The sequence below is a fragment of the Lynx canadensis genome, chromosome D3 (assembly GCF_007474595.2).
Source record: "Lynx canadensis isolate LIC74 chromosome D3, mLynCan4.pri.v2, whole genome shotgun sequence".
Lineage (NCBI taxonomy): Eukaryota > Metazoa > Chordata > Mammalia > Carnivora > Felidae > Lynx > Lynx canadensis.
The window spans coordinates 83,022,762-83,160,280 of NC_044314.2; the positions used below are offsets into that span (position 1 = coordinate 83,022,762).

The window sequence follows — 137,519 nt, forward strand, 5'->3', positions numbered from 1 at the left end:
TCTCCGCCTGCGAAACGGGGTCTGCCTCCTAGTGCCGTTCGGAGCATTCGACAACATGACGTGCTTACGTGGATCATCTGAATCACCGCACTGCAGAGCACAGTATCTGGCCCCTGAAAAGACTTGATGACTTTTTTTTAAGGCGTACAGATTAGGGAGTACTCATTAACCTAACAAAGGGATTCACCAGGAGAATTATCTTAACGGCACATTCCAGTGGGGCATTTAACACCTGGTGCCATCGACCATCGTGGGTTGGAGAGATGTCTCTGTAGAACATTCTGTTACGTAAAGGATGGTTCCCCTGAAGGGTGAAACTGACCACAGTGGCCCAGATAAGGTCTCTGGGAACCAGCACCATCTGAAACCGGGTCAGCCCCAGCAACAGGATTGGCTATAAGAAGGCCCTTTAATGACTCCAAGCAGGTCGCCTTCCTACTCTGATCCATTCTAGGGCCCAAGAATAATTCTCAAAGAGACACGTTTCTTTATACAGAGAAAAAAAAAGCTCCAAATAAGACCCATTGACAGCAGCTAACTACTAGCGATGCTGTCCCACGTGCTGGACAGGTTCCCAAACATCATCTCCCCAAATGCCAAATGAGGCAGGCTTACAATTACTGCCCATTTTATAGATAAGAAGACTGAGACTCGGAGAGGCCGAGAGTTCCTTCCTGCCGTGACTGAGCTGGTCAGCGCTGCAGCTAAGGCCCTCTAATTTCCGAGCCCTCTTCTACCTTGACAGATAAGAGAAGAGCTCTTGAAGGAGAAAAGGAGCTCTTAGAAAGGTGAGTCTCATCTTTTTCCCTTGGCACTCAGTCTGTTTGCATCTATGTCTCTCCCACTCGCAACCCTGCTCCCCTTTTCCTCTCCTATACCAAACTCCAACACAAATAAAACAGACTAGAGCAATCCCTCATGGCCACTCTACATGATAGGTATACTATTTTTATCTCTAGTCCACAGATGAGGAAACTGAGGAACAGAGAGGCCCAGTGACTTGCCCCCCCGTCACGCAACTCCACTTGGTGAACAATGGAGCCAGATTCCAGGCCAGGAGAATTGGGCTCATTGGGCTCCAGAGTTTGAAACTGTTAATACCACACTGTATTACTTCTCTCACAAGTAGGACTGGCTAGATTTTTCAAGAAAGATTTTGTAATTTAGATATCTTCCCGATTTGCTGTGCTTTTCCATTGCCACCCTTTTGTTTGTAACCAAGAGAAGGTTCCAGGTCCGACAAGAACAAATAAAAATCACTCTCTGAGGCATAAACCTGATTTGCCACCCCAATGTGATTCCTGCATCTGGTTTTCAGAACCCACCTAAAGACTGTGCCCTCTTGGGGTCTTTGGCAAACTTTCCTTTCTTCCCTTCTCCATGCTGGGAACCCACAGACAGCTGCTCCATTTGTGGAGCCCAGAAGATAGGCAAATGCAGTTCAGTCTCTCCTCGGCTTTGAGCCCATCCCCATTCACTTCTGTACCACGTGGTTCATCTGTGTGTTCAGTTACTTTTCATTCAGTCGACACACGCATACTGAACAGCTCTATTCCAGGTACTGGGCTAGGCACTGGGGATTCAACAGTGAACGAGACAAACGCAGTCTCTGCCCTCAAGGAGCTTTTATTTTATGAAGAAACACAGACAATGTGCACCTAAACAGACAAGTAGGATAATTCTAGATATTGGTAAAGGGCTACAAAGAAAATTGACAGAGGGGTAGACTAGAGAGTGACCGAGGACAGAGTGCTTAGCGAAGGTGGCCAGGAAAGACTTCTCTGAGGACTTGACGTTTGAGCTGAGACCTAAGTGACAGAAGGGAGCCAATCTCCTAAGGATCTGAGGGCAGAGGGGCAAGCCAAGTGCAAAAGGTCTGGAGGAGAGAAAACCTAGAAGTGTGTGAGGCACAGCAGGGGGGCCAACGAAGGGGGAGCATGTTACAGAGATGGGCGGGGGCCAATCACAAAGGGCCCCGCAGAGCAGGGTGGGAAATATGGATTTTATTCCAAGTGCGCTGGGGAGCCGTGGGAGGGTTAAAAACAGAAGAATGACAAGATCTGATTTATGATTTTAAAATATAATTTGAGTTATCGTGTAGAGAATAGATTGCAGAGGAGGGCAAAGATAGGAGAAATAGGGAGACCAGTCAGGAGGCTACTTTTATAAAATAGATGAGATGATGGCGGCTTAGACTAGAGTAATAATGGAGAAGAAGATGAGAAGTAGATGGGTTGGAATATATTTTGGAGGCAGAGCTAACTGCATTTGCTGATGGATTGGATACATGGCAGGAGAGAAAGGGGGAGGTAAGGATGACTCTTAGGTGTGACTCCTGCGAGATGACCCAGGACCCTTTTCACATTCTGCAAATACCCACCTAACCCACATGAATGGAGGCTCCTCCGTCCTCTCCATTCTTATGTCTTGCTTTCAGATTTAGAGTTTAAACCAACTTCCAAATACAGACCAAAGGCCATGATGGCTGGGCAACCCAAAGGGATTGTGGCAGTGTGGCCACTGATATAACCACCAGTATAACCATCAGTGTGATCCCCAGAAAAGCATGGGGTATGAGAGTAAGGACAGGCTCCAGAAACAATGAAACCTAGGTTAGAATCATCGTATAACCATAAGGAACTTCATGAACATCTCTGAGCCTCAATTTCCTCATCTGTAACATGGAGCCATGATAAATATCTACCATCTTTCAGAATCTCAGTGAAGATTAGGAATCAAATGCACATAATGGTCACTCAATAAAAGGCTTTTTTTTTTTCATTTCTCCTTTACTCACTCAAGGTCAGGGTTTCTGTCCTGCCTTCTTCTAAGAGGTTGAAAGGTATATGATCCAGAAGGATGATGGCTTTCACCTTAATGAAATATCTCAGGTTGTTTTAACAGTCAGGGTTTGGCGGAATGGGGGTTCGTTACCTCAACCCAAAGATTCAGCCTCCTATTACAAATCACCCCCCGTTTAAGAATTCTGGTTCCTCTGCCTTTAGGGGCAAATTAGCTCTAGAATGCCCATGTGGGGAGCCAGAGTGAATCTATTCCATTGAATTCACAGGGACCTCTCTCCAGATGTATTGACAATGCTAACAACTGGGCTTAGCTGACACCCCTGTGGTGGGGAGGATTGGAGGGTTCAGAGAAGACCATAAGAAGTGGCCCCAGGGTATCTGGGCTCTCTGGGAAGCAGTGTATCTATGAGATGCCAGAAGGAACGTGTACGGATCTGTGTGCATTAAAAATGGGTGGGCGCCTCCCCTCCGGAGGAAGTATGTGATTTTTTTCCTCCCCTGCCCAAACTTCTTCAGACAAGTACTGCATACAAATTTGAGCAGAGGAATCGATGCTTGGTTATACACCATGCCAGGCATCTAGATAACACAGTGCACATTTAGAAAATGAAACACAAGATGAACCCTTTTGTACCCAAACTTTCGAAAGGAATCATTTCCATCTTGATAATCCTAGAGATTGTTACCTTTTCAGATCTCATCTCAGCCTCAAAGGGTTAAGTCAACTTAATGTCCATGCTGTGACCCTCACAAGCCATCTATTGACTTGTAGGCAAATGCCTTAGTCTGTTCACTTTCATATTTGACTGCCAATCCTCTCCAGCTCTTATATTTTTGAACCCAAAAGTTAAGATGCCAAGGATATGATTTTCCTGAAACTAAAATGTCTAAACCCCTCGCCTCTTCTTCAGAATAAATCAAAAGGCAGATTCATGGCCTCCGCTATTGCCCAGTTCTATTGTTTTAAGCATGAGTTTCCACTTCGTTGGGGTTAGCGATACCTACTTGTATCTATTTAAGAGTACACTTAAAATACACCTTTCTTACATCGTTTATTTGGGAAGAAAGGAGAGGACACCGTATTTAGTCAGTTGTTTTGTTCTTTGATATATATACCTGTGTACAGGACGCGGGTGCTAAGGAAAGACAAAGCGGGGGAAACAAACGCAGGAGAGGGCGAAAATCACAGGGTAAAGGGAAGGTGGAAGGAGGGAGTGAAGGAGGAGAGGGCAGGTTACAGGAGCCCGTTTGCCCCCTTGGCGGCGCGGCAGGTTCAGCACCGCGGACAGCTCCCGTCTTTGTCTTGGTCCAAACTCCGGGCCCGCGCTTAGCGAGGTAGCGACCGCTGGTGCACCTGCTGCCTTCTCCACCAAACCTGCTTCGGAGAGAGAGGGAGCGTGGAGGAGAGGGAGGGATTTTCCTATCCCCTCCCCGTATCTTCCGAACTCGGCCCTGATGCCATCCCACCATATCACGGCGGCTGATATTAACTTGGCTTCGCCAGGAACCTCGCTTCTGTCTACATGGTGTTGGGGGCTGGGGTGTCTCCGTGGTGAGTTCAAATTGGGTTTGGAATTCGTTTTGCTGTCACTGTCCCAGGTCCTAGACCCCCACATCTGTCCCCAGACAACGCCTAGCCTTTGACTAAAAAAAAAAAAAAAAAAAAAATGCGGCGATGTCGAACGGTTCGCTGATGCGCGTCCCGAGCTGTGGACACACAAGGACGCCCAGACCAGCTGAGCTTGGCCCAAGACCCACAGCATCAAATCCAGGAAAACCACCACTGGGAGACAGGAGCCAGAAAGATGAGAAAGGGTTTCTTCTGATTCAACCTAAGCCTGGCAGAAAGCAATGGATTACGTTGTGTTCAGAAACTATACATCCCACCACACGAAATCAGCCTCGTTTTTCTCCCTTTCGCCAAAGAAAGCATCTGGCTCTGAGTTCAACAAGCATCACCCACAGAGGCTGCTCAAAATACTTTTTTTTTCTGGGCCCTTTCGTAGGATCCAGGATAAAAAGAACGTCTCATGTTCTCCTCTGCCTCAAACCTTGCTTCCCCGAGGGAGTAGGAGATGCCGTGCATGTGAAACTCATTCTCCAGATCCTAACACACACACACACACACACACACACACACACACACAGAATGTAGCCTAGGGTCACTAAAGTTCTGCGCTTTTGCCAAGCTTCAGAGAAGTCGACCAGCCAAGCCACCATTTGTTCTCATAGAATTTGTTCCCCAAGTGGAGCCCTAGGGTGGGGGTAGAGACGAGGAAAGTTTAAGAATGAGCCTCCTGCACAAGGAGGACTTCCTTTGGCAGTCCGCAAATATGTTAGGAGGAAAGAAAGCGGACCCTTGCAGATCTGAAGCTTAGGGCCCCCACACCAGCGTCTGGAGCACAGAGATATCACCACAAACCAACCAGCCAGAAGACCCCAAGCCCAGTCCAGCCACTGTAGACGGATTGGAATTCGCCTCCAAAATAAGATGCTTCACCATCCCCTTCAGGGGGAAAAAAAATTCCTGGATTTTTTTTTTTTAAACAGCATTCTGTCCCTCCCCTCCTCCTCCCCCCAAGAAACCTGGAGGAGAAAGGCCACCGCGCACCGTTGGGCAGCTCAAAGGAGTTTTAGAGAAAGCGCATCCCCGCTGAGGTCCCCTTGGAGCAGAAGGGCGCTCAGCGGGGTAAACATACTCGCCTTGGGAGGAGGGAGCGGGGGTCGCTTTCCCTGGGCCCCTCCCCCCTCCCGAGATCCGACGCCTGGGGCGGGGTGGGGGGCGAGGACGCCCCCCACCCCGCCCGCTCCGGTGCGTCGTTCAGCCCGGCTGCGGTGTAAACCGCCGCTTTCCGATGCAGATTTCCCTTTTAACACCTTCTAAACAAAGGCTAATGAGGCCACTGCTTTACTCTATCAACACACAATCATTAGCAGCCGAGAAATACACGCGCGCGCGCACGCACACACACAGCGCGAGGCTGCCAAAGTCGGGCGGATTCTAAAGGAACCCATATGAGGCTAACAAAAAGGAGGTGGGGTAGGGAGGGGCGGGGAGAGGAGGTGGGATAGAACGGGGAGAGAAGGGCGGGAGGGATGTTATGGAGACCGCGAAAAAGACCAAGAGGAAAGAAAGAGGCAGCAAGATCCGGGCTCAAACGCAGACTCGCTGGTTCAAGGGTAACCAGAAAGTGTAGGGGGTCCTAAATCGGAAGGTTAGAGTCCCCAGAAAGCTCTCTCGTTTGTGCTCCAGAGATGGCGGAGGGTTGCAGGCACCTCCTTCCAAACGGCTCCCTCAGTCCCGCAGCTGGTCTCCACCTTCAGATACGCTCAATGGGGCCAGGGAAGCCGTGGCCACAGCCTGATCCCTCAGCGCTGCCGGCCCTCCGACGCCCTACGGCTGGGGCTGGCCTCCAGGCCTAACCGCCAGGGCGAGGCTGAGGAGGATCCCAGCCGTTCTCAGCTCCGACCGTCGTCTTATCTGGCCGCCCCCGAGATGCGCTTCGGCGGGCAGCGTTGGGGCAGCCCGCAGCTCAGCACCAAGTGCGAAGGGCAGCGTTTCCCCTCTCTGAACAAAAGCTTCAGTGTTTCCCTCAAGGGTTGGGGGGCTGGCTTGCACCTTTTTTTCTGTCTTCCTCGGGCCCCCTTCTGGTTCCGGGGAATCAGCCCCAGCCGGTGGCCTCCCAACGAATGGAGCCTGAGTCCCGCCCTGTATCGCAGCGCCCAATCTCGGAATACAGGCTGCAGGAGCTTGCTGGGCAAGTAGAGACTCCCGAAGGGTGCGTTCCAGGAGAGGGGCTTGCAGGAAGGAGACAGGGGCCACCATTCCCTGCCCCCACCGCACCACTGTCGGGGTCTCTAAGCTGGCCAGCACTCACAAGCACTCGCACTCGCGCTTTGGGACTGGATCTCCCAGAACCCGAAGCGGTGCTCAGCCGCTGTCCTCCCCACCTGCTCCCTCCCAGAGTTGCCAGGCCTGTTCCCCAGCGCCTGGTAAGGCTGCAGAGCTGACCTGCACCGGCCACCCGACTCTCCACCCCGTGAAGCTGACCACAGTCTTCTGGCCCCCGAGTCCGTCCCAAAGCTACCCAACGTGACAGTGTTGCCCAACCCCTGCTGGCTTGCCCCTCTCGGGCCCCTCAAAGTCCCAAGCAGATACTAGACTGGGGTTGAGTTCAGACTCAAGAGCCACCCTGGCAAGGGAACTCAGGGGAGGGAGGGGGCTTGAGGAAGAGTGCCATTGTTGAATGGATAGAGGGGAGGGAGGGAGGAAGGGAGGGAGGGAGGGAGGAAGGAAGGAAGGAAGGAAGGAAGGGAGGAAGGAAGGGAGGGAGGGAGGGAGGAAGGAAGGGAGGGAGGGAGGGAGAGAGGAAGGAAGGGAGGGAGGGAGGAAGGGAGGGAGGGAGGGAGGGAGGAAGGAAGGAAGGGAGGAAGGAAGGAAGGAAGGAAGGAAGGAAGGAAGGAAGGAAGGGAGGAAGGAGGGAGGGAGGGAGGAAGGAAGGGAGGGAGGGAGGAAGGGAGGGAGGGAGGGAGGGAGGAAGGAAGGAAGGGAGGGAGGAAGGAAGGGAGGGAGGGAGGAAGGAAGGGAGAAAGGAAGAGAGGGAGGGAGGAAGGAAGGGAGGGAGGAAGGAAGGGAGGGAGGGAGGAAGGGAGGGAGGAAGGAAGGAAGGAAGGAAGGGAGGAAGGAAGGGAGGGAGGGAGGAAGAGAGGAAGGAAGGGAGGGAGGGAGGAAGGAAGGGAGGGAAGGAGGGAGGGAGGGAGGAAGGAAGGGAGGGAGAAAGGAAGGGAGGGAGGGAGGAAGGAAGGAAGGAAACAGAGGGATTCCCTGCCTTTTTGATTAAACGTTCCAGGTCGGGCCTGCCCAGTTAACGAGACCGTTAATTAAGCCATGCGCAATTCAACTGACAGGAAGGCCCCGCACCCCGCAGAGATGTTCTGGAAACCAAGCAGTCCAAGGCAGAGCGTTAGGGGCACACCGGCCTCATCGCCCCTGTCCTCCAGGGTTCCGCCTATGTCCCGGCACTCTTGGGGACGCCCAGGCCCAGATACTGTCCCTGCCTGGACTCGGGGCTGCCCCCAGGTGGCCACCCCCTGGGGCTCCCGGAAGGTTCGTCCACCCCCACATTCTGCATCCCTGAGCGGATATCCAGGCCTGCGCCCGAGCCCTGACCTACTCATCGCACTCCACCAGCGTCCACCCGGGCCAGCCAGGGCGCACACGTTCCGGGCGTCCTCGGGCAAACTCGAACTCCCGAGGATAGAGGTTGGAGACCCGGCCGGCCAGCTCGGCTCTCTGGGTCTCTCCGGAGCGCCAAACCAGACGCTCTTCTCAGGCCTCCGGGCGTCAGGGCCCAGCCTCCACGCCCGCTCTTACTCGGGGGCCGATTGCGCGCAGCGGCGGGCAGAGCGAGGCGGCGCGGCGGGACGCTGAGTGTGTGTGCGCGGCGCGGCCTATATTTACACCCCAAACAAAATAATTACACTTTTGTCGGAGGGAGAAAGCCAGTGATTAGGCGCGGGCTCTTTGCGGCAAAACAGTTTCTCAGTGGTACACCAGTATAATTTTTCACGGCTGGCTGAAATCAAAGAGGGGAAGTAATGAATCCGGCGAGCAATTTAAATTTACAATTTGTAACGCCGCCGCCGCCGCGCAGACCCGGCCGAGAGCGCAGCTCTGAGGCGCTCGCTGCGTTTGTTTAATGTTAAAGCCCGCGCCGGCTCTTGGGGGCGGGGTGGGGGGGGGATGGATGCGGAGAATGCGTTTGGCTGGGGGGGTGGGGGGGAGGTAATGAACGAAGTCGCGAGCGGACCGGCAGCGCCGCCCAAGATGCCGCGCGGAGAAGCCAACGAAGGGCGCACCCCTAGGGTTCCCTCAGAGCGCGCGTCCCCCAAGAAAGCAAGCCGCTCCGCACCACTCAAGGGGAGGGGATGCCTTCGGAGGAGCGAAAGGAGATATTCCGGCCGCCACAAAAGCTCCAGGTTCCTGCTGGCCTGCAGCACCACCCACCCGCCCCACCCCAGGCAAGAGAGCTTCCGGGGAGTTAGGGAGGCGCGACTGAAAATTCTCCTTAGCCTGCGGGGAGGCCAGCTCCAAATTCGCGAAGAGTCCCCGTTCCGGCCGCCGCCCCGAGTCCCCGGCTGGAGAAGACAAGGAAGAAGCACCCCAAGCCCCAGCTCAGCGCGCCTCCAAACTCCCACCCCGGGCGGGTGTGTGCCTCTTCGCCGGTAATTAATTACCGAACTCAAGGGGGAATATGCAAACCGCATATTACTAACTCTACAGGGCTTAAGTGATTGGAAACAGATTATTATCTTGCTTGTCTTTTGTCTGTTTTACTTATCCCGCCGCCGTCTGTCGAGTTGTAATGTTGATACTCTTTAGTCTAGGAGGAAGATTTTTATATAGTAAATTCCATCAACATCTTGTATAAGTGACACTGCGTCTCCATGCATTACCCTGTTAAGACACAAGCGGTTTATTAGTTACATATAGGAGCGGATTTCGCTGCCTGGTCGCCATCTGTTAGCGCTGTTAGGGTGGGATAATTCGTCTAATAGTTGGTCTGCCGGCGTTCTTCGGATGCTGTGCGCCCTGGAAGGTGGAAGGCTGGTAAAGGCCAAGCAGGCTTTCCTGCGGTGGGGCTGGGGCATGGAGGTTCTGGACTGGGGCTGGGCTGGGCTGAGGCCCCCAGGGTGACTTCGGGGGGGGGGGGGGCTCTGTCCTGCACGGGATGGGTAAACCCAGCTACAGGAGGCAGAGGCCAAAGCAGGGCTTCTGGAAGCAGAGCTCTCTTCTCCTGCAAACGGGCACTCGGCCCCCTCGTGACTCACCACATCCAGGCTCCGGAGGACTCAGAACTGCTCTCTGAGACCGTCCCCGATTCCTGCTACCTCCCCAGCCTGCTGGGGCCTGGCTGTGCACTGGCATTTAAGCACATCCAGGAGGTGAGGGCAGGTGGGTCTGTCCCAGATGGAACCCGGCACACAGCACCCAGCAGCCGGCAGGGTTGGCAAAGCCAGGGCTGGGAAGACACAGTAACCTGGCTCTCAAGGACCCAGTCGGGCGGGGGGGGGGCGTTGGAGGACAGTGAGTTTGGGGTGCTTAGTCCAGAACAGGGCAGAAGGCTGTCAGATGGGGCTTTTAATGACTGTATGTGAGTCTCCCAGCACCCCAAGAGCTGTGCGGTGCGCGATGAGAATTGTTCACTGAAGCATTGAGCACGGTGCTGGATTTGGACGCCCAGCAGAGAAGAAGGGGGGAGAAAATAAAAACGGAGTGAAATCGAGAAAGTGATGGAGAAACAGAGATGAAGGGAAAACAGAAAGAGAGCAGAGGCTGAACATAAGAAAGAAAAGGAGACGGAAAGGAAAGCAGATGTGCAGGGAACGCGGGAGAGAGAAACCCCAGCGAAACAAAGGCGGGGTAGGCAACCCAGTTGGCCTCCACTGCCAGCCTGGCGCCTCTCTCCTCGTGCGTTCTTGGTCCTCCTGGACCCTGCCCCGCTGGAGGCTGGGGCCCCTCATGCCCCGGGAGGGCAAAGCCAGGCTGCCAGAAACTGTGGTTTTCGTTTGGGGCTCTGGGAGCTCTCCCAGCTGGGCCTAGGGGACCGGGCGAGCGCCGGTCCACTTGCTCCTGGCCGAGCCCGGCTCTAACCAGCCACGCTGCTACCTCGTGTGGACACCTGTCCCTGGGCAAGCCAGAGGCTGGAGTAACAGCACCATCAGGCAGAAGCTACCCGATTTGGGGACTTCTTTTCAGAGACCCAGCTGTGGGTCAGTGTCCCACCTGGCGACCAGCATCTGTCAATCTCCTGTCCCCAGCCAGATCGCCTCCCCTAGAGACTGGGGGACAGCGCTAAGCCTAGACAGGAACAGAGAGAAGTAAGCATCTCCGTGCCTCCACCAAATGCCCCAACACGGGCATCCAGAAATCCTGCCCCCATCAAATCCACAAAGGTAACACGAGGAGCACACACACAACAGGGCCCCCAAAGCCTACAGGAGTCACATAAACAAAAACAGGCCATCCACACACACACACACACACACACGCACACACGCACACACACACACACACACAGTGACTGGCATACAAGCACAGACCCACAAAATTCTGCGCGCACAACCTAGCTCAGTCACACACACACGCGCACACACACACACACACACGGCGTCTCAGGCACGCACACGCTCACCCACGCACAAACACACACCTCCAGGTTTTTTTAAGTCCACTTACACATCAATGTTAGCACACGCACATGATAATATTATCCACACGCACACTCACACGTGCAAACACCCTCCCGCTTGAGTGTCTGAAAGTAAGCCTACACACACATACGCATACCCCGACAGAAACAAGACCACACAGACTAAAACACAGCGCAGAACTATTAACAAATGCAAACACACAGATTTGCACCAAAAAAGACACATGCCCAAATGTATTCACGTGATTAATGGCTAACTATAAATAGAGGCAAAAATGCAATTCTCAAACAGCAAACATACACTAACAAACTCCGTAGATGAACCAAACACACGTTCACAGCCAAGTCTTGGCACAAACACACTTCTCTGGCCCCAGCCCAGGGCCTACCTACCCGGTCCGCCAATGGCGACTTTCGGAGAGCAGGGCGGAAAAAATCCTGGGGAGGCTTCCCGGCCTTGGTGAGTCGGGTCGCCAGGTCGGCCCCTTGGGAAAGGTGGCCTGGCCTCTCCCCCCACCCCCCAGACCCACCCCTCCCTCTTCACACACACACACACCTGCAAGCGCCCCCACACGCCCCAGACCCTCGGCTCCCCGCCGAGCCGCTCTTCCTTCGCTCGACTTTGGACGCAACTTGTACACACAGCCCGCAGGCGCCGCCAAGTACAAGCAGCGCCCACACAACCTCTAGCGTTCCGCCCCCACCCCTCGAAAGCGTGACCCACTCACCACGGTGCCCCGACTGGCTGAGCCGGGATCTGGAAGGTGCATCGAGGAGAGAAGAGACGTGGTGAACGCCACCTCTGAGCTGGCTTCAGAAAGACCCGTCCGCCCTGGGTCGTCTGCTCCCCACCTCTCCCCCAGAGTACCCGTGGGCGGCGCGCTCAGGCCTGAAACGCCAGGGTCTCGGACCAGGCCAGATGACCCACTCCCCCTCCCCCCCCCCCCCCCGCCCCGCTCCACCTAGGTTTGGGGCCTGCGCGGGGAAAGATACCCAAACGGCGCAGCGCGGCTCGCGCTCCCGCTTGCTCTCTCGCTCGCACGTTCGCGCGCTCTCTCTCTCTCTCTCTCTCTCCCTCTCTCTCGGTCTCTCGGTCCATGAGAAAGGCCGGGCTGGGCCCCAGCTCCGTGTGTGACAAAAGAAGCCGCCCGGCTCGGGGAGCCCTGTGAACCGCGCTGTCGCAGCTCCAGGGCGCAGACCCCAGGGACGCCGGGACGAGGGAGTCCAATCTGGGCGTGCTGGACTGGGAACGAGGAGGGGTGGACGCAGAGCGCGCTCCGGGCCTCGGGCAACTTCTGCAAGTTCCGGGGATGGCGAATGGGGCAGGGGTCCCTCTCCCGCCAGGCCTTGGAATCCTGGCCCCCAAATATTTATGAGAAGACAGAGGAAGGGAGATGCAGTTTTGAGATCGCGCGGCCCGCGCCCCCAGCCCCAAACTGGAAGGTAATACTTACTTAGCCTCCGAACCAGGTACAAGCTAATACTCAACAATACTGATGCCTTGTTTTTTTTGCTCTGTCCGGACCGCAACGCTGTAGCCAATTTAGATATGCTATAAATTTAAGAGGTTGCCATGGCCACCGCGCGCCCATTGGCCGCCGGGCCCCCTACGTGCCGCGCCACGTCACCAAATCTGAATAAGGATGCGCGAATTAGGCGGCGGCCAGACAAAGATGAGGATCGGGACCGCTTGAAAGTGGGGGAAAGTGCCGGCGCCTCCGCCACCGGGGAAAGCCGCTCCGCAGCGCGGAGGCCATTCGCCACCCAAGACACCTGGGGGAGCCGGGAGCCAGCACTGGGGCGCGCGGCCCGGGGCATGAGGCTGTGAAGGCCACCCCTCCCCACCCCACCCCCGGCAGCCCAGCGCCAGGCCAGCGATCATCCAAGGACTTGACCGGCTGAGTCTTGGTCCGGACCGGACTCGCCCGGCGGCGGCCGAGATAAGAGGCGGAGCGCAGCAGCGGGGCCCGGGGGCCCGAGGGCCGGGGGCCCAAAGGGAGGGCAGGGCGGCCCGAGCCGCCGGGGCGCTATGATGGTGCACTGTGCCGGCTGCGAACGGCCCATCCTCGACCGCTTTCTGCTGAACGTGCTGGACCGCGCGTGGCACATCAAATGCGTTCAGTGCTGCGAGTGCAAGACGAACCTCTCGGAGAAGTGCTTCTCGCGCGAGGGCAAGCTCTACTGCAAAAATGACTTCTTCAGGTAAGAGGCCGCGCCGCCCTGCTGTCTGCGCGCCCGCCCTGCGCGCGCTCCTCTGGGGCGCCGGGGCAGGGGGAGACCGCCAAAGCAGCCTCCTTGGGCTCCCAACCTTAGACGGGAAGCGGGCAGCCCACTGCTCTCCTCCTGCCCTTGGTCCGGGAAGGCGCCCGAGCCCGGGCGGAGTCAGAAGAACGCTGCTTCGCTGTCTCTAGTTCGCTCCTCCAGCCCGGCCTGGAGCCGCGGTGGGGCAGGGCGGAGAAGCCCTGAGAAACTTGCTCGCCACTCATCTCTGCCCCTTCCCCGCAGCTGCGACCCCAGGGTGGAAGTTCAGGCCCGGTTCTGAGAGAGGAAGAATTTTTGCCTAAGTTAGGGACTGCTGGAGGCTTCTCCCGGCCGGCAGAGTGCGGGAGCCCAGGGGCTGACCTCCCGCAGGCCAGGGCCCCAGAGCCCTCCTGGACAAGCCGAAACTTCCCAACTCCGAGGGGACTCAGTCAGGAAGATCTCCTCTGATGACGGAGGGAGGGAACCTTCTCCTCCTTGCCCCCACCCCACCCCCAACTCCTTAAACATTTTCTCCCGCGTTGAAATGTCCAAACGAAATGGAAGCTGAGAATCAGGACCTCCAGGGTCCAGTCTGCGATGTGTCACCTCCCTTTGCCGCCCACGGATCACTTTTCTGGGCCTCAGTTTCCCCAGCTGGGAAATGCCCGGGGAGGACCTGAAAGGCTGAGGGGTTTTCGGCAGCTCAGCCCTGCCTGCTTCCGCCAGGCGCCCAGAGCCGGCTTTGTGCGTGCGAATTCCCGGGCACCAAGGGAAGGGGGGGCGTGATTAACACCGCGGAGAAAGGCTTTCTCCGGCCCCAGCAGCCAGGCACCAGGGAATTTGAACGGGAGAGAATGTCAGCCTCGGCTTTACACGTGTCAGCTCCCTGGCTCCGGAGGCCTGAGGCCCCTAATGTGGTGGTGCTTGCAAAGTGCCTAATGATTTTTGATAAGGTGCATATGGCCAATTACGCTGCCGGATAAGGCCAAAAGTGACTTATGGCTTCTAATGCCCTCACTACATCAACGTCACCCAAATTCGCCCTGTTTAGAGACGTGGGTATGAGTCGATGGGGGGCCCCAAAGTCCTGGGTCCTCACTCTCCCCCTCGACCCACACCTCCCCCCTCCCAGTGCTGGCCTGCACCACCCATTTTGGGGGGAGGCTGGCCTTCTCCAAGCGCTCAAGGAAGAAAGAAAAGGATTTAGATCAGGAACGCGGGAAAGGGGGGGTTTGAGAGATCCTGTGTACTGGCCGTGCAGGTTGAGGATTGCCTTCTGGTTACATTCTCCCAGTTCCTGCCAGGGCCAGAGATTGGGGACAGGGAGGGGCGGGGGAGACCCGATCCCTGCTTTCCAGAGACCATCGCTCTGAGGCCCTGCTGTCCACAGGCTCCCAACTAGCTCCGGCGGGTCCCAGAGTGGTCCCGGACTGGAAGGCCTCCAGCGCCGGTGGCACTGGGAGTCAGCTAAAGGTCCCTTCCTCCTTGCTCGGGTCCAGCTCCGAAGAGCTCCCCACCCCGTTGATAGGACCTGCCATCCGGGCCCGGCTGGCCTTACCCGGGCCCCAGCAGGCTGGAAAAGCATCCAGGAGGCAAAGGAAGGGGTGGTCCAAACCTGGCTTGCCGGGCTTAAAATGCCTCCTAACTTGGAGATCCAAGTTTGCCTCAGGAGAGCAGCCAGGGCGGATCTGGCAGGGACGGGGCTGGCATCTCGGGGTGCTCTGGCCTGTGTTTGGCTCAAGGCTCCAAGCCGGGTGGTGTGTGGATAAACCTGAACAAGGCACGCGACAGTCGCAGCCCCAAGAACAGCCCGGGACATTTGTCTCATCTCTCTTGCGCTAGTCGGACAGCATAGGATTGGGGTCTCGTTTGACAGATGTGGACAGGGCGGGGGGGGGCTTCTGAGAAGCTAGGGCGCATGGGAAGAGGTCAGGGGCTCGAGGGAATGGGACGCCGGGCTGCTCCGAGGTGACAGGCCACGTTGCGTTCCGCAGGCGCTTTGGCACTAAGTGTGCGGGCTGTGGGCAAGGCATCTCGCCCAGCGACCTGGTGCGCAAGGCCCGCGGCAAAGTGTTCCATCTCAACTGCTTCACCTGCATGGTGTGCAACAAGCAGCTGTCCACGGGCGAGGAGCTCTACGTCATTGACGAGAACAAGTTCGTGTGCAAGGATGACTACCTGAGCTCCTCCAGCCTCAAGGAGGGCAGCCTCAACTCAGGTAGGAGCCCTCCTCCCCTGCCCAGCCGGGGGCCCTGAGACCCTGCGGCACCGCCAGCCCGGCCCTCTCTACTTTGCACCCCCCCCCCACCGCCCCCCCCCCCCCACCCCCCACCTCCCCGTGTGCGTTCTGTGCCAGGCTCGGCGCTCTCTCCCCGCTCCCACCAGCCATTTCTGGGGCAAATGGAAGGGGCGGGGAAGGCAGACAGCATCTGGAGTCTGTCCCCACCGGATACGGACTCCCGGCTCTTTCCCCGCTCTCCTTCCCCGGAGGGACCTTTTCCAAGCTGCCCTCCTCCCCCAGTTTGGAACCACACGACTCCCCCCACTTTCCGAATCTTTTCAGCTCCTGGTAACTTCAGGCCGCTCTGGGAGGACGGTCAGTGGGGTCTGGAGGAAGGAGAGAGGGGAGAAGGCGTCTGTGGCCTCCTCCCGGTCCCCTCTCCGCGAAGGCCGGGCCCCCCCAGAGGGCGTGCCTGCCCCTCACCCAGGCCATAGCCGAAAAGTGCTGGAGAGGGCTGGAGAAGGGTCTCTCCGAAGGCCGGGCCCCGCCTGGAGGGAGTGGGCGGGCGCTGGGCCCCTGGGGGAGGGGCTGTCGCAAGGCTTGGGGAGGAACCCGGCGCGGGTAGCGGCGCGCCGGGGTCGGCGGGAACCCGCTACCCGGTTGCAGAGACCTTGGGCCGCCGCTGACGCCGGGGTCCTCTTCCCGCTCTGTGCGCCCCGCAGTGTCATCCTGTACGGACCGCAGTTTGTCCCCGGACCTCCAGGACCCTCTCCAGGACGACCCCAAGGAGACGGACAACTCGACGTCGTCGGACAAGGAGACGGCCAACAACGAGAACGAGGAGCAGAACTCGGGCACGAAGCGGCGCGGCCCGCGCACCACCATCAAAGCCAAGCAGCTGGAGACGCTCAAGGCTGCCTTTGCCGCCACGCCCAAGCCCACGCGCCACATCCGCGAACAGTTGGCGCAGGAGACCGGCCTCAACATGCGCGTCATCCAGGTGCGGCTGGGCCCGGGTCGCCCTTTCCCAACCCAGAGGAGCCCCGGAGCCAGGAGGCCCACGGGAGCCTCCCGCCCAGCCTCCTCGGCCAAGAGTGCGCCGAGTTGGGGTCTGCCGAAGGGCAGACTCTGTGCCCGAGGGCAGGGCCGGCTGGTCAAACTCCTAACGGAAAGATTCTGCAAAGCCCCGCTGACCTCCTGACGGCGCGATCTGGGGCGGGTCACTTCACCCCTCGGAATCCCGCCCCCTCCCTGTTCAAGGAGTTTTAAGCCTCGCTGGGGTACCCCCTCCCTTCCTCTCCTATTTCGGAGCGGAGAAGAAGGCAAGGTTCTCCACGTGCCCTCTCCCTGCGCCGGTGCGCGGGCGGACAGACAAACGGCCAGAGCCCGGCTGGGGAGCCGAGGGGCCGGGACCAGGGCCGTGCAGGGCGGGAGGCCTTTATAAAGCCGTCAGGCCGAGGGCGGGCCGAGGACCAGGAAGCCCAGGTCTTTATGAGTCGCCCCACGGGTCCGCGAAATCCTTCACCCTTGGCTGGTTCCCCGAAGCCCCTCTCCACCTCTCCTGGCCTAATCCGCCCGCCCCCGCCCCTGGGCAGTCTTGGTGAAGAGGCTATAGAACCCAGAAGAAGCGGCCTGGGCAGGAAGGAGAGGGCACCCCGGATCGGAGCTCACAATCCCTGCTCTGTCCCAGGTGTGGTTCCAGAACCGACGGTCCAAAGAACGCAGGATGAAACAACTGAGCGCGCTGGGCGCCCGGAGACACGCCTTCTTCCGGAGTCCGCGGCGCATGCGTCCGCTGGGCGGCCGCTTGGACGAGTCTGAGATGTTGGGGTCCACTCCGTACACCTACTACGGAGGTAAGGGCCCCCCCCCCACCTCGGAACGCGCTGCCCTACACCCAGGCCCGTGCCGTTCTGGGGGTTGAGGACGCAGGTCCGGATCCCAGGCGCCGTTGGCCGCCAGGGACGCCCTCCCTCCCTTCTACTCACGCGGGACGTACATACACAATCACGAACACACCTTAACAGACGCACAGCAACGTAGGCGTGTGCACTCTCCTCCTCCTGGACCCCAAATCAGACACCCATACAGCGACACACACAGATGAACACCCACGCACCCACGCACCCACGCAGGACTCATGGGTACACTCCCTTGCACACACACTGGAGTTCAGAGACCTCGTGGACACAAATCTAGACACATGATCCCACACAACAACACACAGGTGGGTGCCACTCCCCAGTTACATTCAATGACAAATATACCCAAAGAAATGCACAGGCTCACACACTCCCAAGCGTCATGCCAAGGCGAGCGCTAGCAAATCCACCTGCCCCCTGCGCCAGCCGGACACTCAGCCTTCGTGCTGCCCTTGCCCCGTGGCCTGGTGTCCCTGGCCCCAGCGGGAACACAGGCACTGGAGGGCAGCGCAGGCGGTAGGGATGGAGGGGTCGGGATCCATCCATGACTGTGCTGTGCGCCCTGGGCGTCTGGAACTGTCAGCCAGGATGCCGGCCGGGCGCTCTGGGCAGGACTCCCTTGCACTCTCCAGCTCCAGGCACGCCAGTGGTCATTAGGGTTGAAGGTACAACAACTGGACCAACCCGGTTCCCCACTCCCGGTCTTTGGAGCTGCAGGGGGCCAGGAGCTGGACTTTGCAGAGAGAATTCTGTTGTTGCTGTTACCAGGTTCAAGGCCTGGGTGAACTCTCCTCCTGGTCACTCCTTTTCTTCCTTCCCTCCTCTTCTCCTTCCTCCCTAGCCTCCTCACCACCACCACCCCCCCTCCATTTCCTTGGCATTTGCCTGGCGACCCATTCCAACCCCCCACTGCCCTCCCAACTCCCTCACCAAGGTTTTCTGAGACCCCGAGTGTGCTAGGGAATCCACTCCGGGTCCTGCACTTCCCCAACCTTTGGGCTCAAGGAAAACACCTCCCGCTTCTGTTTGTTTCTGAGCCTCTGAATTTGGAGAGCCCCCAGGAGTGCCTATGCCTCAGACACATCTCTGCTGAGTTGCTCAGTGCCACAGGCCTGTGGGGGGCTGGTGTCCCAGATTGGGGAGAGGTGACTTTTCTTAGAAACGTGGGTTTGGAGGCAATGCCGAGGCCCGCGGGTGGGCGCCTGGCACGCGGGCCAACCCAGGAAGGAAGGCTTCCGCACATTGTGGGTCTAGGAGGTTAGATCTCACCTCTGGCCAGGGCCGCCAGAAATTGTGGGCATATAGGGCGGCTGTGTTCTGGGGAGAGACTCTGCGGTGGCAGGGCCCTGACTGGGGGGCTGCAGACGCCCAGGAGGGCTCGGATGGTGGACGTGTCCCGGGGTCTTCAGTCACCAACTCTCTCTACCTATCTGTGCGTCCTTCGGCTCACGATCTCCGCCCGGCGCGGGGAGATGGTGGGGCGGCGCCGTCCGGAATTTCTCCCCGCCTGGGTAATTAAGCGAGGTCTCCCCGAGGACTCGTGTGCCCCCACCGGTCCCGCTGCCTCCTCTCCCCGCGCGTCTGCTGGATGGGGCGGGGGCCTGGACACGCGGGCCCCTCTTTCTCCGGAATGGGGGGCAGGACCCCCGCCCCCCCCCCCAGCCCCAGGGAGGCAGCCCCGCCTAATCCGCGCTGGGAGATCCCGGCGGCGGCGGCGGCCGGCAGCGGGCGAGAAAGGGGCTGGGCGGCGGGGCCGGCGGCTCCCCGTGGGAGCGCGGACAAAGCCCCAGCTGCGGCTTTTGTGCCCTTTTCAGACGGCGTTTGTTCCAATTACCTCCGGCCCGGCCGCCATATGGGCGGAGGCGGCGCGCTGCGCGCGGGGGCCGCGGCCCTGGCTGGCTTGCCGGCTCGCCCCGAGCCGCGGCCGGCCCCCATCCCCGTCCCTCAGGGGCCCCAAGTTCGCCGCTTCCAACCTTTCTCTTCGCTTTCTGGGAGAATGGAACGAGCGGTCTTTAAAAAGTTAATTGGCCAACGCTTTAGCTGTTGCCGAAACCGTCGACAAGCCGCGCGCCTCCGGGCACCCCCCCCCATTTGGACTGATTTCGGGGTTTGGAGAGGGAAGGGAGCCGGCGGCAGGGGACGTCCCGAATTCGCCCCGGCGACGGAGACCCCCCAAGACGGAGTGCGGGGGGGGGGGGCGTGCAGAGGAAACCCCGGCTTGGGGGCGCGCTGGTTTTCCCGCCGCATAAAGCGGGTTATTGTCACCGGTGGCCGCTACAAGGTGCTCCTTCCGTGGGGTCCCACACCTCAAACCTTCACGGGTGGAGGAGGGGAGGAGGCTGCCTGGAAAGACCCAAGCGAAGGGGTTCTGGAAGGAGGTGAGAGAGGTGATGCGGAAACAATTTTCTTGAGAACCGGGGGGGCTTGTCACCGGGAGCCCCTGCGCCCCCTGGTTTTGTGGGGGAAATGCGATGTGTGCATTTTTCTGGAGAAAGCCCATAGCTATCACCAGATTCTCAGAAGCACTCAGTGTCCCCAAATGTTTCCGAAGCTGGGTGTCCTGGCAAACCGCCCCCCGCCCCCCCCCGGGGTGAGACTGAAGGCCCCAGCCTTCCCGCTGAAGTATCCACGAAGCGTTGGACGTGAGCAGGCGAATACCCTCCCTCCTTCAAGTTCCGGGCTTCTAGTGAGGCCGGCACAAATGGTGGGACCCCCACATTCACCCAGAAGGTCCAAGGGCTGTGTTTGAGGGGGCGAAGGACCGGCCAGGGCCGTGGGGTGCCGGGGGTTGTCAGAGTTCCGGTTGCCGGGTCCCCAGGCCAACTCCTCAGCCCTGCCCCGCTGCTCGGGCAGAGTCTCTCCCCAGAACCAGGTCCGGCTTCTTCCCCCCCCCACCCCCCAGGTCGCCGGCCCCTCTCAACCATTTGGTGCTCTGGTCTCTGGCCACCCCAGCATCCCCCACCCAGCTCTTCTCCCATCTCTCGGACTCATCTGCCGGGTCTGTGGGCGCCTCTGTCTCTCCTGGCCTCCCCCCCACCGCCGGCTCTCGATGGGTTTTTCACGGTGTATCTCTAACCAACGGTCCGGTCCATCTCATCCCTTTCTCTGTGCTCATCCTACACGATCGCCCTGGTCTCTGTCTCTGCCTTGGGCTTGGTGCCTCTGGGTCTCTTTTCCGACCTGAGTCTGGGGACTCCCTCCTGGGTCCCCTCTTCGCCCCCCCCCCCCCGTCACACTGTTCACTGCTCATCTCCCAGTGACCCTGTCTCTGGCTATTTCCGTGTCTCTGGCTCTCGGTGTATCTCCCCACTTCAAAGGCACCGTCTCGGATGGTTCACTGACTCTATGTCCACTGTCTGTCTCTGTCTGTCGGGGAAACTCTGACTTTGAAGTCACGATATTTTTCTGTCTGTGCTTCTGGCTCTGGTCCTTGTGTCTCTCAGCCTGGGTCTCTGGGCCTTCGGGCAGCTCTCATGGTCTCTCTCGGGGACGCTTGTCCCAGGTGTGGGGGGGGGGGCGGGGGAGGGGTGTCTGTGTCCTTGTCCGCCGGCCGCCCTCTCCCTTGGTCTCCGCGGGCCTCCCCGCGGGGCTCGCCAACCTGAGTCGGTGTGCGCCCCCCCCCCACCCCCGTCCGTCCGTCCGTCCGTCCGCGTTCCTCCCGGCCCGGCCGCCTCTGACCTGTCCCTGTCTCCTCCCCGCCCCCTCCCGCAGACTACCAAGGCGACTACTACGCGCCCGGAGGCAACTACGACTTCTTCGCGCACGGCCCGCCGTCGCAGGCGCAGTCCCCGGCCGACTCGAGCTTCCTGGCGGCGTCGGGGCCCGGCTCGACGCCGCTGGGCGCGCTGGAGCCGCCGCTCGCCGGCCCGCACGCCGCCGACAACCCCAGGTTCACCGACATGATCTCGCACCCGGACACGCCGAGCCCCGAGCCGGGCCTGCCCGGCGCGCTGCACCCCCTGCCCGGCGAGGTGTTCAGCGGCGGGCCCAGCCCGCCCTTCCCCATGAGCGGCGCCAGCGGCTACAGCGGACCCCTGTCGCATCCCAACCCCGAGCTCAACGAGGCCGCCGTGTGGTAAGGCCGCGGGGCCGGGCCGCCCCCGGACGCAGCCGCCCGAACCGCCACGCCGCCCTCAGGGGTTCCCTCTCGCGTCCGCGCGCAGCGGCAGCTGCTCCTCGGCGGGGCGCGCGGGGGCGCCCCGGTGTCCACCCCGCGGGGCCGTCCCGGCGGCGCGAGCGGTGCTCGGGACCAAAGTCAGTACTGCGGAGGGTCGAGAGATTTCGAGCAACGCCCTAGACTTCCCCCGACCCCCGCCACCACCTCCTCTTCGGACCGAGAGAGGGTTGAGGCCCAGCGGCGAGGCTGACGTTCCCCCCTCTCCGCCATCCGAGTGGCATTTGGTAACCTTATTTCTCACTCTGCTTCCCCCGTCTTTAAAACAAGAGGCTCAGAAAAAGAGAGAGATGGAAGGGAGGGCGAGGGAAGGGAGCAAAATGAGGAAGAGAGAAGATGGAGAGCGAGCGAGAGAGAGGAGCGCGCTCGAGGGGTGGGGGGGTGTCGCCGGGAGGACGAAGGATCCGCCTGCGCGTGGGCGCCCCCTGGTGGCCAAACTGAGGCTCAAGGTCAGCTTTCTAGGAAGGGGGCGGTCCGGACCTCGAGGCCCCGGGCCGGGCACACCCCCCCATCTCCCACCCACCCCCCGCTCCACCCCCCACCCCCCCGCCACTGTCTCTCCACTCTTCCTTCCTTGGACATTTATTGTGAGCCCGGGGGTCCAGGCCAGACTGGAACATTCGCCCACCCTGTTCTCCACCCCCCTGGCAAGGGCAAGGCGCCAAGATCTCCGGGCTCCGGCCCACAGACCACCCTCCCTGCCCGGGGCCTGGAGGCTGGGTCGTCAGGATGTACAGTATTATACTTTTTTGGAAGTCGAACGCTTCTAGTTTCCTTATTTTGTATAAAGAAGAAACAAATAAAGTATGTTTTTGTGTTTACTGTTTATTTATTGTACTCTAGTTATCCGGGGTTGGACATTTTTATATTTTTAAGAGGAGGGTGGGGCAGAGTGAGGGAGGGGAGGCAGAAAGAGGTTTACCTAAAAAAAAAAAAAACACACAAAAACACGAAAAATCAACTTTTTTTAAAAAGAAAGATTAATAAAAAAAAATGCTTTTTTTTCCCTCAGTGCTGTGTGTGTGGTTTTCTTTTGTGTGTGTGCCTGCCTTCAGCCGCTGAGAGTGAAGGGAGCCATTCTTTTCTCTGGTCCACGTGTCCCACATAACACGGACTCGATGGGTGCACAGCCCTCTCTGCATCTGGGGGGGGGGGTTGCTTTTAAGAACCAGGAGGTAATGACAATGGCTGCTATCTTTTTTTTTTTTTTCCCCCACAGCTACTATGTGCCGGGCACAGTATAGCCCAGATGCTTTAATACTCTGCTGCTGTATGTAATATCCCGCCTCTCACACCGGGCGCACAGTAGGCCTTCAAAGCCGTTGACGAACGCATGACTGTGTCATTTGTTCGTCCTCAGTGTGGGTCAGAAGAATTCCAGCCTGGCTCCTAATGAGGCCCCCTCGGGCAAAAACTATGGGCGGGCTGGTAAGCTAGTTATCTTCTGAGGCCCTGTTAGGACAGAAGTGCCCCAGGGAGAGTGAGCAGCGGAGGGCCTTTCTGATGCGAGGCGTGCCCACGCCAGCAGGTAAATCCGCAGCAGCATGATGGAAAGTGCTAGAGATTCCGGAGGCCTGAGGCCACTACCTGAAGACAAGTCCCTCCTTCCTGTTGCCTCAGTTTCCTGACTTCCAAAAGCGGGGATTGGAGGGAGGGCTTGCTACCTTCCCTTCCGGCTCAGACACTGTAGGGTTAGAGAGGCAGGTGGGGGAGATACCAGTAAATGGAAGAGTGTCCTGCACGGGGTCCCTTTTCACCCAAGCCGGGGGGAGGGGGTTGCCCACTTCAGGGGCAGAGGGGCCAGGAGGGGACAAGGGAGACCAAGGAACGGGCACACAGTAAGAGCCCTTTTATGTGGACTGCGGGGCAGTAACTCAAGGTGGCTTGGCTTTTTCTTTCCTTCCCCTGACATGCGTTTGTCTTTATCAGACCAATCCTCCGTGCTCGTTGAGGAAAATTTAGAAACTTCAGCTAAACAAACAAAGGGAGGAGAACGGAATCACCCGGAATCTCAAGCGCCTTGGTGATGTATCTGGCGCATTTCCTTCCAGACTTGCGTTTTTGTCTTCATTTTGAAACTAGAGATCATTCTCCCCACACTATATGGTTACCTGCTCTGTTTCACTCAGCAAGATCCCCAGGTTAATAAACTGATCACAGAGCGATGTCATCCTCTGGAGTGACTGGCGAAAACTTCCTGGCGATGGGCGAACCACCCTTTTACGGTTTTAAGTGTTTTATTTATTTTTGAGAGAGTGCAAGTGGGGGAGGGGCAGAGAGAGGCGGTGGGAGGCGGGGGGGGGGCGATGAGGACAGAGGATCTGAAGCGGGCTCAGCGCTGACAGCAGTGAGCCTGATGTGGGGCTTGAACTCGTGAACCGCGAGATCGTGACCTGAGCCCAGATGTGATGCTCAACCAGCTGAGCCACCCAGGTGCCCCGGGTTTTGTTTTCTCTTTAACCTATTCTGTTGTTGGACATTTGGGTCTGTTTCCAACTGTTTGCCGCTGTAAACCAGGCTGGAATAGACATCCTCGTCGCTAAATCTTTCGACTTGTATCAGGGGAGGTATTATTTGCCGTCTTAGGATGCTCAGAGAGGTCAAGGGACTTGCAGAAGGTCACATGGCTGGGGAGTGGCAGAGTAGGGATTCAGGCCCATGTATGTATCAGGTTGTGTTTCTACGCCACAAGGGTGCCCTGATCGTAATGGGTCTCGGAGCCCCAGAGACAATTTGCAAGATTCTGGGCCCCATCTCTGCCAGGCCCCCAAGTGTTTTCTGGGCACATGTGAATTTTGCAAGCTTAGGCTCGCTCAGAACTTTTCACCAGAGAGAAACCTGGGCAAGTGAAGTTCAGAGGCACAGACTCACCGTCACTCCCCTGCAGACAGGCTTGTGACAGGGTCACGGAGGCAGGGGAGGAGGAGGGGAAGGGATTTACAAGAGAGAGGAGGACTCCCCCCACCCCAGCTGTGCCAGGTCACGTGACCTACCGCTCAGCCGCCCCCCCCCCAACTCCACCCCACCCCCGCCAGCTGCCGACAGGTAGAAAGACTGAGCAGAGCTATCAGCTCCTTCCTGGGGACAGCAGAGTGGACCTACAGGGTGAGAATTCTCGGTAGCACCATCCCTCCCAGCCCCCCATCCAGCTACACACACACACACACACACACACACGCGCGCACACGCACACGCACCAAACACGTATGTCCTCACACAAATGCACATTCACACATACAAAAACATGTGCACAAACAGAACACCCACACAGACACAGACATGGGCACAGGCACACGGACGCACTCCTGCCGATGCACACACAGGCACGTGCGTGATGATCGTCGGGCACACACGGGTGCATGCCAGCACGGGCACATTAATGTGCACACCCCACGTGCTTGTGTCCAGTGTGATTTGCACAGATACGCAAGCGCAATCACACACACGCATGCCCACACATCCATGCTTTGAACCCACACGCCCAGCCCCTGTGGACGCCCGCAAACCCAAACCTCATATCCTTGTGAACGTGTGCGCACGCACATGGATTCAGAGCATATACCCGCCCTTCGCACGCCCACAGTTTCAGCCCGAGAGAACCGGGAGTGGAAGGAGCCCACTCGTGCACCAGGGAATGCTTGAATGGCCCTGGGGTGGTCTGTCAAGATCTCTGAGGGTGGTTCCAGAAGCCAGAATCCAGGAGGGAGGGACATCTGTGGGGTCGTGATCAGTACTTGGGGCTGACTCCCAGGGCACTCCCTCTGAGCGTGCCTGAGTGAGGAAGGATGGGAGCAGAGGTCTCCTGGGGCCAGGATGAGGGCAGAACAGAGCAAGGGTCCTGGGGTCCCGGAGGTTATCTGGTTGGTCACCGTATCACCCTTCTGAGGCTTTTTTCGGTCCCGCTGCAAAATGGGCTCACAATGGCATTTCATGCACATCGGAGAGATGTCATTCATCCAACCTGTGGCCAAGGTTCAGGAAATCTAGGTCCTGGGTTCAATCCCCACCCCCATCTCCCCCCACCTCCACGCACACCAGCTTCCTCGAAAGGGGACAAGCAGAGGGCTGGGGGGTGTTGTCGTCGACATCTGCTCAAGCCCACGCCCACTGCTGTGAGCTCATCTCAACGGCCCAAGTGCCTACTTGGACCCAGGGACTCTGAGAGGAGAGATCCCACCCCCACCCACCTCATCTCAGTGCCCCTGCAGGGGACCCACGGTGCAGTGGCTAAGTTAGGTGTGCTAAGTTAGGGAGACTGCTCCTGAAGAAGGCCGTCCAGGGAAAGGGGAGGGCTGGGCGTGATTGCTGGTCCCTAGAGACCCACAACCGTTTTCTCAAAGTGTGATCAGGGGACGGTGCTTGCTAGGAGTACATATCCCCCCGGGGCCTCCTGGCCCCTGGCTGGCATTGCTCCCAGGCCCGGCACCCCAGATGCTCCACCCACTCAAGCTCCCAAGCTGATTCCCCTGTCCCCCAAACATTCAGGACCACTGCCCGATGAAGTCTTGTCCATCTGGGGTCCACGTAGACCCTCAGATGCCCTTCAGCGTGAGTGTTGTTATCCCCACTTTGCAGACGAGAAGACTGAGCCCCGAGAGGTGAAGTGAGCTGGCCCGGGGTCACACAGCCAGGGAGTGGCAGACCCAGGCTTTGAAAGCAGGACTCCTGCTTCCAGAGCCCGTGTTGCCCCTGGACCCAGGACAGAGCCTGGCCCAGGTAACGCCTCGTTCTCTGTGGAATAACTACAGGAATGAATGAATGAATGAATGAATGCAGTGCAGCTGTCACCAAAAGAGATTTCTTTAAGAGAGACTCTAACGGGTGCTAACTCTCATGGGTAGCAACCTCACCGGATTTCGTTCAGGGGTCAAACAAAGCTAGCCCGAGGGCAAAGGGCATAAGGAAAATCGCCAAGGTCAAAAGACACAAGGACTTCCGGCTTCTCCAGGCTCGCCTTTGTTTCTTTCACTCTCCCTCCCCACGGCCATCTCTTTCCACCTCCATTAATGAAACTGTTCCTCTCCTCTTCTATCTCTTCATCACCTGTATTTATTATCATTTAAAAATAAAAGATTTCCGAGAGGGGCAGGCCCTCCCCCCCCCCCCCCCCGCCCAAGCGGTGCCCTCCAGCTCTGGGAGAAAGGGGCCGGCTCCTCTCCCTCGCTGCCCCCAGGCTGCGATTGCGGCAACCCTGGGCAGTGAAACCACATGTATTCCGGGCGGCCCCCCCTCCTGCCTGCTCTCCCCAGCCCCAGCCCTGTCCCCCTGCCCGGAAATGAACCCCCCACAGAGCACGAAAGCTGACCCACTGTGCTTAGGACTAATATTTAAAATGCAGAATGGCTGTGGAGGGCTCCGGTTCCCAAGCCTTGTCGTGCAGTAAAAAGATATAAACAGAATAAATTACCTCTCCAGCTCGGATTATGAGAATACCCATCTCCTGACCGGAATTTTAAGTCCTGTCTCCCTCGTAGTGCCGCACACGGCTGATTTATGGAAACCTGAGCACTTCTCTGCATATTTCTTCTGTTGAGCCAAGTGACTGAGTTTACCCTTCCTATGCCATTAGTGTTATTAACACCTGGGCAACCGATCATTGCAAATGGGCCATTTCTGTGATGAACGGAAATCTCTCCCGCCACTTCTCTGGGGCCTTGCCGTCTCTGGCCTCCTCTTTCTGCATTTTGTGCCCGGGCTCAGGACCACCGCCCCCCCCCCCCGCCCCCCGCTTCCCCCTAGCACCTGCCGATGGGCTCCTGAGGGCTCTGGAAGGAAATCCTCACCCCAGCAGGTGCCCGTGGCTCTCTGGCAGGCACGCAAAAAAAAAAAAAAAAAAAAGGTCAGCAGGGACCCCAACTTCACGGTCAACCTGAGTGAAGACGAGGCAGCCGGCCGAGCCAGGGAGACTGCAGCACTGTGAGGCGACATCCCGACCCACGCTGCGTGCCCGTCCCCGTCCTCGGGCTGCGAGCAACTTGAAATCAGGGACTGTGTGACTTCACATCGGCCACTCAACCTCTCTGAGGCTTGCCAGCTGTAAAAAGGGTATGACAATACCAACTTCGAGTGTCATTGTCAGGGTTAAGTAAGGCCACATCTATCAGAGTCTAAGCGCGGTGCCTGGCATAGAGCGGGCCACGGAGTGATAGACCATGAATGAAATGATAATAGTTTAGTAAGATAACAATGGCCACTTACTGCTTGATGTCGTTATTATTACCATTACCCTGTTTTCTTCTTTGAAGAAGGTGCTTAAAGCATTTAAAAAAAATTTTTTTTAGTGTTTAGTTTTGAGAGGGAGAAAAGAGAGAGAGAGAGAGAGGCGGAGAAAGAGGGAGACACAGAGTTGGAAGCAGGATCCAGGCTCTGAGCCGTCAGCAGAGCCTGACGCGGGGCTCGAACCCGAGAACCGCAAGACCACGACCTGAGCCGAAGTCGGACACTTAACCGACTGAGCCACCCAGGGGCCCCAAGCATTTTTTTAAGACAAAGACTAACTTCACAGCCTATCTGGATAGATATGCAATGTATTACTTTCCAGAACGTACTAATAGATGGAACACTTGCTAGATGGAAAAGTATAGGGCCTGTAAAGACAAGAACGTGCCCGCATGCGGTAGGAGGCCAAGACAGGGGGGACAGAGGATCCGAAGCGGGTTCCATGCTGACACCAGAGAACCCGATGCGGGGCTCGAACTCACGAACGGTGAGATCATGACCTGAGCCGAAGTCAGACGCTCAACCAACTGAGCCACCCAGGCGCCCAACAGTTGCACCGTCAACAACGAAAGGATATTGTGGTATGTCCATTCAGTGGGCTATTATTACTCAGCCATGAAAAGGGATGAAGCATACTGATACCCGCTAAGACATAGGAGAACCTCGAAAACACGACGCTAAGCGAAAGAAGCCAGACACGTGCGAGGAAATCACACGTTGTCTGGTCTTACGTCTCCGTGAAATATACAGAACAGACACACCCAGAGGGGCAGGGGCCTCTGGAGGAAGCAGGAAGTCACTCTCTTTCCCCTGCTTCTCCCGCTCTCCTGACCGTCTCAGGGCCAGTCCCCGCTGGGTGTTTGCGGGTCTTCAACGCCCCCTCTCGCGCTTGCGTCTCAAACACACTGCAGGCAGGCTCGGAGACCCGGCGCACCGGAAGCCCGCCCCCACGCACAGGCATCGCTTTGCTTTTCCTTGCGTTCATCGCTACGTTCATTGCCTAATTCTGGGAAGTGATACCGTGTCTCCATTTAGAGCGGTGCTAACGTTTTCTTTCTAGAAGGCATTTAAGATTTCAAGAAACGTATGAATTGGGTACCAGTAAAGATGACGCACAACCCTAGGTGGCAGCGGGGGGTTCTGGGACGATATTGCAGGTACATGCCCACGGTAGGAGGGCTGGGCCCCACCCGGCCGGCTCGGGGTCACCAGAGACTTCTCTGCGGTGAACACGCAGCGCCGTGGGATTCTCATGCGTGCGGCTTGCTCGGCCGTGGCTGTGCTGTGTGGCTGAACTGGGTTACTCACCCCCTCTGGGCCTCAGCCTCCTCATCTGAAAAATGGGGCTGGGAGGTGGACCAAAGACCTTGAAGCCAAGTTGTACAGGCACCTGCCTGACTTCCCACACTTCCTCTTCATTCATTCACTTAGCAAGTATCTGTTGAATTGCCTCGTATGCGCTGGGCGATCTTCTGGGCTCTGGGTTACGGATGCGAATAGAATAGGTTCGATCCCAGCCCTCAGAGAGCTGATATTTCCCTGGGAGAGACAATAGCTCCCCCCCTCCTCCGGGTACAAAATGTAAGGGGCGGGGCGGGGGAGAGGCGCCCCAAACACTGTAATCGCGATCAATCGCATTCTCATACAATATTTTGAAAAATCGAAATTAGTGCGCAAGAACCCATAATGAGCCAAATGGCAACCTTTCCGATAAAGGCCGGATCTGACAGGCCTGGGATTCGGCGAGGAGAGGCACGCAGGTCCAAGTGAGGCCCTGTCTTTATTTAAAATGTCACTATTTTACTTTTCACGAATTTCTTCCACGTTAATTTTAATTGAAACAATGTTTCATTGCTATGTAATTTCTTTTGATTTCTGAGTTGGGGGTACCCCTTACTTTTTGCTCCCGAGCGGAGGGCCACGCTGGCCTCAGCCTAGACCTGGCCCTGAGAGGCAGGCTGCGAGCCCTCAGAGGGAGGGCCCCTCTAATTGCCGAGTCAGCTGAGATGTGGGGGAAAAGTGTGACAGGCAAAGGGAGCAGCACTGACGATGGCCCTGAGGCCGGGTCAAGCTTGGTGAATCCTAGGAAAAGAAAGAGGCTGGTGTGGCTGCAATTTGGGGAGAGGTGAGGAGGGGCGGGGGAAAGGCAGGAGCTAAGGCTGTCTGAAAGGTCAGCAGAGATCAAATGATACAGGGTTCTATAGGCCAAGGCGAAGGGGGGGCCCTTTATGCAAAATACGGTGGGGGCATGGGAGGGTGTAAGCAGGGTGGGGAGAGGGGGCAAAGATCTGCCTTAGCCTCGTTCTAGACTCCAGATCAGGGGGTGAAGGCAGCCCCAACACCGGGCAGGGAGACCAGTGGGGTCTGGCCCACTTTCTGCCCACCTTACCAGCTCAGAAGAAAGGGCTGCCTCACGTGACTTCAGATAAACAAGCCTCAGTTTCCCTCAGCTGCAATGTGGGACGAATTGTAGTACCCACTTCCTAGACTTGAAGGGTCGAGGAAATTAAATAAGCCACGCCCCTGCGAAGCACACAGTACCTTTTCCCTTAAAAGGAAGGGAAAAAAAGCCCTTCCCCACCCACTTCTCTCTCTGCTGGTTCTCCCCTAAATGGAGAAACTTTGGTATTTGTTCCTCCAACATTTATTTTATACTTTAGGGGTTTTTTGTTGTTGTTGTTGTTGTTTTTTTTGGTTTTTTTTTTTTTTGTTTGTTTGTTTTTTTTTTTTTTGGAAGAGGAAGGCTTGGTGAAGGTAATCAGTTTTCGGACTTAAGATAAAAAATCGCAGCAAAGGGTCGGCTTGACTCTTTATAATTAATGGGGCGGCTTGTAATAGGATTCTCCTGCCTATGGCGCTCCCAGGAAACACCTTTTTACATAAGATATTGCCCACGCCGGAGTGGCAGCGAGGTGATTTATGGGGTTCCTTGCTCCAGAAAACCTCTCCTGGGGTTGCCCGGCCGGTGGAATTTATCAGGGAGTTTGGAAGCAATGAGAGAAACCGGCCCATGACATTTTTGGTGGAGTTTAAAAAGCACAAACAGTGGAGAAGGGAGAGGCCGATGGGACGGGGAGCCGAGAGGGAGGGTCCACCAGCAGAGCAGGAGGGCAGTGGCTGGACGGAGGGCGGGGAGGGCTCAGGCGGAGCCTGCCCTCGGCCTGATGCCACCCAGGGGGCCCTGCTCTGGGGATGGCACCACGGAAGCGCCCCGCCTGGGGCTCGCAAAGGGGTCTCCTTTTACTTCCCTCCATCGGTCATCGGCTGCGGGCTACCCCGGGGCGGGGGGGCGTGGCCTCTCGCGCGTCTCTGGACACAGCGGTTCCCCTTGACCTTTCTCCGGAGAAGGGTGGGTGCAGTTGGGGGCTATTAGCAGCCGACACCCCCAGCAGCTGCGGAATGGTGCACCTGCCTGATAAAGGGGACTTGAGTCAGGGGGTCCCTGGACAGGAGACGGAACTCAAAGCTGGGGACGGGGCTGGGGGATGCAGGGGAGGGGGGGGTGGTCTCATCGTCCACTGTCCCAGGGCTCTCCCTCAGGCACAGAGTAAAAACCAAAGTCCTAACCACCGCCCAGAAGACCCTCCATGATCCGATGCCCTGTTCCCCCCCCCCCCACAGACACTCTCGCCCCTCTGTCCGCCTTCTAGCATCTTCCGCCATTCTCTCCCTCGCCCGCTCCCATGCAGCCGTACTGGCCTCCTCACAGGTTCCCACCTCAGGACCTTTGCACATGCTCTCCCCTCTGCTCTTCCCCCCACGTGCCCCACATGACTCGTTCCTCCATTTCCTTCAGGCCTCAGCTCCGGTTTTCCCTTTTCTGAGAGGCCTTCTTGGACCATCCTACCTCAACCTACCGACAGAGTAAGAGACCCGAGAGACCCCTTTCACAACCGAATGCGACGTGAACACTTTGGCCCCTGATTCCAACAAACCCACGCCAACAAGACAGCTTTGAGACCATCTTGGAAAAGCTGAATACAGACTGAGCAGCGGATCGCATTAAGCAGTAACTTGTTAATGGCGATGGACCTGGTAAGGGTATCATGCTTGCGTTAAAACGTTTTTTTCCTTATCTATTAGGGGCCATGCTGATATACTTTATAAGTCAAACCATATGATGCCTGGGATTGCTTTGGCAGACTCCAGCGGAACAAACTAGCCCCCCACCTCTTGCGAGGCATTCTCTCTCCTTTTCTCCCGCCTCATCTTTCCTCACACCATCCATCACCGTCTGACGTGTCATACATTTTCCTAATTTCTTTTTTGTAATGTTTATTTTTCCTTTTGAGAGAGAGAGAAACGGAGTGCAGGCAGGGGAGGGGCAGCAGGCGAGAGAGAGCCGGCCCCAGGCTCTGGGCCGTCTGCCCAGAGCCCGATGCGGGGCTCGAACCCTAGAACCGTGAGATCACGACCTGAGCCGAAGTTAGACGCTTACTCACCTGAGCCACACAGGCGCCCCTGACACGTCATATTTTTATTTGGGGATTTGTTATTGTCTGTCCGTCTCCATTAGAATGTAAGCGCGACGAGGCCAGGGCTTTTGCTGCATTCCCATCACCTGTAAAAACGCCCAACACAGAGTAGGTGCTTAATAAATATTTGCTAAGCGAATTATTGAGTGACTAAATGAATGGCGAGTGAACGGATGGATCCATTGGCTTTTCTTCCCACATGCTCCCTCTGTTCGGATCTCCCCTCTCAGTCATCTTCCCAGACGGTCACCAAGCCTGGTGGGCCCCTCGCCACGCCAAGTCAATCACTAGGTCGTGTCGGTCCCACTCGACACATTCCATATTTCCCCAAACTCATCACCTCTTCTCCAAGCAAACCACACGGCCAGACCGCACGGTCAAAGCCGCCGGGGCCCGGCCCAGCGTCACCCGGCCAAGCACAGGTGAGTCTGGGGTTGGGCATCTGAGCATCTAACCCCAGCACAGACTTCAGCCCAGTCGGGGCACCTCCCACGCCCTCATCCACCGTCACCCAATCACCCGTCCCTTCGTTCCTCGTCATGGTGAAAACTGCAAATTGCCCTTTGGTCCCACTTCTCCTCTTTGGAAGTCGAACCCTGAGCTTCAGCCTGGAGAGTGCCTCCCTAGCTACAGACTACATTTCCCATGTTCCTTTGCAGCCAGGTGACCCATGTGATTAAGTCTTGGGCGGACGGGCCACCAGCAGGCGCAAAGGGTGTCACATCCAGGTGAAGCCCTTAAAAAGGAAACGTCTTGCCCTCTGATTTCTCTTTTCCCCACGGCAGCCTCGGTTATTACGGACCAATGTTGAGCATGTGGACAAGGACAATATTTTCAGCGGTGGTGAAACGACAGGACAGAAGGAACTTGGGTCCCTCTATAACCTCGTGGAACAGAGCCGCCTCCCTTCTCTGAACTAACACCGTAGCGTGGGGTCTCTTCGTTCTACCAACTTAACCTGTACCCGTACACGTTTAGTCTGTGTGCCAAAGACTTCTTGTCATCCCTCAATATCCATTTATTCTTCATTGTCTATAGCAGAACCTTTGGTCTTAGCTGGGCATATGGCTATCTGGAATAAAGACTACATTTCCCAGCCTCCCTTGCAGCTAGCTGTGCCATGGGACTAAGTTCTGACCGATGGGCTATGAGTAGAAAACAGTGTGCCTTAATTACAGGGAGCGTCCCTAAAGAGAAGAAATGTGCTTCTCCTCATCCTCTCTGCCTTCCTACTGCCTGGAATGAGGATGTAATGGCCGGCCCCCCAGCATCCATCTGGGACTGTGAGGTGACCACGGGAACGGAATCCATTCACAGCTGAACCAAAAGCAAAGGGTCTCTGACACCACTGAGACACTACACCAGCCCTTTTAAGTGAAAGAGAAATAAACTTCTATTTTGGTTAAGCCGCTTATTTCTGTGTTTTCTGAATTGCGACGCGGAACCTAATCCTAACCGATACACTCGCGTGCGTTTATTCATTCTGAAATGAACCAGCAACAACGAAAGAATGGAACTGAGTGTGTGATTCCGGGTTGGGTCCTCTGTACCCTTCTGCACGGGACGCTGAGTGGCCAGTCTGCCCCAGAAAGGCCCAGAAGAGCCGGACTTTGAGATTAGGAATAAGTGGGGTCTACATCCTCGTGAGAACAGGCGCCCTACGAGAGCTCTGTGAAGGCCCAGGTGTCCTGGAGGGAGTGGCTGCCACTCTCCGGGCCTCGCCAACCTCCTGGATCCCCCGGCAGCTAACAGTCCTGCCGGGCCTTCCAGGAAAGGTGGGCATGAGGCTCTAAGTCAGAGTGATGCTGGCCGCAGGCCTGGTGGCGGCGTCTCTGGGTTCCACCAGCCCCAACACCACTCACACCGGCTACTTGCAAAAGAGGCTCCTACCCTCTGATTTAAAACACCCTCCCAGCCTCATCAAACACTGCCCCCCGACGTCATCAATATCACAGTGGGTTAGGCTTTGCTCTTCCCGTAAAGGCAGGCGGGATGAACCCCCACGCCCAGGAGGGAGAATGAAAAGTGCACCCAAAGACAGGCGGAGAACGAAAGGCAAACTGCCCAGACTGGCCTCATTTTTGCCGAGGGCCAACCGCAGGTCGGGCTCAAACCCAGGCAGCTCGAAGCAAGTGAGTGCAACTCGTGAGACGTGTGCTGACTGTGTAGGCCATCAGTCAGGGCCCTTTCTGTCCCAAGTGACAGACATTGCAGGCTATAAAGGGGAATGCACTGGCTTGCATAAATGAACAGTCCATGGATGGCTCCCAGTTCCCTCCTAAAGTCCTGACCAGACACTGACTGGACAGCGTGGCTCCTGGGCCTAACGGGAACCAATCACTGTGGCCAGGGGACAAACAAGCCTCCAACTGGCTCAGGCTGGGGTCACGGGCTCCTCTGGACTCAGAGCAGTCACTTTCCTGCAGGACTTATCAGAGACTTTCCATGAAGACGTGGGCAAAGACACGTGGTGTTTCCTAAATTGCTTTGAATCTGGCCGAACGATCAGGAGATCTGTTGTACCGGGACGGTGGTTAGATGGGCTTGAGCAGCGGCTGCCTCCCTGAGACAGAGCACAAGTTCTCAGTTTGCTCCAATCCCCACCATTCCCTAATGTGTAGCCCCCAGCCCGCCTCCCTGTAGACACTGAAGTTTGAAATCTGCTTGTGGTTGGATAAGTCCCAAATGCAAAGATGTGAAGCACACTATGAGAGAAATCAAATAGCCTTCCAACATTTTTTTAATGTTTATTTTTGAGAGAGAGAGAGAGAGAGTGGGGCGGGGGCAGAGAGAGGGGGAGACACAGAATCAGAAGCAGGCTCCAGGCTCCGAGCTGTCGGCACAGAGCCCGATGCGAGGCTCGAACCCACGAACCGCGAGATCATGACCTGAGCCGAAGTCGGCCGCTCAACAACCCACTGAGCCACCCAGGTGGCCCTCAAATAGCCTTCAACTAACGGCAACACTCCCTCATAAATACCTGAGTGTGTGCCCTCGCCCACATGCACACACACGTGGACCCAAACACGCAGGGGCACACACAAGCGCACGCAGACGACCTGGGACACAAAGCCAGCCTGAGCCGTCACGTCCCCAGCACGGGGGTCAGGTCTTGCCCTGCAGGTGCTGGGGCATGTGCCCCACCCTGCATGGGCTCCCGCTGGGGCTGGAGGAGGGGGATGTGTGTCTGCATGTATGACTCTGGTCCCCCCCTCCTCACATCCCGCCTCGTCTGGGTTCCAAGCCCCTGTGTCACCCCGGATTAAGGCTGGAACAAAGGACCGGATGGAGGGGAGGCATCGGGAAGCAGGGTGCCTGAGTCAGGCCGGCCAGGGGGCAGAGGAAGCCTCAGCTACTAGAACACGCAGGGGGCCAAAGGGGCCCTGTGCCCCGCGCGGGGGCCCCGGTGGCGGCGGGGAGGCTGCGTGTACCCAGGGCAGGTACGCGCACCTGGCGGCGGCCCCGTTTGCTGCGCTCTCTGCACAGCCCTGGACAAACAAAACACAGAGAAGCTCCCGCTGCCAGGACCCTCCTCCAGGCTCCCGTCTCCCCCCCCACAGCGGTCTGCGAGGACACAGACAGATGGTGAGAGTCCCCGTGCCCGGTGCCCGTCCTGCTACACCCCCTCCCTGCGCCTCCGCCCTGCCCTTGGCATTCCTGGGGTGTCAACCAGGAAGGGCTAAAGTAAGGTCGCTGCTGGGCGTTATCTGAGCGGGGCCACAGGCCCCTCGGCGTCTTATCTCTGGCTCGCCAGGACCGGTAGGGGAGCAAACAGCAGCTGACAAGTCTCCCAGGGGTGCGGCCGCGGCCCAGGCCTGACTGGGAGATAGGGCACCTGGGACTGAGGTGCACCCTGCCCCTCGCCTGGACCAGCACGGGGCGGGGGGAGAGCATCGCTGGCTGAAGCAATCCCGTGGGGCTTCTGGGAGGAGGCTGCCCTGCCGATGCACTTTGAAAGCACGTAGGATTTAGAAGCACGGAGAAGCGTGAGAGGAGGAGCAGTCACACACACGCGCCTCGGGGGTTTACGCAGCGGGGTTCTGGTCGGGCTGTGTGGCCTGGAGGAAGCGCTCAACTCCTCTGTGCCTCAGTTTCCTCGTTCGCAAAAATGAAGGTAATGGTATCCACCACGTGGGTGATTGCGGGATTCAATGACTGCTAAGGCCCATTTGCACACAGTAAGTACTCAGGACACGAATAAACTCTGGCCCCCGCGCACCCTCGTTGCTGGGGTAGTAAGAACCAACATTGATTGAAATAGGCCAGGTCCATAGCAAGAATCCGCAAACCACCCATTTTGCAGATTAGGACACTGAGGCTCTGAAGCCGGGCAGTGCTTGCTCAATGAGGAGGAACAGGGCCGGGCTCGGTTCTGGCTAAATCCACAGCCGGGGCTCTCCGCGCCCCCTCTGTTCCAGGGAGCTCACACCGTAGGGTTCCCAGGAAACACCGCAGGGCCCAGTGGCTTCTGGAGGGGCAACTCTGGTCATCGAGGGCAACGCCAGGGTCAAAGAGAGAATGGGACACAGGCAGAGGGAGGTCCCGGCAGGTCTCAAATTCTCTTGCGGGAAGGAGGAGGTTCCTGGAAGGGGGAAGCGCTTGGGCAAAGGAAAAGAGGCGGGAAGCCAGCACACTGGTGCAACCTTTGAAGCCCAGAGAAGGGAGGGCACCTGCCCAAGCACACGCAGCCCTCCTGAGGCAGCCGGGGGGACTCCGTGGGAGGGGAGCCAGGGGCTGTTGCCAGCTGGACCCCACACCCTCAGAGCCTTGTTTCCAGCAGGGTCGTGAGGGTGGGATAGGGCTTCCCGATGCCAAGACCTCATGGGCTCCGGCCATCTGTGGGACCTCAGCACCCCTAGCTGGGGTGAAGGCCCCTGAGGGGCAGAGCCCAGGGAGGCTGGAGGGGCGGGTCCCGGCCTTCCCAGCCCAGAGCCAGGCTTCCCCATCAGAGACGCTTTGCTGCCCCCTGGTGGCTCCAAAAGATTCTAATTTCCCTTCCTAAGGGATGCTTCCCACAGGTCAGATCAGCACCCACCCTCCTTGTGACCCGCAGCTGTATCCAAACCAACCTGGAGGTCCTCCCTCCTTCCCCAATGTCCCGCCACCACCGACCTGCACACAAAGGTGTCATATTGAAAATCACAGGGTTTGAGCCTGGCTGGGCCGCACTCCAGCTATGACCTTGAGTGGGTTCGGTCACCTTCCTGTGCCTCAGTTTCCCCATCTTTAGAACGGGGGTGATAATAATGGTTTCTGCTTCATAAGGACCTTTGTGAACATTAAAGAAGCAAATGCATAGAGAGCACTTGGTAAAGGGACGTCTGGGTGGCTCAGTCAGTTGAGCGTCCGCCTTCAGCTCAGGTCATGGTCTCACAATCCGTGGGTTCGAGCCCCGCGTCGGGCTCTGTGCTGACAGCTCAGGGCCTGGAGCCTGCTTCGGATTCTGGGTCTCCCTCTCTCTCTCTGCCTCTCACTCACTCACACTCTGTCTCTGTCCCTCAAAAATGAATAAAGGTTAAAACTTTTTGTTTTTAACAAAAAGCACTCGGTAAAGACTGGTGATATTGTCCTTGCCTACCCAGGCCTGAGGTCCCCCTCCTCCCGAGCGGGTCCCCCAGGGAGGAAAGCCCTGAGGGGGTTCTGCATGATGGGATTCCCTTAGAGACCCAAGTTTTGCATCCTTGCTATTATCGCCCACGCCATGTGATGTAGAAAGAGGCGCCTCACCGCAGAGCCAGCCTCGAGGAGAGACTAGACTAGCTGGAATTACAAATTCAACTCAGAAAGGTTTTATTGGCCAGGGCTGCGGGGAGTCACAGGGAGCAGGAGGGCTTCCTGTAGGAGGCGGCTGCACCATCCATGAGCCCAGAGGCCCCTCGGCCACCTGCGGGTGTGTCCGTCCGGAGGAGGGGCCCTCAGCTCTGCCCCAGCTGGGTTTTCAGGGCCTGCAGCCCTTGACTGTTGATGTTGTTGCCTCCACACACAATGACCACGACCGAGGCCAGGGAGGGGTTCAGGCGGCCCTCAGCCTGGAGCCTCCCCAGGAGGCCTGAGTAGATGACAGCCAGAGCTGCCCCGCAGGCAGGCTCCACCAACATGCGCTCGTCGTCTGCCCGGAGGAGGGGACGGGGGTGGATGAGAAGAGAGAAAGGGAGGAGGAACCAGTCAGTGCTCAGGAGGTTCTGGGCACTGCAAATCCATGAAGCCGGCCAGCCAGCCATCTCGCAATCCATCATTTGGCTGACCCCCTCTCCATCCATCAATCTGACCGTCTATCCATCCATCCATCCACCTTTCATCTATCTATCCATCCATCCATCCCTCTATCCATCATGGGACTGTCTGTCTGTCCATCCATCAGCGTATCCATCAATCAACGGATCCATCTATCTATCCATCCATTCATCCATCATCCCTCTATCCATCACGGGACTGTCTGTCTGTCCATCCATTAGTGTATCTATCAATCAATGTATCCATCCATCCATCCGTCCGTCCATCTATCCATCCATGCATTCATCCATCCATCCCCCTAGCCATCATTGGACTGTCTGTCCATCCGTCAATGTGTCCATTAATCAACGTGTCCATCCATCCATCTATCCACCCACCCACCCATCCATCCATTATCTACCTTTCCACTCACTCATACATTCACCCATTCATTCAACAAATATTTATTGAGGGCCCACTCCCTGCCGGGCCCTATGCTAGGAAGGCTCTGGGGACACAACAGTACACAGGACACAGCAGGCCCCACCCTCACGGGGGCTACATCTAGTGCTGTGGATGAATAAGGACCAGGCAGGTATGAACAGACAAACTGGTGCCTGGGACGTCTCTAACCCCGGCAGGATGTGGGTGGGAGACCGGAGGAGGCTGCCCGGAGCCTCAGGTGCCATGACGACTGAGTAGCCCTGAGTCACACGAAATCGACAGGGGCCAGGGATGGGCGGCCGGAAGGAAGAAGGTACACATGGAAGCCTGGAGGCTAGAGACGGCCCGGCACACGCCTCTTCCGTGCACTCAACGTGCAGTTATTTGGTAAGCACCGCACGCCCAGCCCCGTGGCAGGCACTGAGGATACAGACAAGAGAGAACACGCTACCTCTAGGGGCCCAGGGACCTCATGAGTGAGTCTCCGAGCCTGGGGAGGGAGGGCAAGGCTCACTCACCCAGGAACTTCTGCACAGCACTCACGGCCTGGGCATCGTCCACTACCTCAGAGAAGATCTCCAGCTCCTTCGTGCACTCCAGGGCCCTCCTGGCCACAGTCTTGGCACCCAGGCTCTTGGCCACACTGCAGGAGGGGGCAGGCAGGACAGGGAGCGCAGGGGTGTGGGGAAGAGCTGGTGAATCCTCGGACCTCCGCCTTCGCGGACCCAGCCCTCCAAGCCCCAGGGCCCCCTCCCATCCAGCCATGAGCCGCGGCTCAGCCCTGTAAGAGGCTAGCACAGCACTGGCCCAGAGGACGTGCTCAATGATCGGGTGTCCCACGAATGGCAGACAAATGCACCTCACTCCCTCCCACTCGATAACCATGAGTGTGCCCTTCCTTTGCACGGACCCCAGAAACCCAAGCATAGAAATGTTTTTTTTTTTTTTTTTTTTTTTGCGTCTTATTCATTAATAACTATTTATCACGTCTGCACGATAACTAATACTTGCTGAGTATCTGCAGGGTGATAGATGCATTTTCTCTTTCAATTCTCATGATCACCCCTTGAGTTAGAAATTTATGAAATCTTGGGGCGCCGGGGTGGCTCAGTCGGTTAAGCATCCGACTTTGGCTCAGGTCATGATCTCACGGTCCGTGAATTCGAGCCCCACATCGGGCTCTGTGCTGCCAGCTCGGAGCCTGGAGCCCGCTTCGGATTCCGTGTCTCCCTCTCTCTCTGCCCCTTCCCCTCTTGCACTCAGTCTCTCTCTCGCAAAAATAAATAAACATTAAAAAAAAATTTTTTTTAATTTTTTTTTCAACGTTTATTTTATTTATTTTTGGGACAGAGAGAGACAGAGCATGAACGGGGGAGGGGCAGAGAGAGAGGGAGACACAGAATCGGAAACAGGCTCCAGGCTCTGAGCCATCAGCCCAGAGCCCGACGCGGGGCTCGAACTCACGGACCGCGAGATCGTGACCTGGCTGAAGTCGGACGCTTAACCGACTGCGCCACCCAGGCGCCCCTCAAGGTCCTTGCTTCTTATCTCTGTGCTTGGGATCACCTACCTGCTGGCACTTTCCGGAGCTGGGCAGTTTGCCTCAGGCCCAGGAGAGACTTTGCCGACTCCATCACAGCTGGGTCTGCGTCCCGAGGGGCCCAGAGCATAGACTCGGGAGCCAGGCTGCCTGGTTTGAAACCTTGGCTCTGAGCTAGCAGTGTGACCTTGGGAAAGTCACTTCACCTCTGTGAGCCTCAGTATCCTCAATCCGAAAAATGCAGATAATCATGAGATTGTCCTGGGGACGGACTTCGAACATTTCAAGGGCCTAGAAGAGAGCCTGGCATTTCACTGAATGTGAGTTCTACAGAAGGCTTAGTGGTGGTTATTATCATCGCCATTGCCAAGAATAAAGCCAACAGCAACAAGAGAGAAATGGTCTCATAACTACAAAGACCCACTAGTGGTTGCCAGAGGGGAGGGGGCTGGGGGGATGGGCGAAATAGGAGAAGAAGAAGAGGAAGAGGTACAAACTTCCAGTTACGAAATTAACAAGCCAAGGGGATGAAAAGGACAGCATGGGGAACCGAGTCAACGATATGGTAATAGCTTTGTGTGGTGACAGATGGCGACAACACTCATGGCGGCCAGCGCAGCGTGATGTATAGGCTTCCCGGGTCGCTATGAGGTACACCGGAAATGAATAGAGTATTATAGGTCAACTACATACTGGGTGGCAACTGCCTAGCTGAGCCACGGAGGATTTCATCAATGCAAGAAGGGCTGGTATTTCAGGTGGAAAGGACAAGAAAGGCTCAGAGATTAGAGGCACAAATAGTTTCCAGGAAAAAAGCAGTACAGAGATGCTGGAGGGTGGGTGGGGCCAGAAAGGAGGAGAGACGGTAACCAGAAAGACAAGAAGGAGACTCCTATATCCGGATAGAATTCTCCTTTTTTTTAAAATTTAATTTAATTTTTTCAATTTTTCTAATGTTTATTTATTCTTGAGAGAGAGATCACAAGCCAGGGAGGGACAGAGGGAGAGGGAGACACAGAATCTGAAGCGGGCTCCAGGCTCCGAGCTGTCAGTCAACACAGAGCCCAATGCAGGACTCGAACTCATGAACCGCGAGATCCTGACCTGAGCTGAAGTCGGACATTTAACTGACTGACCCACCCAGGCATTCCTAATTTATTTTTTAAAATATTTTTAATGTTTATTTATTTTTGAGAGAAAGAGAGAGAGAGAAGCAGGCTCCATGCTGTGCCAACAGCTCAGATCCTGAAGTGAGGCTCGAACTCACGGACCATGAGATCATGACCTGAGCCAAAGTCAGATGTTTAACTGACCGAGCCACGTAGGTGCCCCCAGATAGAGTTCTTGAGGTAAGGACTGAGTTGTTTCTCTAACTGGCCACCCAGAACCTTGTACACAATAGGTGCTTAATAAAGATGACTTAGGGGGCGCCTGGGGGGCTCAGTCAGTTAAGTGCCTGACTCTTGATCCCAGCTCAGGTCATGATCTCACAGTTAATGAATTCAAGCCCTGCATCAGGCTCTATGCTGAGGTGCAGAGCCTGTTTGGGATTCTCTCTCTCTCTCCTTCTCTCTGACCTTCCCCAGCTTGTGCTCACTCTCGCTCTCTCTCTCTCTTCCTCTCAAAACAAATAAATTTTATATATAAATAAATTATATATATACATATATATGCACAAATACATATACATATACAAATTCACTCATTCATTTCACAAACATTTGTTGAGCACCTACTGTATATGCCAGGCACATTTTACTTGTGTGTAACTATGCATGCACAAGGGGAAAACAAAGACTGGGAAAATGTAGCCCATTGTTCATCTTTGGATGGTGGGATTGAAGGTGCCGTTTTGTTTTCTGTTGTTTATTGCTTGCCTACATTTTCTAGCTTACCTGCAACACACTTAAACTTCCTTTTTAACGGTACATACCAATGAAACTTGTTTTATTAATTCATGAAACTTAAACAAATCATATCCTTCATCTCCTTGTTTGGCATCACCTTCTAAGTGAGATCCACATTTCCATGGTCGGGGTCCCCAGGTGAAGTAGAACCTCTTGTGTACACCCTGCCTCCACTGGTTGGGACTGAGAAGCCCAGTGACACTAACACCCCCATCCTCCAGCCCCCCACAAATGCCCCCAGCCCACACCTACCTGGTGATGTCTGGCAGTGTGACTAGCTTGCCTGCCTTGATGGCTGCATTGAAACAGTGTGCCCCTTGGGTCTCTGCTGTGATGATGGGCACATGCTGCCAGCCCACCTCTATGAGGCCAGCTGCCACCCCAGCTAGGAGCCCTCCACCGCCTACTGCCAGCACCAGGGCCCCCGGTGGGGTCCCCAGTGCTGCCTTCAGCTCTCGCACCAGGCTGGCATGGCCTTCCCTGGGGGAAGGAGGAAGCAGGTTGAGCAAGGTCTCCCCACATATACACAAACTCTCCTCCATTCCCAAAGGCTCACATATACACAAACTCTCCTCATCACCACCCCAATCCCCACCTGCATCAAGGGGAGAGGAGACCCAGGAACACTTAGTTCACTCAGCTTTCATTCATTCAATTTATTCATTCACTCATTCTTTCCAGGCACGTTCTCAGACACTATCCCGTTTAATCCCCTCCACAACCTTGGAAATGGGTAGTTAGTGTGTGCGTAAGAGGAGACCAGCATGTCACTTGGAACCAGCTGATTCAAGTTCTGGGCCTGGGCCCCAATGTCTTGGCCACGTACTAGCTGTGTGATCTCAGGCAAGTTCCTTGACCCCTCTGTGCCTGTGAAATGGGCATAAAACACTCACCTCTAGGGCTTTGGGGAGGATCAAATGATTAAATGCATCCCAAAGTGCACGCCATAAACAGGATTTGTTATTAACATTTCCATTTTATACATGTGGAAACTGAGGCACGGGGTGGTGAGATACTTTGCCGAGTCCCACAACTTGCAAGTGACAGAAACAGGGCCTGAACCCCAGTGTGCCTGGCTTCCAAGCATCTTCTCCTTTCTAGGCCTCAGTTTTCCCTTCTGTACATTGGGAGGACACCAACGCAACGAGGGTCTGGGCTCTAAGCTCTATGAGGGAGGGACAGCAACCTTACCAGATCAGGGGGTGGTCAAACGGAGGGACGTTCACCCAACCATCCCTCTTGGCCAACTCTTGTGCCTTCAGGCTGGCCTCGTCCCAGACCTAAAGACAAATCGAGGGTGTCAGGAGGCCCAGGCATCAGACCACTCGGAGGCTGGAGCAGAGCCTGAGGTCTCCTGGATGGCCCCAGTCCCGTGCCAGGGGACGCAGAGAAAGCAAAGAAATGGTCTCTGTCCACAAGGAATTTCTAATCTAACCGAAGAGACGGGCCTCATTCTCTTGAGCTACTGAAACAAAAATGAGATTCAAAACCATGTGGCCCTTGACTCACCTGGAGCAGCTGCCTCCTCACAGGCTTCCTGCCTCCTGTCCGTTGCCCGAGTAAGGGTCCCATCGTGTCCCTCCCCTGCTCAAAATCCTGTCATGGCTCCCCATTGCCCTCAGATGAAAACCTGTGCCAGCCTGACCCTGAAGCCACCCTGCTGCTGAGGCGGCCATCCCCACCCCCACTCTTGGGCCTCACCTGTCATCCCCGCCCCCCCGGGGAATGGCATGCACCATGCTCATCCCCATCCATGCCTTTCCCTCACTCCTTCTTCTGCCCACGACCCCCTTTCTCCAACGGGAGGACTTGTATTTCCCTCTCAAGACCCAACCCAGGGGACCCTTCTTGGGGAGACTTTCCTGGGTCATCTCCCCAAATCTGAGGCACAGCCGGGCGGTAGTTTGGACCGCCGCCCAGTTCCTTCCCTCCGTTACATTCACACACCATGCCTTTTGCCACGTGACCACTGCTCTTCCCACTAGAGAGGGCAGAGGACATTCTCCACCACCAGTTGACGTAGGTCCCAGTGTGGAACTTGCTTTGGCCAATGCCATGTGACAGAAGCGACAGCACAACAGTTCTGAGCCACGGCCTTGAGAGGCACTCTGCTCTCACTCTTCCTGACATTCACCTTGAGAAGAACAAGTCCCAGGTGGCCACTGGTCAAGACGGATGAGGGGCACGCGTGCAGACCTTAATCCCGTCTGCAGCCTGAAGCAGAGCCACCCTGGCCCACGCACAGGCCCATGAGCAAGACAGATCATGTTTCTCATAAGCCCCTGACATGTGGGAGCTGTTTGTTACGCAGCATTATCTAGCAGCAATCACTGATTAAAACAATATACCTTCTCTGTTCTTCCTCAGGGCCCTGTGCTTCCCATCACAACACTTAACCACATTCTCTTGTCACCGTCTGCTTATCTGTGTGTCTCCCCAACATCGGGGAGTTTTGCAAGAGTAGAGACCATGGCTTACTATCTCTATATCGCTGGCTCTAACATACTACAGGCACATAGTAGAAGTTCAATGAATATTGGATGGATGGATGGATGGATGGATGGGAGGGAGGGAGGGAGGGAGGAAGGAAGGAGTAGGAAGGAGGGAGAAAGGAAGGGACAAAGGGAGGGAAGGTGATGAAGGATGGATGGATAAATGGATGGATGGATGGATGGATGGATAAATGGATGGATAAATGGATGGATGGATGGATGGATGGGAGGGAGGGAGGGAGAGGGGAAGGAAGGAGTAGAAAGGAGGGAGAAAGGAAGGGACAAAGGGAGGGAAGGTGATGAGGGATGGATGGATAAATGGATGGATGGATGGATGGATGGATGGATGATGGATGGGAGGGAGGGAAAGAGGGTAATGGATGGGAGGATGGTTGAACGGATGAATAAATAGAAGAAAGAAGGAAGAAAGGAAGGAAGGAAACTGGACACTGAATATTTGGACACCAGGTCTCAGGTACCATGGTATGGTTTTTAGTTTTAATTTTCATGCTTTAAAAAATTCTCTTTTCCAAGGATGCTTTTTTTCCTTCTTTCCAGGAAGGTAGAAGGATTACATAGTTGCATCTCTATTTCTTCAGTAACGAGATGAGCCAGCGATATCCTTGACGGTGGGCCCCTTTCTCACTGGGGTGGTCTCAGAATGAGAAATGATGCCACCGTCATCTTTCTCTACGCTTTTTGTCTCATCAAATGCCAACAATTTTCAGACGAATAAGGCCAAGTGTTAGTGAGGATGTGAGGACACGGGCACACTCCTGGCCCATTAGCTTCCTGTTTCTCCTGGGCCCACGCAGGGCAAGTAGAGGTAGGTAGAGGCGGGAAAGCGCTAGCCCTCAATATACATCATGCCTCGCTCCTGCCCCTCGGCTCAGCCATCCTAAGAGAAGGCTGGGCTCCAGGCCAGCCTTTAAAAATGTGTGTGGATGGCGGGGGGGAGGGGGTGGATACCATCTCTTAGGGGTGAGTGGAGGGTAAAGGGGAACAGCCCACTCCATCCGGCTTCTCCTTCCTGGGGTCCTTACCTTTCCAGCCAGCTGGACTTCAGCCCCCTCCCCCTGCAGCCTCCTCACCACGTGCGGGGAGGTGCCCTCAGGGAGCACAATGGTGGCAGGGATGCCCAGCTTCCGAGCGGCATAAGCAGCAGCAATGCCTGCGTTGCCCCCTGTGGAAGAATTGGAAGGGTGGTCAGCGTGGTTTTAGCCCGTTAACACACTCTCCCCCCCTCCCCCCTACTTCCCTTTGTGAGCCACTCCTTCCCCACGCTCATATGCCCCACCTTCTGTCCTCTTTCTGGTCCCAGAGGTGGATATGTGACCTAGAATGAGTCAATCGGAGAACTCAGTCCCCTAACCTGTGACTGTTTCAGGGATGAGAACATGACCCAAGATGGGTGCAAAAGACCAATTCGTGGATTGAGGAGAACCAGCCAGAAGGGGTGCTCCCTTTTCACTAGGGCTGATAGGATGGCAGGAGGCAAGCCTGGGACTCCTGATGGCCATCTTGCTGCTCTGAGGTCTGCGTGAGATTAAAGCTAGTACAGAGGAAAGACAAGCCAAGAGAAGGGGAAATAGAAAGGGGAGCCCCTGGATCCAGCTGTACCTGAAAGCCACTTATCCCAAGAATTTTCCATTCTTGGAACCTGTAGCTTAAGCCTGTATGAATTGGGTTTTGGTCACTTCTGCCGTAAGTCCCGAATGACGGGAAGAGGGCGGGCAGAGGACAGTGGCCACCTGACCATGGCCTTGATGAGGCGGGACCTTCGGGAGGAGGCTGATCCCCGGACATCTACTGCTGCTGCTCCAGCTCTTCCTCCCCCAGAGCTGAGGACCCAGCCCTGGGGGTCACCTGAGGAGCACACCAAGTGTCTGCATCCGCTCTTGACCGCCTGGGAAGAGAAGGAATGAGCTTAGGGGCTGACCCAAGCCGATGTCACAGAGCCTGTGCGGGATGGACTCAGACCGTCCCCAGCCCTCTCCCCACCCCCCGTCCTGCCCCTCCCATCTGTACAAGTCCGCTTCCCCCCTCCTGCCCTTGCCCCCCACCCAGCCGGCATCCATCCCCCGCCTCCTCCTCCTTCCCCTCCGCCTTCACTTCTCCTCTCCTGCCAACACCTCACCTCCTGGCAGAAATGCCCAATGGCCCGGATCCTGAAGGAGCCGGCCGGCCGCACGTTCTCACACTTGAGGAAGACGGTCGTGCCTGCCACCTGGGATAGTGCCCGGCTCTCCAGCAGAGGGGTGACCACATGGAAATGCCCACCCTGAGCACAGTCTGCCAGGGGGCTCTCCATTCCAGCAGCCTGCAGAAGAACGCGACGGCCAGACCCCTGAACCGGGACAGAGGAGGGAAAGAGGGAGAAGAGCCTCGGCTAGGCCCCTCAGCCCTATCTGGCTGCCGAGCTGTGACACTCCAGGCGACGAGCCGCTCAGTGTCCCCGTCTGGACCACCAGGTTTCACTCTGTAACGGGCGTTGCCCACAGTGCTGGGGATGTAGAAGGCGGCCAGTACCCGGGGATGAATGAACGAGAGCAGAATTCATTCATTCATTCACGCATCATTCATTCATTCAAGCAGGCTGCAAAAAAAGCAAACCCTTTTCTTGAGCACCTACCATGTGCCAGGCGGTTCCAGGTTTGGCGACCCAGGAGTGCCCAAGTCAGAAGCAGCCCCTGCTTGGCCAGAGCTCACATTCTAGCTGCGGAGACAGGATCGCAAAACGTCAAACAGGGGTGACAGGGGCAGGAGGCGGTATTTTAATTTTTTTTAAATCTATTTATTTATTTATTTTTTATTTATTTTTTTTTTATTTTTTTAAATTTCTTTTTTTCAATGTTTATTTATTTTTGGGACAGAGAGAGACAGAGCATGAACGGGGGAGGGGCAGAGAGAGAGGGAGACACAGAATCGGAAACAGGCTCCAGGCTCCGAGCCGTCAGCCCAGAGCCCGACGCGGGGCTCGAACTCCCGGACCGCGAGATCGTGACCTGGCTGAAGTCGGACGCTTAACCGACTGCGCCACCCAGGCGCCCCAAAATCTATTTATTTTTGAGAGAGAGAGAGAGAGAGAGAGAGAGACAGAATGTGAGCAGGGGAGGGGCAGAGAGAGAGGAGAAACCGAGAATCCCAAGCAGGCCCCCCACTGCCAGCGGTGGCCGGACGTGGGGCTTGAATCCATGAACCGTGAGATCGTGGCCGGAGCGGAAATCAAGAGTCGGAGGCTTATCCGACTAAGCCACCCAGGCGCCCCTATTTATCATTATTATTACATTTCCCTCCTGTATTATTTCATCTGCAAATACTTCAGCACACATCTCTGAAAGTGAAGAACTCTTTTCCAACAAGGTAGCCACATGGTTTCATAACTGTATGCGTTTGGGCAAACTCACTGAATTCTAACTCAAAGTGGGCTCATTTTATTTTATGGAAATTACACCTCAAGGATGCTAAGGTTTTTTTTCATCGTCAAATACCATTATCACTTCTAAAAATATCATTAATCATCTCTTATTATCATCAAATACCTGGTGATTGTTCACCTTTCCATCCCTCTCATTAAGCTGGATAAATGGCTGGTTTTGCTGTCAGTGATTTGGGGTTTCTAACAGTTTGAACCAGGATGCAGATCGGATCTGCGCGTGTGCGTTGGTTGAGAGGTCTTTGAATTCTCTTTCGATCTGCAGGTTCTCCAACGGGGATGTTGGAGATGAGGGACAACAGGGAGCCCAGGGAAAAGCACTCCTGCAGAGGGAACAGAGGTGGAAACCCCTTGAGAGAGAAATGAACTTGGGGAGATTCCAGAGCAGGGATAAGGGGGTTGGGCGCAGGAGGCGAGCAAGGAGGGCTGGGCAGGGACTTCTGGAAGGGCCTACCAGACCACGGGGAGGAACTGGAATGTTCTTCTAATTCTGCTTGCAGTGGGAAGCCATCGGGAGGTTTTAAGCAAAGGCCCCGTTAGTGCAAAACCGACCCCTCTTTTTCACTGGGGGCAGAAAAGCATTGGGCCAACCCCTGCAGTTCCGCTATTGGCCAGTAGGAGGAGCGCTGCAGCTTTGCCCACCCTCCACCGCCCCGGGGGTTCTTGTCCACCCTTACTTAGTCACATTGCGCCCCTGCCCCACCAGAGTTCCAGGGCTCCTGCCCCTGGAGTTGACCTGGGGCCCTTGTTGGGATGGCCCTGGGATTCCCTGGTTAGAGCAGAGTCTGAGGCACCTGCACCCAGTTCCATCAGGGGCACTTCTCAAACTGGGCATGGCATTGACGAAGACGGCCCCGTGGGTCACCCAAGCTCAGCATACCTCAGCCTGGGCCTCACCTTGGCCCTGGGCTCTGGGCTGAATCAGAGACCAAAGTTAGAAACCAGCTCTGTCTTCCTAGCTGTGTGACTCCAACACGTGTCTCAACTTCTCTGTGCCATATTCCCTTTTGTAAAATGAGACTAATAACAGTCCCCAGACTCGCAGGGCATGGTGTGCATTCACAATAATAATAGCCCCCCTTCGTTGAGCCCCCAGTATATGCCAGACATCAGAGGAGTCCTCTAGAGGCATTACCTCACTGGGGCCTTCTCACAAGGCGGGCGTGCTTACCCTCACTCTAGCATGTCTGTAGGGCACCCACAAGGTGCAGGCCCTGACCTAGGAACTGGGGAGACCACGGTGAGCAGGACAGACATCTACTCTTGGAGCTGATGGGGGAGATCGGCGATCAACAAATAACTGTATAGGCAAACAAAATAATCAGAAATGGTGAAAGTCGCTAGGAGGAAGACACACACCTAGGGAGTCTGAAAGAGAAGAACCCGCTGCCAGCCAGGCACCGTGCCGGGAACCTTATATGCCATCTTATATAATCATCGCAACAACCCCGAGGTAGGTTCACCCACTAGCTCCGTTGTACAGACGAGACTGAGGCCCAGAGAGGTTAGGTTATCTACCCAAAGTCACACAGCTGGAAATGGCAAGGCCAGGCTTCAGACTCAGGCAGTGCACTTGGGCATCTGTGTTCTTAACACCGTGCCATGCTTTCTCTATTAGATGGCGACGATGGGGACGGTTAGGGTTGTGAGCATTTCATACTAATCGCCAGTTGTCCTTAGGCGCCAAATGCTCCTGGCTCAGTTCCCAGGCCCGCCTAGTGCTGTCAGTTACACTATCGGCCCACCGAAGGACGGCAGGCATCAGTCAAATGGATAAGCCTCAAACCGTCAACAGCCTTATCAGGCCCAGATGCCCATAAGGATGCAGGCCTCCCACACTGAGGTCTGGGGCCAAGGTGAGACCTTGGCCTAGGGACGCATGGCTCTGACCAAATGTGGCAACCACTGGGGCTGAGGTGGGAGCCCCGGGCCCTCTCGGCTGTGGGGCAATGCAGTGGGAAGCCCGGGGCTTGGGTTCAGGTCCCAGCAAGCACGACTTTGGCCACGTCCCTCTTCCTCACTGGGCCTCACCTGCCGCATCTATGAATTAGGGTAACAGTCATCCGCTGTTTCTGCCTCCTTTGTCCCTCAGGCTTTCCCAGAGGCCACCTGGGTGGCATAGTCAAATCCCTGGGACCAGCGCCGGGAAGCTTTGCCTGGCAGGAAGCCCCTCTGACAAGAAGGGCCTGCTCCCCAGCCATCAGAGTCCCCGGCACCCCGCCTTCTTTTCCAAGGCAGTCCAGACCACAGAGCACCCCGAGTTAAATGAGCGTTCCTGGGAAGGTTTCGCACCCGTACCCTCTCACTTTGTGTCCACTCATCATGGACTTTGCTCCAGAACCTTCCAGACTATCCTACGCGCACATGCACACACAGCCCCAGGGGCAGCATTCGGGCCCCAGGCCCCATTACCTTCCAGCCGAACAGTCCTCAGACCCAGCTTGGCTCCAGTCTGCGGCCCAGCGGCCAGCCCAGCCGGAGCACCAGCTCTGCCCAGTTTCCTGCAACTTCCTGTAGCCTTGGCCCCTCCTCCCCCGTTAAAGGGACACCTCCCCGCCGGAGGAAGAAAGGGGACAAGATTCAACCTTCACTGCCCCGCTGTGCGCTGTCCAGGGTCCCATTGGACAGATGAAGAAATTGAGGCTCAGAGAGGGAGACTCTCTTGGCCAAGGCCACCCAGCTAGACTCTCCTTGGCCAAGGACCAGCTCTCCTGTGACACCGACATCTCCGAATCCTCTTACCCAGGGTCCAGTGTCCGCTCTGTGTGCCAAGCCACCATCCCTGGGCCACTGTCAGGTCGGCTTAGGTCAAAGGACAAAGAGACAATTGTTATCTGTCACACGAGAAGGCATAATTTTTTTCTGAAGCCCCTCCTCACCTCTAATATTTCACACCCAACACAGGCACCCAAATAATTACTATGGTCCAAATGAATGACTCTGACCATTGATTCAGTCAACAAATACGTACTGAACGCCTACTATGTGTCGAGCGCTGGGACTTTAGCCTCAAAGGACACAGCAAGTCCCCTGCCCTCATGAAGCCCCAAGGGGCCACCAGAGAGCAGTTACCATCGGTGTGCTATCAGATGTTATCAGGCAGAGGTGGGGGAGGGCTGTGGATGCCCAGAGCAGGTACCTCACCTGGCCCCGGGGGGCTGGGAAATTTCTTGGAGGACGGCAGGTTTGGGGCTGGAGATGTGGACAGGAACCACAGTCTGCAGGATCCAGAATCTGGAATTTACCCAGGGGTACTGGGGACCCATAGAAGACTATAGGCAGAGGAATAACACGAGCAAATTTACATCTTGTCACCATCTCACTGGGTGAAACCGAGCTAGTCATATCCATCTCTGAGCCTCAGTTGCCCTAGATACAAAACGGGAGGTGAGCTCCAGGAAGGACCTGGCAGCCGAGATGTTCTTTGCCCTCCTAGGACTACGTGTGACCTCCCCAGGCTTGATGATTAACTCCTGGCTACTCGCGGTCAAGTTGAGCTGCTTGGCCGTGACCCTTGATGAGGGTTCTGGCAGCTTCCTGGCCATCCTCCCACGAAACATGTACCCGTCCTCGTCAAATGTCCTGTCCTGGACGGGGCACTGGGGACGCAGAGGTGGCAAAACCCAGTTCGTGCCCCGAGGTGGCCTCTGGCCTGGAGGGGAGAGGAAGACATCCAATTCAGAGAGCAGAAGGTCCGCATAGGGCAGCTGGGGGTGGGGGAGAATCAGGGAGGCTTCCTGGAGGAGTGGGGCCTTAGCAAACAGCTTAGACTTGAACAAGAAGCATGATAGCCCTCGAACCACACGGATGTGAACTGCGCAGGTCCACTTATATGTGGGTTTTTTTAATACTATACACGTATTTTCTCTTCTTTACGATGTTCTTAAGGCTTTGTTTTGTGTTTTGTTCGTTTGAATAGTGAGTGGGAGCCATGGCAGCGGTTTCTGGAACGCAGACCACGGAACCAGCCTCTGGCACAAACACCAGCTCTGCCACTTCCTCGCTGTGCAAACTCGGGTCAGTCCCTCAGCCTCTCTGTGCTTTGTTCCTTCAACTGTAAGAGGGGGCTAGAACACAACCTCTCTGGTGGAGTTTCAGGGAGGATCACGCGAGTTAAGACGTGTAAAACATTTAGAACAGCAGACGGTGGCGGCATGCGACGGTGGGAAGGGTGGCGACACGACGTCGTCCCATCACGGAATACTCGTTGCGTGTCAGCATCCAGACAGAGCTCAGAAAGGTCAAGCCGCTGTCCCGAGGTCACGCAGCACTGGCAGAGCCAGAGGTCAGAAGCCGAGGGGCCAGGCTCCAGAGCACCTGTCTTAGAGGCGCACCAAGTGGGGACGCCAGGACGGGCAGATAAGACTGGAGGGGTGGCCCGGGTCACTGACCCGTGCCCTCCCGGAGCCCAGAGCTACGTTCGTCAGCCAGCCCCTGTCCCTGACGCCCACAGCCGCCAAACACTCACACTGGCCAGTCCCCCGGGTTATTCATTAAGCTTCCTCTTACCAGCTTCACCCCAGCTGTCGCCAGGGCGAGGAGGGATGGAACCTCGGACACAGGAGACTGGCCCTCCCGATTCCCGTCTAACCCCGGACTCTGTGTCATTCACTTTCCAGGCCGCGGGGGCAGCATTGCACCAACCGGGGCTAGCCTAGCCCGCGACTAACCCAGCTGGGATGTGGACCCGGGTCTTCTGATGTCCGATGCAACACGGCATCTCAGCGGAGGTCTCGGATCCCTCGACTCTCGCCAAGACGCTAAATCCTTCTAGCGCAGAGAGGGTCTCAAACCCGGGGGCCGCGTTTCCGCTGACTGGAGCTAACCCACCATGTCCTCTAACACAGTATAGGTGGCTCTCCACCTGCCACCGTCCCCACCCCTCCCCGTGGCATCCTCAACACCCAACAGGCCCCCGCCCGGCCCCTGAGATCTCTGAGTTTGAGACCCTTGCACACCGGAACTCTCCCCGTCTCTCTCGCCCTTGAAAAGAAGGAGTCAGTTATCAAGGGAGAAGCAGAGGGCACAGAAAGGCCGAGCGATTTGGCCCAAGTTGCCCAGCAAACAGGCCACAGGACCAGTCTTCAAGGGAGCCCACATCCAACCCGGATGCTCTTGTCCTCAGAGACTTACAAACCCACAGCCATCATGTCTGAGCTGGAACAATCTATGTGGGCCTAATCCAACCCCTTTCTGGATGGAGAAGCTGAAGCCAGCGGGGGGGTGGGGGGGAGCAAACAGCTTAACATCTGCCCTCAAGCAAGACCAAGGGAAATTCTTGCCAGACTTTCAGAATGAAGCCTTTCCTTTAGGCATTCAGCAAACATCACCCCAAACCAAAACCTAGACACTAGGGAAGGAGAGATGAAAACATGAAAACAAATATACATTCCTGGCCGACATATCAGTACATAGATGCCATAAAGTGTTAGGGATGAAAATCGGAGCAACAATAAAATGCCACTAAAAAAAGCTTTTTGGGGGGGGTCCTGACTGGCTTAGGCTAGCAGCGTGGAGCCTGCTTGGGATTCCCTCTCTCTCCCTCTCGCTCTGACCCTTTCCCACACTCTCTCTCTCTCCCTCCCTCCCCATCTCTCTCAAAAATAAACTTAGGGGGGAAAAAAAAAACCAATGGGGTTGCCAAAAACTCTTCAAAAGCATGAAAACGACAACAACCAGGGCTGGTGAGCATGAGGGAAAATGGGCTCTCTCGTACGTGGCTGGGGCGACCAGAAATTGCTACAGCCTTTCGGAAAATAGATCTGTCGATAGCGATTACAATTTAATCCATACCCATTCCCTTGACCAAGACACATTAATTTAAGAGGTTTACTCTCCAAAGTGAAAAGTGCCACAGGGTAGGGATATGAGTATGAGAAGGTTTCTTAGAATCCTGTTCGGAACAGCAAACAAAGAATACTCTCAGCACGCAATTTTATGCAGTCATCGCAGAGAATAAATTAGCTGCAACTCTATTGGCCCAAAGAGACAGTCACAACGCATTGTAAGTGAGAAGAGGAGAACATATGTACGTACGGTGGATAAGAGCTTCTTTTCTTTTTACGAAGAACCGTGACCCAAAGTGCGTCATATACCAGCCTGCGGTTGCGTAAATACCTGTAGGCTCGTGGAGAACAACGCCGATCTCGTTGGTTGTCCTTGGGGGACCTGGGAACTGGGGACGAGGGAGGAGAGGGGTGAGGAGACACGGGGGCCGTAATGAAACCGGGGATGGAAATGTCCCGTCACCTGCGCTGTCCAATGTGTTAGCCCCTCATCACCACCTACGGCTGCTGCCCGCGTGAGATGTGTCTGCACAAGTCGGGAGCTGGACTGTAAGTCTTGTTCGATCTTCATTAAACCTAAATACTGCGAGTGGCCACCGGCGACTGGATTGGGCAGCAAAATTCTGAAGAATCTAAGAGACAGTGCGGACCCAACATGAGACGTATCACTGTCACCAGGAACGCAAGGAGCATCGGGAAATCCTTAGGCTTTGCGTAACGATGCCCTCGCCCCAAGCCAGACAGATTTGAGTGGCCCGCAGACAGAAAGACAACGACCCAACAGGGATGTAAGTCCCCAAAACAAACACTCGGTCTGTGTGGCATACAGATGGATGCAACTTTTTTTTTTTTTTTCAGATGGACACAACTTTTAAAAATCCCACACCTGGGGCGCCTGGGTGGCTCAGTTGGTGAGCGCCCAGCTCTTGACTTCGGCTCAGGTCACGATCCCAGGGTCGTGGGATCGAGCCCGGTGTCAGGCCCTGCATTGGGCATGGAGCCTGCCTAAGATTTTCTCTCTCCCTCTCCCATTCGCTCTCTGACTCTCCTAAAAGAAAAAAAAAAAAAAGCCCCACACCCGGAAAAAAGAGGGAACTTTACACGAAGACACCTGACAAAGACCAGTTCAACCGGGCAGTGAAGGTTAGTATCAGCAGTGATAAGTCACGTCCGTACTTGACAGGGCCTTCTCGTGATGCGAGAACGCTGAGAGGACCGCATCACCTCCACGGTCTTCCTCCCCGGATCCCCGAACCCCATCCTACTCATGAGAACAAAACAAAACACAACACAAAATCCACGGCCGGTACGATTTGAAACTGCCAAGGGCATGGAAAGCAAGGAAAAGTCTGGGGAATGTCACAGCCAAGAGGGGCTTAAGGAGACAAGGACAAAACATAGCGCGCGCCCCTGGATGGGACTGTGGGGCAAAGGAAGGACGTTAGGGAAGAACCAGGAGGTCTGAATAGAGCACAGATTTCAGGGAGTAACAGGGTATCAATATCAGATCAATAATTGTTTTTTTTTATTTTTTTTTTATTTTTTTTAACATTTTTATTTATGAGACAGAGAGAGACCGAGCATGAACAGGGGAGGGTCAGAGAGAGAGGGAGACACAGAATCCGAAGCAGGCTCCAGGCTCCGAGCTGTCAGCCCAGAGCCCGATGCGGGGCTCGAACTCACGGACCGTGAGATCATGACCTGAGCCGAAGTCGGACGCCCAGCCGACTGAGCCCCCCACGCGCCCGTCCTGGATCCGTAACTGTGACACATGTACCACAGTAATGTAAGTCGTTAACAACAGGGGACACTGGAAGCCGGGTATCCGGGAAGTCCCTGCACTATCTACGCAGTTTTAGAGTTCCTTTTCGGTCCGTCTAAACCTGTTCTAAAATTTAAAAAGGGGCTTTTCAAAGTCCCTACCCCCAGACCTACAAAAGTAGCGGGAAATAAACAATACCCCTTACAAGCAGATTCTGTGCAGAAAGCTTCTCCTCCGAGAGGGCTTACATAATGGGGCTGTTTTTACTCCCGTTAACATAGAGCTTCTGTCACAGAAGTCCTGTGTTTCACAGCGAAGACAGAAACAGGCCCAACCCTGGGACAGAGATGTCGAGAAGCTAGCGGATGACAGAGAAGAAGCTGGAAAAGGGATGGGTTGCAAGCCTCAGAGAAAGAAGGGGCAGCGAACGGGAGCTATCCGGATCATCAGCACAGTTTTTGCCGGTTATTTGTCTGCGTGGCCGGGAAAATGCATGCGGTGAGGCGTGTGTCAGGGAGGAATAATCTTTTGAGCTTATGAACTTATCACTCCCTCCCCGTTACTTCCCTCCCCGGGGAGGAGAGAGAGACAGAGACAAAGACACATGGAGAAAGCAAGCAAGCAAGCAAGGGAAGGAGAGTCCTGATTGACGGCATCGGCTGATGTCCGTCGTGTCACCACTCCCTCGGTGGACAGTTTCAAGCTACCAAAGCTTGGCTCACGAATGTCCCGCAAAGTTGAGAGTTGGAAGGAACCTACTCCCCAGCTCCACTGCCGGGGGAGGCGGAAGGGGGGGCGTCCTACAAGCAGGGGGTGCTCTTTGCCTCTGGGAAAGGAGGGAACGACGAAATAAGAGAGAGGGTTTGTGGCAGTGGCCACAACTCGGGGAAGACACCTTGAGTTTCCAAGCATTCTCTGGAACAGTTGCCACGGGCCCCAGACTATAGGACAAGGGCCCACGTGGCTGGGAAGGAGGAAGGGCCCCCAGGCGAGCTGGGGTCAGGGGGCAGACAGCTGAGAACCACCCGGCACCCCACCTTGGACCGCCTTGGCCCCTGAATGTCCCTGCCGTCTCTGGTGAGCAGGAGAAACCCCTCACTGCCTCCAGCTAATTATCTGCGTGAAATAAATAAAAATTAGCCTTGGGGGCGCCTGGGTGGCTCCGTCGGTTAAGCGTCCGACTTGGGCCCAGGTCATGATCTCACGGTTCGTGGGTTCGAGCCCCGCGTCAGACTCTGTGCTGACAGCTCAGAGCCTGGAGCCTGCTTGGGATTCTGTGTCTCCCTCTCTCTCTGCCCCTTCCCCGCTCGCACTCTGTCTCTGTCTCTGTCTCTCTCAAAAATAAATAAAATAAACATTAAAAAAAATAATTAAAAAATTAAGCAGGGTTAGGGGAAAATAAAGAAGTCTCCATTTGTTGCACATGGAGTGTGTGGTCTGAGATTTAATCCTGCTGCAAATATCTTGATTTTTCTATGAACTTTGGACAAAATCCCTCAGAGGCCACCTGGACCTAGCCAACTCCACCCATCACATGTTGATTGATGGGTGATGATAAGCCCAAGGGGGAGGCCCAGTGTGGCCCTGGGGTCCTGACCTTGGCCGTGGCCAGTTTTAGCCACAAAGGCCCACCAAGAGACTGTTGTCACATTTTCGGATGACGCAAAGCCGGGAGGCGTCCCTACAGACGGCTCTGTCCAATGACCGAAGGAGGGGTCACAAAGTCTCAATCGAATCAAATGATGGACCGAAGCCAGGCGAATGAACATGAAGAGGACTGAATGCCAAGCCCCACAGTAGAAATCACAGAGGTTAAGTGCATCACGTCCAAAACAAGATAGGCCTTATCTGATTGGGTTAATTTCACCAAGAAAAAAAAAAATCGTTTAACTTCTCTGGAGGTCGATTGGGAAGCAGTTGGATACAGAACAACAGCTTTTTAGATAAAGCACATGTCACCCGGGTGGGATTAATTCATTTCTCCTGGTCATATTAATAGAAGTAGAGAAGGTAGAATGAGGGAGGTATGGGTCTCATTCCATATTACCTTACGCAGGTTTCCTTAACCTTGGCACTACTGATATTTGGGGCCAGATGACCCTTTGTGTTTCTTTGGTGGGGGGCCGTCCCGTGCCCAACAGGATGTTGAGCGGATAGAGGATTAAGGCTGCTTATGAGCTCCCAGGGAGAGACTCCAGGGGCCGCCAGGCTGCAGAATCCCAAAGAGGCACTAACCCACGACTGGCTGGGGAGGGAACATGAACGAGGAAGGGAGATTCAGGGCCAGGGGCCCAGCAAGTGTGGGAAGGTCCTGGATTACGATAATGAGATCGAAGACGATCAGAACGGCAGCTACCATTTTCGGACCCCTTACTCTGTGCCCGGCCCTAGGCTGCAATACCCAGACCCGGGAGGTATCATCATCCCCATTTCTGGGGGCAAGAAACTGAGGCTCAGGGAAGTTAAGCGACTTCTCTGAGGTCACACCCGGGTGTCAGTTTCAACCCAGGTCTGACGGGTTCGGGAGCCAGAGACCCTAACCAATCAGCAGACTCCAGGGCCGGCGGCTCCAGCCAGGGTGGGCAAACAGAGAGGGGAGCTGTCCGTTCCTCTCTGAGCTGTGAAAACAATCGTCAGAACCCCCGCCTCCCGCGGCCAAGGACACGCTGATTTGGCCATCCTCGGGGACGCTTCTGGAAAAGGTGTGATGTAATGGAAGCAGCAGGCCAGGAGAGGGAGGCAGCTTGCCCAAGGTTCCCCAGCCAGACTCCCATCCCTCCTCCCGGGACCGGGACTGCGCTGCCCCCTGGCCTTCCGACGTTGGATAGATCCAGGCCTCAGTTTGCCCATCTGCTAAATGGGAGAGGGTGAGTTGCACTTTCTGCCCCTACTTCTGAAGCCCTTTCAAAGGAGGACTAGATGGAAGAGAAGAGCCCTTGTTCCCCATCAGCCAGAGCTAACAACTCAAACGCCTTCTTGAGTACCAGAAAATAAGGATGACCATCACCTCTCAAGGGTCCACCACTCGCCAAACACTATCCTTATAACTTTACGCCAGTTCGGTTTCAATCCTCGTAACAAATCTACAAAGCGGACACTATTATCAGTTAAAAAACAACAACAACTGAGGCACAGAGAGGTTAAGTAACTCGTCCAAGGTCACACAGCAAGTCGATGACCAAAGTTGGATTTGAACCTGGGCCCGTCAGAAAAGTGACTCACTTGCTGTATGAAAGCTGCCACACCTCGGGACGGGAGAGTCACAGGCCCGAACTGATCCCGCTGAGCTCTGCACAGGGACGGCTGCCCCTCCTCCCCCAAGACCTTCCAGGGAGGGGGCACAGGGGAGCAAGTGGCGGGTGTCCACAACGGGGGTGTACGTGTGGCCTTTGGTCCTCTTTCGGGCGCTCACACGGTTGGCTGTCTTAACGGGGTGGTTTTCAAATCACAGCAGTGACACATTCTTGCTGAAGCGAATGAAACAACGGGCAGAAGTCTCAGGAAAGACAGACTCGACTTGCCCCACCCCCGGCAGCTCCCGGCCGCCCGCCCCCACCCCCCAGTCCTGCGTCTGCCAGAGAACTCCGACTTCCTGAGCCTGTCTGCTCACCTGCGACAGGGGGCTCAACACGCCCACTCGCCTGGCGGTTCCAGAGTTAAGCGAGACCCCACACGGCCACACTCGGAACGGGATCGGCCGCAGGCAGCGGCTTGGGCGTCGTGAGTGCCGGCTGTATACGCTCAGATGCACACAGGGAGGCTGTGCCTACCGCGTGGGAGCTTCGCGATGCCCACGCGTCTTCAGTCCTGCTGCACCCCGTGAGAGGGACGGCTGGGCGGGCTGTCTGTGCCCTCGCGGCCCTCCGTCTCATTGCTATTCTCGTCCTGGCCAGCGGGACAAGAGGGCTTTGTTGAAGGGGCCGGAAAAGACGAGCCGGACGTGTGTGCGCGCAGCACCCCTGGGGGCTTACGGACCCCTGCCCATGGCCAGAGACAGACAGACAGGAGACTCAGCAGGGGGCAGGGAGTGAGCAGGTCCACACGTTATTGGGTCATCTAATCCGCGGAGGGAGGTTCCATTTTCACCCCCCCCCCCCCACCTTCCGGATGAGCAGAGGGAGGCTCCAGGAGGCAAACGGACCTGCCCGGGACAACACAGCTAGTAACCGGCAGAGCCAGGACTTGAACCCCGACCCGCCAGGGTGGTCCCCAGAAGGCCATCTGCCCCTTCGAGACGAAAGCGTCACCGAGAGCGCCAGAGGAAGGCAACGGAGACCTGTGCTCACACTGCAGCCCACTGGGGTCCGGGGCCGGCTCATGTCTGTCACCACGTGGGTCTCCGCTTCCCTTGTCGTCAAATGAGGGTAGTGACAGTACCCACTTTCCCCTGGGGGCCCACTAGGTGCCGAGCACCTGCTAGTGACTAAGTGCACCGTCTCACGCCATCCTCCCGCAGGCCCTGGGGGAGGGTGGGGGTGGGGAAGGGAGGTGGCCACCGAGGACAGAGACCCGAGGGAGCCGCAGGCAGGACAAGCCCGGCCAGCTTCCCCCTCCCCTCCCGGAAGCCCCCGGGCCAGCGGCCAGGGGCGGGGCCTGGCGGGGGGCGTGGCCAGCCCCGGGGCTCCATTGGCTGCCGGGAGGCGCCCGGGGAATAAAGCCTGGGACCGAAGGCCCAGACCGGTAGTCCCTGGGACAAATCCGGAGACCCTCCACCTGCCCCGCTACCCTCCATCTGTCCGAGGCCCATCTACCCAGTCCATCCATCTAGATCACCTCCTGGCCGTCCCTTCCCGGCTTGCTCGCTCTGTCCAGCCTCCTTGGCCAGGTAAGTACCCCTCCTCAGCCCCACCCCAGACTGGAGTGCCTGCGGCCCAGCGAGGGGGCAGGTTCCAGGCCAAGGCGAGGAGGTAGAGTCCGTGGAGCGTAAAAACCCATGCTCTGAAGCCAGACCGGCTGCGTTGGCATCTAGCTCTGGGCCTCAGTGGTCTCTTCTCTAAAATGGGGGTCATGATGGACCCTTCCTCATCAGGCAGTGGGAAGGGTGAGATAGTGCACTCAAAATGGGAGTTCGTTTTTATTGAGCTCTTGCTATGAGAGGGGTAGTGACTTCTTCTCCTTCTTCTTAATGTTTATTTATTTTTGAGAGACGGAATGCGAGTGGATTAGTGGCAGAGAGAGAGGGAGACACAGAATCCGAAGCAGGGTCCAGGCTCTGAGCTGTCAGCACAGAGCCCGACGCAGGGCTTGAACCCACGAACTGGGAGATCATGACCTGAGCCGAAGTCGTGATGCTCAGCCGACTGAGCCGCCCAGGCGCCCCGAGGGGGGGTGACTTCTGAGCGAGAGGGGACACATGGCAGCTTCCAGCCCCCTCCCTCCTCCGTGTTTGCACCCCCCCCAGGATGTTGTGCTGGAGGGAGCAGTGCCCATAGGGGGTCCCTGCCCCTCATCTGAAGGCATCCGTGGTGCAACCAGACCCAGGTGGGGGCAGAGGCTTCCCAAATCCGCCCGAAAGCAGTCTTGGGAGTATGCCCCCCACTGCCAACCCGGAGAGCTCCCTGAGGCCAGAGCTTGGCGACACGCACACGGGGTCCCGTCAGCCAGAAGGGGGGGTGCCGTTGTTTCAGGAATAACCTCCAGGAGGGTAATAATCAAATAGATATGGGGACGCTTCTGTAATGGGGTGCATCTAGTCTCCAGCTTTTGTTCAGGAGACCTAGGGGAGAAGTGGTATCCGTTCAGGGGCTCCCGCTCCCAGGCCCTGGATGTTAGTTAATTCACACAGACATCAGCTGTCCGTATGTGGGGGAGCTAAGGCTGGGGAGGTGGTCAGGAACCCCATCCCTCACTTTTCTTCTGAGCCGGGCATATATGGCCCTCTCTGGGAGCCAGAGGCCTGAGCTGGAGGCCATGGCCAGAGCGGGCTGCACCGGGTGGGTCACTGGAAATGGGGCAGGGGTGGGTGGGGAGGGGCAGCCAGCCTTGTGTGGGACGGAGAAGGACATGGGGACGGCCAGACAGGCTCCCCACGCAACCACCCGCTGATCAGTTCTGGCTCAGCCCGAGTTGGGGAGACTCCAGGAGGAGAAGGGACGTGTGTGGTGGCCAGACTCTGGGCCACTTCAGCTTCTCGATCACCCAGAGCCCGTGCAGAAGGGGAGCCCTGAGCCGCGCCCACAGCCTGCAGCCCGGGTGCTAGACTGTCTCATCCAGTCCTGCCTCCCCCACTAACTAGCTGTGTGGCCTTGGGCAAGTCACATTAATATTCCGGTCCCTGTTGCCGTGTGACCAACCGCCCCAAGGTCAACAGCGTTCATCGTATTGTTGTCTGTCATGGCCCTGGGGCTTATCGGGGCAGTTCGCACTGGGGTCTCTCAGATGGCTGCAGGGTGACATCTCAAGGTCACCCCGCCATGTCTGGCCATCAGCTGTCAGGTAGGGCACCTACATGTGGCCTCTGCATGCGGCCTGGGCTTACTCCCATCCTGGCAGCTGGGTTTCGAGAGGGGGGCTGCCGCAGAGAGACGGCCAGGCGGAGGCTGTGTCCCCTTCTGTGACTTGGCCTGGGGAGCAGCGCTGCACTGGAGCCAGCAGATTGTGCCGTCTCTTCCCAGCTCCACAGGCAATGACGTCATGTTGGTAGCTCGAGAGTGGCCTTGGAGAAGGTTACGTACAGAACAGAAGTGCGCCCGCTACAAATCGGGGCTTTGTCTTGGGAGAGTCCATTGCTGAACGTTTACAAGCACACCACCGCTTGGAAATCGCATCGTGTCTTTTCCAACTGCGGCCACAGACCACCCCCCTCCTCCAGGGCTCAAGGGGAGGAAACACAGAGCCCGCCTCTCACTGAGAAAAGCATCTGTGTCACATCATGAAGGGATGGGAAGGGCTTGCAGGGGCCATCCATCCTGGGAAACACAATCCGAGCCTTTGTCCTCATCAGGAGAATGGGATAATGATGGCACCTCCCAGGATTGGTCAAAGGAATAAGTGGATTGATATTGGTAAAGCTTAGGGGTGCCCGGATGGCTCAGTCGGTTAAGCGTCTGACTCTTGATTTTGGCTCAGGTCATGATCTCACCGCTCATGAGACTGAGCCCCGCGTCGGGCTCTGGGCTGACAGCCCAGAGCCTGCTTGGGATTCTCTCACTCCTTCTTTCTCTCTGCCCCTCTCCTGCTCATGTTCTCTCTCTCTCTCAAAATAAATAGGTAAACTTAAACTATATATATCTGTCAAGTTTAAAATAGTGCCTGGCACATGGTAATCGCTTCATAAGCAATTAATAAACAATATAGTAACTATTATAAAATAATAATAATAATAATAAGCTTTCCCTGGTTGGGTACAGGGCTTTCCAAAGGTTAGTATAAAAAAAAAACACGTGTTTAAATAAAGAGGCAATACCTCTTCGTAGCAAAATAGTTAAATAGCACGAAAAGGGACGCCAAGTGCCCGCTCTCCCCAGAGAGCGTTTCTCACCCTAGCGAGTTTCTTGTGCGTTTCCTGCGATGTTCTATGCCCGCAGAAGCCTATGGATTGTGTGTGTGTGTGTGTGTGTGTGTGTGTGTGTGTGTGTCCCCATGTCCTCACACAGACTATACATACCCGCCGTCCTGCCCCTTTTTTAGCACGTAACCGTCTCGCAGCTCGCTCTGCATCCGCCCCTGCGAAACCATCTGAGTCACGCCCCTTGACAGGTGCCAGGTCCCAATGCTATTTCCGAGTTCACAGCTTCCCAGCACAGTGTGCCCTGGTGGGGGGGGGAGGGGGGCTTCCCCCCCGTTTTACAGACGAGGCAGCTGGAGCTGAGGGGGCATCGCTCGTCTGATGTCACCTGGTGAGTAGGTGGCTCAGTTGAGATGGGAATCCAGGCGTCCGGGATGCTTCCCATGTGGGCGTTTCCCTCGGCCTCGTGGGAGGGGAGGGCAGGGCCCGCCGGCAGGTGCGCCGAGGGCCCCGGGGCCGGCTCTCCCGACCATCTGGGTTTCCTTCCCGCCTCCCAGCAATGACGTCTGGAGAGCCCCTGCACGTGCGGACCCCCGTCCGTGACAGCATGTCCCTGTCCAAAGTGGCGGGCACCAGCGTCTATCTCAAGATGGACAGCGTCCAACCTTCAGGCTCCTTCAAGATCCGGGGCATCGGACATCTCTGCAGGATGGTACGGGATGGGCTCCGCGTCGTCCGAGGGAGGGGGCCAGTCCCACAACGCGTCCGCGGTTAGCACTCCTCCCAAAGAGGCGGTGCCCGCGCGGGAGGGTCTGCCCGTGGACTCGTCCCAGAGCCGTCATTTGCTTGCCTTTCCCCCGCACCCTTCCCTGAGCCAGGCCCTCTGGGGAGGGGCGATGTCCGCGGAGAGGCAAGGGCAATACGAAGTCCTACTCCCTGGGGGAGGGGAGAGCCCGGGGAAAGCCTGGGACGTGGGCCTGACCCTCCCCCCTTGTCTCCACAGTGGGCTGAGCAAGGCTGTGAACACTTCGTCTGCTCCTCGGGTCAGTGGCGGCGTGCCTCCTCCTGTGTGTCCCAGGGCCGGGCGCTCTACCTCTCTGGGCCCTGGTTTCCCCAGCGACGAGCCATTACAAACGCCCACGGCAGCCCCCGTTCGGAATTCCAGGGGGGGAGGCGGGAAGTCACCTGGGGGGGGGGAGGGTGTTCGGAGCCCCGAGGCTGGGGACGACAGTCCCAGCTGGGCTCCCAGGCCATCCTTCACTGACACTCTCCACCCCATCCCCGGCAGCGGGCAACGCAGGCATGGCAGCCGCCTATGCCGCCAGGAAGCTGGGCATCCCTGCCACCATCGTCGTGCCCAGCACCACACCTGCCCTCACCATCGAGCGGCTCAAGAATGAGGGCGCCGTGGTCAAGGTGGTGGGTGAGGTGAGCACCAACCCGGGGGCAGGGACCACGGGGCGGGGGGGCACCTGGTGGCAGGGCAGGGTCCCCCCAGCCCCTCACCCTCTCCAACCTCCCCTGTGGTCTTGCAGATGTTGGATGAGGCCTTTGAGCTGGCCAAGGCCCTGGCAAAGAACAACCCAGGCTGGGTCTACATTCCTCCCTTTGACGACCCCCTCATCTGGTATGTGGAGCCCCAAGGCACCCGGTGCAGGGGGCGACAGAGGGCTCTCGTGGGCAGGTGACTGATGCGGGCAGCCGGAAACCCGGGTGGAGGTGGGGAGGAGGCGACTGGCCCAAAGCCCGTCAGCCGCCTGGGTTGAGGACGAGCGTCTCCAGGATCGCCCCCAGCCCCCGTGGGGTCTCCAGGGAGCCCAGCCCTGACCCGCCCCGGTCCCTAACTCTCCAGGGAAGGCCACACTTCCATCGTGGAAGAACTGAAGGAGACGCTGAGTGCAAAGCCGGGGGCCATCGCGCTGTCGGTGGGTGGCGGGGGCCTGCTGTGCGGGGTGGTCCAGGGGCTGCAGAAGGTGGGCTGGGGGGACGTGCCCGTCATCGCCATGGAGACCGCCGGAGCCCACAGCTTCCACGCCGCCGCCACCGCGGGCAAGCTCGTCTCCCTGCCCCAGGTTACCAGGTGAGCAGGGGGGCCCCCTCCGGCGGATGTTCAGCAGGCCTTGGGAAGCCCACCTCGGGGCCCGCTGCGAGGCAGAGCCCCGCGACCCGTCCCATTTTACAGACGAGGAAACTGAGGCTTTCCACTTGCCCAGAGTCACACGGCCGGAGAGTGGGTCTGCTGGGACCGAGCCCAGGTCTGTGTGACTCTGTAGGATGAACGTCACATTTCCTCACTGTTAATCACTGACCGAGGCCCCTGCCACAGGGTTTTACACCCCTCGTTAATCTGCCAACCATTTCCTGAGCCCCTAACAGGTGCAAGCATTGCTGATCCCAGGGACAGGGTGGTGAACAAACACAGCCCCTGCTCCTAAGGAGTTCATATTCCAGCCCCGAACCTTTGACAGATGGTATGTAATTAGGATTGGGTTTGGCACGTTACACAGGAGGCCCAAGTAACAGTGACTGAAGCAAGATGGAGCTTTACTTCCTCTCTATAAAGTGAAAAAAATGTCTAGAGGTACACAGTCTCGGGGCAGGGAGCTCCCTGAAGCCAGGGGTCCGGGTTCCTCGAGTTTGTTCTCCGTCATCCTCATCATGTAGCCTTACGGCCCAAAAGGGCTGCCTAAGTGCCAACTGTCACACCCACGGTCCATCTGGCCAGAAAGAGCCATGCCCCCTGCCTTTAAAGACACAGCACTTCCACTGACCTCTCTCTGGCCAGCATTTAGTCACATGGCCACAACTACTGCAGGGGAGGCTGGGAAATGTCTTCCTATCGGGTCTCCACGTGTGCAGCTAGAATAGATACTGGGTAGACAGGTCCCTACCTCGGATAGGGAAGACTGAGTCCAGGTGAGACCTCCTTGTGGATTCCTGAGCCTGGTACCCAGCAGCCACCATGTTGGCCTCTGATCCTGGCGGAGCGCCTACCACGAGTCACGTGCCAGGGCTCCGGGCTCAGGTGGTTCAGGCTGCAGGTGCTCATGGGAGACGTGAGCTGGGAATAAGGCCGGCGATGACTCCAGGGAGGGCGGGGAGAAAGACAAGGCACCGATTACGCGTGCAGGTCCCACCACCACTCCCTGAACACATAACCGTGGGCCAGTGACCCGCGTGCTCTCTGCCTGGGTTTCCTCTTCCACGGAATCGAACCAGTGGAACGGCAAACACAGCCGTGAGGATTTAAAAATGCGCACAAAACGGGTGGTACCTCATACTCCCTCGAGAAGGGGTCGCTCTGTCTGTGTACGGGGGAGGACCGACCGTTCGAGAGTTCCGTCCGGAGACACAGGCACTGGAGTCCCCGGGGGACTCCTTGGAGGAGGTGGCCTTCATCCTGAGCCTTGAAGGACAGGGCGGGACTTGGACGGGCAGAGTGGTGCCCGGCTGAGGGAGGGTCGAGCAGGTGGCGTCCTTTCAGGGAACCGCAAGGGGGCTTTTCCGTCCGCGTGGATCAGGATAGGCTATTTACCCCACTCACGCCTCCGCGTCTTATGAGGAGACCTCACTCTGGCGGGAGCCTCCGGGGCCTTTCAGTGCTTTACAGCCACAGAGGGCATGCCCCGCGCCCCTGCCCGTGGACCCCACTTCCCTCCTCCCTCTCAAATCCATTTTTCTCTTTCTATCCCCCCTCGTCCCGATCTCTGCCGCCTTCCTCCCTCCTGTTTTCCCCCGTTCCGGCCTTCTTCTCCATCGCCACCTCTCCCAGCGTGGCCAAGGCCCTGTGCGTGAAGACCGTGGGGGCTCAGGCCCTGAAGCTGTTTCAGGAACACCCCATTTTCTCTGAGGTGATCTCGGACCAGGAGGCTGTGGCCGCCATTGAGAAGTTTGTGGGTATGTGCCAAGCCCTTCCAAGCCCTGCCGGCTCAGGGACTAACTGGTGTCCTAACAGATCGCATTCACGACAAATTTTCCTCACAGTTCTGTCTCCCACCCCTTGCTAGAACTTCCCGTTAATGAAAGATAATACAAGGCAGCGGTATAAATAGAAAGGCCAAAGCCACAAGTGAAGAGGACTGATAACCATGATAGCAGGGAGCTTCCTGGTAGCCAGGGTGAAAAAGGAAAGCCAACCCCAGGGTTGGCTTCAGAAGTGGGTCTGTGATGCGGTTGGACTCTTTCTGGGTTCAGCCTAGGACAGGGACCACGCACACACACACACACACACACACACGAAAGGGAGCACTTAATCCTCCTGTACCAGCCGGCAGTTTGGCTAATCAACCATGGCGGTCTTGCTCAAGCGACGGCCCAAGCCTTCTCAACACAGTGCTCGGGCAGTTAACATGCATCGGCGGGAGCGCTCCGGGTGAAACCTAGCCCTGCCTCAGGGCTCCGAAGGTCAACTAGGATAGCGATGGGAGGTTTGGTGCCCAGACTCCTAGCCCCGAGTCTTTCCCAGGGACCCAACAGTCCCCTTGCCCCCCCGCGGAAGCCAGGCCCCACCCTCATCACCCCCTCCTCTGGCAGATGACGAGAAGATCCTGGTGGAGCCCGCCTGCGGGGCGGCCCTGGCCGCCGTGTACAGCCGCGTGGTTCAGAAGCTTCAAGCGGAGGGGAAGCTCCGTGCCCCGCTGTCCTCCCTCGTGGTCATCGTCTGTGGCGGCAGCAACATCAGTCTGGGCCAGCTGCGGGCCCTCAAGGAACAGCTGGGCATGAAGAACGGGCTGCCCGAGTGAGGGCCTTTCTCCGCCGCCGGCCTCCCCTACCCGGGGCGGGGGTGGGGGGCAGGTACCCCCGGGGGAGCTGGAGTTTTATCCAGCGTCTCACTGTAAATATTATTCTTGCGTCTGCCGGTGAGCCTGCGGCCCCGACCGGCGGTTCCTTCGGTTCCTTCTGGGCCGAGGGGCCGAAGCCCCAAGGTGGGGGGCGGGTCGGCCGCCAGCGAGTCGCGTCTCTGCGCGACTATCCTGGCCACCCCTGCTAGGCGACGGCTGCCCGCGTGTCCCCTACCAGGTCCCCAGGGCGGGGTGGGCCCCCTCCCTGGAAGGGGCCATGGTCGGGGCCAGAACTGAGAACCAGCTGCCCTCCCCCCCCCAAGCCCCGCCCAGCCCCGCCCTCAGTCGTTTTTCTAATTGCAGACTTTTTCGTTGAAAAAGAAAACAATATATTTATGGACTGAGGGTCCTTTGGGCTCCTCCTCCATCGCAGTCGGCCTCCCTCCCCTCCCCCACCCCACCCCCCCGCTCGCGGCCCCGGGCTCTCAACAGCGAGCTCCCTGCACCCTCACCCCTGTAACCTCGGGACCCCGAGGACACCGAGGCCGGGACCCTGCGCGCAGCTGGGCTCGCGCGCCCGGAGACAGCGAGCAGGAAGCAAGGAAGGGCGCTGAACCAGAGCTGGGGCAAGGGCTGCCTCCACTGGAGGCGGAACCAGCCGGAGAGGCGGACGAGGCCAGGAGCCCAATGACTTAGCACAGAACCGCTGGGAGCAGAGCAGCGAGCCCCCTACCGGTGGGGGTGGGCAAAGCTACACCGACTGGACACCCATCTCCGGGGTAGGGGAAGGGGCGGACTTGAAGAGAAGGTCACTCAAACCACGACACCCGTCTTCCGAGGAAAGCGTGGGCGGAAGCCAGCGAACGAAAACAGACCGAGGAAGGCCTGCCAGGGCTCCCCGAGGTCCGAGAGGGGCACCGCGCTGCTCACGGGCATCCCTGCGCCTCCGGCAGCAGCCTCAGGCAATGCATTGAATCCCCAAGGTCAGGGTGAAGCTTGAGCCCCTCAGGACACGATGCGGTTCCCTCCGCAGAGTCCCACCCAGCCGAGCAAACAGCAGGGGCTGTGAGATTCAGGGGAGAGTGGGGACCCCACCCCAAGCCCGCCCGGGACACAGGCTGATCCCCCGATTTCCAGCCAGGAGGGGCACACATGTATCTTACAGGGGACGGAATACCAAGGAAGGGCTGGAAGAACAGCATACCAGCAGCCCCCGGGCCCCACAATTCTTCCCCGGGGGCCAGACTGCGACTAAAATAGCGCTCAGTTTAAGTAAACCTGCCCAGAACACTGGATTGCTTCCAGCCTCCACTGTCCCGCCTGTGTCGGCACAAAGCCCCCAAAAGAGGCGAGGCAGACCCCTCCGCCCACTACAAGAGCTGAGGCGCAGAGGGCTGGGGTCGACCAGCCGGCTAAGGTCAGACGGTGACAGGCTCTGTTTCACCTTGTGTAGTACCCCACAGTGGAACTTGGGAAAGTCTTGTTGGCTCAGAAGGCCCCAGGACAGGACCCAGAACAAAGTAGGTGCTCAGTGAACATCTGGATGGATGGATGGATGGATGGATGGATCTATGGATGGGTGGCTGGGTGGGTGGGTGGGTAGATACAGATAGGAGGGTTGGCAAACGAATAAATGGATAGGTGGATAGACAGAAGAATGGACAAGAGAATGCAAGAGTGGATGGTCTAGAACCCAAACCAGAGAGGAGAAAAGGCAGCAACCCAGCTTTCCCCACTGCCCCAAAAAGCACAGCACAGGGGCCACGGCCTCTCATTTAATGGCAGCACAGCCTGCGATTTGGTTCCTACAGCAGGGGAGCTGTGGGCACGGCCCAGAGGCCAAGGGCAGGCCCAAGTTGGGGGGCAAGGGGCACGAGGCTGCAGCCAACGAGGCCAACGAGGCACACTCACACCCCCGCAGCCACAAGTCACCAGAAACTTTGGTTTTTGTTTGTTTTCAAGTTTCTGTCCTCAGGGAAGCCGCCCAGGAGGGAAACCAGGGGGCTGCTTCCCGAGGGGGGCAGGGGCGGGAGGTGGCAGGACGGATGCCAACCAGAGGCAACGCCCAGGTCTCGGGGCCGAAACCCCACAAGCTCCAGAGCCACCGGCAGGAATGACACCGGGAGGCAGGGACCCAGACAGTCCCCCGCTGCCCCAGCAGGGGCCCCGAACCCCACCCGAGGACCCCTCCCAAGCCCTCAGGAGAGGGCAGCATGAGGACAGGGCCCCAGGCCGGGGGAGAGAGAGAAGCAGACGGGGCAGAGAGAGAGGTGCAGAGGCAGGGGACAAGGGCGGCACTCGCCCACTTACGGGGAGCGAACGAGTCAGTGCTGGGCCCCGGCGGGCCCCGTGTCCCACCTAGGAGACGACCCAGATGAGAGTAACCCTGGCAGACCCGGGTCCCAGATCTGGGCACAGCAGGTGACGAAGCCCACGGAGCGGGCGGGTGGGAGGTCGGGGCCGCGGCACGTGGTGGCCCCGCGGGGGTCGGTGGGGCCGAGACGGAGGCTCAGTCCCACCGCACCTCGATGGGCGAGAACTTCCAGAGGTCGGGCTGGCCCATGTGCAGCAGACCGCTGAAGGGCGAGGCGCTCCACTGGAACGGGGGCAGCTGGTCCCACGTGGGGCCACTGGCCGCCACAAGCTGAAAGGCCTTGGCCAGGGCCATGCTGGTCACCTGGGGGCCAGGGCAGAGGCCGCTGAGCACCAGCCCAGGCCGGGCCCCGAGCCGCCCCAATCCGGAGGGCCCCGACCCCCAGCCCGAACTCTGACCCCGACCGCAGCCCAGCGCCGACCCTGCCTCCTGTCCTGCCATCCGCTTTGACCTGAGCCGTCACCACCGCCCTCCCCCTTCCTCCCCAAGCCCACCCCCAGCCCCCAGGCCCAGGGCGGGGCCGTACCTTCACATCTATGCCCCCGTGGGAGCGCTGCTGCAGGGCCTGGAAAGGGTAGGAGCCGTTGGCCGGGTTCAGGTCGGAGCGGGCCGAGATGGCATTCTCTGCGTTGGCCTGCGGGCTGCACGCTTTGCACAGTGACAGTGGGTCGTGCAGGAAGTCGTTGTACCTGGATGAGGGAAGGGAGGGGGCATCAGCCGCGCCGGGAAGAAGGGGCCGAGGAGGGGGCTGAGCTCCCCGTGGCGGCAGAGCCCCGGGACAAGCCACCCGCCCTCAGGTGCCCGCCCCCCCCCCCCCCCACCGCCACCCGGGCCTCCCTCACCCCTGCACCTGCCCGCGCCATGCTCAGCGGCTCGTCTCTGCTCAGGCCGCCCCCAACCCCAAGCCGGGCTAGATGCCCCATCCTGCCCCCTTCTGGCATCTCTCGGGGCTCCGCCAGCCCGAGCTCACGCCCACATCGGTGCGCGTGACTGACGGGCTCCGCGCCTCCCACGGCCAGGGCGCCCCTGCTCGGTGCGGGTTCTCTGGCACCGGGCACGGTGCCTGGCACGGGGTGGCCCACCGCACAGCTGCCCGGCACCCTCGTCCGGAACAGGAGGACAGCGCCACGGGGCTCCCGCACCCGCGGCTACAGCTGGCCGCCGCCCCGCGGCCCCCGGGCTCGCCGTGAGGGTCACACAAGGGCCAGGAAAGCGCACAGGAAGCCCCCACGGGACTCGGGGCCCCCGCTGCCCCACGCACCGCATAAGCCGGATCATGGAGTCCAAGTCGTGCACCAGCGACTGGTTCCGCCTGAAGATCTGGGCCCGGGGGCTCCTGTCATAGGAGAACCAGTCCCCGTACTGGGCCACGAGGGCCTGCATCCCGCTGGCATTGAACACGCTCTCAAAGTACCTACGGGGCACAAGGAGGGTCACTCCCGGCCTCTGACCACACCGGCTGTGGCCCGGGAGGTGGGGGGCGGGGGGGGGGGTCACTCCAGAACATGATCACTAACAACCACGACAGGACAGCAACAACGTCTTCCGTTGAGGCCGGGTGGGGGCGGCTTGGTGAGGTGACCAAGCTGAGGCTCTGCAGTCCCAGAGACATGGGTTCAGATGCCGACTTCGCCACTGAACAGCTGCGGAAGGCACCTCAGGAAAGGCAGGCATTCGCGCAAGGCCTGTTTCCTCATCTGTGACATGGGAACAGTGGCCGTGGCTGCCGGGAGGGGGTCGTAAGCGTCAAATCTCTCGTCTGGCAGAGGACAGAGGGCCAAGAGGTTGCGGCTGCGCAGCCTAGTTACAGGACACACGGCGAGGGAGCCACCGCAGGGGTCGGCACCTGAGCCGGGCCAACCCCCACCACCCTGCCGTGGGTGCAGACCTAAGCCCCCAGACCGGCAGGGCTTTTCTGGCCAAAGAAAGGGCAGAGCGGTTTCTCTGCTCCACGGGTTGAAAAGATCACGCACGGAAGGACCCCTGGCCAGCCCGGAGAGCTGAGCAAGGGTGAAGCGGGTATGGGGCAGGGGTGGGGACATACGGGATGTTGTAGCTGGCCCAGTAGGTCTTCTGGTAGAGTTCCGAGGTCTTATCGGCCACCACCACCATGCCCCTGGGACCGAGAAGGGAGACGGGGCAAGACTGGTGAGAAAAGGAGCACCTGTGGGCGCTGCCCTGCTCCAGAACCCCTGATGGCTCCCCACTGCCCCGGGGTAGATTGCGTCCTGAATCTTCCCCTCTCCCACCTGGCCTTCCTCAGATGCTCGCCTTCCCACACACATTCCAGCATGCCTCCAGACCTTTGCCTAGGCGGTTCCCTCTGCCTGGAACACCCTCCCGTCCTTCCCCCAGTACTCACGGGATCTGCTCCAGGACGGTGAGCACCCTGCTCCGAGGGCTGGGCCCGCCGGGGACAAACGCCTTGTAGTCCACGATCATCCACTGGTTGTTGTACCTGCCGTGCCCAAGGAAGGGGGACTGAACACACCCTGGGGCCACCGCCCCAGTGGCCCGCGGAGTAGGGACTCATGGGGTGGGGGTGGGGTGGGGGATGTCCGGCCGTCTGATTGTCACCCTGACGTTGCAGCTTGAACAGGTGTCGTCAGCTCTCATCATACCGTCTGCCTGCTCCAGAGGAATCTATGGCTCCCCAGTGCTTATTGGAACAGAAGTCAATTTTTCTGCCCAACCTTCCAAGGCCCTGCAATGTCCAGCTCCAGTGTCTCTGGTGCACAGGCCCTCATCCACGCACGCCCCCTTCCTCACACAGCCCTCCCCTGTCCCCAGAGCTCTCATATTCCAGGTTCTCTCCCTGGCCTCCCTCTTAGAGCCTGTCCCTGGATAGAAGAGCCTGCAGGAGAGGGGCAAAGCCCTTCCTTTCCTGAGCCTCAGTTTCCCTAGATATAAGACAAGGGAGAAGACTTTAAGGCACTTTCCAACTCCAGGAAGAACCATGAGGGCTCTGCGGAGGGTGTGGGGTATGTGGCCCTGGTGCCACGTCAGTTCCCTGGGGGCGTGACTGTCAGAGGGGGGGTTGGTCCATTTCGGGGATGAGGAGGCCACAGTGCCAGAAGCCCACTCACGTGCCACTGTTGAACTTCTGGAAGATGTCCGCCCAGGCGTCCCCGTCCAGGGCCAAGCGGTTGGCCACGACATTGCGGACCCACTCCAGCACAGAGTCCTTGGGCTGCACGTACTTCCACAGGGCCGGGTTCCTGTTGCCGATGGTGGTCTCCAGTGTCACCTGTGGGAGAGCAGAAGGGACGCTGCACTGAAGGGCCACCTGACTTACGACCGCGGCACGCTGCCACCAAGTGGCAATGCTGCCCCAATCGTGGTCCGCACGCTGGTTATTCACAGCTTTTGGAAACCCCGGGTCCTGGTCTGGGTGCGCGTTCCTCACTGGTTCCTTGGCTGAGCGCCGAGGGGGCTTCACGATCACGCATCCGGCTTTGTCCCGCAGAACAGCCCCCGACGGAGCCCACGGTGCTGCTCCTCTGGACCCGTTCTCCCGACCAAGTCGGTCAAATCTTTCCCCAGAGAGACGGCATCCCATTTCTACACCTGCCTTGCAGTTCTGCAGGGCAAGTCGGGGGGCTTGAGGAAAACGCGGCAGGACCTCTGATGCCCCTCTTTACTGAAAGGTAAAGTGAGGCCCGAAACAGCCAGGGGACGTGCCAAAGGTCATGGCTGGTAAGCGGATGGGCCGAGATTCGATCACCGAACTTCCGGCTCTCACACCAATCCGTGATAGCAACGCCCGGGTGGGAACACCGTCTTCCGCTCCTTCCACCCCGTCCCTTCCTTGTCCCTCGCTCTACTGCTCTTAGCACCCAAAGCCACTGCCAGAACTCGGACCGGCGTGGCCCGGAAAGCCCCGGAGGGCGGTTTCCCCTCTCGGGGCAGGGGAGCTCCGAGCCGGGGGCGGGACGAGGGGAGCCGGCAGACTGGGAGGGGAAAACAGCGCATCTCTGTTCCCACCCCCACCGAACTGAAACTCGGCATCTCCTTCCACTGGCAGCTCCCCGTGGCACGAGTGGCACCAGAGACCGTCACCAAGAGAGGTCACAGACGTCTGCCCAGCATGCGACAGGGCGGCACCTCGCTCAGGATGTCATTTCTGCTCCCCGTTCCTCCTACGTCACGGTGGTCAGGCCTTCGGTGCGTTCAGTAAGCAGCACGTGTACAACATGCAAAGGTTCCCTACGTGGTATTGCGATCAACGCGTTTCAGTATAATTGGTTCCCTTTATGATCCCTTATATTCTGGCTTATGCGTTTAAAAACGTTACTCTGAGAAGGGGGTCCACAACCCCCTCGCCTGCCAAAGGCGTCTGTGGCACAGAAACAGTTAAGGACCCTGCTGGAAGGTTAATTTCCTGCCAGGGAAACTGGATGAAACCTTCTCAGCTGTCCTTCCCCAGACCGTACCCTCCTTTCCCCACCAGGACTGCAGCGAGGGGGTCCCCGCCCCCACGACCTGGCCCTCTCGCGCTTCCTTCCACATTTAAGGGAGCTAAACCCCATGCTTCTCTCAGAAAGCAACAGGGAAGGAAGGAGCCCCTCCCCGCCGCCCCCCACCCCACCCCGGGAACTGGCACCTTCTGCGAGGAGGGTATTATTTTAAAGCAATGTTTTTTCTCCTCCGCATGTTGCAATCTCAGGGCTCAATGCCCCGGCTCGGGGATGCCAGGAACAGATTTCTAAACGAGTCTGGACCCCGGCCAGGAAAACCGATTAAAAACAACACATTGGAAACAACATTTATTCAGAAAACCTGGCCGGGCTAGAGGGAGTGTGCGGAAGGCAAGAGGGGAGGCAGCACGAGAAACAGCAAGGTCACGGTGGAGGGAGGGGCGGCGTATGCTAAAGACACACGAACAAAACCGCAAACGGGCCCCCAAACCAGCGACGGATCGCTGAGGGGGTGATCGCGGAGCAGACAATGTGGAGCCCCGGCAGGGACTGGGGATCGGCAGCCCCGGGGAGAAAGGCGACACGAGAGGGACACTCACCAGCCCGCTGCCCACGATGTAGAAGTCGTCACAGGAGAAGAGGGTGCCAGGGTAGGATGAGAAGACCAGCTTGTTGCCAGGAGCCAGCGGAGAATTCACTGTGGGGGGGGGGGGGAGAGTAAGCCCAGCGGGGGATAGGGGTGCAGGTCAGATCAGCCCATCCGGGGACCCCTGCGCCCCTGCCCAAGACACAGAGCCTCCAGGTGGGGAACAGCAGGCCTCGGGGGGGGCCTCCATCCGTTCTGATGTGTAGCAAACCATGCCTTTGCCGTGTGTGTGTGTGTGCGCGTCTGTGTGTGCATGTGTAAAAAGGAAAGCCGTAGCAAAAAAAAAAAAAAAAAGATATATATATATACACACACATTTCTTTAAAAATATATTTCATTTACGAGAACGCTTTGGCTTTCCTTTTTAAGTTTTTTTAGTAACAGTTTAGTCTTGAGAGAGAGAGAGGGAGAGCAAGGGAGGGGCAGAGGGGGAGGGAGAGAGAAAATCCCAAGCAGGCCCCACGCTCAGCACAGGGCCCGATCTCACCATCGTGACATCATGACCTGAGCCGAAATCGAGTCTGACGCTTGACTGACTGAGCCACCCAGGCACCCCTTGGCATTCCACCCCTCCCCCGTTTTGTTTTTTTGTTTGTTTGTTTTTTTAGTTGCAAAGACCTATTGTAAAAATGATAATTCAGAGGGCAAAACCCAGAAGTCTGAGCGCACGGGCTTTGTTTTTGTTTGTCTTCCAGCTTTACTGAGATACAACCGATGAATTACTGAGATATAACTGATGAATAAGTTACCTGTATTCACTGCGTGCAGTGACGCGCACACACACACACACACACGCACACACACACACACACACTGTGAAATGATGCCCACGGTCAAGCTCTGGAGGGCGCCCATCACCTCACATAGTTACCATCTCATGTGGGTTAAAGTACTTATGGTCTATTCTCCTACCAAATTTCAAGTGTCACGACCCAGTTAACCTTGGATCCCCAGAACTTACTCAGCTCAGAACGGAAACTTTGTGCCCTCGGCCAACGTCCCCCTGCTTCACCCTCCCAACCGCCCCTGTCAACCACTCTTCTACTCTCGGCTTCCACGCTTTAGGATTCTACCTATAAATGAGATCATACAGTATTTGTCTCTCTGTGTCCGACGTATTTTACTTCACACAATGCCCTCCAGGTTCGTCCATGTTGTCGAAAGTGGCAGGGATTCCCTTTTCTTTAAGGATTTAACTTCCAAGAGTGCCAAGGTGAAGAGCGTCTAGCCTACGGCGGTACACAGTAGGCCTCCAATCAGGGGGGGTGTATATGAAGTTCTAGAACAGGCAAAACTAATGTAATGGAAAGGCGATCAGGGGTGTGGTTGCTGGAAGGACAACTACAAAGGGCACAAGGACCTTCCCGGGTGACGGAAGTGTTCTCTGCTTTTACTGAGTGGCGGTTACATGACTGTCTGTGTTTGTCCAAACCCATCAATATATACATCCTACACGTGTGTTTAAACTAACCATCAGTAAAGTTAATACAAAAAAAAAAAAAAAAGCTCAGTCCAGGATGTCATTTATGACCCATCAGAATGTCAAAAATGGAAAAAAAAACATAACACCCAGTGCTGGCAAGGTTGAGGGAAAAGCTGATACCTCCCAGCCTTGTGGACAAGTATAAACTGGCCCAGCCACTTTTGGAGGCAGTTTGGCTGTGTGCATCTTGAGACTAAAATGTTTAATTATCCCGTCTTTTAACCTAGTGTTTCTACCTGGGGGCCCACTTGTCTTGCAAACATCAAAGACCTGGAAATGGCCCAAGTCCTCAACTAAGAACTAGTTTAAAGTTTAACATCCAGCAGTTAGAAGGTGGACTGAACATGGCAATTATCAAAACTTCTCCAAGGCCAGGGGCGTCTGGGTGGCTTAGTCAGTTAAACGTCCGACTTCAGCTCAGGTCACGATCTCGCAGGCTCCGTGCTGACAGCTCAGAGCCTGGAGCTAACCCTAACCCTAACCCCTAACCCCTAACCCCTAACCCTAACCCTAACCTTAACTTTTTAAAACAAACTTTTTAGAGCAGTGAAACTCTTCTGTATAATACTATAAAGGCGGATACGCATCATCGTGCATTCACCAAAATCCGTACGACCATACTTTTCAGACTGAACTTGAATGTAGGCTAAGGACTTCGGTTGACAGTAACATACGGATATTGCTAGATCAACTGTTAACAAATACACCACACCAATGCAACATGTTTATAATAGGAGAAAGGAGTGGGAAGGTATATTGGAATTCTCTGTAATAGCCACTCAATTTATCGGTAAACCTAAAGCTTTTCTAAAAAATAAAGACTTCCCAACAGGTGCCATCCTCAATAAATTATATTTAATATAAATAAACAAATTAAATAAATAAAATAAAAATAAGAATAAAAAATAAAGACTTAACCAAAAAAAAAAAGGTTCATACATACACATTATAAAGGCATCCAAAAAAATCTAGACGATCCAAACCAAAGTGGCAACAGGTGTCCTTTTAGGAGGGGTCTGGAATTTGGGAGAAGGGTTTCACGGGAGAGATGTATTTCTTCACCTACATTGCTAGAATTTGTGTCCGCACGAATGTATTCACATGTTACTAGCATAATACAAATCAGTTAAAGCAAATGGAAAAATAAAGTATATTTCAGTCTCGGAAAAAACATAACCAAATAGTCTCCGAAATGATCTCCCAGGGGTCGTGCGGCATTCAAAGTGATTGTCATTCTATGTGAACGTTTTATTGTATTTTCCAATTTTCTGTAACATGTGTATAACTTATGTAGGTTTTTGTTTAAGTAAACTCTGCTCCCAGCATGGGGCTCGAACTCACGACCCTGAGATCAAGCGTCGCAGGCTCTCCTGACTGAGCCAGCCAGGCGTCCCCTTACGTAGGTTTTTTAAAAAGACATTACAGTGTTCACGGATCTACAGCAACGGAAAGGAGAGACCTGTGGCTGCAGGTGACAATATGGACGAGCCCGACAGGCATCACGCTAAGCGGGAGAATTCAGACACAGGCGAGCACATGCCGCGTGTTTCCACTCGCGTGACATTCGAGATCAGGCAAACCTAGTCTATGCCGTAAGAATCAGATGGAGCTTATGCTGGGGTGAGGCCAAATGTGGGTGCTGCACCCAGGGCCGTTCAAGCCGCAAACATCCCAGCTCCACACGAATGGCGCGCACACTTCTCTGTATACATGTCAGTCAATTCGGAAATTTACTTGAAATTAACGGGCATTAGGTTGTTTCCAAACCATTATGGTAGTTGACATCCTTGTACCCGGGCTCTGTGCAGGAAGTCGCAATGTTTCTCTAGGGACGGACCCGAGCCAAGAACTGCTGGACCATGGGAGAGACAGATTTTGAATCTTATTAGAGGCCGGCTGGGCTCGTCTTCAAAGAGGCAGCACCAAGCCCCAGTCCCGTAGGCAGAGGAGGAGGGTGTATGTTTCCCCACCGCCTCGCCACCTCCTGGCAACATTTGATTTTTAAGGGTGGCCAAGAGGGAGGCACTGCGAACATGAGGCAGTGGCCACCTCGGGGCGGCCGGGGTGGTGGGGAGACGCTGGGGCCGGGGATCGGTGGGCGGGGAGCCACTCTGGGGCACTTGGGCCTTAGTTGCAAACTTTTCACATTGGACAGGAAGAACCTACTCGCACGCTCCTCACGCAGCTGAGCATTTGCGCAAATGGCCATCCTTCTTCCCGATCTCGCACCCATACCGTCTGCAGTGGGACCCTCCAATTCCTCACCTCAGACAGCAGGCTCTGCTTCCCCACCTCTCACATCTGAGCGGGTCACTTGACTTGCTTTGAGCAACGGTTTCAATCAGCCTTCGAGAGGCCTTCCACGCTTCCCTGCCCAGATGTCACACGAAGGAACCTGCGCCGGCCCGGCCGCCCCAACACCCAGCTGACGGCCAAGCCCCAGACGGGCAAATGCGGCCGTCCCACCTCCGCTGACCGCAGAAGCGTCAGGGACCTGGCCACCATCACCCAGGCCTGCCTGGCCCCGGATGACAAAACCACCCGGCTGACCCACGAGCACAAGTAAATGGCTGGGTCTCAAGCTTTGGTTGTTTTACACTGGGGTTGACTTGTTACGCAGCAACAGGTGACTGACACACCTTGTAAAGTACGAACTAAAAGGAAACAGACGTGTTAAAAATGAGACGAACTCTGAGGGCGGCCCCGCGGCGTGCGTGGGGCCGAGGCCCGCACCTTCCGCCCACCCTCCAGCCCGCCCCGCGCGCCCACACGCGCCCACGCACGCAGATACACCCGCATCCACCCACCTTGGGGGTCTTCCCGGAACTGGAACCAATACTTCTTGATGATGCGCAGCATGTTCTGGTAGGAGCTCCAGGTGTTGTGGGCGATCAGGAGGTCACTCTGGCCAGGCAACAGCTTGATGAGGGCGGAGCACGAACCAGAGCCCATGACGTGCTTGCTCTTGGTCTTGTTCAGGGCTGGCTCTAGGTCTCCCAGGTCCCCAGCAAGCTGCAACAGGCTGGGCAGGGCCGGGCACCAGAGGGTCACCGTGCCTGCCGGGAGTGCACTTACACACCCCTTTCCCAGAGGAGGAAGCTGAGGCTCTGGAGGGTGAGCTGAGCGGTCCGAGGCCGGGCCAGGCAGCGGGGCCCTTTCCCCTACCCTGTCCACTCCGGGGGTGGCACTTACAGGAACCCCAAGGGTTTGATGGTGAACCTCCCAGTCGGAAAGGTCACACTGCTTTCATAGCTGTCCTCCAGACCCTTCAGCTGCAGGAGGGTCAGCCGCACCTGAGGGAGGGGCAGAGGGAGGGTGAGGCAGTGGGAGGGGCTCTGGTCTGGGGATCCAGACAGAGCAGGAGCGGCCCAGGTGCACCCTCATGGCTCCAGCCAGCCCTGACCCCCCTCTTACCCAGCACCCACCCTTCCTGCCATTACTTACTTAATTATATGTCTCTTCCCTGCTCCAACCTAAATCACTCCCACTTAAGAGCCCAGTTCAAAGCCACCTCCTCCAGGAAGCCTCGCAGCCAGCCCTGACCCATTGTCAACTGCTCGCAATTCTGAGTTTAGCTACTGGCTGCGCTGCTGCCTCAGGGCATGTGTCTTGTAACTGACTTCTCCCCCATTGTCACTGTCACTGTTCTATAACCAGGGAGATCATCACTGTGTCCCCCGTAGGGCCTTGACCATGCACCTAGCATCTGTAAGATGGATGGACAGATGGACAAAAGGCTAAGCTACACAGACAGACAGGCAGGCAGGACTGAAAGGTGGATGGGTGGCCACTAAGTTATGTAGAAGGAAAGGAAAGAGAAGCAATCGTCCAGATGGATGGCAGGGTGGACAGAAGGACAGATATCTAATCAGGTGCATAGACTGGATGGGCAGACAGGACAAGACAGACCCATTCCTTCATCTATAAATATTCAGCAATCCCTTACATATAAAGCACCCACTATGTGCCGGCCCTTGTGCTGGGCACTGGGAGTATTTTGGTGAACAAAGTAGATGTGATCCCCGCCTGTCCTCATGGGCGGTGGAAGACAGACTCTGAGTCCCTCACTAGAGCACCACAGGGAAGTGTGGGGACCGGACAGAGGTGAGGGGTGGGGGGCAAGCCAGGCAGAGGAAGTGCTCTTGGCAGAAGGAGCAGCGGGCCACAAGCCCTGAGGGAAGAGGAGGGTTCAAGGAACCAGGAGGTCAGGGAGGCTGGAGCACAGAGTGTGGTCTGCAAGAGACGAAGCTGGGGACAGAGAAGGTGCAAGAGGTGTGTGGGCATGATCCCCAGGGAACAGGGCAGCCCCTGGCAAGATTTAAGATAGGGAGAGAGGGCAGGCATGATGGAGCTACAGATGGACAGACTCACACTGACAGGTGCTTCAAGGACCGATGGCCAGGAAGAAGGTGAGGAATAAAGCAGACAGGGTGGTTGGTCAGACAGACAGCTGGGCAAGTGAATGGGAGGGGGTGTAGGGGGGAAGTGTGCAGATGGGTAGACGGTGCACAGGGACACAGACAGACAACCCAATGGGGCACATCAATGGCGGGAAGGGTGGGGCTATAATGGGTGGGGGTAACAGATGGGTGAGAGGAAGAGAGTGAAAGATGGGATAAGCTTGTGGGTGGTAAATGTGTGGACAGACTAGACATACAGAGGGCGGGGTGGGAGGGAAGGATGGACAGGGAGGGAAGGATGAATGGAAGATGGACAGATGGGTAGACAGGTGAAAGGGAGAGAAGGAAGGATTGAGGGAAAAGGAAGACAGAAGGTAGGGAGGGAAGTATGGCGGGAGGGAAGACTGGATGGCTGGATGGAGAAGTGGATGGGTGGGTGGGTAGATGGGTGGATGGATGGATGGGTAGGTGGATGGATAAACGGATGGATGGGTGGGTGGGTGGGGAGATGGCTGGAAGGACAGATGGGAGGGAGGGATAGAGGGAAAGGGAAGAAGAGAGGGAAGGAGGGAAGACTGGATGGATGGACAGACAAACGGAGGAATGGACGGGTGGCTGGAGAGGGAGGGAAGGAAAGAGGAAGGCCTGACTGATGGAGGGAAGGATGAAGGAGAGAGTGAGGGGAAAGGGCTGGCAAAGAGGGGTGGGAGGCCGGCGGTCAGAGCAACAGCACCCACAGCAGAGTCAGGTCCCCAAAGCAGCCCCGCCCACCGCCCCGCCCAATGGGCACGGGGGCCACGCCCACCTGATGCCAATAAGCAGAGCCCTTGTTCCGCTGCATCTGCTCCTGCATCCACTCCAGGTTGGTCTCCAGGAAGTTCTTGAGCTTCTCGCAGTAACCGACTTCGTACTCGAAGGGGCCACAGTAATTCACCACCGTGTTCACCCAGTGCATATAGATGAGCTGCGGGGCGGACGAGGTGGGCACGGGCCGGGGTGGCGCAGCCGGGCTGCTCCCCTCGCGGAGGACCCAGCCGGCCCCCCACTCGGGCTCCGATGCCTCGCCCCCACCCCAGCCTCCAAAGAGCCGAGGCGCCCCGGGAGGCCCCCTCCGCCCCTTTGCTCTCCTCCCTCCACCCCGCTCTCGTCCCTTCGGGGGCCCAGAGCCTCTGGCTGCCTCCCTCCTTTGAAAGCCTCCGCCGTTCAAAGTCTGTTCAGACTGTGCCTCTGAACAGCCTCAGACGCCCAGTCTACGTCCCCATTCAGTCCCCATTCAGCTACTGCGTTTACGCACCTACTGTGTCCCCATCCTAAGCCCCGAGGACACAGCAAGGAACTCACAACCGACATGTGGGCAAGAGAACGCGTGCCCGTTCAACCGGCCCTCAGAGGCCCTCCACACCCCCGCTGCTCTGATGTCACACGAGCAAGCCTGGACCACCTTCCTGGGAGGTTAAAGACCACGCCGCCCCATCACCCCCGCTGGCAGACAGCCCATCCCCGGGCACAGGAATGAGGCCATTCTAGGTCACCCGGCTGCCCCGGCTGACCTGTCAGCTGACTGCAGAAGCCCGGGGGAGGCCGGCCAAGATCAGCCAGACCTGACCTGGAATCCCAAATCCACCCAGTGACATTCCAGCAGGGGGAGGGAAGTCCCCTAACTTGCAGCGCGACGGAGAAGTGGCCGGTTGCCCGTAGCCAGCACTGACAGCACTCTGCGTGACCCAACCCTGTCGAACCCCACGGCAACTCCGTAAAGAAAACGCTACCGTGAGCATCCCTACTCCGTAGCTGCAGAAACTGAGGCACAGGCGTGCGAGGACCTTACCCGAGGTCCTCTAGGTAATGAATCAAAGAGTCAAGACTCGAACCAGGGGAAGGTGTAGATGGACCCCCCACTCTGCGTTCATCTCCCTGAAACACCCTCACATTCTACTCAGCCCTCGAGGCCTCGGTAAGATGCCACCTCGACCATGCAGCCTTCCCCTACTTCCAGAAGCATTTGCCAAGCGCCTGGCCTACACCAGTCTCTGGCCTGGGCGCGGGGGACACAGCCTGGGATAGGACGCAGTGGCCAGTCACGGGGAGCCCCCCGGGCCAGTAGGGGAGGCAGCAGAACCTCTGGGCAGACAGAGGCGGGTCTGAGTGCTGGCTTCCCTGCTGATGGGCTGTGTGACCCTGGGTGAGTGATCTCCCCTCTCTGGGCCTCGGTGGGGTGAGCAGGATCAGGGAGAGAAGGCGGGCAAAGCTCCGGGCACACGCGTTGGGGATCCCTTACAGGGGAGCCCTGTGGCCCTGCCCCGGTGCTCCTGGCAGGCTTCGGGCCCCCCGAGAGATGGAATCAGGTCTCGTTCACCACCGAGCGCCCCAAGCAGCACAGGCCCGACCCAGCGTCTGAGCAGCTCCGCCGACATTGGGATCCCAGGAGGGCGTCCCAAAGTGCTGCTGGGGTATCACGACGAGGAGCGTGAGTTTCTTAAAGGAGTGTCCCACTGCGTGCTGTGGTCTGTCGCATGGTCTTCCCTCTCGCCCCCGAGCACCTGGATGCAGCTCGGCTGCTCACTCCTTGTCAAGGCCCTGTCATCGGCTCTCTGCCACCCTAGCACCACCTGGGCACTCGCGCGCCAGGGGCGTTCGGCCGTTGCCACCTTAAGGCGGTTCTGAGCCCCTCAAGCGCGTCCTCGGGTCGCCCCGGGCACACCCGACGACCGGGGCCGCTGGAACCCCGGGCGTGGGCAGCCTCGGCTCTTTACTGCCCAATGATTTTCCAAAGCGGGCGTCACACCTCCACCCACGCAGGGGGCGGGGAGAAGGGCTGTCACTCCATAGCCTCACCTGCTTGTGACACGGGCTGACTTCCGAAATTTATGAGATCCCTTTCGCAGCGCCCCAAATCAAGTAAAGCAGATTAGTAGGTATGTTGCCTGGGGATTCATCACATGAAGTACAAGTAGGTCACCAGAAGTAAGAGAGGGGAGATAATTCGGGTGTCCGTCCACGGGCGAACGAATGAATGAAATGGGCTCTGTCCACACGATACAGTATCACGTGGCCACAAGAAGGAGCGAGGCTCGATATACTTTAGAACGTGGATGCGTCTTGAAAACATGACGCCGCGTAAAAGGAGCCAGACACAGGCGACCACTCGTTCACATGAAACCTCGCTAACAACACGCGAATCTACACAGGAGGTAGATGAAGGGTTGCCCAGGGCTGGGGTGAGGGAGAGAAGGGAGGTAGGGGCACGGGGTTTCTTTCTGAGGCGATGAGAATGCTCTGGAATTAGGGGTGACGGTTGCGCAACCCCGTGAATAGACTAAAAACCACTGAATTGTGCATTTTAAAACAGCGACTTTTACGGCATGTGAATTCTATCCCCCGTATAAGTGAATGCATGAATGGAAGTCACATTTAGGGTGACGGGTGCCTCTGGGGGCAGGGGCTGGGCCTCAAAGGTATCAGTAACAGCCTTACGTTTTAGTCTGGTTGTCCGTTGGATCGTTGTGCTTCGTGACTTGGGACACGTTACGTATATTTTATACGCATCAGACGGTACCTGGCGTTAAGTTTTCCGAGAACGCACGTGAGCCCCTGCTCCCCAGTTAGGTGGAGGGCTGGGGGCAGAGGCAGGGGAGCCCCCTCTGCACACGCCTCACCTCAGAGCCCTTCAAAGCTCCCTGGGGGACACGCTGGGTGGGGCGGGAGGCAGGAGCCCTGGGTCCCCCCCTTCCCACCCCCCGGTCCGGTCTTACCTCCTCAGACACGGCGGCCTCCACCACACCCGCCGCGTAGGCCTGCAGGCTGTCGTTATAGCGGCCGTTCGTGCGCAGCTCCAGAAAGGCCCATCTAGACGGGGAGGAGAGGGGACACCTGGTCAGCGCGGGGACAGATGCAAAGCCAGCCCCCGGCTGGGCACACGGCCATCGCTAGCGGTAAACCCTGAAAAACACAGTGAGGAACGGCCATTCACGCGAATGTCCATCAAGAGGAGTGCTGGGTCAAAGGGCACATGTTTTTTTCATTTCAATAAACACTGACAAACATCCGTCCCCCGCAAAGCGGTACCAATCCACGTCCACCCCCCACAATCACGTCAGCCAGCGTCCGGTGAGGGCTTCCCCTGTGCCAGACGCTGTTCCAGTCACTTCTTCTTTTTTTTTTTTTTTTTAACGTTTATTTATTTTTTTGGGACAGAGAGAGACAGAGCATGAACGGGGGAGGGGCAGAGAGAGAGGGAGACACAGAATCGGAAGCAGGCTCCAGGCTCCGAGCCATCAGCCCAGAGCCTGATGCGGGGCTGGAACTCACGGACCACGAGATAGTGACCTGAGCTGAAGTCGGACGCTTAACCGACTGAGCCACCCAGGCGCCCCTGTTCTAGTCACTTCTTATGTACGAACTCATTTATCCTCGCGACCCTCCTACAACCCTACCAGGTCGGCATGGTTACCCCCACCCCCCATCACACAAGAGGAGGAAATTAAGGCACAGAGTTATGTCACTGCTGCGGGAGCCTGTGCTACTCCCCTCGCCCCCCGTATCTGTGCCCTCTGCTGTGCGACTTTGTGGTCCCTCCCACCAACAGCCAAGCGCTTCCTCGCCCCATTGATTTGGGCTCGGTCACATCACAGGACTTGCTTTGGCCAACAGAACATGGGTGGAAATGACCGTATGCCAGTTATAAGATCAGCCCTCAAGAGGCCTCCTTTGGGGCGCCCGGGTGGCTCAGTCAGTTGAGCGTCCAACTTCGGCTCAGGTCATGATGTCGCGGTTCATGAGTTCGAGCCCCGCGTCTGGCTCTGTTGCTGACAGCTCAGAGCCTGGGGCCTGCTTCGGATTCTGCGTCTCCCTCTCTCTCTCTTCCCCTCCCCAGCTCATACTCTGGTTCTCTCTCTTTCTCAAAAATAAATAACATTTAAAAAGAAAAAAAAAAAAAAGGAGGAGGCCTCCTTGGTTTCTACTCGCCCTCCTGTGCCTCTGCTATTGACTTGAGAACATGCCCCAGCCAGCCCGCCGCTCCCAGAAACATGGAGCGGACCAGGTCCGCAGACCCACAGCGTGAAACAGAGCCGGCAAAGGGCAGAACCGAAATTCAATTCCAGGCAGGCTGACTCCCATTCCCCCTGGGAAGCAGCATTTCCAAACTCTGATGTGCATCCGTGTCGCTAAAAGACCTTGTTCAGAAGCAGATTCTGATCAGGAGGTCTGGGGCAGGGCCCGAGGCCCCGTGTTTCTAACTAACAGACTGCCTCGTCACAAGGTACACACTCCTGGCTGGGAATGATTCCTATCAATCTTTCCCACCTTTGCTCGGGCAATGGTCGAAAAATTCCATCGTGTTGTTTTCATTGTAATCCTTTCCTCGGTTAAATTGCACTTGTCTTTACGTTTTTATTGGTCATTTGTAGCTCTTTGGTTCACGTGCTTCACTCTTTTCTCCCTTGTGTTTATCTTTGCTTATTGATCTGCGAAATTCTCTACGTCCACATTAGCCCTCCGCTTGTCACTAACACTGAAAATATGTTTGCATTTTCATTGATTTTTCGCTTTTGTTTTTGCCACACAGAGGTTTTCGTGTGTGTGCGGCCAAATCTATCCATCTTTTCCCGTGTGGTTCCGGATTTCATCCTTGCTCCAAGGACACCAAACTATTCACCCAGGTGACTTCTGTACCTAGGGGAGAAACGCTGGTTAAGGCAATTCCTGCGAAGAAAATGAGGGCTACAGGAAGGCACTAATGAGAGTGTGAGGCAAAACAGGGCACAGCCAGGCTCAGCCAGGACAGCCTCATGGGGAGGCGGCTAAAAAGCCCCCGGAAGGGGTCCAGGCCCGGAACAGCTCAGCCCCAGAGAGGGCTCTGGAGAGGAAAAGACGATCAAAATGTGCACGCCTGATACTTTGGGCAAGCAAGCCTCGTTGAGAGCCTACTGGGTACCAGGCGCCAAGAAATGAATGACAAGCAGGCTCGGCCTTCCAAAGGCCAATGCAGGGGAGGGGGGGAGGGGTCGGCATGTAAACAGGTAATGACATAACAGGGAGACTGCTCTGATGGGAAGAGAGTGCCATGTGCTGACGAGATGTCAGAGGCAACGTTAAGAAAAAAAAAAAAAATTAGCTGGGGCGCCTGGGTGGCTCAGTCGGTTGAGCATCCGACTTCGGCTCAGGTCATGATCTCGCGGTCCGTGGGTTCGAGCCCCGCATCGGGCTCTATGCTGACAGCTCAGAGCCCGGAGCCTGTTTCGGATTCTGTGTCTCCCTCTCTCTCTGCCCCTCCCCCACTTGCACTCTGTCTCTCTGTCTCAAAAATAAACATTAAAAAAAAAGAATTTCCTTTAAAAAAAAAATTAGGGGAGCCTGGGTGGCTCAGTCGGTTAAGCGTCTGACTGTCGGTTTCGGCTCAGGACATGATCTCATGACTTCGTGAGTTCAAGCCCGGCGTTGGGCTCTGTGCTGACAGTGCGGGGTCTGCTTGGGATTCTCTTTCTTTCTCTCTCTCTCTCTCTCTCTCTCTCTCTCCCCCTACCCCTCCCCCGCTCATGCTGCCTCTGTCTCTCTCAAAATAAACAAATAAACCTTAAAAAAAAATTTTTTTAATTAGAGAAGTGCAATTGGTGGTCTGTGTGAAAGCGTTTTACACACACACACACACACACACACACACACGGGCGCACGCACATACCTATGCTTATACCTAGGCATACATACTTAGGCCTATTTATGCACAGAAAGTTCTGGAAGAAAGAGCTAACCCTGGTTATCTCTGGGGCTATATATTTACTTCATGCATCCTGTCTTAACTTTCTAGACTGCTGGGATTTTTACCACAAGAATTGCTTGTATAATAATTAATTACCTGTCCAATACAATTAACTACTTGCATAATAATTCCAAAAACTTAAAAGAGAACGGAAACGAGGAAGAAGCAGCAGGAAGCAATAGCCCCACCCCCCCACCCCCCCATCTCCTGGTGTGCGGCCTCGTGCCAAAGGGCAACTGAGGTGACTCCATTTAGGTGGGTTGTATTCACTTTGCCCTCAGAAAACCCAGATTGATGGGTTTCCGCCTATTTCCAGAATACTTTGCATGGAGGGAGTTCCCATTCAAGGGGCTTTGTTCTAAGTCACCAGATTTCAGGGCTGGAGCCCCTGAGGCTGATCTCTGAGGATCCCTCTGTTGCCACAGGCCCTGGGCCTAATCAAATGATTTTTTTTTTAATATGTATCTGTTTATGGGGGGTGGGGCGGGCAGGGAGAAAAGGAGACAGAGAATCCCCAGCAGGCTCGGCGATGTCAGCCCGAGCCCAAAGCAGGCTCCACCTCACGGACTGTGAGACCAGGACCCAAGCGGAAATCGAGGGTCGGCCTCTTAACCGACAGGGCCACCCGGGCGCCCATCAAATTTCTTCTTTTCCAAGGTTGTCACCACAGAGATGAGGCAGGCGAAGGGCCCCAAATGTCTCTGACAGTAAGGCAGACACTCGGCCTCATACTACATGTCCTTGCCCTTCCAGCCCCAGCTTCCCCATCTGTAAAACGGGGAAGCTTGAATTTGGGCAAACGGCCTCTAGGTTCCCTGTTGTGCCGACCACTTTGCCAAACTCTACCCCGACCCCCGGTCAAGAGAAAACCACTGACAAGAGCATTTCTGAAGCTTAATGTACCCATTAGACTGCTCTCTATTAAAGAACACGTCCTTTCTGCTTATTTGGCTCTAAAAGGGCTGATCTGTTAGGAGATAAAACTGACAGAGGTCAATAAATGCTTCTCTGTTTTGTTCTTAATGCACTCCTTCGACAAAAATAAAAAGTTGGTACACTGATCTGTTCCCTCCGGTTTTTTGGGGGTTTTTTTTGTTTTTTCTGTAACGTCTATGGGCCACACTGCGATTTTACGCTGTCGGTGCCTAATGCCTGACGATTCCAGGGTCTAAAGAGGCCACGTTTGAGAAAAACCAGCCCATTCCTGTGAGATGAGCTGGGGGTCACAAATCTCCCCCGGTCACCACGCCCTGCTTCGGGGTATAGGGTACCCTGGGCACCCTCGGTATGTAGGCCACCCTACCTCATCTGGGGCTATCACTCCTTCCTCATTCTTGATGGAATATGATTATCTTTTCTGACTTCCAAGAACAGTTGGATGGTATTTATCCACTTCACAAGCTTCTGCTTGTTGGCTGGTGGATTTGGGCTAGTTCTCTGCCTCTTAACAGGTTAATTCCCTCTTATTGGTATTCTCTTCCTTTCCTGACTCCAAGGTGATCTGTGATTTGTATCAAGCAGCTGGTTGACGGAGGGGGGCGTCAAGGAAGGGGGAAAAGGTAAGGCTGGAGGGTTCAGCCTCCCCAGCACCAAGGTCAGAGCCAAACTGGCGAAGGCTCTGCCTCCTGGGGCAGCTCAGATGCCCACGCACCCAACCCTAACTGTTTCAGGCTTCACGGGGAGTATCGGTCCAAGATCAGATACAGCACAACTGAGAGAGGGCAGACTATGTGGGAAGAGGAAATGGAATTTAGCCAGACAATCCTGTGGCGAAATCTGGGGGACAGAAGGAGGAGAGATCCCGAGTCCAGGTAAACAAAAGACGAGTCAAATTCCTGGCCTCCACCCTTGGAAAAATGAGACAGTCACCCACAGCTCGGCGGTTCTGCTGATCGGGGACCAGGAAACCCCACATGTAGTTCGTCTCACCTCTGAGTTCTAAGAGGTTGTTCTGAAGGGCCTCAGTTTCCCTGCTTCTGATACAGTTCTCCCTACACCATGGTCCCAAGTGCTAAATGGGAAGACTGGACTGAAAGGATGCTGGAAAGGGGAGGTGAAAGCGAGAAGTACAGAAGAGACCTGGCCTCTTGCCTTAGGCCTCAGTTTCCCCAACTATAAAATGGGGCAGAGGGCACCTGCTCCTTTCTTTCACTCGTTCCTTCTTTCAGTAAACAGAGGTGCTTTCTGTGACCCCACTGAATTTCCCCCCCTTCCTTTCAGAGGAGGGAATGGGTTCAGAGAGGTGAAGGGATTTACCCTTCACAGAGCAAAGGTCGCAGAGCAAAGGAGCTGGGCCTGAAAGACCTTTCCATCCGGCACAATCAAGGAAGTCCTCTCTCCACGTCTGTTTTCCAGAATTCAGAGCAACACAGCCCAGTGGGGGCCTCCTGAAGACAAAGCCCCCGCCCTATGCGGGGCCTCACCTCTGTGCCTCCTTCCTCGCCAGCATTCAGGCAGAGATTTGTCAGGCCCTCTTGGCTTTGTTAGGGCCCAAAACACGTATGAGTCAGCAGAGAAAGGGTAACCAGATTCCAGAGTCACAGAGCCACAGAGCCCTAGTTCCTGCCATAGACTCTAGCCCACCCTGTGGCCTCCTCTCCCTGGGAGCCTTCCCAGATTAGCCCCACCCGCTGTGTCTGCAGCAAATCCTTCCTCACAATGTCCCCTCTGTCTACCTGATACCCTCCCAAGCCCCACAAAGCACCAGAATGGGGGTGTCTCCCACGTTCTGTATCTCCCCAACACCTGCAGGAATTAATGCATGCCAGCAAAGTGGATGGGGGCAGTGGGAGGGCGGTAGAGGGGAACTTAGGGTTCACTAGGATCCCCAACACAGCCTTGATCCAGGGCCTGAGCCCTGCTGACAAGGCTTTTAGGCAATTCTCCCCACGCCCACGGGCTCAGGTTTCCCTCCTGGCACTGCCTGCCTCCCCACTGAATCGGGACCCTCACCTTGCTCAGCTCTGTGTCCCAAAGCCAAGTACATCAGGTGAGTGAATGAATGAATGAATGGGCACAAGCCCTGGTACAGGGCCTGAGAGGGTACCACTCAACCTCCCGGTGGAGCACATCCAAAATCTGGATCACAGAAATGGGAGCCCAGACAAGCAAGGGAGTCAGAACGACAGCCGGGGTCCCAGCGATAAGGACAGCAATCGTGACTGCCAAGGACCGAGCACTTGGCTCCATACTATCTGGCCAAGCAAGAGAGGACCAGGAGAGAGGAGAGAGGATCAGGAGAGAGGACCGGGAGAGAGGAGAGAGGATCAGGAGAGAGGACCGGGAGAGAGGAGAGAAAGGAGAAGAGCCCAAGCAAACACACTGTCTGGGTCTATGTGAATTTAGGGACCTCGCGCTTTTCCCACTGGCCTACAATCTAGGCTCAGTCCTGCTGCCCTGGTTCTAGAACAGAGGCAGGAAGCTGGCACCCATGGGGTAAGCCACCACAACCAAGGAAGTGAGATGAGAGTTTCTCTCTTGAAGAGCCATCACCAGCCTTCGGGCCCAAGATGGGGGGAGGGGGGCGGCGCTCCGCGGACCTGATGCAGATGGAGTCACTGGGGCCTGGGTGGCAGGGATCTGGTCTCTAGGGTAACAGAGGTACTGTCACCTTTGGCTCAAGGCCAGGGACTGGTCCCCATGAGCTGAGAGATGCTGCATTAGCCCCAGGGATCTGGTTCGGATGGCTATGCTGCAGTCTCAGGGGCGGGAAAAGTGACCCTCGGGGAGACAGGCGCCCCGTTCTAGGGGCGGGCGAGAGGCCCGGTGTCCATGCAACCCCCTCCCTCAGCGGGTCCCGCGCGGAGTCGGACCAACCCTCACCCGGTCTCGCGGATGGCGTTGGTGAGGTTGGCCCAGGCCACGGCGTCAGGGTGGCGGCCATCCACCAGTCGGAGCTGGCCGGTCTCGGCGTCCAGGAGCACCGAGCGGCTGCGGGAGGAGGGTGGGACCGGCCCGTCGGGCCCCCACTGGCGCCCCGAGATCGGGATCGCGCCCGTCAGGCCGCTCAGGAACAGCCCGACCAGCAGGGCCAGCACCAGGGCCAGCGCCAGGGCCCGCGTCAGCGCCCGGGCCAGGCGGCCGCCGGGGGAGCCGTACATCGGGGCCACCATGACGGCGCGGACCGGGGCACCGCAGCCCGGCTCACGTGACTGCACTCGGCGGCGGAGGGCTAGGCCGGCGCAGGCGGGGAGAAGGCGGGGCGCGGCGGGAGGCGGGGCTTGGACGAGCTCTTCCGGGGTGGGCGGGGCCCGTCTTAAAGGGCCCCGGCGCCCCTGTCCACCTAAGCCAACTGCCTCGCTCGCTTTGCCCCCTGTTTATCTTTCAAATTGTCAAACCTTGAGAAAAGGTGCAAGCGTGGCAAATACCCGTGTGCCTGCCATCTATGGCTAATATTTTGTTCTATGTACTTATCTGACCCGGGATCCACTCCTCCCACCACACACAAACTCCTAAATGATGAGAACGTGATGTAAATAACAAAACCAGAAGTGGTGAAAAAAATATGGGTGAATTCCTCCATAGCTTGTGTGTGGGGGCGGGGGGCGGGGGGCGGGGGGACGGCCTTCCAACTATGACTTAAAATCCAGATGTGATAAAAGATCAATGCATTTGAGTACATAAAATCTTCTGTAACTTTTACACGTGGAAAACGCCGTAAGCAAAGTCAAAAGACAGCTAACTGACAAAGAGAAAATACGTGCAACATATGTTATAGATAAAGGCTAATATCATTAATGTATGAAGAACTCTTTAAATGTGAAAGGGGGAAAATGTGGAAACCAGATAGAAAAATGGACAAAAATGTGAACAATTGATGAAAAAAGATGTAACAATGATCCTTAAACTTATGAAAAATGCTCACTTCACTGCCCATAAGAGACACCCAAATTATAGCTACATTGAGGATAAAATTTCAATGAAATATACACCAGAAGTTTTGAGTGCGTGTAAAAACTGGGGAGATCAGAATAAGGTCTGTGATTTAGTGAAAAGTGATGTGTTCATGTCAAATTCCTGGCGCTGATCATTGCACTTTGGTTATGTGGCACGTTATCCTTGGGAGAAGCCGGATAAGCTGTACTACTTTTCAAAAAAACTTAAAAAAAAAAAAACAAACTACTTCTCACCCTTCAGATTAGAAAAACATGAAGAAGCTTGACAGCTTACGCTCTTGATGACTCTGGGGAAATAGACATGCCTACTCTGCTGGTAGATGTGTTAAATGGAGGGGAAATAGGTAATGTCTCAAAAAACTTCACTTGCGTTTACCTTCTGACCCAGCAATTCCACTTCTAAATATCTATGCATAAGGTTGTTCACTGCAGCCTCGTTCATAATTTTAAAATATTGGAAACACCTGGGACTCCTGGGTGGCTCAGTCACTTAGGCATCCGACTCTTGATTTTGGCTCAGGTCATGATGTCAAGTTTCATTAGATCGAGCGCCACATCGAGCTCTGCGCTGACTGTAGGGAGCTTGCCTGGGATTCTCACTCTCTCTCTCTGCCTCTACCCCTACCACCCCCACCCCCACCCCTGCCCCCGCCATGCATGCAGGCCCCTTCTCTCTCAAAATAAATAATAAACTTAAAAAAATATTGGGAAGTGTTCATTGAAAAAAACAAAGTGTGAAAAAGTGTATGTAATATGCGGTCTTTTGTGTAAGAAAGAAGGGAAAATAACATTTACTTGAAGCTTCTAATTTTTGCAAAAGAAACGCAGGAGGGATAAACCGAAAACTAATGAAATTAGTTTCCCAAGGAGGTAGGTGAGAAACGGGTGGAAGGGTTAGGAGAGAGAATGACATGTCCGTGAAGACAACTTTTTGTAGTTTTCTTTTTTTTAATTCCAATAAAACGAAAATACAGTGTTCTCTTTTTGCATAGTTTTGACTTTGGGAAATGTGTTGATATTTTGTGTACTTTAAAAAAATCCAAGTCTGGGGCGCCTGGGTGGCTCAGTCGGTTGAGCACCAACTTCGGCTCGGGTCATGATCTCACAGTTCGTGAGTTCGAGCCCCGTGTCGGGCTCCGTGCTGACGGCTCGGAGCCTGGAGCCTGCTTCGGATTCTGTGTCTCCCTCTCTCTCTGCCCCTTCCCAATCATGCTCTGTCTCTCTCAAAAATAAAAAAATATTTTTTTAGAAATCCACGTCAGCAATATGGGGAAAATCCATAAAAATGAATACAAGCAGAAACAAACAAACCTGACTTGTTTTTTAAATTTTTTTTCAATGTTTACTTATTTTTGAAAGACAGAGAAAGACAGAGCATGAGCAGGGGAGGGGCAGAGAGAGAGGGAGACACAGAATCCGAAGCAGGCTCCAGGCTCCGAGCCGTCAGCACAGAGCCCGACGCGGGGCTCGAACCCATGAACGGTGAGATCGTGACCTGAGCCGAAGTTGGACGCTTAACCGACTGAGCCACCCAGGTGCCCCCACACCTGACTTATTTCAAATAAATCACATAACTGTACTGAATGAGTCTCGAACTCTGTGTCACAAATTTGGCTTTCCAAAGAGGTATTCTGAAACTTTTCTCCGGGTATTGTAGGACTGAGCAAATGAATAAATATAATGCCGGTTCGGGATCCGGGTTTGTAACTGCGGGAGGAGAGAGATACGAATATGGAAAGCTAAAAAGAGGCCTCAGAAGATTGTCGTGGCATTGGGCTGGATTGGAGGCATTAGCATGAACTCCTGGTTTGTCACTATACCTAGAAATCCACATACATATGTCCTTGCTCTGTCCAATTAAGATGTCCCAGGGGCAATGCCACCCTGGGGCCACCAAAGAGAGTCAGGGCTCCGTGAAGAAAAGACTAACTCCAGGGCTGGGCCAGGGAAAGTACAAGACGAGCCTGGAACATCTTGTGCCCGAAACCATGAAAGTACACAAAGAAGGAGGGAACCGTGTCCACGGGGCAGGACCCCGGCTGGCAGAGAGACTCCCACTGGTGAAAACCGGGACAGTTTGAGCATCCTTGATAATGACAGCGATGTGTTCAGCAACACTGAATTAAATAAAACTCATGGGGCCAAAACTAAGAACACCGGCACCTTGATCTTGGACTTCCCAGCCTTCAGAACTGTGGGAAGTAAAATGTGTGCGGTCCTGGGGCGTCTGGGTGGCGCAGTCGGTTAAGCGTCCGACTTCAGCCAGGTCACGATCTCGCGGTCCGTGAGTTCGAGCCCCATGTCGGGCTCTGTGCTGACAGCTCAGAGCCTGGAGCCTGCTTCGGATTCTATGTCTCCCTCTCTCTCTGCCCCTCCCCTGCTCATACTCTGTCTCTCTCTGTCTCAAAAATAAATAAAAACATTAAAAAAAAATTAAAAAAAAAATGTGTGCGGTCTAAGCCACGCGATCTGTGGTATTTTGATGTGGCGCCAAGTTGACCCATGCGCGGACTCACATGGCGATTCTGGAGCATTTGGAAGATCTGCCAACCCGTTTTCCAAAGCACCTGTGCCGTTTTGCATTCTTACCATTGGCGGGGGGGGGGGGGGGGGTGTGGCATCGTCTCCACATCCTCACCGGCACCTGTTGTCTCTCTTTTTAAGTCACGGCCACCCTCGGGGCTGTGAAGACGTATCTGAGCGTTGATTCGCATTTCTGCAACTGACATGGGGCACATCTCCCATGCCCATTGGCCCCTTGTGTGTCTATTCGGAGAGATGTCGATCAGACCCTTTGCCTAGTTTTTGGCGGGTCATTTGCCCTTTTCGGGTGGAGTCTTCGTTTTTTACACATGCCACGTCCAAGTCCCTTATCAGAGAAACGATTTGCAAAACGGTTCTCTTCCGGGGGAGGTTTGGAGCAGAGGAAAACGTGATCTGATTTCGTATTTTGGCAGAGTCCCTCCGACAGCAGAGGGTGATGAGGGTAGAAACAGGGACACAGTGAGGAAGGTCCTGCAGCCGACCCAGCACTCTGACCGGGGGCGACGGCCATATCGGCGATGTGCGGTTTTTGTCACTCTCAGGGTGTGGGTTTTGTCATTCTCAGGGAAGGATTTGCCGAGGGAAGGGCCGGCGTGGGCTGAGAAGGAATCCAGGACGACTCGAGTTTTCCCTGGCCAAAATGCCTGGAGAATGGAGCGGCCGCAGGGAGGGGGACGATTGTTGGGGTAGCAGGACGGGGTGGAGGGGAGCTCCTTGTGAGAAGCCAGAGCTGTGGCAAATGTGTCTGTCAGATGTCTTCTGAGCATGCGAAAGCATGTCTGCGTGAGGCCATTCCTCCCCCAGCCTCCACCCACACGCCTTCATCACGCACAGGGCAGGTGCGGGGCACGGAGACGTCACACACACACACAATGGTAAGTATGTGAGGTGACAGGCAGGTAAATTAGCTCGATGTGGTGATCATTCCACAATGTGTACACATATCAAAGCATCATGTTGTACATCTTAAATACAGACCATTTTTATTTGTCAAATATACTTCAATAAAGCTGGTAGGAAAGAAGAAAGAAAGAAAAGAAAGAAAGAAAGAAAGAAAGAAAGAAAGAAAGAAAGAAGAAAGAGAAAGAAAGAAGAGGGAAGGAAGGAAGGAAGGAAGGAAGGAAGGAAGGAAGGAAGGAAAGAAGGAAAGGAAGGAAGGAAGAAAGAGAAGGGAGAAAGAAAAGAAAGGAAGAAGAAGAGGAAAGGAAGGAAAGGAAAGGAAAGGAAGGAAAGGAAAGGAAAGGAAAGGAAAGGAAAGGAAGGAAAGGAAAGGAAAGGAAAGGAAAGGAAACGAAATGAAAGGAAACGAAAGGAAACGAAAGGAAAAGCAAACACACCTTCCAAGGCCTTTCCTGGAGGGAAAGGAAACCAGATTCTCCCAGACAAGGGACACACAAGGGTCCTCAGCCCCACTGGTGGTCCAGAACAGCCGTGTCCCCAAGAGTGGCAATTGAGACTTAAATTATTTTCTTATTTGATTCTAAATTTGCTTGGGACAAATTTTTCAGAGCTGGCCCTTGGAGAAAAACCTCGGGGCGGGTTATTGTGTATAAATAAACTTGCCTATGACATCATCATAACTGGCCCTCCCGACGTTCTGTGCTATTATTTGCTGTATGGCCACTCCTCCTTTAATATTAAAAAAAAAACAAACCCTGTAGGTCTGTCTAAATGTGCATGCCTACATGTCTATGGGCATGCCCATTTATAAGTCTGTAAGTATATCCATTTGTCTATCCGTGTTACTCTGTGTCTGTATGTCTGTATCTATATGTCTATCTACAGCCCTATGCGATTTCCATACATCCGTGTCATTATCTGCATCTTTGAGTAGAGCTGGTTAGAGCGATCAAATTCTGGTTTCCTGCAGCTGGTTACTGCCATTTCTCACTTTGGATAGAGTTACGGTTAGAGCCAAAGAGGGGGGAAAGGACATTCCTGGTGGGGGTCCAGCCTGGGCAGAGGCCCAGAGGTGACCCCACAAGGCTGATTCTGGGGCAGTGAATAAACCAGCTTGGCGGGATCCAACGACCAGCCCCATCTTTAGCTTTCTGCCCGCCCAACGAGGACAGAGAGGCAGTTGGGAAGGGTAGGTTGAAGGCAGACGGTGGACGGTGAACTTTGGGAACTATGGGGAGCCATGGCTGGTTTCAGAGCCGGGGAGTGAAGGCAGTGAGAAAGGTAGGGCTTGGGGGAGATTGGCCAAGAGGTTGCTAAGTGGTCACCGTCATGAGGTGGGGGGCGCACTGCTCTGACACGTCCTGACTGTGTGGCCTTGGAAGAGCAGAAAGGAGGCCAGTGAAGGAGGGGAGGAGGTTGCATGAGATAACGGGATGGTCCTTGATTTCCCCAAAGTATCTCTCTAAAGCTTCGAGGTGCCCTCCTCCCGCTCTTCACGCCCTTGGTGAGCTGGACGCGAGGGGGCACTCCAGCTCCCTTCCCATCCTGGGAAGAAAGGAGTCCCTCCCTTGCCACTGACATCCATCAGCACTATCATGGGTCAGTCATAACCTGTGAACGCCTTCTGTTACAGAAGCCTCGCAGCGACCCGAGAAGTCCCCACTACTACTATTCCTATTGTGCAGGTGGGGAAACTGAGGCGGTAGCAGGTGAAGTGACTTGCCCAGGTCACCCAACCAGGAAATGTGAGAACGGGGATTTGAATTCAGCTCCGCGGCGCTGTGGGCGCTGCCCGTGGTGTCCGCCAGCAGAGGGCGCACGCCACCGATTCCCCACCGCTTCCCCGTTTGAGAGCATTTCCTGCGTCGCTCCTAAAGGTGCCAGGGGCACTGGCTAGAGACAGACTGGGCTCCGTGTCCCCCACTCCAATCCCCATTCGCTGGGGGGGGGGGTGTCTTTGGTTAAAGTGACGTCACCATGCTGTGCCTCAGTTTAGTCATCTCTAAAAAGGGGGCAAGAGCGGGACCTCTTTCATCAGGCGACCTACCAGGATTCAGTCAGAGCCTTGCACGGCACCTGAAACTCAGGGGGTCTCAGTAACTGTTACTCGTCAGCCCCGGTGCCTTCCAAGTATACCGTACTTATCTAAAGCGGCTCCACCGAGAATTCTGGTCCACCGAGAAATTTGGTCCCGGTGCCCACTGTGGACTGACCACGTGGAAGCAAGGGCAGTGGCATTCTCACTAGCCAGACAGCGTCGGGTGAATAGCACCATGGGGTTGGGGATTCAGACAGACTTGGTTCAAATCCCAGTTCCGTCATGTGCCGGCTGTGTGATCTTGAGAAAGTGAACTCACCTCTCTGAGCCCCAGTGAAAAGGGGATAGTAATCATTTACACCGTGGAGGCCCGTCCAGAGGTTTGTGTAGTGCTGGGCACTACAGAAGCCTTGAAGTAATGGGACCCTCTCCCTCTGCCTCCTAATGACCCCCCGTGGTGCCCCCCAGCTTGCTCCGGGCCCCACGCAAAGGGGCAAGACCTCATGAGTCAGGATCCTGGCCTGTCCCCCATACCTAGCAGGTGCTACCCGCACCACAGCCAGGTTTTGAGGTCTCCACCATCCAAAGCGGCCATCTCTGCCAAGAAAACAGGCTCCCGGGCAGAGAGGGCACTGCTCGGGCTCAGGGATGGCCCAGGCGGTGCCTGGCAGGCCCCCTGCTGTGAGAGCATTGCCCCAGCGTAGGGCCTCTGATCCTCCCCATGGATCATATGCCCCCCCCCCCCCCATGGCCACTGCTGCGGCTCTGCTGTGACCAGTCACTCTGGATGTGCTGCATGTGACCGCGGAGCAATTCTGTGTTCCCGGAGACTCGACCCCTGATAACATCTGCCATCCACCTGCTGAGCGCTGACAAATCCCAAGCATCTGATGTGCGTTTTCCCCTTCAATCTTTTCAACAAGCCTGAGAGATCCAAGAGCCCTTCAGCCCGTTTTAAAAGTAGAAAAAAACCAGAGTCCGAGAGGAGAGGTGACTTTCCCCAGGGACAGTTTCAAGTGAGTAGCGTACCTGAGTCTGGCTGAGCCAAGACCTAATTCTTATCCAGGACATAACAGGGGACCTCAAGATGGGCAGCCTTCCAATGTGCAGAGTCTCCCCCAAAACTGGTTTAACAATGTCATTTTGTAGAGGTAACAATGGCAAGACAAGACCCCCATAGAAAAATACTCAAAGGTGCTCAACGTCGCTCCTCATCAGGGAAATACAAATCAACACCACACTCAGATATCACCTCACGCCAGTCAGAGTGGCCAAAATGAACAAATCAGGAGACTATAGACGCTGGCGAGGATGTGGAGAAACGGGAACCCTCTTGCACTGTTGGTGGGAATGCAAATTGGTGCAGCCGCTCTGGAAAGCAGTGCGGAGGTTCCTCAGAAAATTAAAAATAGATCTACCCTATGACCCAGCAATAGCACTGCTAGGAATTTACCCAAGGGATACAGGAGTACTGATGCATAGGGGCACTTGTACCCCAATGTTTATAGCAGCACTCTCAACAGTAGCCAAATTATGGAAAGAGCCTAAATGTCTATCAACGGATGAATGGATAAAGAAATTGTGGTTTATATACACAATGGAGTACTACAAGGCAATGAGAAAGGACGAAATATGGCCCTTTGTAGCAACGTGGATGGAACTGGAGAGTGTTACGCTAAGCGAAATAAGTCATACAGAGAAAGACAGATACCATATGGTTTCACTCTTATGTGGATCCTGAGAAACTTAACAGAAACCCATGGGGGAGGGGAAGGAAAAAAAAAAGAGGTTAGAGTGGGAGAGAGCCAAAGCATAAGAGACTCTTAAAAACTGAGAACAAACTGAGGGTTGATGGGGGGTGGGAGGGAAGGGAGGGTGGGTGATGGGTATTGAGGAGGGCACCTTTTGGGATGAGCACTGGGTGTTGTATGGAAACCAATTTGACAATAAATTTCATATATTGAAAAATAAAAAAAATAATAAAAAAGAAAAAAGAAAAGAAAAATACTCAAAGGATGTGAGCTAGCAGAACATGAAAAGAAAAATGCGAGTAGCCACCAGGGTTGTGAAAATTCTCCAGTTTTGCCAACAGGGAAAAAAAAAATACAAATTAAAGCAGCGATGAGAAAGCATTTTTTTTTTTTTTTTTTTTTTTTTTACCCATTGGCAAGAGTTAGCAAAATTGTTAAAAATCAGTCTGGTGAGCATGCAGGGAATGATTTTATTCCCTGCTCTGCCATTGCCAGTGGGAGCGTGGACTGCTGCGGTTTCCTAGGGAAGTATCTGCTGGAGTCTCTCAACGTTTATTATTATTTTATCATTTTTGTAATGTTTGACTTATTTCTGAGAGAGCGAGAGAAAGACAGAGCACGAGCGGGGGAGGGGCAGAGAGACAGGGAGACACAGAATCCGAAGCAGGCTCCGGGCTCCGAGCAGTCCACACAGAGCCCGACGCGGGGCTCGAACCCACGAACCGTGAGATCACGAGTTGAGCCGAAGTCGGACGCTTAACCGACTGAGCCACCCAGGCGCCCCTCTCTTGGCATTTAAAACACACATGCCTGTTGACCTGCCCTCTGCTTTTGGGAATCTGTCCTACAGAGAGAAAAGCACGTGCACCCAAGGAAATTTCTGCAAGGATGTTTATGGAGCATTGTTTATAGGGGGCAAAACCCGGAAGCTTAGCAAGTACCCAGCAACAGGGGGGTGTTTGCAAAGTTACAGTGCTTTCCTCTGTCCACCAGAATATTAAGCAACTATTATAAACAATAATTTTGGGGCACACGGGTGGCTCAGTTGATTAAGCATCCAACTCTTGATCTCAGCTCAGGTCTGGATCTCAGAGTCATGAGTTCAAGCCCCACATTGGCCTCTGCACTGGACGTGAAGTCCAGTTAAAAAAAAAAGAAAGAAAGAAAGGGGCGCCTGGGCGGCTCAGTCGGTTAAGTGTCAAACTTCGGCCCAGGTCACGATCTCATGGTTTGTGGGTTCGAGCCCCGTGTTGGGCTTGGTGCGGACAGCTTGGAACCTGGAGCCTGCTTCGGATTCTGTGTCTTCCTCTCTGTCTGCCCCTCCCCCACTTGCTCTCTGTCTCTGTCTCTCTCTCCAAAATAAATAAACATTAAAAAAAAATTTTTTTAAGAAAAAGAATGATTTAATGATTTTAGACTTAAATGTCCTGGCATGAGGGACGCCCATAAAATGTTATCAATTTTTTAAAATGCAAGTTATAAGATAACATCAATCTCAGGAGTCTTTTATAAAAATTTAATGAAGTCAAAGTTGGGATCCCTGCATGGCATATATTTACACACACCTGCTCTCACCTGGTTGTCTGGGGCAGGGCAGGGGCAGGGTAGAGGGGTGGTGGGTCCACAGAAAGGGGGAGGAGGGCAGAATGAATTTCATGATTTATTGTATTGGCTTTCAGACTTTAGTCACTATCCTTCCGCCCTTCTGTTAACAAAAGAAACAAATGGAATGCTATTGTGTGTAAAAACACGCATTTACGCCTCCTTCACACCTGGATCCTTGCTCTGGCCCAAGCAATCTCACTTCTTGGTTTATGACTGTGAAGGTCAAGGTTATAGGTCCGCTTGGCTGGACCATAGTCCCCAGTTGGCTGTTCATCAAGCATTGAGCTAGCTGTTGCTGTGAAGGAATTTTGTAGATGTGATTAAAGTCCATAATCAGTTGCCTTCAAGCAAAGGAGGCTATCCTGGCTCATCTGGGTGGGTCTGATCCAATCTGTCGAAAAGCCTTAAGAGCAGACCCAACCATCCCCCAAGAAATTCCACTTGTGATGGCTCATGCCTAGGCCTTTCCAGCTGCCCTCTGGATTTCGGACTCACCCAACTAGCTCCCACAGTCTTGTAAATCCCTCCTTGCAGTGCATTTCTGAACCCCGATCTCCTCCTGGTTGTTCCTGGTTGAACCCCAGCTGACACAATGCCCTTGGAAAAGTTTTTTGCAAACGCACCAGGAGACGTGTAAAAAAGATGACATTGATTAGCAATAACCCCGGGGACAACCCACGTACATCCATCAACGGAAAAATGGCCCACAAACCCTGGTACAGTCATGCAACGGCTATGACATAGCACTGGGCACACGGCAGCTGTGGCCACACAGGACAACACGCACGAAGCCCGCGAACGGGAAGGCAAACGAAAAAAGTTGCAGAGGAATATGTAAAATACTGCTCCATTTCCATAGAGTTCAAAGACAGGCAGAAGAAAATAAGTCGCTGCTTAGGCAAACGTATGTAATGATAAATGTATGCATGTATATTTGATGTAGATATAATATACATTATAATCTACCACAATATACAATATCTCTTATAAGAGATATACAATATCTCTTATATTATAAGAGATATACAATATTTCTTATATGATGAGCATCAAAGCAAATACATTAGAAATAATATATACACACATTTTATGTTTCATATATATATGAAACAAAGTTTTATACACACGATGGGAGAATGATTTTTTTAAGTTTATTTTTGAGGGGAGAGAGAGAGAGAGAGTGGGGGAGGGGCAGAAAGAGAGGGAGAGAGCAACTCCCAAGCAGGTTCCATGCTGTGGGCGTAGATCCCCATCCGGGGCTTGATCTCATGAACCATGAAATCATGACCTGAGCCCAAATCCAGAGTCAGATGCTTAACACACTGAGCCACCCAGGCGCCCCTATGATGGGAGAATGATTTAAATAATCATCAAGTTGATGGTGATTTCAGGGACTCTGAATGTACTGATAAGGTTCTGTTTTTTAATCTGAATGGAGAGTATTTGGGTGTTGATTTTATTATTTTAACTGCAAATAAGTAACTATTTTTGCCCCATTTTGCACATAAAATATAGTCCACAATAAAACATTTTAAAAAACAAGGCCAGCAAGCAAATAAAAGGCAAGCCTCCATTGGAAGAGGAAGCCAAATGTATATGGAGTAGCTTGGTGGAGGTTGACCAGATGTTCTCCAGGAACAGGAACGCGTTCTAGAACACGAGGGTGGGGAGGCACCAGCTAGAACATCACAGAGCCAGCGTGCGCTGCTCTCCGGCCTCAGCCCCTCTCTCTCAGTTCAGAGTTCCAAGCTCAGCACACCACATATGATCTAAATTGCTTCCCTGAGGCAGTTGTTAGTGGGTCGAAAGGCAGATTTTATCTCTCTGAAGAAGGAGGAGAAGGGGGAGGGGGAAAGGGAAGAGAAGAAAGAAAAACAGAACGTTAAATGGCTTTGTGGCAATATTTCCCAGGAGATCCCATAAGTGGTCGACCCAGCCGGCTGTTGTGGGACCGTTAGGGGTTTCTAATTGTTGCACAACTGTAAAGATTGCTGCTGAGAACACTCTTGCGCTCAGTGCATTGCCCATATCTTCTCTTTTTCACCACAGATACCTCTGGAGCATCTCTGGCGGCACAAAAGGCACACGTGTTTTTGAGGCCCTTGGAATTGACGTGTATCCATTGCCAAGTCACTTTCTAGAAAGACTATTCCAATGGAGACACACACACACACACACACACACACAAAGCCAGTGAAAACACTTCCTCTGGTAATTGGGCTGCTGTGAGAGGTAGTGAGCGCCACATCCGTGGGGGAAGTTAAGTAGGTGTGATGTGACCATTTGCTCAGGGCTGCTAGGATCAGGAAGCCACGTGGATTGGTTGCAGGTGAGACTCAGGCGCCCCGACGGGACCTTCCAGGTCTCTGGGCCTGAGACTGAAATTTCTGATTCTCTCGTTCCCCTCCGATGTTCCGCTTTCAGCCTCACCGCTTCTGCTCGCGGTCCCCAGGTACTTGCGCTGTTTCCGGAGCTCCCGCCGCCGTATGCCCCGGGCCCCCTGAACAGGGGTGCGGAGTGCTGGGCAGAGCTGACCTGACCTTTGGCGTGATGGGGGACGCCAGGCCCAGGGTGGTGAAGGGGACTCATTCGAGGTCTCCCAGACCTAGGCGCAAATCCCAACTCTGACGCTTCCCAGGGAGTGCCTTGGGCCCGGGTCACTTCATTTCCTGAACCTCAGTTTCCCTGCTCTGTGCAAGGGGGATCGCTGTGGGCCTCGACCCCTAGGACTGTTAAACGTGACAAGCAGGTGAACACTCAGTGCAAATTAAGTCTTCGATAAACTGTGGTTATTTATCCGGTTTACGCTGAGCCCCGGGCCAGCCTGCCCGTGTTGCTGCAGGCAGCTGTCCACGCAATGGGATCTGAGGGTCTTTTCTCCTCCTATCCCCAAAATACAATTCCCCTCCTGCTGCTCGGCCTGCCATCTAAATATGCACCATTTGACTCCTCCCTCCGTGGAGTCAGGCACGGTGGCGGATTGTACTTTCCCAGCAGAGTCCATATTGAGAGCTCACGTATCCCACCGTCTTCCTATGAGAGGAGCCTGACGTATCTCCCACCGAGAGGTAGAATCTGCTTCTTCTTGAATCTGGGGGGATCCGTGACACAGCATCACTTCCACAACCAGCCATAAAAGGCAATGTGGCCGCTGCCCCGAGCCCCGGAGCCTTGACGTGCATACCCTGGGCTGCCCCAGCCCCTGACTGTGCCATCCGTGGAGTCCGGCTGCCCGAGGCTGCCGTGCTCTATCTAGGGAAGCCCGGAGAGCGGCTCCTGCAGAGAAATCTACACGGAGATGCCCCGAGACTCCACGAAGAAAGAGGAATGTCCGGGCGGCCCCCAGCCGCCCCTGCCCAGCCACCGCACCCGAGCAAGCACAGAAGAGCCCTGCTCCTGTACCACTGGAGCGGCCCTTCCCGAATTCTTGACCCGTAGAAACTCCGACATATAATAAAACGTGTTTGTTTGCGGAGGGCGGCTACAGACACCCGATGCAAGCGTGAAATCCTCATTCAACATCGACGTTTTCACCTGCTGGGTGTCAGACGCTGGGTCAGGCTCTTCCACCCTCAGCAATAATAATGACGGTGATAATGATGATAATAACAGCAACCTCCGTGTGTTCAGCTCTTACGAGTACCGCGCAGTGGGTTATGGGTTTTACATATATAATCTCACGACAGTCCCGTGAGTGCCGTTAGGTGCTGTTACCAACCCATTTTCCAGATGGGGAAACTCAGCCTCAAAAAGATGAAATGATTTGTCCGAGGTCAAGTAGCCAGTAAATGGCAGAGTTAGAACTTGAACTTGGATTGGGTGATTCCTGAGGCTACTCCTACGATGACTCATGATATCCAAATGGCCTTTCCCAGGGGCGCCTGGGTGGCTTGGTTGAGCATCTGACTTCAGCTCCGGTCATGAGCTCACGGTTTGTGAGTTCGAGCCCCGTGTTGGGCTCTGCGCCGACAGCTCAGAGCCTGGAGCCTGCTTTGGATTCTGTGTCTCCTTCTCTCTCTCTCTCTGCCCCTCCCCCACTTGTTCACATGCGTGCACTCTTGCTCTCTCTCTCTTTCTTAAAAAATAAATAAAGATTTTTAAAAAATGGCCTTTCCCAGACTGGGAAATAGGCCTTAACCCTGAACACTGTCCACCAGGGCAAGGGCAAACCACATGCTGTGTCCCAGGCCCCATTTGTCTCCCCTCTCTGTCCCCCATGAGTCTTTCCCTCCCTTGGCTCTTTCCTGGGGTCTCTCAACACGTACCCTTCCTCCTCCCCACCCCCCCTCCCCCCCCCCGCAGCCCTGGGAGACCAGGAGATAGTGATCCACTTGCACAGCTGACCTAGATGGTGACACTGAGTTTCTTCTGCTGGCTGGGACACCAAGTACCAGTTAGGGCCCCTTAGGGAACGAGGACTTTGGTGCCAAACTCAGCAATTTCGGAGCTACTTCTCCAAGCAGCGGGTGCCCCGGGGAACAGCTGACCACAGAGGGGGCGCGGTCATTCCCCTGCCCAGACACTAGCTGTGGGCACCCCTGGCCTGCACCCTGCTCGGATAGACTCCCAGCTGGTGAGGGATCAGGTGTGTAAGCCCCTATATTGCAGGATTCATGAAATAATGGTTGCCGAGATGCCTTCCATGGAGGGAGTACTCACTCAGCCCCCAGGCATAAGGCCCAGGCCTTTACACACGGTGTTGGATTTCATTTTGCAAGGACTCCTCATGGTAGGTACTATTATCAACCTCATTTGCCAGGGAAGGAAAGTGAGGCTCTTAGAGTGTGTTTACCAAAGGTTGCAAAGAAACCAGACGCTCTGAGATTCCAAAGATCATGCACTGGGCCACCGTGTCATCCGTGTCCCAGAGTGGGGACCCAGGGGTATGCTCTTTTTTGATGGTGAGGAACCCGGGAGGGTGGGGGCGACGGAGGCTGGGGGGAGGGTGGGCCAGGCGCATGAGTAAGATTTTTGTCAGGTGGAAAAGGGAAGCGTGGCATCCGGGGAAGGGAGCTCAGAAGGAACAGAGGTGCTGGCCGCGTGTAAATAGCAGGGTGTTCAGGGAATGGGGAACCCTCCCCGGGACAGAGCGGGAGGGGGTGGCGGCGGGGTGGGGGGGGTACAAGATGAGGTCAGAAAGGGGCGCGAGGGCTGGACGCTGAGGGGCCCCAAACGCCTCCGGCAGGTGATGGTGAACCGGGGCACCGGGAGAGCCAGGAGGTGGCGTCCGACGTGCAAGGGCGGGGGGCGGGGCGAGCCTGCGGAGCCGCCGGGGAGGGGACGTCGGCCCCAGCTCCAACCTGCTGTCCTGCCGCCCAGCCCTCGGAAAGACGCCGAAGACGCGAACCTCCCCAGGGGCTGGGAATCGGGGAGGGGTAGGAGTAGAGCACCGACTCCCCTGTCTTGACTTATTTGCCTTATTCCTCTTTTAAAAGCGATGCTACTAGAGAGAGTGCTGACCCCAATCAGGAGGTCTCGCGAACGGAGGCATTTCAGGCAGGGCAGCCGGAATATTTGCGGGACCCGCCTCTCCTGGGACCCTCTCGAGCGCCCCTTACCACCGCTGATTTTACCAGAAGCATCTAGGAGTAAACCTAATTTCATTCTCTAACTGCCCCTCTCCGGCCTCCTGCTCTCTTTACCCTTCAGGTTTTATCTCAGCTTCCGCCGGAGCCGCTACGGCGAAACCGACAGGCTGGAGACTGAGAAAGGAAGGCGGCTGGCGGGGAGGAACCCCGAGACCTCCCCGGGACCTCGCGGGGGCCTGTGCCTTTAAGGGAGGGGGCGGGACCAGCGTTCGGGGCGTGTCCTTGGGTGGGCCCAGCGAGGGCGGGGCCACGGTGGGGCGGGGCGGGGACGAACCGGGGAAGTGCCCAGGACTCTGCAGCGGGCCGGGCGCCCAGGTCGGCGGCAACGGGGACGAAAGGTCCGGCTGCGCGGGCCGGCGGCCGGGGACCGGGAAGGGCGCGAGGCCCGGCGGGATCGAGGTTCGGAGTTTGCGGGTCCGAGGCCCGGCCAGAGGTAAGCGGAGCCTCCTCGCCCGCCAGGGCGCCGCCTGAGGGCCGGGCACCCGGACTTCAACTTCTCAATTTTCTCAAAGATTAGGAAACACTTTGATGTTCCCGGAGTCTCGCACCTAGAAAGTGCAGCCGCAGATGGGGTTGAAGCCCAACTTCCTGTGCCCGCCTCTTCCTATCAGGACTGCACATCTAATGAGCGTTGGGCTTCGGACAGGCGTACAGAAGGCGCTCGATACATGCTCTCTTTGTGAATGAGTACAAGCAATCCGTCGTCCAAAGAGAGGGAGGTCCTGACCCTCAAGCTGGGGACGCCAGAGATTCAGACATTTATTGAGCTTTTACTATGTGCCCCGATGGGCCAGCATGTGGCTTCATTTTGCAGATACCGAATCAGAAGCTCAGAGAGGCGAAGTGACCTCCCCAAGGCCGCACGGCTCGTTAAGTGGCCGTTACCGGATTGGAAACTTGCGGTGTCCGGTTCCAAGTAGGTGCCAAGTGAAGTTCCAGAAAACAAGAGAAGAGGGGGAAAGTCACCAGGTAAGAAAAGAGCGCAGGGACGGGCCCCTTCTGCCCCCTCCTCTTCCCTTCTTTTCTTCTGGGGTCTCCCCCTCCCCCTCCTGCCTGGTCAGGTCATTGAGAAACATCTGTGTAAAGAATTACAAAAACAAACAAACAAAAAAGCCCAATGTGGTTTTCTGGACTTCGCTTCTCGTGAGGGCAAAAACAAAGCATGCTCGTGTATATAACACGTGGGAGAGCCAGGAGAAGGAAATCGGTGTGCCCAGGACCTGTTTTTGTTTTGTTTTGTTTTCTTTCCAGTTTGATTTCCTTGGGAGGAAATAAAGCTGGCTTTGCCCTGGTGTCGAGGTAAAAGGCAGATGCTAGGACCCAGCTCAGCTCGGCTGCTAACAGGCTGTGTGATTTTGAGCAACGCACTTCCCTCTGGGCCTTGATTTCCCCATCCCAGGAGCTGTGTGGGCTTTGGGACCTCCTTGCCATGTGACTTTGGGCAGGTTAGGGAACTCCTCGGAGCCCAGCTCCCTCCTCTGTGCAAGGGGCGGGGATGGTGACCTCTCCACCGCTGTCCTGAGGGCTGGATGAGAGAGGTGAGGCACAGCGGCTGGGGAAACAGACCTGGCTCTGTGCCCAGGTTTGCTCATCCGTAGAATGGAAATAATAACAGTGCCTTCTCTTGGCCAGTTCTGGGAATTCAGTGAGGTCATCTGTGATAAGTGCTTAGCTCACTGCGGGACCTGCAACCGCACTGCTTCTCCGTCCTCAAATCGGTGGCCCAAAGGCCAAGTGCACCCCCACGAGTATGTTTCCGTTGTTTTCAGGGCTTGCCAAGCCGCCACCCCTGCTGCCCACTTCCCATATTGTTTCACCCACCTGGTCCCTGGAGCTAAGATCCCCTTGGAGTCCCAGGATTCCTCCTTGCAGCCCTGAGGGTCCCGGCTCAGGCTAGGGGGTGGGCGTAGGTGGGAGAGGCCTGCGTCTCCATGGAGACGCTACCTGGGGGCTTAGGAAGAAGGGCGTAACTAACCTGCACGCCGCCGGGTGAGTTGGGTCCCTCCAGAGAGCCTCCATCCAGGGGGTGGGTTTCTACATTTGACTTTCCTTTGGCGGGGCCAGGACGGAGGGCAGCTCCTCAGCTGAAAAAGTTTTCAGTCCCCTCCTGCTGGGGCCTGGGCTCTTTGGTGACACTGTCCCTCGTTCTCACCTCACCCTGCAGGCCACTGGAGCTAGCAGCTGTTTGGAAGGGAAACGCTGCGGAAGGGGAAGGGGAGAGCGCGGGCCAGGCTCCGTGGGGGCCGATGACCGGCAGACAGAAGGATCTGCACTGGGTGCTGAGTTTGTTCCTTGTGCTGCGGATGGTGGAGACGGTGTCCGGGGCCAGGGGCCCATTTACAGGGACCCACATGAGCTCCCCGTTTTCGGCCTCAGATGTGAAGCAGACCACCACGGTAGACGTGTACATCCAGGTAGGAAGCTGGCATCGGCGGGGGTATATTCACCCAATCAACGAATATTTGTTGCGTCTCTGCTATGTGGCAGGTACCCAGCTGAACCCTGGGATATACCAGGGAATGATAAAGACAAAACTCCCTGCCCTCATGGAGCGAACAGTCTTCTGGGAGGACAGATCAAGGAGTAAAACATGTAAATTTCAGGTGGTAAGACGTTAGCAGGAGCTGTGATGAGGAGGGTGTATTTTCAATGAGTTCCGAATGGGTGGTCACAGGTGGCTTCTGTGAGACACTGACCTCTGAGCCAAGCCCCAAATGGAAAAAGGAAGTCACTTATGCAGACATCTGGGGAAGAAAGAGCATTCCAGACAGAGAGGACAGCAAGTGCAAAGGCCCTGGGGCAGCAGCAAGCCTGGCATGTTCCTGGAGCAGTGAGGAGGCCAGAGTGGCTGGTACAGGACGAGCGAGGGGGAGAATGTTAAGAGATGAGGATGGAGAGGTAGCCGTGGCCAGGTTATAAAAGGCCTTATAGGCTGAGGCTAGGAGGTGATATTTGTTTACAATAGTTGGGAGTCCGTGGAGAGTTGTAAGCCGAGTGTTGTCAGAATCTGATTTATTTCTTCAAAAGAGCTCTCTGGCTTCTCTGGGGAGAGTGGATTGAGAGGAGTGAGGGTGGCAGCGGGGAGAGCAGCGGGGGGGGGGGATCTGGCATAAACGTTGGGGGCACACTGCGTGGGATCTACCAACGGATGAGGTGGTGGGAGAAAGAGAGATCTCCAGGCGGGGGACGGTGGTGCTGTTGACTCAGATGCATGGAGGGAGAGAAATGCGGATGTCTCAGTGAGAGGCAGGAAGTCCTTCTCCAAGACAGGGAGGGTGGGGGCCATTGAGACAGGCTGCGGGAACTTGCATCATGCCATTCTGATGTCTGCGAGCAGGGGAGAGATCACAGTAGATCCCAAGTGAGAGACTGCAGGCAGGGGACTGGTCACCGTGACCCCTGGAGTCCCCGCCATTCCCCCTTGTGAGAATGGAATTACAAACTCCTCCCTCTTGCACCGAAGAGCTGGGGGTGTTCGGCGCCCACGCCAGTTTTGTAGGGCCGCAGAGTACCTTCGTGCCCACCTTCGGAGGCAGGTGAACGGGTAATTATACCCATTTTACAGATGGGAAAGTGGTTTGTGGTTAGTGCGGTTATAAACTTCACCGCAGCCTCTCCGGGCATGCTCCTCGGGGGCAGGAAAACCGGAATAACTTGTGGCTTGTGCCAGACAATCTCTGAGTTTATGAGCACTTAGGCCAGCACCGAGGCACGCTCAACAAATTCTCCCCCAACTCCTCCCCCTCCCCCCCATTTAGGGACACATCTCTGCCATAGATGAGGGTGCTGAGGGTCAGGGAGGGGAAGCCAGAGCCAGGAGAGGGCCAAATACTCCCCTGGGTGTCCTTAGTGACTCAGGGAATGGGGAGGAACCGAAAAGTCCACCCCAGACTCAGAGCAGTGCCACTGTGAATTTGCCACCCCAGGGCAGAGAGCTGGGGACGGGTGCTGCTGGGCTTTAGGGGAGGGCATGACTTCCTTGGGATGGGGGGCAGGCACGCTGTAGAAGAATGTGATTCTGGAGGCTGATGTGGGGGACCCCCCTTGCTGGCTCGCTCTGATGTCAGGGAAATGAAGACAAGCGGGGGCTGGGCCTGTCTCTCTGGCTGACCCTGAGGGCAAGGAGCGGGGAGGGGGTGCGGGCTGGAAGGGGAGGCTACCCCTGCCCCACCGGGTTGGTTCCCCAGGAGCTTCAACTAGTCACTTTTGGAAAGAGCTGAGTTCGAAACCGCCCTTGGACAATCACTTTGCCTCTCTGTGCCTCTGTTTTCTCATGTATCAAATGGAGACAATTGTACCAACCTCCCAGGTCTGTCACGAAGACCGAGTGCGATGGTGCCCGGCACAGCGTGTGGCAAAACAGTTGCTGAGGACCTACTGTGTGCTGGGCACTGTGCAAGACTTTGGTGGTGAGGTGGGCACTTAACAAGTGTGTGAGCCTGCGAATCGCTGGGGACTTCAGAACACATAGGTGCTTGGCAGGGGGGGGGGGGGGCACCTGGGGTGATGAGAATTTATAACTGGGGGGATCCGCCCTAGGCTGGAGGTAGTCAGGGAAGGCTTCCTGGAGGAAGCATCTGGGGAACCCAAGAATTGGAGGATGACTGTGGATGAACGCGGAGACAGAAGCCCGCGGTGCAGCGGCCCTCAGGGAGGACATGCGCAGTTGATACAGCAGTTGCCTCGCCTGAGAGCCAGCCAGCAGGGGTGGGGCCGTGGCCAGAGGGCTCAGAGACCCGAAATCTCCCCTCCCCCAGTCTGAGGTCGGTGGGGTGGGAGTTCGGCGAGGGCCGGAGGGGGTGGAGGCGCGATTTGACTACGTGGTTTCTCTTTAAATTACGGTGCAACCTACATAACCTCAAGGTCACCGTCTTTTCACTGTAATGCGGCCGCCGCACCCCCATCTGTCCCCTCCCCATCTCCCCATCTCCCCTTCCCCCAGCCTCCCCCCCCTCCCCCCGTCTGCTTTCTGTCTCTACGAATGGGACTGGTCCACGCACCTCCGATAAACAGAGCTGAAGAGCGTTTGTCTTTTCGGTGACTAGCTTCATTGCACCGAGCACAGCGCCGTCCCTTAGGGTCCCCATGCGGCCCGTCCCTCGTGTGGTGGCGGCGGCGTTTCCCTCCTTCTGAAGGCAGAGTCCTAGGCCACCGCATGGATATGCCACACCTCGTCGTCCGTTCATCCCTCCGGGACCCCTGGGTCGCTTCTACACCTTTGGGCGGTTTGTGAATAGTGCCGAGGAACGTGGGTGTGCTCGTCTCTCTCTGAGACCTGGGTTTCTGTTCTTTTCGGCATATACCCGGAAGCGGATTTACCCGATCTGGTTTTTTCCCAGTTTTATTGAGATAGAACGGACATCCGGCACTGCCGCCGTTGAAGGCGTCCGGCATCACGAGTTATGTGAAGCGAGGACAGGAAGCTTAGTTAACATCTCTCGTCTCATATAGATGAAAAAGAAAAAGATATATATATATTTTTCCCCCTCATGATGAGAACTCTTAGGATTTATTGTCCTAACAGCTTTCATACGTCCCAAACAGCAGCGTTAAGTGGTCACCACGTGGTGCCTTTCCTCCCTGGACTGGTAATTCTCTTAATTTTGGGGGGATCTGCCCCACTGTTGTTTTCCATTCCCACCAACAGTGCGCGTGGGTTCTGATTTCTCCCCATCCTTGCTATTTTCCAGGTTTGTTTGCTTTATATAGCAGCCCTCCTAATGGGGGTGAGGCGGTATTTACAAAGCTTTTTTTTTTTTTTTTTTTTTTTAATTCTTTGGGGTAACATTTATTCCTTTTTGAGAGCCAGAGAGACCCAGAATCCCAAGCAGGCTCCGGGCTCCGAGCGGTCGGCACAGAGCCGGACGCGGGGCTTGAACTCACGGACTGCGACTTCTTGACCTGAGCCCCCCAGGTGCCCCTCAGAGCTTTTAAAAGTTTGAGAAGGGGGAGGGAAATCCTAGGCTGCAGACCCGACAAAGGGCAAATATCCATCGTACAGAGAGCTTAACTCTGGCAGTGTGAAGAAGGAACACACGTGACCGTTCGCGCACGAGAAGGGCACTTGGCAAGTAATCGGGGACTTGCAATTTAGCGACAAGGAGATTCCTACCCCGCTGGCCTGGACAGGACTTAGTGAGAAGCACTGGTGTGGATCCCATTTGCCACTGCTGGTGGGAGTGTGTATAGTAAGTAGGGTCGGGGGCGGGGATTTTGGCCAAACCCATGGAACGTTTAACGTTTTTGTCTCTGCAAGAGACGTGGGCAGGGCCCCGCCCCTATCCTTTGGGCATTACCGTTCTTTGCTGGGCTGCTCTTGACTTCAAGTTGCCAGCATCTTTTTCTGGAACTGCCCCTAAGCATGGTGGGAAGAAGTGCTGGGGAGCCAGCTAGCGACCGGTAGGAGTCGGTGTCTAAATACCCCAGCTCCCTTGCCCGCAGGATTACTAGTCCAAAGTGGGCGTGGTCCCAGCCCAGGCTCACTGGTAGCTTTCTTTTCCTTCCCCACGACCTCATTTTGGTAGTTGTATTCCATACAGCTCCCAAATACTTTTTTTTTTCCATAAAAAAAATTTTTTTCTTCCAAATACTTATAAATCCTTGTGTCCCGGTTGCTTCTGGAGGAACCCAGACTATGATACACTCTGACTCAGCCCTTTTACTTCTAGAATTCTGTCTTTCAAAATCTTTTCACATGCACTCAGAGAGTCACATGCAAGGAAGTTTATTGTTGGCAATATTGAAAAATCAGACACACCCATAGGCCTGCCAGTAGGGAAATGTTACCTCCCCTGTGTATCCTTCAGAGTATAAAATACTCCTCCGTTGATGTTAAACAGAGTGCCAGGGAGAGGCACCTGGGTGGTGCAGTCGATTAAGCGTGCTGACTCTCGATCTCAGGGTGGTGAGTTCAAGCCCTGCGTTGGGCTCCGCCCTGGGCATGAAGCCTACTTGAAAATTAAAGAATTGAAATGTATCGGCAGGGAATCTAGGGGGAGTGTGATGGTTAAGGACAGGGTTCTAGAGGCTCAAACCGACTGGATTCCCACTGAGTGGACCCCAGGACACTGCCTTCGTGTCCTTATCTGTGCACCGGGCACGATAATAGGGCTCTCCTTGAAAGATTGTGGGGCAGGTTAATTGAGATACATTTTAAGCTCCTGGCCTAGTGCCTGCCTTATAGCCATTACTCAGAACGCTTTGACTCCTATCCGCTTCTCCGTTGTAATGTGTACCGATATATTAACACACGGCATGTATGTGAGGTGATAATAGCACATTGTAAGAAGAAGAGATTGAAGACGGATCCGTTTCTGTAGAACAAGACAAACTGTGTACTAGGATGTATATACAAGGTCATTATGCCTGTAAGGTTACTCGGGAAACTAACGGTGGTGGGGCCTTTGGGAAGAGGGGGGATTGTGGCGTGTAGGGACGAGAATGGGGGATTTAGAAATCCGTACATATTTGTGTTTGGAAACCAATACGTATTCGTGACTTACTTGTGTTAATTTCAAACACAAGTTTATTTGAAAAAATTAAAGTATGCGGTTGGCAGTGGGGGGGGGGGGGGCGGTTAGGGGTCGGGCTGAAGGAGCTTGTCTTCAGCTGCTGGGATGGTCCCGGTCCGGCTGCCCTCAGGGCGTCTACCCCTGACATGTCCCCCCCCTCCCCCCCCTTTCCGCCCGCCCCTTCCTGCAGTGTCGTGAGGTGTGCGGCCTCAACGTCTCTGACCGCTGTGACTTCATCAGGACCAACCCTGACTGCCGCAGCGAAGGGGGTTACCTCAACTACCTCGAGGGCATCTTCTGTGGCCTCCCACCCAACCTGCTCCCTCTGGCCGTCACCCTCTATGTGAGGCCCTGCCCCGGGGAGCTGGTGAGAGGGGCCAGTGGCGGCCGGGCCGGAGTTAACCCTCCCTCCCCTCTCCGGCGCCCCTCCAGGCTGTTTGGCTGCTGTACCTGTTTCTGATTCTGGGAGTCACCGCCGCAAAGTTGTGAGTTTGGCCTTGGGCTCACGGACCTGCTTCTAGATGGGAACAGAGCCCCCGGGGGGGCGTTGGCATTCGGGTGACCCCGTGTTTAGGAGAAGGAGGTGGGCAGGGACCACCCTCCGGGGAGGCCCACACTGGTGCCTTTCTCTCCGCAGTTTCTGCCCGAACCTGTCAGCCATTTGCACCTTGCTCAAGCTTTCTCACAATGTGGCAGTATCCTTTTGTCCAGGGCCTGCACCCCGGAGGGAGGGAGGGAGGGCAGTCCGAGGGGTGGCTGGGAGACAGGGCGGTGTGGCTCGTGGCCCAGGAAAGGCCCGGCCGGGCCGGGGGCCCTGGTCTGTGTCCCCTTGACGCACACCCCCCCATGGCGTCACCTTCCTGGCCTTTGGGAACGGTGCACCTGATATCTTCAGCGCCCTGGTGGCTTTCTCGGATCCGCGCACCGCCGGCCTGGCCCTGGGGGCTCTGTTTGGTAAGAGTGGCCCGGCTGGGGGGGTGGGGCAGCGGGAGCGGGTGCAGGGCGGGCTGAGCACGCCGTCCTCTCCCCCAGGTGCGGGTGTGCTGGTGACCACCGTGGTGGCCGGTGGCATTGCCATCTTGCGCCCCTTCACGGCCGCCTCCAGGCCCTTCCTCCGGGACATCGTTTTCTACATGGTGGCCGTGTTCCTGACCTTCACCGCGCTCTACCTGGGCAGAGTCACGCTCGCATGGGCCCTGGGTGAGCAGCCGCGGGGCTGGGTGGCTCATCCATCACCCAGGGCTGGCAGGTGGCAGGCCAGTGGGGCACAGCGTCCCTCTGGGTTCCCAAGTGAGGGGAAACCCTACTCAAGCTGGCCGGAACAAAAAAAAAAAAAAAAAAAAAAGGAACATACGGTTCAGATAACCAAAGGGGGCAGGGCGGAGACTGGGGTGGTGTTGCAGACCTTCACGATGTCACATTTTAACAAGCAATAGAGCCAGGGTGCTGACGGTGGCCGTCGGGGTCCTTGCTGCGCACGCGTTCCACTCCTGACTCAGGTGACGCGGGTGGAGGCACAATTTATAAAGGGTTACGGAAACCCACGAGGGGCGCTGAGATGCAGAGACATCTGGGGATCAGCACAGTAGGAGCCCCGGAAAGGGCAGGGCATGCTAGCTGGAGCCTAGTGAGGACTGGAGGTCTAGTCCTGGTGCCACCAAGGGCGAGAGCGACAAGTCACAAAGGGTCCCGCCCCGCCCCGCCCCGCCAGAGACAGGGCACCACGGGGAGGGAGCCTGGAAGAGTACCGCAGACCCTCTCCTGCCACCTGCTGATTTGCTGGTGGGCCCCCTGCTGGCCAAACCCGGCACAGCCGGAGCTCGGGGGCTGCGGTCTTGGGGCTCCCGCTTCCCAGGGCGCAGAGCAGGACACCCGCCCTTAGCGCTCGACTCAGGTCCGAAGGCCACTGTCTGTGTCGGGCGTCTCCTTCTTTGATTTCCAGACCGTGGGGGGCAGGAAGGGGAGGTGGGCCAAGGAGAGCAGAGTGGTGGGGTGGGGGCTCCAGGAATTGCCGTTTCCCCTGCGGGCGCGGGGCTAGGTTGGCACAGACCAGCGGCACCAGGCACCAGGGGAGCTGACAGCCCTTTGCTCTGGGCCCGTGGCCAGGATGCCGCTTGGTGACGGCCCGCGCCCTTGTCCGCAGGCTACCTAGGCTTGTACGTGTTCTATGTGCTTACCGTGGTTGTCTGCACCTGGCTTATACCGATGGCAGCGGAGGAGGTCCCTGGTCTATTTCCATGCCAGGCACCCCAGGTAGGGTTCTGGGTCGAGCTCCGAGAGAGGCCGGCGGGGGCTGGCACCCTCTGATGCCCTCGCTGCGCCCTTAGATCTCTGGAGGCCAGTGTCATCGTCCAGCTCCTCGGTGTACTTTTTCTACCCGTTCTCACCAAGGTCCCGCCTCCACGCTTTCACCGGTGCCGGTGAGGCCTCTCCCCCAGCTGCCTGTCCAGGTTCTCGAGTCCCTCCTGCTCCGTGCTCTTTCCAGGGCGACATCCAAGAGCCGTCACGGCTCACATCCAGTGTCGCTGCCACATACACAAATACGCGCGTAACACCCACGTACGCAAATACGTGCACAACACACGTGCATACACGCACGCGCAGCCGACCCTTAAACAACACACGGGTGCCGGTGACTCCCCCTACAGGAAGTCTGCCGTGATTTTTCCTCTCCTCCCCGGTGGCAACTGAGCCTTCGATTCAGCACACATCACCCCTGTGCCGTCTTCCAGACCCATCGTAGCCCATCAGGCTGGAGGAAGAGGGAGAAATGAAGCCCGGAGAGGGCCCTTAAGGTCACACGGAGGCAGAACTAGGGCTGGCCGTGACTCCTCACTTGAGAAAGACCATTTTGATTTTAGGCCCCTCTTTGCCGGGCTCAGAGGACTTCCAAGGAAAGTTCCAGACTGACAGAGAAACATGGGATGGGTTCCAAATTCTGGAAGGTCCCAAACTGAAGTCAGCAAATGTTTGAATTACCTCTTCCAACGCCCTTACGTTACATTTGAAGATGTTTTTGAGTTAGACTTTCTTCACTCGTAAGAATCCTGGGCGTGCATAGGGATTCTGAGAAATCCGAGCTCCAGAGGGCCTGGACACTTGGGCCCTGGACACTGCCCTGTCCCGGGGCTGTCCCGCGCTGGAATGGTGGCGGAGAGCGTCCGGGCTCCCTGGCCGGCTCGCGCGAAACACCCCTCTCTCCTACAGAGATGCTCTCAGACTCTGAGGTGGAACCAGTGTCTTCCAACAGCTACGACTACAGTGAGTCTGGTCTCCGTGCCCGGCGGGGTGGGGGTAAAGAAGCGGGGAGGGGAGCGGGGTTTCTAGAAGCTGAGCCAGCCGCACACTCCCCCTTGTACACCCAGGCGAAGAGTACCGGCCGCTTCTCCTCTATCAGGAGACCACGGCTCAGATCCTGGCCCGGGCCCTCAACCCCTGGATTACAGGAAGTGGAGGAACAAGTCCTGTACTGGAGGGCCCTCAAGGTGCTCAAGGTAGGAGGGGGGCCCCTGGAGCCAGGCTCACAGCTCCACGACAGCGGCAGGGCATGGCCGCTCAACCTTCTCCAGCTAAATGACAGGGGAGGGGCTGGAGTCTGCTGAGACCCTCTCAGAATAGGGTACCTGGGACTTGATGGGGAAACTGAGTCATAGAGCTTGGCTGGGGGCCTGACCTGGGGCTCGGCCCCCCACCGTGGAGGAAGGAGAGCCTCTGGGACAGAGGGAGAAGGGGAGGGGACCCCTCCTGACTGGGCAACGGGGGTCTGGGGCTGGGTGAGTGAGTGGGTCAAGGTGAGCTCCAACGAGAATGAGATTGAGCCGTGCTGACCATATTGCTGCTTCCCCGGGCTACCGTGTCCTGAGGTGTAGACCTGAGCGGGGTGCCCAGGCTGGTTTGCGGCTGCCTTTCATCACCACCCAGAGCAAAAGGGGCAGGGTCTCACCTCCCAGCCCTATATCCCCCCGGAGAGAACCTGGAGGCCGCCAACGCGGAGACATTTTCGCCCCTCTGTTCCAGGAGGCACGTAGCACACACTATCCGTCCTCCACGGTGGCTCCGGTGGCATCGTGACCTGGGGCCTCTGAGCCTCAGTTTCCTCCCGCAGCAAAATGGGGACAATGATACAGTGCCCTCCTCCTGGAGTGACTGTATTGTGAGTTGCTGCTACAGCAATGCCCTACAGGAAACAGCCCCCCAAATCTCACCGACTTACGACAACAGTCTTTTTTTCTCATTCAAAGGCCTGAGGGCTGTCTGGGGGGACTTCAGGCTGTGTTCGGAGGTGTAGGTCCACCCAGCGTCTCATTCTGGGGCCCGTGGGTGCTGGGGATGCGCTCTGGTCTCGGCAGAAGAGGCCAAGGCCAACTTGCAAGCACGGTTGAAGTCTCTACTCCCATCACGTTCGCCGACAGCCCGTTGTTCCGAAGCTCGTCACACGGGCCAAGTTCAGTGGGGCAGGGCGACGTATCCTGCAGACTCCTATCACTTGGCAAAGCGTGTGGGTGTTGAATTCTGTCGCGGGAAGGGATTGGAGCATCGTGAACAGTATCGAGCCTGTCACGGTCGCTGTGACATTTAATAAAAAGTAATATGCGGAGGGCTGGGTCCCGTGTCTTAACAGGCATGTTCCATTTTGTTGCACCTCGCTTTATTAAGCTTCACAGATACTGTATCTTTTACAAGTTGAAGGTTCGCGGCCAGCCTGTGTTTAGCAGGTCTGTGGCACCACTTTTCTTTTTCTTTTTTTTTTTAATTTTTTTTTAATTTATTTATTTTGAGAGACAGAGTGAGACCAAGTGAGAGTGGGGGAGGGGCAGAGAGAGAGGGAGACACAGGATCGGAAGCAGGCTCCAGGCTCCGAGCTGTCAGCCCTGAGCCCGACGCGGGGCTCGAACTCACGGACCGCGAGATCATGACCTGAGCCGGTCAGACGCTCAACCGACTGAGCCACTCAGGCACCCCTAATTTTTTAATGTTTATTTATCTTTGAGAGATAAAGAGTACACGAGTAGGGGAGGGGCAGAGAGAGAGGGAGACACAGAATCCGAAGCAGGCTCTAGGCTCTGAGCTGTCAGCACAGAGCCCAATGTGGGGCTCGAGCTCACGAGCTATGAGATCATGACCTGAGCTTAAGTCGGATGCCCAATCGACTGAGCCACCCAGGCGCCCCTGTGGGCACCACTTTTCCAACAGCATTTGCTTATCCTGTGGCCCCGCGTTACGTTCTGGTAATTCTTGCGATATTTCATACTTCTCGTTATTATTATATTTGTCGTGGTGATCTGTGGTCAGTGCTTAGCAGTCGGTGCTTATGACTCGCTGAAATCTCAGATGACAGCATTTTGTAGCAACAAAGTATTTCCTTAAGTAAGAGATGTACATTTTTGTAGACACAGGGCTACTGTGCACTTAATAGGCGACGGTGTAGGGGAAACATAACTTCTATGTGCACTGGGACCCCAGAACGTTCGTTTGACTCTCTTCGTTGCGACGTTCGCTCTAGTGAGGTGGTTGGGAACCAAACCCATGATGTCTCTGAGGTTTGCAAGTCGGCAGCACTCTGTCCGTGTTATTATCTAATTTAGTTACTGGCTGAAAACACAAAGTGTGGAGTCGGTCAGAGCTGGCCCCGTATCCAACTTCCCATACCCTTCTGTGTGTCTTTGGAGAAGTTCCGTAACCTCTCTGAGCCTCAGTTTCTTTGTCTGGAAGGTGGGAAAAGATTAGTTCCTATGCACGGGGTTGTCGTCAGGATCAACGGGCGAGGTGCTGTGGTCAGCTGAAGAATGGCCCCCCGCCCCCCGCCTACGTCCTGCTCCCTAGAAACATGACTATGTTACCTTCATGGAAAAAGGGATTTGCAGCTGTTGATTAAGGATGTCGAGATGCAGAGATTTTCTTGGATTATCCAGGTGGGCCTGGTGTCATCACCAGGCTCTTTCCAGGGAAGGAGGGGGGCGGGGGGGCAGGGACGGAGTCGGACGAGATGTGATAACGGAAGCACAGCTTGGCGTGACCCGGGTGGGGGCCGCAAGCCAAAGAATGCGGGGCGGCCTTGGATGCTGGAAAAGGCAAAGAAACGAATTCTCCCACAGAGCCTCCAGAAAGAGGTGCGGCCCTGCCGACACCTTGATTTTAGGAGCCTGTTCCCCAGAACTTGCCGGAAGGCACTCCGTCCTGGCAAAGGTGTCCCAGCGGCACTTGGGAGACTAATACAGGCACTTAGCCTGGGCCTGCCCAAGCCTTCGCGCAGCCCGCTGGGACGCGGGCCTCCCTCGTGACCTCCGTCTGCCTTCGCCCACTTGACAGCTGCCCGTGGAGTTCCTGCTGCTGCTCACCGTCCCAGTTGTGGACCCCGACAAGGACGATGGCAACTGGAAACGGCCCCTCAACTGCCTGCACCTGGTGATCAGCCCGCTGGTCTTGGCCCTGACCCTGCAGTCGGGCGCCTGTGAGTATGGTCCTGGGCCGCCCCCCCCCCCCCCCCCATTCCGGGCCACGTTTTTGAAGGCAGAGTTGCCTGGATGGCAGAAGGGCGTCCCCGGTGGGGGGTGCCTGCTGTCCGAATCACGGCCGTCCCCTCTGTTGCCTGCTGGGGCACCTGGCTGGGGAATTCGAGTTTTCTCCCGTCTGTGCCAGGCTGCCCTCGCCTTTTCCGACCTGCTCTGGCTAAAGAAATGCCCAGTGTTATCAGGTGTCTCCCAACTCCTGCTGTGCAGGCTTCTTTCTATTACGTGCTGCCCATCCCTCTGTCCCCTGGGCATCACGTGGAGGTGGGGGGGGACTCTGGTGACAAATGCATGGCCGGGTGTCAGCATGAGACAGCTACCAAGTTCCCTGGGGGTTTCCTCTCTGATTTGGGTGCAGGGGGAGAGGGGGCACAGAGACTGTCCAGCAGGGCAAGGTGTGATCCCAGAGCCGAGAAGGGCGCCCCCTGGGGGTGCCAGCCGTCTCGTCCCTCAGCCTTTCATTCCCTACTGAGCGGGAGGGTCTCGTCTCCGGTCAGGGCACCCCTGGGGCCTTGCTCTCATGATCTCTGTGGCTTTTTTTTTTTTTTTTTTTTTTTTTTTTAATTTTTTTTTTTTCCAACGTTTATTTATTTTTAAGACAGAGAGAGACAGAGCATGAACGGGGGAGGGGCAAAGAGAGAGGGAGACACAGAACCGGAAACAGGCTCCAGGCTCCGAGCCATCAGCCCAGAGCCTGACGCGGGGCTCGAACTCCCGGACCGCGAGATCGTGACCTGGCTGAAGTCGGACGCTCAACCGACTGCGCCACCCAGGCGCCCCTCTGTGGCTTCTTAAAAGAGTAGTTCCGAGGCGTCGGTCACTCATGAGCCATCTTCTTGATTTTTCTCCCTCTGTGTACTGTTAAATCTGACATTTTTCTTGAATCAGCTGTCCTTAAACTTACATTCACCGCAAAGGAAACTGTATCAGCCGCACCAGTAGGAAACTGGCTTCATTGCCGATACATGCAAGGTAAATGCACAGCCAAAATTAAGCATCTGAGCCGGGGGCCTTTGTTCCGGAGGGCGTTCAGCAGGTGTCAGAGACGTCACAGACCCATTAGCACCAAGGGAGACTTTCTCTGAAGGAGGAATCTGGAGACCTCCTCCAGAAGGAGACGACAGAGAGCGTCTTGTCCACGTACCGACACCATCCGGTGACAGCAGGTCCATCCTGGGGAAATTCTGGTTCAGGCTAACGCGTTTGTGACCCCCCTGCTGGGCTGAGCACCGCATAGCGGGGCCCCCAGACTCGGCTCCCTGCCGGAGGGGGTGTTGTGTCTGTCGCCAGAGCCTCCCAGCCTCCCTCTCTAGACCACCCCCAGAGCCCTCTTCCTGAAGGGCCACTTTTCATATGTGGTGGTCACTTCTCCACTCCAAGACCTCCATGGCTCCCCAGTGCCTCTTGGTACAAGTCCCCACCCCCGCCGGCCATCATTCAAGCCCGCCGCCTTCCCCAGCCTCTTCTGCTCATGCTATACCAACCACCTGCTTGGTTCCTCCCCGGTCCAGCTCTCCCCTCTCCTCCTGTGGCCCTCGTGCCCTCTCTCTGCTTATGACTCATGTCCTCGGCGCCCGAAGAAGCCCTTCCTGACCACCCCACATCCAGCCACCTCCTAAAATTCCCCTAGAACAGGCTTAGCCAATACAGAGGAAGGGGCCCCTGACCCAGGCGTCAGGTTCCAAAGCCCAGACCACGTTCTGTCAGAATCGCCTCCTGAGATTCCGGCACAGTATGCTGGGGACACGATTCTGTGTATCAGCTCCCTCGTGTAATTCTGTCGCCAGCTGACGCTGGAGGGCCCTTCGAGCTAGACTGAAAAAGAACAGGAGGAGAGTCTGGGTCGCCAAACCCTCCACTGCCTTCGAGTGGTGAAAAGGGTCACGTGCGGAGAATTCCAGAGTGTGCTGCCTGCCCGTAGGTGGGGCTTTCTCCTTTTCGTGTTTTGCTACGAAGCCCCCGGAGCTCACATACTCTCACTGGGCTCCTTTGGGAGCGGGTTTGTCGAGAGAGCGGACGCGGGGCCCCAGGGTCCGGGGTAAGCGGCGGGTTTGAGCGCACGGCTCATTTAGTGGGGTGGTGCTGCCCTGAAGCTTAGTCTGAAGAGCATACAGCATCATGGTTGACTAGTGATGTCTGCCACGGCGTGGGAGAGGACGGTGGTGGGGAGCGGGCTGAGCCACTCCCGTCCTAGTCTCACGGGAGAGGGCTGGGGAGAGTCTTGTCTTTTCACGGGCCTGCTGCCTTTCCGGTATGACTAGCTTGAGGCAGGGGCTCTGTCTTTAATTTCTCTGTCCCCTTGCGGTGCCCGGGGACAGCACTGGGCACGTTGCGTGTCCGACGACGGAGTGCAAGTGAGTTTTTATCCCTGGGTCTCCTCCGCCAGCCCTCTCGCTCACTCTGGGGAAGACGTGTGCCCTCCAGGAGGCGCGGCCACGCGGAAGCAGTGGTCCCAAGTCCCTTTCTTGCCTCTCTGCAGACGGCATCTACGAGATCGGTGGCCTCTTTCCTGTCTGGGCCGTGGTGGTGATTGTGGGCACAGCCCTGGCTGCGGTGACCTTTTTTGCCACATCCAACAGTGAGCCTCCCAGGTTTCACTGGGTAAGAATCTCCGGTGCTCCAGGGTGGGATGAGGGGACACTGGAATCTTCCAGAAAGATGTGTGTTCGTGCTCCCCGGGGCAGTTAGGCCAGTAATCACTTTCCGTGATGACAGGTCTTTAAAGCCACTTTTGAGACTTTCGGGTTTTTTTGTTTTTTTTTTTAAGTTTATTTTGAGAGAGAGAGAGAGAGAGTGCACGAGTGGGGGGGGGTGGCGCAGAGAGAAGAGGGGGAGAGAGAGAGAATCCCAGCGAGGCTTGAACTCACCAACGGTGAGCCGAAATCAAGAGTCAGACCCCTAAGTGAGCCGCCCAGGTGCCCCACACACTTTGGACAGTTTTGTACCTGTTGAAGGTTCTTTTTTTCTTTCTCTTTTTTGGAGCAGCTTTATTTTATGAGATGTAATTCACATATCCTGATGCAACTGACCCCTGTAAAATATGGGATTCGGTGGTTATTATTATATTCACGGAGCTGTGCAGCCATCACCGTTATCAGTTGGGGAGCGTTTCAACACCAAAAAAAGACACCCCACGCCTGTCACCCAACCCCTGGCCACTGCCAGTCTGCTTCTGTTGCCTATGGATTCGCCTGCTCTGGACTTTTCGTAGACACATACGTACACAATATGTGGTCTTTTGTGACTCTGCGTCGTGTTTTCAAGGTCGTTCCGGGCATGAGCAGGGATTAGTGAATCTCTCCTTTTCGTGCTCAGTGCCATCCATCGTATGGCGACGGACGTTCTTTCTACTTGGGGATGTTACGAGTAACGCCGCTGTGAACTTTCGCGTAAAAACGCGTGGCTGGGGGGTTTTGTTTCTCTTGGGTGTATTCCTAGGTGAAACGGTGGGGTCACTTTTCGAGGGATTGCCAGACTCTTTCCTGCTGCAGGAAACCCCTGTGTCTCCAACAGCCAGGTCCCAGGGATAGAATTTTCTGGTGTTCGTGGTGGGTTTTTTTCCCATTCTCTTCACCCTGCAACACCCTGAGGAATTTTTAGGCAGTAGTCCAGAGTTTACTCATAGAGTTCACTTAAAATGTTCTTTTTTTTTTTTTTTTTGTTTTACTAATTTATCGTTTTTAAAAATTGCGGATTTTAAGCATCGGCACAAGCTCTCAGCAGGGAGCGTACCTTGAAGACGTGATGCGGAGTGAATGAGACCAGTGACAAAGGACCACGTTTGCGTGCAGCCGTGTATATGGCGTGTCTAGAGCAAGGCAGGGAGCCAGAGTAGCAGCTGCGGGCACCGGAGGGAGGTGGGTGCGCTGGGGAGTCCCCGCTAATGGGGATGGAGTTCGTCTATGGGCTCTGGCCCAGAGAGCTATGACAAAAGAGTAACACTGAGCTAGCATTTTACTGAGCACTTACTGTGTGCCAAGCACTCGCTGCTTGAATCCGTAACTCATTTATGCTCGTGACAATCTCAGGGGGTAGGTACTGTGATAATCCCATTTTACTGATGGGGGAACTGAGGCCGATCCCTGCTGGGACCGGCCTTGGGCCATCAGCGCACCGTTCTCTCCCCAGCTCTTTGCTTTCCTGGGCTTCCTGACCAGCGCCCTGTGGATCAACGCAGCCGCCACAGAGGTGGTGAACATCTTGCGGTCCCTGGGCGTCGTGTTCCGGCTGAGCAACACCGTCCTGGGGCTCACGCTGCTGGCCTGGGGGAACAGCATCGGAGGTGACGCAGGGCCGGGTGGGCTTCTGGGATGAGTGCCGGCATTTCACTGTCCTTTGCTCCCCTGGCCAGAGTGCCTGTGGGCATGTGCTCGGGCCCACTGTTGCTCTGGAGTGACCATAACTGGTCATAGGGGTGAGATGGCCTGGACCGTATCTGGGCCAGGAGACTGTAGAAGCCCTCGCCTCTTCCCCCTTGTCCGATGTGTAGACATGGGGCTCCCCGTTACAGCCAACCACGCTGAACGTGTACGTGGGGTACGCCACCTAGCGGGCTTCACACACGCAACCCATATACCCTTCTCTAACTGCTGCCGCCGGGTAGGGTTGGCCAGGTTGTGCACTGCACAAGAGCATTCAGACAAGGAGTCAGGGGGGCTAAAATCCACATCTCCTTCCACTCACCTTTCAGGGTACCTTTCTCTAATTGCATAAAGGTGCTATGTGTGCTGCCGTAATGGCATGTCACACCACGGTGGGAGGGAATGGGACAGAAAGAATGAAGGATGGGAATCATGTCGTGGGAGGCCGTGGCGAGGGCCCAGCTAGCTACCACAAGGCCAGATGGGCATTCGTGGGTGTTTGTTGAACCGAAACGACTGTGGTTAAGAATTAGGGAGCGAATGACCAGAGGGCCAGGGGGAGGGCCACTCCCCGCCCCTCAAGGGGGTCTCTCGTTTCCATGCAGACGCCTTCTCAGATTTCACGCTGGCCCGCCAGGGCTACCCGCGGATGGCCTTCGCAGCCTGTTTCGGCGGCATCATCTTGAGTATCCTTCATGGGGCCGCCCTCCCCTCGGCTCTGGTGGCCCAGCCTCCGAGGGCCATGGGCGTGCTCGGCGCCCCACCCCTGCGATTGGCCCTTGCTGTACCCCCTGGGCAGGTGGCGTAGCTGCCCGAGCCTTAGTTTCCTCATCTGTAAAATGGGCGTGCTGAGAGGACTGACCTCAGAAGGGCTGTTGTAAGGATTGAATGAGGTGACAGAAATGCTTGGTGCCTGGTGAGCCCCCAGTGGACGGCAGATACTCTTTTTCGTAGACGCCCCCATGCCGAGCTTATGCGGGCCCTTTGGAAGACCCTCTTCCTCCTTCTTATGGACATCGTGGTCTGTAGATGTTAGGGGGTGGCCAGCTTTTTCTTAAAGGGCCAGAGAGTAAATAGTTTAGACTTTGTGGGCCCTGCCAACCTCTTTTGCCACCACCTGACTCTGCTGTGGTCGTGTGGAAACAGCCATCGGCAATACGGAAATGAATGGGTGTGGCTCTGTCCCAATAAAACTTTATTTATAACAGCGGCCTGCGGGCCGCTTGGCCTGGGGGCTGTAACTCACCGCGCCCCGGTCTGTGCAGGAAAGACAAGGACGAGCCCCCCCCCCCCCCCCCCCCCCGGGGCTGAGAAGAAAGGGCTCACCACTCGCCAGGCCAGCCGTGTGACCTCGGGGCTTTGCACACATCTTACTTTACTCTCCGAACCTCAGCAGTCTGTAAATTCAGAATGGGTTGGCGTGGAGACTGATGACGGGGTAAAGCACCCAGGGCGGTGCCCGGCACATAACGTGTGCCCAGCAGACGTGGGCGGGGACTGGCCGTTTGTCACTCCTTGGCCGGCCAGGGCCTTCCGGGGGGTGGCCCTTTGAGACCTGGTCCTGGCTTTCTCGCTGTGGCCTCTCCTGAGCCCTCAGGTTGGGGTGGGAAGGAAGGAGCCCTGCCCGGAGCGGCGTCCCTTGACCGACACCTGTAGATGGCCTTGACCCGTGCTCCGTCACAGGTCGCCTCCCCTAGCCGCAGGGAAGCCCAGTGCTTACCAGGGACCAAGCACTTCTGCAAACTCATTTCCTCCTTGCAGTTTGAGTGAGAAATGTACATTAAAGGGGCTAAAACTGGAAAGGGTCCCTCAGGGTCTGGGGGGGCTGGGGGTGCATAGACCGCAAGGGACGCCGAGGGGCGTGGGGTTGGGGTTTGTGGGGCGTTGTTCCAGCAAACTTCCTGAGCGGGCCGCAGATATCCTGGTGGGAGTAGGGCTGGGCTGCCTGCTCCAGATCTCCAGGAGCCACGCGGAGGTCAAGGTGAGTGGCCGGACCCCTGGGCAAGGGGCCCCTTCTGGGATTTTTCTTTCTTCCTTTTTTTTTTTTTTTTTTTTTTTTTTAAAGCAGCCTTCACACCCAGTGCGGAGTCCCACGCGGGACTTGAACTCACGGCCCTGAGGTCAAGATCGGAGTTTCTCTCTCCTCTTTCTCCTGTCCCCCAGTGCGAGAACATTCCCGTCTCAGCGGCATATGCTTGCTGGGGAGAGGTGTTACCTGAACTTGTGACAAGTCAGAATGTGTAGAATATTTTTAAAATAGCCTGAATGCAGGGTTGAAAAAAAATGTATTCTTTGCAAGTTCCCAGGTTAATTAGGATACAGCCTTGCGGGCGGGGGTCGGGGGGGGGGGGTGGTGGGAGCAGGGGGTCAGGAAGGCCCTTGGATTTATGTCCCGGGCAATCACTTTAAGTCTCCTGCGTGTGACTCTGGGGTGAGTTAGCACATCCCTGGGCCTCAGTCTCCTCACCTGGGAACTGGGTGAGATGGCGCCCCCACAAGCTTCCTGGATAGCATGCGTGAGGCAAGGGCCAGGCCGAACCCCTTTGCCCAAACTGCCCACAGAGGACAGGCCAGGAGGGAGGATTAAGTCAGCCCCAGCAGGGAGCCTGGCAGATTTGGAGAAGGTTCCGAGACGCACTGAGTGGAGGTTCTTAACGCTTCAAGGATGCCCGAGGGGTGCATGAGACCTCCTGTCGCAGGCGTTCCAGCGGGTGGGGGCTGGAAACTGCGTTTTAAAAGCAGCTCCCTGGGGACGGATGAAGGTAGGAGGGCTTGAGAAACCCTGTTCCAAACAAGGTTGAAAACGTCGGCCCTTACCCAGGACCAGGGAGGCAACCAAAAACGTGTGGGTGATTCACGTGGCCTCATGTGGCCAGGTAGTCCCACATTTTCTAGAGAAGAAATCAGGATTCCACGGGGAACTTTCTCGAGTCTCAAACGTTGCTCAGGGCAAACGGGAAAGCCGGCGGGAGGCAGATTCGACCCCGCCCGGCCACCAGTTCGCATCGTGCCTCGGGCATCTCTGTTCTTAAGGACCCACCGCCCGGGCCCCCACGCGAGAGCAGCTGGGGTGCCGTGGGGCTGAAAGGCGGCGTTATCAATGGGAACCGTCCCCATGCTTTCCCTGAGGGGCTCTGCTTGGCGGTGACTCTTGCGGGCAGGGGGCCTGAATTAGCTGGCGGCAGGGCCAGCCTCGAGGTAGCCACGCCCACAAGCAAATAGCTACTGACTGCTTGGAAAGTTTGCTTTTCTAAAAGGTAAACACGGGCTGCAAATTTTGTTTAGACGCTTCACGGTTTAATAGGTTTCTTTCAGATCCATCCCGGGCAGTTCCAGTTAATGAGGATTTAGGGTTGGCTCCCCAAGGGGCCGATTTCTTCCTTTCTCTTGCTCTTTGTGGGTGTGTGTGTGTGTGTGTGTGCATTCCACTGCCTTTGTGCGGAGTTTAGGGATGGAAGGCATCACGGACGGATGGCCAAGGGCTGGTGTTGGGTGGAAAACGCAGCTGCTCTTAAGCACTACTTTGCCTACGATTCCGTTTCTGGTTTCGGGACGGACGTGCAGGTCTCCGTGTGTGGATCCACACGCGTGTGTGCATGTTCGTCCCTGGGCGGGGAGGCAGGATAGGGTGTCGTCGTTAAGAGCTTGGACGTGGACGTGGGCTCTGGCACCAATTACTGTTTCCTCGCCTGTGCCTTGGGGTGAAGACGCTCCCCTCACAGGTCGTCGGGGGAGGTTCCTTACCCCGACGCACAGATGAGAGGCTACGTGGAGTGGGTGAAAACACCAGCACAGCACCCAGTTGTCGAGTCCCCCCGTGGATGTTAGGTGAATGCTAAGTCCAGGAGGCAGGGAAGCAGGGAGAGGGTCATTCACTTCTTTTCGCTCTTCTGTATCGCTGGAGAACTTTCCACCACCTGCACGGAACGTGCGTATGTAACAGACCGTGTTAGTTTCCTAGGGTTACCATGGCAAGTGACCACCAGTTAGGCAGGTGGCTCAGAGCGTGGAACTTGAGGGCGGGGCGTGCCATCCCACGGGGCCAGAGCTCCCGCACCTGGCGAGGGGTGGGTGACGGACTGGTGGCCGCGGTGACCCCGCCTCTCCCCCCGATCCCCCCCACAGCTGGAGCCAGACGGACTGCTGGTGTGGGTCTTGGCGGGCGCCCTGGGCCTCAGCCTCGTCTGCTCCCTGGTCTCGGTCCCACTGCAGTGCTTCCAGCTGAACAAAGTCTACGGCTTCTGCCTGCTCCTCTTCTACGTGAGCTTCCTCGTGGTGGCCCTGCTTACCGAATTTGGGGTGATTCACCTGAAAAGCGTGTGAGTGACGCCGCGTGGCCGGCGCCACCTGGTGGCCGGGAGGTGTCACTGCAGGCAGAAAGATGGAAGTCGGACCCCGGGGGGGCCCGTGAATGGGGCTGGAGGTTCCCGGCCGCCGCCCTGGGCGGGGCGACCAGCTAAGCCTTGTTTCCCGACGTCGGAGACCGGGCCTCGCTGTGGACAGAGTTGCAGACAGAAGGCACACGTCCTTGGATGATCGGCGGAGCCTCTCGGAGGCAGGGGTTGGGGGTGAAGGGGATGACGGAGTGCCTTCCAAGCTGTTACTGGAAGACCACGGGCGTGTCCGGGGCCTGGAGTCACGCTCTGCTGCCTTCCCGCATCTTCTCAGGGCTCACTCAGACCGCTGCCAAGCCCGGGCTTAGCCAGAGTGACTCAGAGGGCGGGCACAACACCTCGGGCCATCGGGGCTGAGTTCTAGAGCTGCACCGTCCGACAGAAATGGAATAGGAGACACCTGCCTGCCTTTGAGATTTCCAGTCGCCACGTTAATAAAAGCCAAAGCAAACGGGGGGAAATTCGTGGTACCATACGTATGGCTCAGTGGCCCCAAACTAGCAGCACGTGGCTCTGGCCCCCTCAGCGGCCACCGTCCTGGACGGCACAGCCCTCGACTCTACCTCCGGGACCGTCTGCCGACTGTCGCAAGCGCCTCTGTGCCCTGAGCTTGGGTTTCCCCAGCTGTGAAACAGGAGTCCGTTGACCGTGGCCCTGTGCCTACCTCAGGGGGAGCCCCGGGCCGGGGTCACAATGCCCGAAAGCTCCGGGGACAGAATGAGTGCTCCCCAGTGCCTTCCCGCTGTCCGCCGCTGACCTGACTTTCCAAGGAGCACCTACGTTCTCAGTTTGCCCGGCCGCCTTATGCCGGCGGTGGCAAAGGGGTCCAACTGTCTTTTTTCCAGTGAAAAAGTCATTAAATATTTCAAGTGTACAGAAAGGGATACGCCCAGCTCTTACCGGTTCTTCCTTCCCTGGGCCAGGTGACGAGCGGCTGGTTCCAGGGCCAAAGGCTCTTGGGCCTGATGGATCTGTGGCACGTCCAGGGGTGGGGCTGGGGTGGGCGGTCAGGGGCAACCATGGACGAGCCCCCCCCCCCCCTTTCCCCACAATACGGGAAGCCACGGGACGGCACCTGACGGAAGTCACGAGGCGGCAGCCACGTTTACAAAGCAGAGGCCTTTATTAATGTGCCACAAATCCGGAGACACGGCGGGTTCTCTAGGTAACAAAACACCGACGTACAAAACCTTGCAGCGTCGCTCCCGCTATCCATACAAAATGATTGTCACATGGTGTGGAGTAAGGCTGGGTGGGGGGAGGGAAGCAAGGAGGAGGGACCAGATGGCGTGCCCCCAAAGCGGGGCAGGGCACAGTGCCATCGCGGCTGCTGGCAGGTTGCGGGGCCCAGGGCGGGCTGGCGAGGCGGACCTCGGTTTCATTCAGCTGTGACGTGGGAGGTGACGGCATGCGAGCTGCATGATGTCCTGGGTGACCCCCAGGGGCCAGCCGTCCTTAGCCTCAATGACAAGGGCGCCCACTGCCAACGGGAGTCTGGCCCGCGGCATCCATCCCATCCCCCACACCGGGGGCCTCAACGACCCTGGGGCCCCTCCCCGGTTCCCGGGGGGAAGGGACTAGAATGAGGCCCAGGCACTGAGGGCAGGGGACCTATCCTCCTTTGTAAGCTGTCCCTCGACTCCTGCTTCCAAAATACCCATTTCAATACACAAATGCTAAAAGGCACCCAATTGTGCAAATAAATAAAGTTCCTTCTCTGGAGAGGGCAGAGGGTTACGGCCTGGTGCAGGGCTGCCTGGATTGGCTGGTGCCCCTCCAGAGCCGGAGAGGACGATGCCAGTCTCCTGATGCCCCATGGAGGTCTCACTGGTTCATTGTTTCCCCAAAGGGCTGTGCTTTAAAAACAAAGCCACCCCCCCCCCGGGAGGGGCACAGCTGTGCAGCGTCATCGGGGCCGCCCGAGAAGGCTCGGCCTTGCAGATGGCCGGGGAGAGACTGGGGGGAAGGGGGCGAGCCAGCATGGCACCCCTGGGATCAGGCCGAGGACCTTCTGCCCACCCACCTTGCTAAGTTCTGGAAGGCAGTGGAGGCAGCTGGGAAGCCGGGGGAGGGGCAGGAAGCCCAGGCTGGGTCGGCAGCCCAGGAGAGCTGACCTTGGAGCTCCCTGTGCTCTGACACCGCTTCTGCCGCGCCCACTGAAGCGGCCCCCCAACCGCCTTCTCTGGATTCGAGCACCGGCCCTGCCCCAGCCATGCCGACCTCAGCGAGCACTCCCACGAGACACGGGGGAGCTCGGTTAACCGAGAGCTCAACCCGACCTACTTGTGCACCACCCACCCACCCCCGCCCCGCCCCCGTTCTGGCCTCGGTCGAGTCCACGGAGGTGACTGCTCAAGGCGCGGGGGGGGGGGGGGAGCGGTCCACGTGGACTGGCAGGGGCCCAGCCACAGGGCTGCTGTGGACGTCCCAGTAGGCCCCTTCCCAGCAGCAGAACCTAATGCACGATGTGAAGGGGCTGCCGCTGTCTTTAGCAGAATCCCGTGTTACCCAAGATGTGTCTCTGCTTGAACAAGACGATCGCAAGGAAAAGGGACTTGGTGGAGAAAGCCCATCTCGGGAACTGGTCCGGGGTGGTAGCCGTCAGCCTGGCCTCTTCTCGCTTTCCTCCTCCCGCTGGGCCGAGGCTCTCAAGGAGGCCATGTCAGGATTTGCAGCAACAAGGGTTAAACCGAAGGAAGCGTGGGATGTGGGAGAGAAGGCTTACAGAGCCAGGATGTGAAATTCGCACAATCTCGCGCTGCCCAGCGCCGGCTAATTGGGATCTGACCACACGGGTATAATCACACCCCTTGATTACTCTTTCCATTAGGACCTAGGCACTGCTCCCCCAAAGGAATGTTCTATTACATTATCATATATATAGAAATACTAACCCCGAGGATGTAGGTTCTTTCCATCCTAAGTGGTTTCGTCCCTAAAGCAGGGCACAGAAACCCCGTGACGCGGGCCACAGGGAAAGTTACTGGGGAAGCTGTCAGCTGGGACGTGAGTGTGAGAGCAGCATCGGGAAGACGGTCTGGCTCTGGCCTGGGGAGGGGCTGGCCCACTTTGAAGGCGAGCCCTGCAGAGATCGGCAGGATCTATCCAAGTGCTCTTCTTCTGAAGAGGCCTTCTGGAACTTTCCACATTAGGAAGAGCTCACGGTGGCCTGACCGCCCCCCAAACCAAAGTGACTTCTGGGGTTAAGGAAGACAGGGCAAGGTGGTTGCACAGCAAACCCCGTCTTGTCTTTTTCTCTTCCTATATATAAATATGTGCATATATATGGGTGTGTGTGTGCGTGTGTGTGTGCACGCGCGCACACACACACCTTTTTTTTTTTTTTCTTCAATACATCGTAGTAAAATAATACTATTGTGTTATTGCATAGAAGGGATGGCTGCCGCAGGCTGGGGTTAGGTGATGGTCTGGGAGCGCTGGCGGCTGCCTGGGAGCTGCGGGGTGGAGGGGGCCTGGCGGCTGCCGCTGAGCTGTCGCCGCTGTTCCTCTTGCTTACGGGCATGTTCCTCGAACCACTCCTAGAGCAGAGCGCAGACAGGGCGCTGAGCCGGCTGCACTCCTCCCCGCCAGCCCTGCCCCCCCCCCCCCCCCCCCCCACACCCCAGCACACAGTGGGCAACAGGGGCCTCAGGACGGAGGGGGAGGGGCTGCAAGTCACCCAACAGTGACCGCAGGGTCCCCTGAGCCCTGGACCTACTGGGAATCCGGAATATGGCCCAAACAGAAAAATTACAGTGAAATCTTTCCCTATTGAGGCGCCTGGGTGGCTCAGTCGGTTTAGCGCCCGACTCTCGATTTCAGCTCAGGTCGTGATCTCGCAGTTCACGAGTTCGAGCCCCGCGTTGGGCTCTGCGTGGATGGTGTGGAGCCTGCTTGGGATTCTCTCTCTCCCTCCCTCTCAAAACAAAGAAAGAAAGAAATCTTTCCCTTATTAATTACAGGCTTGCACACCTCCTTGGAAACATTCTCCTTGGCACATATCAACTCTTTAAGAGAAGCCCAGGCACTTAGTAATCATCCTCTGTGAACCCAATCTCTTGTCCTTCACAAAGGGATTCCCCGCTGTCGCCCCTTTTGGGCTTGGCAGGAACGGTGTCCTCGTGAAACACCTGAGAAAAGCGAGGCTCAGAAGTTGCAGAAAAGCCAGATGAACTGGGTGAAGCACCTCCCCTAACTCCCACGTTGCCTGCATGCCCTCCAATAAGGCTGTGAAAGCATTTTGGAAAAAAAAAAAAAAAATGCCACCTGCCTAAGACCGTTGTCACGTCACCCACGGTTTGCAGGGATGGGTATTCAGGTATCGAGGAATTAAAAAACCTCCCTTAACGTTTTTAAAGAGTCTGAACCACAGAACTTGACGGCTTAAAAAAAGACTGAGATGGGCTTCTTCTGTGGCCCAGGACTGAACGGGGCGGGGGGGGGGGGGGAACTGAGGCTGGGAGTGGACGGACGGGCAGAGGACAAAGGACAAGGCCTGCAGCTGAGCGCGTGCCCCCGTGAAGCCGTCTCCTCTGCTTTGGGCCGGAGATGGCCCCCCTTCCACAGGCGGGAACGGACCGGCACTCTCCCCCCGGGTTTCACGAAGCCAAAGCCCCTGCTGGTTTCGCGCCCCTGTGACTCCTGCTTCCTGAGCCGCCACGTGTCTGTTTGCCCCTGGCGTTTTCACAGAGAGCGCGTGACTCAGCTCTGGGGACTGCAGCCTCCCTGCCTTTTGGGCGTGGACACTGGTCATCACCGTCCCAGTGAAAACAGGATTTTCAGCTGCCGGAATGCCAGCAACGGCACCGTCACGCAAGCGGCACGGGAGACCGTCCCCCGAGCCCTGGGCCCCGGAGACCGAACAGAAGGCTTTATATATATATATAAAACTTCTCCCTTCTCTTAAATGAGAACAAAAATAAGACCCCAAACGGGCACGTGGGTGGCTCAGTCAACTAAGCATCCAATACTTGATTTCAGCTAGGTCATGATCTCGCGGTTTGTGGGTTCGAGCCTCGCGTCCGGTTCTGTGCTGAGTGTGGAGCCTGCTTGGGATTCTCACTCTCTGCCCCTCCCCTGCTTGTGCTCACTCTCTCTCTCTCTCTCAAAATAGATAAACATTACCAAAAAAACCAAAAAACAAAAACCCAAACAGCCAAAAGAGCCAAGAGACCCAAGGACACGGCAGAACCCGATGGACCTGAGGAGAGGCGCCCTGGCCTGCGCAGCACGGCCCCCGCACCCCCTCGTGCCCATCTGTCTCCTGCGGGACACGCTGCACCTGCGGTTCTGGCTCAGAGCGAGGAAGGGAGGTGACGTCCTGGTGGCCGTGCCGTAGGGAAACAGCACACCACAGCTGCTTGTGCTGGGGGAGGACTGAGGGTTCGCGGTTGAGCCCACATCCCGCCCGACCCTGAGTCCCAGACGCCACTGGCGGCGGCCCCGACGGACGGCCCCGATCCCCCCCCCTTAGCCAGCGCCGCTCCACACTCGGGGGGACGGGGCTGGGAGGGCGGCCCCGCCCGGCAGCCGGGAGGCCCACCCCCAGGCAGGAGCCGGCCGGGGCGAGGGCCGAGGCAGCGTGGGCAGGGGCGCTCCTACCTGAATCTCCTCTTGGTACATCTTTAGGCTCAGGTCACTTTTGGTCCTCGATCTCCGTCCCAGAAACACCACGGAGTTTTGCTAAAGAAGGGCGGAGGCTTAGGGACTGCCCGAGCTGGCCGGAGGGGAGCACGGTGGGGGAGGGCCTACGCGAAGCTCAAACCCGCCCCCTCCGCTGGAAGCGGCCCTGAGGCTCCTCACCTCGTGTCTCTCCATCTGAGAGAGGACCTTCAGCAGCCGGCTGACGTCCGAGGTGGCTCCTCGCACCTCCCGGTAGAGCTCCAGGACGGCAACCAGCTCCTCTTTGGAGATCTCCGTCTCCAGGGTGATGCCTCCGTCAACTGTGGGAGGGGAGCCGGCGCTGGGAAGGAGCCTGGGGCTCAGAGCCCCCGGTCTGCCTTGGTCCACTTCAGCCATCCTCCCTGCTGCCCCGGGGGGGGGGGGGGGGGGTCCCGAGGTTCTCTCTCTGAGCGAAACCGCACCCCCCACCCCCTGCCGTGTGGCACTCTCGTCCTGCCCCTTCCCTTCCCTTCCCTTTGCTGCGGCTGGCAGGACGGCTGGTTGGGCCAGCAGCTTCTAGGGGACAGAGGTTATGGCAGGGAGTCTGGGCAAACAGCAAATGATCCCGTGGCCTGAGGGGACCGCGATTTGGAGACGAGTAATCGGTATGTGGTGGCTCTGGAGGACGGGGCAAGAATGATCAGTACGCGTCAGCCCTGCACCCTGGAACAGGCGAGCCGGTGATCAGGGCTGCGAGCACCGAAGCTGCAGGAGGAGCCACCGGCGCGACATTTACGCCCCTCAAGTCTAGAACGACACTGTGGACGCAGGTGATGACAAAGAGGGTGACGAGTGTCTGGGAGGCGCAGGGAGGCGGGGCAGAGGGCGGCTGTGCTCGCAGGAAGCCTGTCCCTGCTGGGTGATTTTTCTAATCTCAGACACGTAACGTTTTTATTCTAAAAATGAGATCGAGGGCGTTCTTCGGTGGTGACGTGCGTGAAAATCAGCGTGAATGAGGGATGTCACAGGTCAGCCAGACAGGTATCAGCTGAGCTGCCAGAGGCCTGGACAAGTAGCCGAAGAGGACAGCCAAGACGCGGACAGTGGGGCAGCCAGCCGGGTGGGCAGCGGGGGACGCGTGGGCCGCAGCTGCCCGCACAGACCTTCCGAGTCCTGGTTCTTGCGGCTGTAGTTCATTCGGAAGACGAAGGCCTCGAGGATGAAGGCAACGATGATCGTCATCACCACCTGGCGGGGGGCAGGGGGCGTGAGCTGCCGTGGGGCCTGCACTCAGCAGAGCCCGTCGATGCCCGTTGCCCGGCCGGGCCCCTCCTCCCCGGGCTGCCACCACCCTGCAGGGGCAGCCGGAGACTCAGAAGTGAAGGGCGAGGGGCGAAGGGCGTGCTGGGGCCGGGGACCTACCATGGTCACGATGTAGAAAGTCATGAAGTACAGGCGGCTCCAGTGGGAGGTCTGAGAGGTGACACCTTCCTGGGGACACAGGGAGGCAGCCAGTGAGCAGGCGCCTGGGTGGGGCCGGGTCGCCGTGTACCCGGGCCCCTCCGTGGTCCCCCACATGGCCGGCTCTACACAGACCCTGCCTGATTGGCCTTGGGTTGTGGGAGACACAGGAGGGGGACCTCACTGCCCGGGTCTCAGAACTCCTC

The 137,519-nt window shown here is 56.4% G+C and overlaps 6 protein-coding genes across 14 annotated transcripts in view; 3 read left to right on the forward strand and 3 right to left on the reverse strand.

The window, feature by feature from the left end:
- Positions 1–13,046: 13,046 nt before the first annotated feature.
- LHX5 (LIM homeobox 5) lies at positions 13,047–21,480 on the forward strand. Its single transcript, XM_030292571.1, has 5 exons — positions 13,047–13,219; positions 15,253–15,476; positions 16,202–16,479; positions 17,170–17,335; positions 21,113–21,480. Exons 1-5 carry the CDS (start codon positions 13,047–13,049, stop codon positions 21,478–21,480), a joined length of 1,209 nt encoding a protein of 402 aa, XP_030148431.1.
- A 16,562-nt stretch (positions 21,481–38,042) lies between these two features.
- Positions 38,043–51,196, reverse strand: SDSL (serine dehydratase like). 6 transcript variants are annotated; one of them, XM_030336858.1, is made up of 11 exons: positions 50,714–50,777; positions 49,473–49,601; positions 48,408–48,624; positions 47,498–47,581; positions 47,003–47,185; positions 46,732–46,771; positions 45,909–46,048; positions 43,565–43,653; positions 42,626–42,853; positions 39,445–39,569; positions 38,043–38,378 (listed from the first exon to the last, which is right to left on the reverse strand). In XM_030336858.1, exons 4-11 carry the CDS (start codon positions 47,498–47,500, stop codon positions 38,185–38,187), a joined length of 1,002 nt encoding a protein of 333 aa, XP_030192718.1. In that variant the 5' UTR covers positions 47,501–47,581; positions 48,408–48,624; positions 49,473–49,601; positions 50,714–50,777; the 3' UTR covers positions 38,043–38,184. The 6 variants fall into 6 exon arrangements, with proteins under 6 accessions (XP_030192718.1, XP_030192719.1, XP_030192717.1 ...); XM_030336859.1 differs by lacking the exons at positions 49,473–49,601; positions 50,714–50,777 and adding an exon at positions 51,044–51,196; XM_030336857.1 differs by lacking the exon at positions 49,473–49,601 and having other exon boundaries at positions 50,714–50,789.
- Positions 51,197–60,501: 9,305 nt separating this feature from the next.
- Positions 60,502–68,160, forward strand: SDS (serine dehydratase). Of its 2 annotated transcripts, none has more exons than XM_030336153.1 (8): positions 60,502–60,674; positions 63,854–64,008; positions 64,300–64,339; positions 64,585–64,724; positions 64,832–64,923; positions 65,149–65,376; positions 67,069–67,193; positions 67,830–68,160. In XM_030336153.1, the coding sequence occupies exons 2-8, from the start codon at positions 63,856–63,858 to the stop codon at positions 68,036–68,038; spliced, it is 987 nt and encodes a 328-aa protein (XP_030192013.1). In that variant the 5' UTR covers positions 60,502–60,674; positions 63,854–63,855; the 3' UTR covers positions 68,039–68,160. The 2 variants fall into 2 exon arrangements, with proteins under 2 accessions (XP_030192013.1, XP_030192012.1); XM_030336152.1 differs by lacking the exon at positions 60,502–60,674 and adding an exon at positions 63,072–63,687.
- A 294-nt stretch (positions 68,161–68,454) lies between these two features.
- On the reverse strand, positions 68,455–92,282 carry PLBD2 (phospholipase B domain containing 2). The gene is made up of 12 exons (XM_030336151.1): positions 91,978–92,282; positions 85,151–85,244; positions 82,204–82,362; positions 80,191–80,291; positions 79,806–80,020; positions 75,469–75,566; positions 73,538–73,698; positions 72,814–72,909; positions 72,496–72,567; positions 71,713–71,865; positions 70,978–71,140; positions 68,455–70,754 (listed from the first exon to the last, which is right to left on the reverse strand). The coding sequence occupies exons 1-12, from the start codon at positions 92,265–92,267 to the stop codon at positions 70,587–70,589; spliced, it is 1,770 nt and encodes a 589-aa protein (XP_030192011.1). The 5' UTR covers positions 92,268–92,282; the 3' UTR covers positions 68,455–70,586.
- Positions 92,283–108,356: 16,074 nt separating this feature from the next.
- SLC8B1 (solute carrier family 8 member B1) lies at positions 108,357–131,135 on the forward strand. The gene is given in 20 exon segments (XM_030335695.1): positions 108,357–108,445; positions 109,641–109,890; positions 115,178–115,330; positions 115,420–115,472; positions 115,625–115,682; positions 115,836–115,941; positions 116,020–116,187; positions 117,131–117,183; positions 117,185–117,220; positions 117,222–117,240; positions 118,195–118,248; positions 118,353–118,421; positions 118,424–118,450; positions 118,453–118,481; positions 121,297–121,438; positions 123,976–124,097; positions 125,625–125,778; positions 126,463–126,543; positions 127,774–127,838; positions 129,983–131,135. Coding segments are annotated over 19 exon segments (1,755 nt in total). The 5' UTR covers positions 108,357–108,445; positions 109,641–109,722; the 3' UTR covers positions 130,181–131,135.
- A 217-nt stretch (positions 131,136–131,352) lies between these two features.
- Positions 131,353–137,519, reverse strand: part of TPCN1 (two pore segment channel 1) — a 62,377-nt gene continuing 56,210 nt past the window's right edge. For all 3 annotated transcript variants that reach the window (XM_030335692.1, XM_030335691.1, XM_030335690.1), the window contains 5 exons: positions 137,275–137,343; positions 137,016–137,100; positions 136,054–136,193; positions 135,853–135,933; positions 131,353–133,790 (listed from right to left, as the gene is read on the reverse strand). In XM_030335692.1, coding sequence (XP_030191552.1) covers positions 133,668–133,790; positions 135,853–135,933; positions 136,054–136,193; positions 137,016–137,100; positions 137,275–137,343 — 498 coding nt within the window. In that variant the 3' untranslated portion in view covers positions 131,353–133,667. The remainder of the gene's footprint in view (positions 133,791–135,852; positions 135,934–136,053; positions 136,194–137,015; positions 137,101–137,274; positions 137,344–137,519) is intronic.

What these genes read in the sequence shown, in the direction of transcription:
- LHX5 (XM_030292571.1), top strand. Translation starts at nt 13,047, where the DNA reads ATGATGGTGCACTGTGCCGGCTGCGAACGGCCCATCCTCGACCGCTTT. An exon ending in TGCAAAAATGACTTCTTCAG is followed by an intron (nt 13,220 to 15,252) that starts GTAAGAGGCCGC and finishes TGCGTTCCGCAG; the next exon opens with GCGCTTTGGCACTAAGTGTG. An exon ending in TCAACATGCGCGTCATCCAG is followed by an intron (nt 16,480 to 17,169) that starts GTGCGGCTGGGC and finishes GCTCTGTCCCAG; the next exon opens with GTGTGGTTCCAGAACCGACG.
- SDSL (XM_030336859.1), bottom strand. An exon ending in ACACTTGGTGTGCTCCTCAG is followed by an intron (nt 46,049 to 46,731) that starts GTGACCCCCAGG and finishes ATTCTTCCACAG; the next exon opens with GGGGCAACGCAGGCATTGCT. An exon ending in TTTGACCACCCCCTGATCTG is followed by an intron (nt 42,854 to 43,564) that starts GTAAGGTTGCTG and finishes TCCTTCCCCCAG; the next exon opens with GGAAGGCCATGCCAGCCTGG.
- SDS (XM_030336152.1), top strand. An exon ending in TCGGACATCTCTGCAGGATG is followed by an intron (nt 64,009 to 64,299) that starts GTACGGGATGGG and finishes TTGTCTCCACAG; the next exon opens with TGGGCTGAGCAAGGCTGTGA. An exon ending in TGGTCAAGGTGGTGGGTGAG is followed by an intron (nt 64,725 to 64,831) that starts GTGAGCACCAAC and finishes GTGGTCTTGCAG; the next exon opens with ATGTTGGATGAGGCCTTTGA.
- PLBD2 (XM_030336151.1), bottom strand. Translation starts at nt 92,267, where the DNA reads ATGGTGGCCCCGATGTACGGCTCCCCCGGCGGCCGCCTGGCCCGGGCG. An exon ending in AACGCCATCCGCGAGACCGG is followed by an intron (nt 85,245 to 91,977) that starts GTGAGGGTTGGT and finishes CTCCCCGTCTAG; the next exon opens with ATGGGCCTTTCTGGAGCTGC. An exon ending in ATCAAACCCTTGGGGTTCCT is followed by an intron (nt 80,021 to 80,190) that starts GTAAGTGCCACC and finishes GGCCCTGCCCAG; the next exon opens with CCTGTTGCAGCTTGCTGGGG.